Genomic DNA, 133,107 nt, shown 5'->3' with positions numbered 1-133,107 from the left:
AATTTGATTGTATTATTTGTTTATTTATTAAATAATTAATCATACTGTCATTGATATACTTAATTATGCTTTATTTAATTTAAGTTAATATAACGTTTGGATCGCATTATTAACCATCTTCAAGATATTAAATTTTAACCATAACCATTTAGTTTAATAATGATTAGTATTTTTACTCTTTTATTTGATAATATAGATTCAAATTATTCTGCATATTTTATATATGTATCCACCAAAAGTTTTATTGTAATATTTATTTGTTAAATAATTAATGATGATGTCATTGATGAAAAAGTATAGCTTAATTATTAAAATATATATTGTTTTTTGTTTATTTCATGGTTGACTTTTGACATTTAAGGTTCTGGTTGAGGGAATATTCGTGGGAATATTCAAGTGCTGCCCCAAGAATTGTGTGTATTTTTCTATAGAGGAAAAAACCAGACAAACGTACATTCTTGTGGTGCAAGGTGTTTGCTTAGTTTGGTACATGCTCCACCTCCAATTCAAAAGTTGTTGAATACAACTTTCTACTTTGAAAGATCCAGACGTTTATTGGTACACTGCTTTTTTCCAACTGACTTTTCTCATTTCCTTCTTTTTTCTTTTTCCAAACAAATATCTTTCTCGTGGGTAAGGCGATGAATTGAAATATACAATACATGTATGTATATATATATATATCTATATGCATATTCTAATCATTTTTTAAGTTGGATTATAATAAAAAAATAATATAATTCAACATTATCAAAAACTTTCTTCAAATATATCGTATTTATATTTTAAATAATTTAGATACATATTTTAAATTAATTTTATTTATATTTTTGATTGCACAATTGCATCCTTTTTTATTTCTAACTATAGAGTTGGTTTATAATTATAATTATCTTTTTATTAAATTATATTCTATTTTGAAACTATATTATAATCAAAATAAGATGCAGTATACATGTGCGTGTATATATATATATTTATGAAAAGGCAATTAAAAATTAAAAAGCGGTATATATTATTTTTAATCAGTTCGATGGCCCAAGTAAACTTGCTTCCAAAGTGATGTTGGCTACAATGAGCTTGAAATGGTCTATGCAAAAAACCTAGTAGTTACAGGACTATCATCAGTCACAGGAGAAACAATCAAGAACCCTAAGTTAGACGGTAGTGATCAAATTCTGCAACAACTTTTATAAAAAGAAAAACGAAACATAAACGACCAAATCTTTTCTAATTTCCTTTATACAATCTTATTTGCGAAAAAGAAGCTCTTATAATCACATTATAAAACGCCTATTAATCATCAAAAAGAAATCCGATGATTACTTTTGATTATCTGGTGAATTCAAAATCAATCAAAGACCGGACTGCGATCGCCGCTGTGACGATCTATTAATTGATCGCAGGACGATCGCTCTGCCGTGGCTCTGCTCTTGATTGAGAATTATGGCGACGCTGTTGGGCTTAACACTCTGTTCAAGCTTCACGGCCGAGGCCGGCGTGACGGAATCATCGGCGGAGTCTCTGGAATTCTGAGATTGCATAGGAAGAGCTGCCTTGCGTCCGGTGTCTGTTTGCGTGGTCGGTGGGCGAGGGTAGAAGAAATCTGTGGGGAAAAAGTTGTACTGTAAACCAGCCATGGATATTCTCCGGTGCAGAGATGCTGAAAAGGAGTTAGCTAGTTGACGACTGTAGATAGACGAGGACGAAGAAGAAGAGGAAGAGGAAAGGGCTTGGATTTGCAGAGTGGATTCGAGTTTTGTTGTTGTTTGGTGTACCGAGTTTTAATATTTGTTGGGTATTTATAGACGAATAGCGAAACAGGGAGGGTTTTAATATGCTTGGGCGTTTAAGTCATGTCAAGTTTAGTTTATTGTATGTTTAAAATTCCTAACCCTTTTTGGTTAATACTAATTAATTTTATTAACCATAACATTATTTACATCATATGTATATTGTTATAAACACGAATAAAGCGTAAAACTGTAAAATTACTGTTAATTTTTCACATAAAATTCATAATTTTGTTATGGGTTAATGATCCTTAATAATTATTTATCCGTAACAAATACGTTTGATGATTTTTGTTTATGCGACTTTAATATATGTAGATTAATTAGATTACGTTAAGAAAATTAGACTAATTTAATTTATGACCTAATCTCCCTAAATTTTACCTCATATGCTTTAATCCCTACCCCTGTATTCTGATCCACAAATTTGAGAGAATCTGTGGGTCCATTTTAGTGACTCATTGTTTAGTATCTAACCCCGCCTGATTTTGCACGCTGAGCAACCTCTTGATTTTAGTAGAAACATGAAAGTCTCTATTTCCAAGTCATAGTGGTTTCGTTCAAAATATAAAATACTTAATAATTTTAATTTGTTAAAATTTTGTAATTTAAGTACAATAACTTATACATTTGAGTGTTTTAAAATGTGTAATGAGCAGATAATTAAAAGGAAAAATAGGTGATGTACGTTATTAAATAATTAAATTATATTAGTATGTTTTGGTTTATTGTTTCTCAAAATCTGTTACAAATAAATCTTCCATAATAAATTTGTTAACTTATTCTTACCATAATTTTACGATTAAGCTAATAACTTAAAGTCTCTAAAATAATAACATTTTAATTATTGAATAATCAAAAATATTTTAGAAAATTTTAAAATAATACTAACTAATTAAATATTAAAAAATAACACAAAAGTTATACTATTTGTTGAATTTATAATTAAATTAGTTTATGACTCTCACCATTATTAATGTAAATTATATTATTAATGAATGTAAATTTAAACGTGGTGGTATGATCAATGAAAAATGCTGTAGTTACTTTGTACTCTTTTTAAAATATGCTAGTTGCCATTAACGTTTTTTTGGGTCTGTTATAAAAATTTGAAACTCATAAGGTCCTGTAGTGGCTTTGGATCATTCGTCAATTCCTTCGAGTTCCCTGGCCTGGAACGATATTATCAATTTCGAGGGCATATAAAGAATAGATATATATATTTAAGCAGATTTTTAAGTAACATATTTAATTTATTTTGTGGTTATAAGCTCAAACATAAATTTAAAATTCTAATAGTTTATAACCTTATAAATTTGACAACCCGAGTTGAATCACTATTTTTATACTATTTTATTAATAAAAGATAAAATTTATATTTTAATAATACATACATAACACATGAAATAACTCGAATTTATATCATCATAAATTGAATGAAGTATCAATTATTTTACTAATAAAATATTTACAAAAAAAGAATTAAAAACAATAACTAGATGTTTCAAATTAAATTGTACAAAAAATTTAATATATGATTAAAATAAATATAAAGTTAACGTAATTTTTATTTACAAATCTCACTAATTTTAACTACAAAATAATCCGTAAATTATTTAAAATGATAAAACTCAAGTTCAAATATAATTTTAGGTAGAAGTTAAAACGAAAAATTCAAAATGTTATCAATTATAATGAAGACTAATAATGTATTAATTTTGTTACATATAAATTTTACATTTGAATTTTTTTTTTTAATCTTATGAAATTTTATGATATATCATAATTAAACTAAACATTCATTTACAAATAAATTTTATAATATTTTACAATTTATCTCAAACATAATTTAGACAAAATTAAAATGGTATTAGATCGATTTTATGTAATACAATCAAGGTGATCAATGCTGTAAGTTATACTCACCGTATGACAATTTAACTCTATATTTTCAAGTATTTCTAATAAATTTACATGTCATTTTTTTTAGTAGAGTTTGAATATGTGTATATATACATACATGTACACACACACACACACACACACAGAGTCGTATATATATATATAATTCTGCAGGCATGGATATGAAAAGAGGAAAGAAGGTTTTTGTCAACTTCAGGGATAGGGACTCGAATCTGATTTTAGTAATGTGAGGTAACAAACTCCAAAACAGACCATGACATCATAATAACAATTCCCCCTTATTCCAGAGCCAAAACGGCACCGTGTTCCAGACGTGAAAGAATGGCTGACTGCGAAAGGCAAAACCAGACAACTGACGGTGACGGTGATGGAGTCGCAAACCATATAATTTTGTGTCAGGCCTTTGAGTTTGACTTTTACTCTGTCATATATATATATATACATATATTTATTTATTATGAGTTTTATTTGTGTTTATTATAATTGGGTCTGTTAATTGCTTTCTTAGGAATATTCCTCTTGAATATTTTAGTAACGGTTTTTGTCTAAGCATTTGTGATGCTGCGCAAAAGAGAACAAAAACATAATTTTGAACTCAAACCCCAACAAGTAATAAATATAAATTAATTAATCAAGACAAACAAATAAATCGCATATAAGTATATATATATATATATATATATAACTAAAAATTTGATGTAAGAAACTATTAAATATGAAAAATTATAGAACCTAATCCACTCAAAATTTTATAACATCCTTACCACTCAAACAACAATTTCATTTCCAACTCGAAATAAAATACAAAATTTACGCAAAAAATAATATTTAATAAATATATGGTAAAATTATATAAGATTTTATCAAATTGATTGGGCGACCGTAACAACGTTAAAGGATAAGGGTTGAAATGAATGGATGGTGAAAATCAAAAGTAAAAAATAAAAGGTCTAGATTCAAGCAATTAAAATAGTTAGGTTGTTATCACAGCTGTAACATTTTGACAGAATCTAGAATAATTTAGAATAGTAATTTACTTTTAATTAGTTAGGTTTTTTCTTGAAAACTAAAAGGGAGAGAGAGCACCTTCTGTAATTAGTGCTGGTTGTATTTCTCTACAATTGAGTAAATTGATGTACACCATTTATATACAATTTACTCAATTGTAGAGAAATACAACCGGCACTAATTATAGAAGGTGCTTTCTCTCCCATTTAGTTTTCAAGGAAAAACCTAACTAATTAAAAGCAAATTACTATTCTAGACTATTTTAGATTATGCCAAAATATTACAGCTGTGATAACAACCTGACTACTTTAATTGCTTGAATCTGGACCCTTTATTTTCTACTTTTGATCTTCATCGTCCATTCATTTCAACCCTTATCTTTTAACGTTGTTACAGCCGCCCCTTAAGATGAAACACACTTGCTGTCTCTCGTAACTCTTTTCGGTCATATTCGCATACTTGAATTTGTCATCTGTAAGTGTTTCATCTTGAAAAGAAGACGATGATGGGCTGCTGTGCCTAGTGGCCCTGTGAGCAGATCTGCAAGTTGTTCTTTCGAGGTAACATAGTTTGTTTTGATAAAACCACTTAGGACTTGATTGCGAACTATGTGACAATCTATGTCTAGATGTTTTGTTTGCTCATGAAACACCAGATTTGCAGCGATATGTTATGCGGCTTTGTTGTCACAGTTTAGTACGATGGGCAAGGAAGGCGTGATCATGTAGTCCTTAAGCAGATAAGTGATCCATTGTAGCTCGCACACTGTCGAAGACATGCTTCTATATTTGGCTTCCGCGGATGATTTACTAACTGTTGTTTGTTTCTTTATTTTACAGGATATCATTGATGACCTAAGGAAGATGCAAAAACCCATGAGAGACTTGCGAGTCATTGGACATGAAGCCCAGTCCGAGTTACAAAAAGCTTGGATTTTGAAGTTATTTTCGGCTGGAAAAAACAAACCTTGCTCGGGGTACTGTTTTAAGTATTTGATGAGGTGAAGTGCGGCGTCAAAGTGCGACTTTCTGGGTTATTGCATGAACTGACTTAAATGCTGGGTGGAGTAACATATGTCTGGTCTGGTAAAATTGAGGTAGAGCAGCCATCCAATCAAACGTATGTATTTTTCTGAATTCGGTAAGATCTCACCCTATTCTGTGTTTAGTTTCAATCCAGTTGGTAAAGGAAAATGATTCCCTTTTGCCTCTTACATGTCTGTATCCAGTAAGATAGCTTTAATGTATTTTCTTTGACTGATGTGAATTCCCCCTTTTGATCTGGCTATTTCAACTCCAAGAAAATACCGCGCTTGTCCCAAATCCCTCCCCATGAATGCCTCATCCAACGCCTTTTTTACTTTGCTAATTCCTGTTTCGTCTTGCCTAGTAATTAGTAGATCATCCACGTATACAATTATCGCAATGTAGTTTTCTGCCCTCCCTTTTGTAAACAGGCAATGATCTGCTTCAGATTTAGTAAAGCCAATAGAATTGAGCTTTAAAGTGAGCTCTTTGTTCCATTGACGTCCAGCCTGCTTTAGCCCATACGGGCTCTTAGTTAGACAACAAACGTAGTATTTACCTGCTTTAGTGTAGCCATCTGGAGGTTTTAAATATAGCTCTTCTTCGATGTAACCATGTAAATAGGCGTTGTTTACATCCAATTGGTGGATAGGTCAATCTTTAGCGGCTGCTATGGCGAGGAGTAGCCGAACAGTTACCATTTTGGCTACTGGCGAAAAATTGTCATGGTAGTCGACACCAAATTCTTGGTTGTAACCCTTGGCGACAAGTCTCGCCTTGTATTTATCCACAGTTCCATATGTGTTATACTTAATTTTGTACACCCATTTTGAGTCAATTGCTTTTCTTTTTTTGACAGCAAAGTTAGTTCCCATGTGTTGTTATTTTCTAAGGTATTTAATTCAGAATGCATAGCATCAACCCACCTACTGTCCTCCTTAGCTACCTTGTAAGATTTTGGTTCCTGTATAACCGAAACATGTGCAACAAAATTGACATAGTCATGATTATATGCAGGTGGGGTGGACATAAAAGAATGAAGGTATGTTAATGGTGTTTCGGTTATGTGTGCAATAAAATCCTCCATCCAGGAAGGTCTGTTTCTCACCTTGGTGCTTCTCCTAATTTCGGGTTCTTGAAATGAAATTCTGGTTCAGGTAAGTCAACCTCTCTACTGTTGTTTTCGTCCATGTCTGAAATGGTTATGTTAGGATTTGGTAATGGTGTGTCTTGATGATCAGTTAGTGGCGATTGTGTTTAATATGGGTAAACATGTTCATGAAATATAACATCCATTGACAGAAAAAATTTTTTTGTTGAAAACATCATATAATTTGTATGCCTTTACACCCATTTCATAACCCAAGAAAATGCATTTTATAGCTCATGCATCAAATTTTGTTTTCTGAGGGTAAACATTTGTAGCAAAACATAAGCAACCGAATGTTTTTAAAAAGGAGTAATCGGGTTGTTTTTTATATAAAATTTCATGAGGAGTTTTTCATCTTAAAATTGAGCTTGACAAAATATTTATTATATATATGGCCATAAGTATGGATTCTTCCCAAAATCTTTTTGGCAAATTGGATTCTTAGTGCTCTAGCGACTTATAAAAGATGGTTGTGCTTCCTTTCTACCACACTGTTTTGTTATGGTGTATAAGTACAAGTTTGTGATGCACAATACATTTCTCTTGAAAAAATTCTTTACATGAGCTATTTACAAATTCAGTGTCATTATCAGTTCAAATAACATTAATTATTTTTTGAAACTGATTGGATACAAAATTGCAAAATTGTTTCAAAACATTTGACACATTTAACTTTTCATTCAACAAAAAGGTCTAAGTCGTTCTAGAAAGATCATCCACCATAGTTAACACATAAGAAGCTCCCGAAATAGATTGAACTAGATAAGGACTCCAAATGTCAGCATATATTAATTTAAACGTATCATTAGTAGTAATATTACTTTTAGGAAAAGGTAAACGTTGTTGTTTTACCAAAGAACATACTTCACAAACATGTAAATCCATTTTGCTTGGAAGATTTAGGGTGAGAATATGAAGTAACTTGTTTATTGAGGTATGTCCGAGTCTTTTGTGCCAAAGTTGCTGGGTGTTCGCTTGAGTGTGACTGGTGCATGCTTTTTCTGGTTCTATATCTCTACTCAGGGTGTACAGACCTTCCTTTATTGTTCCTTTTTTTAATTTTCTGTTAGTCATCAAATCCTGCACAAAACAGTGGTTTAGATAGAAAGAAACATAGGTATTTGAGGCTTGAGTTAATTTTCTGACAGATATTAAGTTACATGTAAATTTTGGTATGTAAAAAACATCGTGTAAGGTTAGGTCATTGCATAGATTTATGGCCCCCTTCTGTATCAATTAAAACGAGAAATTAGTTCAATCACTTAGTCAAATCTTTCTATTGTGACTTATTTTATAAAATTAAAAAGTTTCGGGATGAACTGAGTTATTTGAGACCACCACCTCCGTGTAATTGCAATGTAGCAGCCCTGCCTAATGGGATTGACAACACAAACAACTTGATTCAATTCTTGATGGGTCTGAATGACTCATATGATAATGTGAGAAACCAAATATTGATTATGGAACCATTAGCTACTGTTAACAAAGCCTACTCAATGGTACTCAGTGTTGAAAAGTAAAGAGAAGCGCAAATCAATAATGTAACTGAAGAGATGCCCGCTATTTTTTATGCTAATTCAAAAGATAGTCCAAGACCGCAGAATCGGGGAAAGGACAAAGACAACAGGATATGCACCTGTTGCAAAAATACAAGACACACAAGGGAAACTTGTTTCAAACTCCATGGTTACCCGGAATGGTTCATAGAGCTTAAGGGAAAAATGGCAAAAAAAGAGTGAATGTTGTTTCATATGAGATTTCCAGCGATATCAAGGGCAAAACACCAGTCTCAACAAGCTGGAATGAAGAAATGACTAATATTATAAAACAGGAATCAGTAAAGTAAAAAAGGTGTTGGATGAGGCATTCACGGTGAGAGATTTGGGACAAGCGCGGTATTTTCTCAAAGTTGAAATTGCCAAATCGAAAGAGAAAATTTACATCAGTTGAAGAAAATATATTAAAGATATCTTAATGGATACAAGCATGCAAGAGGCGAAAGGGAATCATTTTCCTTTACCAACTGGATTGAAATTAAACACAGAAGAGGGTGAGATCTTACCGAATCCGGAAAAATACATACACTTGATTGGACGGCTGCTCTACCTCAATTTTACCATACCAGACATATGTTACTCCACCCAGCATTTAAGTCAGTTCATGCAACAACACAGAAAGCCGCACTTTGACGCCGCACTTCACCTTGTCAAATACTTAAAACAGTACCCCGAGCAAGGTTTGTTTTTTCCAGCCAAAAATAACTTCAAAATCCAAGCTTTTTGTGACTCGGACTGGATTTCATGTTCAACAACTCGCAAGTCTCTCACGGGTTTTTGCATCTTCCTTGGGTCATCAATGATATCCTAGAAAACAAAGAAACAAACAACAGTTAGTAAATCATCTGCGGAAGCCAAATATAGAAGCATGTATTCGACAGTGTGCAAGCTACAATGGATCACTTATCTGCTCAAGGACTTCATGATCACGCCTTCCTTGCCCATCGTACTAAACTGCGACAACAAAGCCGCAAAACATATCGCTGCAAATCCAGTGTTTCATGAGCGAACAAAACATCTAGACATAGATTGCCACATAGTTCGCAATCAAGTTCTAAGTGGTTTTATCAAAACAAACTATGTTACCTCGAAAGAACAACTCGCAGATCTGCTCACAAAGCCACTAGGCATAGCAGCCCATCATCATCTTCTTTTCAAAATGAAACACTTACAGATGACAGATTCAAGTATGCGAGTATGACTGAAAAGAGTTACGAGAGACAGCAAGTGTGTTTCATATTGAGGGGTGGCTATAACAACGTTAAAGGATAAGGGTTGAAATGAATGGACAGTGACTATCAAAAGTAGAAAATGAAGGGTCCAGATTCAAGTAATTAAAGTAGCCAGGTTGTTATCACAGCTGTAACATTTTGGCAGAATCTAGAATAGTTTAGAATAGTAATTTATTTTTAATTAGTTAGGTTTTTCCTCTCTCCTATATATAAATGGTGTACATCAATTTACTCAATTGTAGAGAAATACAACCAGCACTAATTATAGAAGGTGCTCTCTCTCCCATTTAGTTTTCAAAGACTAATTTTTAAATATCTATGTTATTCATATTGTAGATTATAATGTAATGAATAACATATATAAATATAATAAAGATTAGGTAAATAGAAAGCATATTGTATTTGTAATGTTGTTCTTTTTTCTTTTATGTCAAAAACTAATTTTTCCTCTTTACTTTGTATTTTTAAGAATGGAGCTCGAATTATATAATTTTTAAACAAGTTAAATTTGAATTAAATTTCAAAGTAATCTCTAAAATATGGTTAAAGAAAAAATATAAAGGTCGTTGTGACTCCATAACCATTTTTGAGGCAGTACACAAATCAAATGCTACAGTAAGATATAACAAGTACGAGGCCCAGATAAAGTTTCATTCGGCCCAACTCTTATATTGAACCGGGTCCGGCCCGATCCAGACTTTTGTATGGGTGCTTAATGTTTCTTTTCGAAGAAGAAACTATGCTGCAACCACAGTTCAACACTGTAGAAAAAACGAATATCTATGGATGACAAATGCTAACCAAACTTGTGTTTGTTTGGATTGCGGGAAAGTGAAAGAAAAAACGCTGACGGAAATATAGAGACCAAGATGGTGTTTACAAGGTTTGTTCTACTTTTACATTTTCTTGCTACATTAAACTACTCTACATGCAACGTTACTGCTCGACGAATTGCCTATTCCAAATTTCACTCCTAACGGGCAATTGGAAAAGATAAAATTCAAGCTCAATCATCTCACTCTTTGAAGATTATTCATGCTGACGTTGCTTAGCTAGTTAATAGCTGTTTTTTCATTTTGTATAGTTACGTATAGTTAGATTGTTAGGAGCTGCTGAGATTGAATGTCAGTAACCGTTTTTTTCTTCTTCTCTTTTTTGTATATAAAGAACACTTGTCCAAACTCTGTTTTCAAGAATAATATGTTGATTCTCTTCTTCTTCATCTAGTACTGAATTTATCATGGTATCAGAGCAGTTGATCCGGCTCTATTAAATTTTTTTTTAAATTTTTTTATTAATTATTGGTATTTGATACTTGCTTTTATAATGGAGAAAAATAGAATGCAAGATTACTGAGAACAGAAGTAACGAAGAAAGGGATCAAAATCCTTTGGTGTTGCAAAACTCAAACAATCCAGGGATGATTTTGGTTACTAATCTACTTACAGGTAACAATTACCTCTCTTGGACACGAGTTATGAAGATTGCTTTAGGTGCAAAAAATAAGCTAGGTTTCATTAATAGTAAACATGTCATGCCTGAGGTTGATTCAACAGATTATGAGAAATGGATTCGAGTAGATTGTATGGTGATCTCATGGATTTTGAATTGTATTTCAAAAGATATACTTTACACTAGTTCAACTAGAGAACTATGGTTGGAGTTGGAATAAAGATTTGGAGAATGTAATGGTCCTTTATTATACCAACTACAAAGGGAAATTGCTTTTATAAGTCACGATAATATGTCTATGGTGCAGTACTTTACGAAGTTGAAAAAATTATGAGGTGAATTAAATGTGTTGATGCCAATTCCACAATGCATATGTGGTGTTTCAAAGGCTGTTGTTGATATTACTACATCGAATAGATTGATTCAGTTCTTAATGGGGCTCAATGACAATATCAGAAACCGAATATTAGTTATGGACCCTCTACCTACAATCAGTAAGACTTATTCGATGGTATTAAGGGTGGAAAAGGAAAGGGAAGTTAACAACAATTATTCAGAACATGTGGAACAGAATGCGATGCTTGCAAGAATACAAAATTATAAAAGAGATGAAAATGCTGGTCAATCAGGCAGATGAGGTAGAGGTTCATTCAAAAAAAGATCAGACTAACATTGTGATCATTGTAATCATGATAGTCACAAAAAGGACAATTATTTTAAGCTGCATGGATAACTTGACTGGTATAAAGAAAAGAAGGAGCAAAGAGCACAAACTGGAAGTAAGAACTACGTAAATGCAGTTGATTCACTATTGGATTTGAATAAAGGATCAGTAAATGAAGAATGAAGTGTAAAATTTGCTGAAATGATCCACGAGGAAGTAGCAAAGTTCATGAAATGAAAGGCTGTGCAGTCTGATATAGTAAACTTTGCTTATTTAAAAGATTTTGCAGGTAATGTTATTTTTCATGCATTGAATTCAATTGAACATTTTGAATTAGAAACCTGGATAGTAGACACTGGTGCATCTAGTCATATGTGTGGATATAAATTTGATAACCTCACTTATTCCAGTAACCAAACCTACACCAGTTTGTTTGCGGGATGCTTTCATTAAAGTTGTTCACCATACAGAAACTGTACCTTTAATTGAAAAACTTGTCTTAACTGATGTCCTTCATATATTTAGCTTCAAATTTAACCTGTTATCTGAAACAGCTTAGATAAAATTTATTTTTTTATCCAAAATATTATATTTTACAATATCTGAAAAATGATGAAATATTGGCCGTGGGAAGAATAATGTCCAGACTCTATATTTTGGACAAACAATCTTTCTATCTAGAGACTATTGAATCTTTTTTACTTTCTATGACTAGATTTACCAAAATTCTTTTTTCTACTCCTGTTGATCATTCTGGTGCTAGTTCTGTTACAAATAATTTCTTCTTATAGTATCATAGAGTAGGATATATCTCTATTGCTGTCATGGATCACTTGCCTTTTCTAATAAAAGTCATAGGAGCAATAAAGCTTGTGATATATGTTCAATGTTTAAACAATAAAGACCCCCTTTTCTTGTTAGTACCAGTTTTTCAACAAGGATTTTTGAGCTTCTGCATGTAGATATTTGGGGTCCTTATAGAACAGCTACCATATCTGGTGCACATTTTGTTTTAATAGTTGTTGATGATTTTTGTAAAATTACTTGGACTTTTTTATGAATTATAAAACTCAAACAGTTGGAATTTTACAAAATTTTTTTTACATGATCAAAACACAGTTTTCAACTAATGTTCAATAAGTAAGAACAGATAATGGAGCTGAATTTTTGAGTCATAAATGTCAAATATTATTTCAAAATTCAGGAATTGTGCGTCAGAAATCATGTGTTTATACTTCACAATAGAACGGTGTTGTAGAGAGAAAACACAAACATTTATTACAAGTTGCAAGATCATTGATGTTTCAATCAGCTTTACCAATTAAGTTTTGGGGTGATGCTATTCTTCCGGATACATGTATCATAAATAGACTGTCAAGTTCAGTTTTAATGTGGAAAACACCATTTGAAATGCTTTTTCAAAAACTTTCAGATTACACACATCTAAAATGTTTTGGTTGTTTGTGTTATGTTACTAACACTCGTCCAAGAAAAGATAAATTTGCAAAAACAGTCTTTACATGTATATTCATTGGCTATGCTCGTGGACAGAAGGCATTTAAGGTCTATGACGTGGATAGGAAACAAGTTCTTATTTCCAGAGATGTAATTTTTCATGAATATGAATTTCTTTTCTGTACTTATCCTTTTGATCTTGTTGATACTCCATTACCAAACATTCCTTGTGTCATTGATGATCATATACAGACACTCTTAATGAGCATATGCATACTCCGACTGCTTCTTTTAATGATACTAATTCATATTCTTCCTTGACACCACAAAGTGAACTTGAACCTTTTTTAGAAGAAGCACCAGAAATCGTACACAACCAACCTAGATGAATGATTATGTCTCAAATGTGGTGAATGAACAAAATTTGACTCATGCCAAGAAGCAATCTAATTCTGATCCTGTAAATCATTTTGCCTCCAATTCTCCATATACACCTAATACATTTTCTTATCATACAAACACATGTTTTGCATCCACATACATAGATTTTTTGGCCAATATTACTACTATTAAGGAGCCGAATTCTTATGATCAAGTGAAAACCGGTGTGGAATAGATAATTGCTATGAAACAGGAATTGGAGGCACTTGAAAAGAATCATATCTGGGATGTTGTTGACTTACCTGCAGGAAAGAAACCCATAGGATGCAAATAGCTTTACAAAATAAAGTTGAAACAAGATGGTACAATTGACAGTTATAAAGCTAGATTGGTAGCCAAAGGCTACAATCAGCTTGAAGGAGTTAATTACACTGAAAGTTTTTCACCATAGCTAAGATGGTAACTGTTCATTTATTTCTTGCACTTGCAGCTTCTCATTCATGGTCTTTACATCAATTAGATATTAACAATGCATTTTTGCATGTTTACATCGATGAAGAGTTATACATGGTGCCATCTAGTGGCTATTCTAAGGCTGGTCTTGGTAAAGTTTGTAGACTTAGACGTTCATTATATGGTTTGAGGCAAGCTTCACGTCAATGGAATTATGAGCTCACAGTCCAATTGTTACAGTATGGTTTTACTTAGTCAGCTAATGATGCATGTTTATTCATTAAGTCTTCAGCCATTGATTTTCTTGCTTTTTTGGTATATGTTGATGATGTTGTTCTTGCTGGAACATCAGAGTTTACTATCAAAGATATGGGCTATGCACGATATTTGTTGGGGTTGGAGATTGCTCGTTCAACTGAAGGCATCTACGTTAATCAAAGAAAATATGCTTTTGATCTCTTAACCGATGTAGGTCTGTTAGGTGCAAAAGCAGTTGTTACTCCATTTCCTAAGGCTCTCAAATTATCACATGAAGATGCTGGTGAAGTACCTGATCCAGACAGGTATAGAAGATTAGGAGACAGACTTTTATAATTAGGCTTCACTAGGCCTGATCTTGTCTACAGTGTTCAACATTTGAGTCAGTTTGTCTCATGCCAACAACACTGGGAAACTGCTATTCATGTGCTTAAATACTTGAAGAGTTGTCCTTCAAAAGGTCTGTTCTATCCATCAAACAGTAAGACATCTCTTGAAGCTTTTTGTGATGCAGACTGGACATCTTGTGTAGACACCAGACGTTCTTTGACTGGTTATTCAATATTTTTTGGAGCTTCATTAATTTCCTGGAAGACCAAGAAACAATCTATTGTTTCTAGATCTTTTGTTGAAGCAGAATATAGGAGTTTGATATTAACAGTATGTGAACTTAAATGGATTGACTCCTTGCTGCGTGATTTTCACATTTCCATTCCTTTGCCCATTCCTCTTTGGTGTGACAATTAAGCTGCATTGCATATTACCACTAATCATGATTTTTACGAATGAATAAAGCATATTGAGATAGGTTGTCATTTGGTTCGGGATCAGTTTAAAGCAGGTTTTGTTGCTTTCAGTCATGTTTCTTCCAAGCAGCAGGTTGCAGACATCTTTATTTAGTTATTGCCAGCACCATTATTTCAGCATTTATTTCTAAGTTGGGCTTGATTGATCTTCATCAAGCTCCAACTTAAGGGGAGGATGAAGATTATTTATGCTGATGTGGCTTAGCTAGTTAATAGTTGTTATTTCAATCTGTATAGTTACGTATAATTAGTTTGTTAGGAGTTGTTGAGCTGGGATGTCAGTAACCATTTTTTCTTCAAGAATAAAAAGTTGATTCTCTTATTCTTCATCTGGTACTGAATTTATCATTCTTGTATTGACCCTGTTTTACAAGGTAATTAAATATTGCAATCCCATCACATATTCACATGTACTGAACTTTAGTTGATCTTGTGAGATAATTTAGCATGATTAATAACTGTCTTGCCCACAATGCAAAGGTTACATTGGGTATGGGGTATTGCCAAAAGAGATTAGGGAGCTCTAGATTGAGTTCGATGATGCTGGATGCCATCATCACATTGCACTGCGATTTTTCTATTTTTTAAGAGTACGTCAGGACCTGTGTAGCATATATATTCAAATATACTGAATGAGGAGAAAAAGGACGTTTTGCACTATCACATTGTCTTTTAGGATTAAATGTAGACTCTGGAACCATCTGGAACAAAGGGGTTCTAATGTAGACTGGTATTTGATGATATGGATCATGATGTTGATTTGAAGTTTCATTCATGCAATAGATTTATGAGAAATAAAAAGTTTATTCTAGATTGAAAAAGATTCCGGTTGTTCTGCTACAGAGCACAGCTGCAAAAGTGCAATATGCTAATAAAATTACAAAAAATATATTTAAGTTCTTTAGTATTTTAATTTAACTATGACTTGCTCCCAATCTACTACAGTAGCAAAAGAAGTTCTTCATAATCTCAAGGAAATATGCACACACAAACACAGAGTAATTGACTTTTGACTTGAACAGGTTTTGCATGAATCCGAAGGACAGAACCCTGGTTCTATTATGCTGTTGGCATGACTGTTTCAAAAGCTTCTACAAGTAGAGCTACTTTTCTTTTCCGAGCTGGATTTAATCTCGAAACAACTTGTTGAAGTGCATAATCAAGCATCCATTCCTCTGCAAGTTTCCTGTCTTCCATGCTTTGATGCTTTAGATGAACCTTTTCTGCTTCCGGATCTGAATTCAGTGGCAAAAATCGTGGCTCCGCAGGATTGAATGATTTCAGCGGTTGCGGATCCACAGGTTTGAATTTTCTTACTTTCTCTAGTGCCTTGACAAATCTCCTAAGCATGATAGCTTTTTTCAGATTGCTCCAATTTTTTTGAGGTTGTAGCTTTGATTGATCTTCAGCCTTCGGCTCTGTTTTTCTGTCTATGCAATTGATGATGTTGTAAGATTCATGAGATCTTTCCTTCAAATCCTTTGCATTATTCTGCATATAATTGGGGTTTGATTCTCCTAAGCTATCTTTAGAAGTATCTGCTGACGTTGAGGTTAAGAATCTCTGTCCTTCAGCATATGTCCTCTCATGTACCCTCTGATCTGAATGTAGGTCACCATTGATTGAGTGATCATCAGGACAATCATCTTGGATGTCTGGAAGAGGAATTTCATCAATGGCCTTTTCTACCAGCTTTATGGCTTCAATGTGGTGGAGTTCCATCTTTTGACCATTCGCTTTACAAGTATCCATATTAATATCCCAATCTTTCTCAAAAACAACTGACTGGCCATCAAAATTTCTCCTTTGCAGGGATTTGTTATCATCATTCTGTTCTTCCTTTCTTGCTTCTTCAGGTGTTGTTTGGATTCCATCTTCTGTATAATTACCTGACGACAGGTGCTTATGTATCAAGTACCAGAGCCTTTTATACCTTTGTTTTTCCAATTTGGTGTCATGTCCTGCATCAGTGGTATGATGGGATTCGCATTCTTCAAGTGGAAGAGACTCTGGGGGGAATCCACAGTAAGGCCTATCTCCTTCTTCATTTGGTGCTTTCAGTGTTCTGTGTTTATTGTGTTCTTCACCAATTGTACCAATTAAACTAACAACTGACTTAGACCTGTTTGGATTAAATTCAGAAGCATTTTTATTGGCTTCTAATCCAAAAACTAAACTTTCTTCTCCAGGAACTTCACTAAGTTTTTCCTTCGTTGGGATTTCCTCAGCAGATCTACCTCTTGCAGAGGATTCATCCTTCAGCATGAACTCCTCAGGAACTGATGAATGGAAATTGACGGGTTCATCCTCATCATCTGTGAGCATAGAATTATTCTTCACATCAACATGACAAGAAACTGGAACATCCTCCTCTCTTATCAAGTCTCTGTCATTGATCCCAGAAGCAGAAATGGATGGTGCTTGTTTATTTAAACAACACTCAGAATTTTCAGTTTTAATCTCTAGACATGCAGTTGGAATATGCTGCTTTGTAGTGCAGGAATTACTAACTTTACTCAGGGTCTCTTTCAAACTAGTCTCATGATGCAATATCTTTTCATGAAAGATCCTCAAAGTTTTATCTGCTCCTATTCCAACACCTGTTTGAACAGGAGAATGAATACAAGCTTGAAAAGGAGTTCCATGAGAGGATGCTTCTGTCTCAGGCCTTGGAGAATATCCTACTTCAGGAAGTGGCATGACAGTTTCAAAAGCCTGAACGAGGAGAGCTACTTTTCTTTTCTGGGATGGAGCCAGTGTTGTGATAACCTTTCGAAGTGCATAATCAAGCATCCAGTCTTCACAATTTTTCCTTTCTCCCTGGGTCTGATGCCTGAGATGAATCTTTCCTGCTTCTGGGTGAGGCTCCACGGATAGATTGCGTGGTTTTCTTGGATTAATGTTTTTCATTTTTTCTAAGGCCTTGACAAATCTCTTGAGAATAATCAACTTTTTCAGGTTGCTCCAGCTCTTGGGTGTTTGTTGGTTAGATTTGCTTCGGCCATTTGATTTTGATTTTTCTTCAGAGATAATAGCATTTTTAACTTCATGCTCCATTTCATCGCTGCCTTGTGCTTCACTGTCCATAAGAGAGCTGAAGGAAGTTGAACTGCTCAGTCCACCTTCGCCACAATTCCTCAATTCAAGTTCCTGTTCTGAATTCATCTCACTTTCAATTGATTGATCATCAGATGACTGATCTGGAATTTCTGACAGAATCTTGTCAAATGCCTGTTGAACGAGCTTAACTGCATCACTCTTAGTGAATTCAATCTTCTTGCCAGTTGCATCTTGATCTTCCATACCAATAATATGATCAGATCCAGAGAAGTCCTCACAAGAGCCAGAACTATTCCCTCTATGCATTTCGTGCATATCCTTCACATGGTTTTCCTCATCTACCTGCAGTGTTTCTCCTTCTGCAGTGAGACCTGTTACCATATGCTGATAAATCAGATGCCAAAATGCATTACTTTTCTGCTTTTCCATTTTGGCTCTGGAGGGTAGATTATTGGTAAATGTCGACAAAGAGTTTTCAGAGATAACAAGCACACTCTCTGCCTTAGAATCGTCTTTCTTTTCTTCTCTGGAAAAAGATGGTTGCTCCATCGGCTCACTGACATCAGCAGCAGCTGGACTGCGGGTTGATACTCTCTCACTGGGTGGTCCACCTGAGGAAGATACACTGTCAATGGGAGTTTCTTGATATACAGCATCTATACTTTCGCAAGTCTGAACTCCTTTATTCTTTTTAGCAGGACGCCTTGACTTAAGTGGAACTCGATTTTCAGGTTTTATGCTTTTCTGAGTCTTCAATACATGCCTTCGCATTGATACAAAGCGCTTCAGTGGAGGTACAGTGGCATGCCGATGGCCATGAAGAGAACAGTAAGTATATGGACAAACCTTTTTGGCTGAAACTCCTTCGGATTCGTTTCTTGCTAGTTGAAGCTTACTGCGATCATGCAACCTGGAGTCTTTAAGAGCTGAAGAACATGTAGCTTGGTGAACGTTTGAGTGTTGACTGGGATGAACCTTCGATTTCAAATTAGCCATTCTAGTTATGGTCCTTGAAGATCTCAAACTCGGGCTTTTTTTAAGACCCCTTAAAGACTTGTTTCTAGCAAGAAGGATCTTTGGTTTTGCAATCCTTGTATTTTTCCAATCTTGATCACCATTAATACTGAACTCAGGAAAATGGGAAATTTCCTGAAACTGAATCTTTCTTGAACTACAAGAGATTGCCACCTCAGAATAGTGCGCCGAAATTTCTGCATCACTATATGTTCTTGAATCCTGATCGCATCCAGAACCATCATCTTTGCTCCTATATGTTCTTGAGCTTGCAAAATTTGCGAGCTTTACTGATCTTGCCTTCTTCAATCTCTTCTTCGGGTCAACTCCTCCTCGCAATTTCCTCACGACAGGTCTCTTGAGTTTCTTGCTAGGCATTCTTGTTATAGTTTTTGTAAGCTTTAGACTAGGTCGTCTTGTCAAAATTCTGAGTGCTGCTACCTAATCAAAAGAAACATATTGGTGTTAAGCAATTCTACTTTCACCTTCTTTTCCATGCTTTGACAAAACTTTTACCTTGAATTACTACTCCTAACCCAAGAGTAATTGCAGAATTATTGGACTTACCTGGTGATTCTGGTAAATAAAATTGGACGATGAATCTGATATCTCCACTGGAGTTAACTCGTCCGAACTTGCGGCTGCATATCTAGGTAAACCACCACGAGGGCGACAAACTGGAGAATTGCCCCATTTTTTGCTTGATTTTAAGCTTTTGATTGATCTCAACTTCTTAGTTTTCTTCATTGGTTCTGTTGCTCGTCTGTTTCTGCCACCATCAGAGTTTTCAGCAATCGACTCAATCTCCACCATCAGCTCCTTAGATTTCTCACAGTTTCTTGAATCTGCTTCTTGGGCAACCTCGTTTGACATCATTTTTTTCAATCTCTACACAACTGAAGATATGGGTTCCTCTGGATTGAAAGAAACAAGAGAGCTTTGAAGATGGTTATATCATTGAGGTGAGCTTTTCTCTCTTCTTCTTTTGGAGCCTTGTTTCTTCTCAGTTTGAGAAATAAAAAACTGGGTTTTGGAGGATTATCAGAAAACTCTTCTTGGTAATCTATGAATGAGCTTTATGAAAACAAAAAAAAACTATTGGGGATATCTAAGAAAAAAAGTGACATTTCAAAGTTTGTGTTTGTCTTCACCGGTTGATTTTCTAGTGTCAACTTCATATGGACATTGTTATGGGCTACATAACTCATCACATTTGGGAACTTAAATGACTGCTAAAAGCAATTGACTTGTTCTTTTCCTTTTTTTGGGAATAAAATAATAATTGATCCTTCTTGACTCGACCTGTAGGTAAGCTTTGGATGACAGGAAGCTTCATAATTATAAAATTGTGTAATCAATTATTTCTTTTCTTCTGAAAAAGGAAATAAAAATAAATGTATAGAAGATTTTTATCTATGTAATAATAATCTTTTACGTCGGAAGTTACGTTATGTGATTTGGAAGAATGTTCCCCATAAATATTATTTATCTTACTGCATAATTTTCCAGGTTGTCTCCACTCTGTGTACATTTGCTTTGACTAATTATATATTTTGCAAATGTGAACACATTTTTATCTTTATTAACATTTGAACCCTATTTTCCTCTAAAATCACTGCAATTATCCTGAATTTTTTTAGATTTTAAGGTTAAAGGAGGTGTCAGCACCGACTGGAACAGGAACAGACGCAAAACCGCGTTGCTTTGTTCAGTTTTAACATGGTAGAGTGGGACCCGCTTGATTCCCAAGCGCAATCATCGGCGATCGGACGGTCTTGATTCGAGTCCTTTCTTTGTTCTATATCATTCTAGAATAGATCTAACCACCGAAAAAATCATTCTTACTTTTCGTTCTCTTTTTATTTTTATTGAATAAAAAACAGTCAACAAATAATAAATATTTTTACTATATTTAATTAATTAAATTACGTGAAAACATGCAAGTAATAATTATCAGATATCATATGCATAGCCCACAAAAGCGTCCAGCAAAGCATTAACTCTTTTACTCAATAATTTCAGAGGCTCCTTTTCTTGACATTATTTGTCTTTGAATTAAGAGAAAATGGAAAAAAAAAAAAAAGAATTATAAATTTCTGTGAAGTCAGGGGGCTGTTTTTTATGGTAGCGAAACAAGAAAGGCCAGTCAGGAGACCTACAAATAACTCCTGGGCTCCAATTAAGAGTTTTGGGTTAGAGCCCGTGTCAATTGGAATCTGGGCCTTGTGTCCTTTTTAACCCTTTTGAAACAGTTTGTTTGGACGATGAATAATTAATACGCGGTATGTTAATTTTATCCTGTTTTGATGGTATTTGGTGATAAACTATGTTTTTTGTTTTTGTTCAGATTTTCCAAACCACCGTTTAGTGATTTTTAATGGTTGAATATTTTTCTACCCTCATAATTATTTGTTGATTTCCGTTTTACCCTTAAAACTCAAATTTTGTTTTTCCTTTACCCCGACCTGCTTCTTCTTTCTTCACCGCAGTCGTCCTCGTGTCATCTGATTCTGCTTCTGCTTGTTGCGATCGTCTCCGTCGGTGTTAACTTGCTTCACCTATCCTTCTTTCAGTTAAGGTATGTACTGATTTTTGTGGTGGGTAACGATTTTTTTTTTTTTTTTTTATAATTAGTTTAGTTTATAGTTTATAATCTGTGAAATTCAAAAGTTTCTTATTGTTCCTCTTTAATAGTTGAAATTTGTTAGGACTAAAAAACCCTTTATACACAAACACTTCATTTGCTCAATTGTATGGAGAAAGGAAAGGGGACATGTTGCTTTAGTTTTAGAGCAATTACAATTTCATGGAATAATTATCCCATGAACGAAACGAGGTAATGAATATTACATCAGTAATAGCCATTACAATAAGAATATATTCAGATATTTTCTGCCAACCAAATAGGCTGTTAATTACCTAGGTTTATCCCTATACGCGTGTACTTGTTAGCAGAATTGGGTGATAGAGTTTACAGATTTTCGAAAAAGGAGCCTGTAGATTGTAGTGGACTCAACTTATAGGTTTGTTCGTGCATTTAAAGAATCCAACTTCGATGGTATACCAGATGTTTGATAGTTTGCCTTGTTGTGTTAAAAGGACTTGCTTTTGGTTCAATACTCCTACTTCATCTACCAATATACGATTCATCTCTTAAGCGTTCTTCTTTAACTTAAAACTTCTGCTGCTATATATGTCGGAAACTATGGGGTTTTCATCAGATGATGTGAGCTACAATAGCCAGTTCAGTTATTAAATTTATGTTGGCCCTTGATATATGTATTGTTCAACCGATGGAAAGATAGTTAACACCTTATCTTTATATATGGAGTGGGAATTTTTATTTTGGGTTTTTGAATGAAAAATAGTGAGATAATTAGAGAGTTTTTTTATCTTTAAAAAAATAATTTTGTTATTTTTTATTTGACTCACACTTGGGATTTCTCTTCTTGAGAAGTAAGGTCAATGTTATCTTGTTCTCTATCATGTAATTACATGTAATTATATGTGTTATGTAACGTTAAAATTACAACCCACGATCATATGATTGACGTCTCTTCTGGTCTTATCACTTCTTTTTTTTTTGTTAAGACTGCACAGTGACTATATGAATGTTTATGTAGGCTATTTGATGAAAACACACAAGAGGTTTTGTGAGATGGACTCTTGGTTGGTTATGTCATGTTTATTGGCATCCTGATAGGCTTTTGCTTGTGATTCAGTGACTAGGGGGCTAATGTTATGGATCTTGAGAAGCTGTTCTCTTTGGTTATGAATTTGGTAAACTGTTGAGAAAATTCATAGATCGGAGTGCTCTTTAATTTTGCTTATTTTGATAATTGGTGGGAACAAACTATAACAAAAGGAAATGAGTTCATGGGACTGTTAGTTTGATTGGTATGATACTGCCACCTGGCTTATGTCTCTTTGTTGTGTGACTAATAAGGCTAAGAGCAAACACTCTGTAGGTTATTTTTGGTAGGATAGCTTTGCTTGTTATGAGTGTATTATTATATGCTAAAAAATGTCAAAGGAGACTATTCTTGGAACAGAGTAGGCAATTTTTCTTGGTCTATATAGCTATTTGATACAATCTCCTCAAAGTGAATGAAATTTTTCTACCTGCCTAGTTATGAACTCCATCAGAATTGAGAGATCATTATTTTCGGACATTAGTTTATTATATTCCTTATGATTTTTATTTATTTATTTGTTTGGTTTATTATTGTCTGTAACTTTTCTTCTTTCTTTGTATCCTTTTCCTCTTACCTTAATATATATATTTTTTTAACCAAAATGATTGAGGAACTCATAGTTTAGAGAGGAATCTGGATGAGAAGCAAAAGAATATAGATAGAGATTAGATAGACAAGAAGAAACTAGAGATTATATAGACCAAAAGAAATTAGAGATTAAGTTAGAAATATATAGAAAACAAAATAAACTGTGAGAGATATGTCAGACATGAAATCGTCGGAAGAACGAACACATACAGATCTCGCAAAGGATCAAAATTCAAGTGAGTTAATGTTTGTTTTTGCCTTAAAAAGCAAATTTAATCTTGCTTTATTTTAGGTATAATGATAAATGAATGTTCTTGCAGTGGATTAAAGGCTCAGCTGGAAGATGGCCAGGTGGGCATGCTTTTTTCTTGTTTATTTTTGAAATGTTGTTCTGGATTGATCATTCAGTACTTCATTTCCTAGGTTTATAATTTTAGTTTTTGGCTAGGTATTGTATTGGTTTAGTGAACACGAGGTGAGAAATAGTGTCTTTGAAATTGTGAATTTCTATTGTCTATTTATTCTGAATCAAAGTGTCGGGAGTTGCTTATTGCATCCGTTTCCTTGGAGGATATGTTAAAAGGAATGATTGAATGCAGTGACTATTATTCATAGGGTTTGTAATATACAATGTTATATTTCTCATAAGCTGTCTTTGATGGTGATGATGGATGGTTAAGTACTTGTCACATTCACAAACTCAAAGATTATTGTTATTAGCAATAAGTGTATGCCTGATGTTCCTTACTATATGAATAGCTTCTGATATGCAGTTAATCGGTTAATAACAGATGATGCCCTTATTAGTTTTTTTGCATACAAGGACACAAAATCTCACGTAAGGCTTTTATTTGTTTAGTGCTTATCATCTTCATGGAGTTTGCAATTAGAATTAGAGTAGTCATATTAATTTAACGTAGTGGGTGAGATTAATCTCATGTAATTAAGTCACTCCCCAACCTGCAATATACTAATAAATTTATGATGGTTTCTGGTTGGATTAGATGTGGAATAAAAAACTTAGAGAAATATGAAGTAATAGCAATCAACACTAAAATGAGTAGCGGGTAGATGCAGTAAAGCAACATCTATTCTACTTTTTCATTTCCACCTAAATATTTTCTTTCGGGTAAGCTGCTTATGCCCCCATTTCTAGAGTAAAATTAGATAGGAAAATCTCATTCTCTGAGTTGTTTTCATTTTCTGCTAAGGAATAAGCTCTTCTTGACAATGTCTTTCATAACTTTTTTTAGTCTCTTGTTCTTCACTTTTCTTATATATATTTTTTATTTTATTTTGTTTTTTTATTGCTTAATGTAAACTCTTTGTATGAAACAATTTGTATTAAAATTTTAATATACCGAACAATTATAATGTTTTTTAACTGTATTTGTACTCAACAATTCAGGTTTTCTTTTTAATTTAATAAAATAACCAAAAAATGAAGTAAATCTTGCAAAAACTTCCACAAAAGATGAAGATGATTATGAAAATCCGAACAAGAAATGAGAATTCTATGAGAAATAGAAATTCTATACTCATCTTTACCACCCAATCCTTTTCATCCATAATCATGGACAATTGCTTGAATACATTTTTAGATTGAATTTATTTAATTTTTTACTTTAATTTTTAATATTTTAAAAATGTGAATTTAACCTTCAACAAGTTATAACAGTCATTTTATGTTGTTGTTGTAATTAATTAAAGTTGCTAACTGTATGCTAAACTATTAAGAATTAGTTAAATTACTATTTTAGTCATTGAATTATTTACTATATACAATTGGTTTTCAAAAGTTTTCTTTACAATTATTTTATATTTATAATGTTATTTCAATCAATTATTTGTTATATAAGGAAAAGATTTTGATAGAGACTTACGGAAATTATTTCTTTTCTTTTGCATATTTTTTACATGTAAAGTTTTAAAAATATAATGATTAAAATTAATTTTAATACATTTAAGAAATGTATGTGATAATAATAAGTATATTTTATAAAAAATATTGAATAATTTTTTTTTTCAAAAATCTTATTTAATGTTAAATATATAATTTATTTATAAAACTTTATAAAATTTTATAGGCTTATAACACCTTATTAGGAAAAAAAATAAAAAATAAATAAAATCGTAATTGTTATTTTTTAATATTTTTTAATATATAATTAAAAAAGGGAATGTTTAATACGAAATTTTATTTTATTTTTAGTATTTAATTTATATTAGATTTATAATTAAAGTGATTTGACTGAGTGTTGTATTTTTAAAATTTTTATATTTATGTGATTATATATATTTTTTATAAAAAATAGACTGAAAAAGTATTAAATATTAGAGGGGCTATCAAAGTTTTAACTTTTCATTGACTATACCCTCCTGATAAGATGGAAACATTAGATTAAAGAATGAGCCTGTGTATACTCTTAAATATATGTATACATATAATATATATATATATATATATTCATCTGGAGTTTGGGCTCAATACAAACTAAAAGGGTCGAAAGGAAACAAAGCATCTGCCTCCAAAATTCCCGAGTCTCAAAAGGGTTAAAAAGGATAGAAGGCCTAGATTCCAACAGACATGGGCTCTTCCCCAAAACTCCTAATTGTAGCCCAGGAGTTATTTGTAGGTCTCCTTCTGACCTTTCTTGTTTCGCTACCATAAAAAAGGCCCCCTGAATTATACAAAAATTTATAAATTTTTTTCTATTCTCTCTTAAATCAGAAACAAATAATGTCAGTAGGAGTTGACCTGAAGAAGAAATTGAAGAAGGCAAGATCAGTAAAGCTCGCAAATTTTGCAAGCTCAAGAACATATAGGAGCAAAGATGATGGTTCTGGATGCGATCAGGATTCAAGAACATATAGTGATGCAGAAATTTCGGCGCACTATTCTGAGGTAGCAATCTCTTGCAGTTCAAGAAAGATTCAGTTTCAGGAAATTTCCCATTTTCCTGAGTTCAGTATTAATGGTGATCAAGATTGGAAAAATACGAGGATTGGAAAACCAAAGATCCTTCTTGCTAGAAATAAGTCTTTAAGGGGTCTTGAAAAAAGCCCAAGTTTGAGACCTTCGGGACCATAACTAGAATGGCTAGTTTGAAATCGAAGGTTCGTCCCAGTCAAGACTCAAACAAACGTTCACCAAGCTACAAGTTCTTCAGTTCTTAAAGACTCCAGGTTGCCTGATCGCAGTAAGCTTCAACTAGCAGGAAACGAATCCGAAGGAGTTTCAGCCACAAAGGTTTGTCCATATACTTACTGTTCTCTTCAGGGCCATCGGCATGCCAATGTATCTCCACTGAAGGGCTTTGTATCAATGCGAAGGCGTGTATTGAAGACTCAGAAAAGCACAAACCCAGAAAATCGAGTTCCACTTAAGTCAAGGCGTTCTGCTAAAAGAATAAAGGAGTTCAGACTTTGCGAAAGTATAGATACTGAATATCAAGAAACTCCCATTGACAGTGTATCTTCCTCAGGTGGACCACCCAGTGAGAGAGTATCAACCCGCAGTTCAGCTGCTGCTGATGCCAGTGAGCCGATGGTGCAACCATCTTTTTCCAGAGAAGAAAAGAAAGACAATCCTAAGGCAGAGAATGTGCTTGTTTTCTCTGAAAACTCTTTGTCCACATTTACCAATAATCCAACCTCCAGAGCCAAAATGGAAAAGCAGAAAAGTAATGTATTTTGGCATCTGATTTATCAAGCATCTTCGCAGCATGGGCCCATTCCTCACATGTCAATGCAGTTCTCATCATATTCCTCCAAAACTTCCTCCGGTAAGCCATTTCAGCTCGCAATTTCACATTAGTGTATCTTTTCAATATAAATGCAATGACTGTCACCGTTGCCAGTATCCCTTGTGGATTTCGGGGATGCAGCCATGATATAAATGGTGCCAGAATATCCTTAAATCTAAAGATGATACTCACCAAGATATGAATGACTTGATGCCTCAAATGTGAAATTGACTTGCAGAATAAGATTCTAAAAGCAATTGTCCTGCCAACTATACTTGTAGGTCCTATTGAAAATGGATCAACACTGGCCTCATTACTTATATCCATATTTGTTTGAAACAAAAGGGGTATGTCTTTAGATGGTTTCTATCCTCGGTTCTTGGATCACACACTGAAAGACAGAAAGCTAAGAACAAAGAACAATTCACCAGATGGGTATGTTGGTCTAGCCAAACCATTTTTTGTAAGAGCAATACAAAGCTTAAAAGAACGTAAATATTTACAAGAAAAAGAGATACACAACACCTCTGTATAACCTATGAACTCTAAGCTCGATCTTTGAGCTCTTTTTTTGTTCTCAACAAACTAATCTTTCAGTTTTTTGGTGCTTTGAATCTTAATCTATGAAAAACTAAAAGAAGAAATAGAGGAATTATAATTCCATCGCACGAGACAATCAATCCTAGTATTGACTTTCATCACATCACAAAATATCGACTGAAATTAATAGAGGATTTCAGCCTCTTTTCCCTGATCTTGACTCCCCCAATTCGAATGAATATCTCCTTGACAAACCAAATATTACCACCCTGAACTCCGACACCCACAAGTTTCCTCACTCGATCATATGAACAAGACCAAGAAAATCTGAACCATAGAAAGAAAACCCTGATTCCCAATTTAATAATGAAATTAGAGTATTTTTTCCAAGTGAGAATCAATAACCAAAAAAGATCAACCCTAAAAAACCAAGAAAACCCAGAAACAGAATCCTCTGAAAAGAAGCCAAAAATTTCACCCTCGAACTTTACATAACAACCGAATCAAATCGAGATTCCCGAGCATCGGAGAAAGAAACCCAAAAAAACCCAGACCCAAGCTACCTTGTTTCCTTTAGGCCCTTTTAGTTTGTATTGAGCCCAAACTCCAGATGAATATATATATATATATATATATTTAAGAGTATACACAAGCTCATTTTTTAATCTAATTTTTCTATCTTATCAAGAGGGTTTAGTCAATAACAAGTTAAAACTTTGACAGCCACCGATATAGTAGTTTAATAATTAATAATTTTTCAACTTATTTAAATGTTAAATAAGATTTGAAGTATTCATTTTGTTAGTATATTATATGCTATAAATTATAATATTTAATTTAATAAATTTAAAATTTTAATTCATTAATAAATTAATAAAACTATAATAAATTAATTAATTTAATTTTAATAAAATATAAATTATAATGAGATAAAAATTCAAAGTGACATTTTATTTGTCAAAAAAAAGCTTCTAAAACCAAAATTTCTTTTATTTTCATTAACAAGTTTAACAAAATAAACTTTTTAGTTTGTTATCTAATTCAAAACATAAATTAATTAAAATATTCTTAAAATAATCCAAACCTCCTTCACGATGTCGTCTCGAAACAACATTCCTTCAAGAAGTTGGTGAAGCAATTAACAGGAACAGTAGTTTTTAGCTTGCAAGCAAGATAAACCAATTCAAATGATGATATAAATTCATAAACGCAACTCTTCTTCTTTCTATTTAATCTTTCTTCTTTTTTATAAATAAAAATTTCGAGTTAAAAAAAAAAATTAAGTGTACAGGGGTCTCCGTGTTCCTATCTTCTGCTATAAATAGAAACTTCTAAGTTCTGAAAATTAGCAGTTTTGTCTCCTTCCAAAGAAAGCTCGTTGATCGGTTCCTTATCCAATCCATTTATTATTATATATATACACATTATATTATTCCATACCCTATCCAATCCAAGATCTTCTCGATTATCTGCCGATTCAATTCCGCGTCACCATATCGGTATCTCTATCCCTTCCCAGATCCCAATGCTACCCTTAAATTAATTCTGTTTTCTGTTATTTCCATGTTTTCGTAGACTTCATTCATTTCTTTGCCCATATTGATCTGGGGGTTTCTTTTATTGTCTTCTTAAGGTCGTGAGCTGGGGTTGTTTTTCTTTCCATCTCTGCGTCTGTTTAAGGTAGCTTGGGTCTGGGTTTTTTTGGGTTTCTTTCTTCTCCGATACTTGGGAATCTTGATTTGATTCGGTTGTTATGTAAAGTTCGAGTGTGAAATTTTTGGCTTCTTTTCGGGGGATTCTGCTTCTTCTGGGTTTTCTTGGTTTTTTACGGTTGATCTTTTTTGGTTATTGATTCTCACTTGGAAAAAAGACTCTAATTTCATTATTAAATTGGGAATCAGGGTTTTCTTTGTATGGTTCAGATTTTCTTTGTCTTGGTTCATATGATCGAGTGAGGAAATTTGTGGGTGTCGGAGTTCAGGGTGGTAAATATTTGGTTTGTCAAGGAGATATTCCATCGACTTGGGGGAATCAAGATCAGGAAAAAGAGGCTGAAATCCTCTATTAATTTCAGTCGATATTTTGTGATGTGATGAAAGTCAATACTAGGATTGATTTTCTCGTGTGATGGAATTATAATTCCTCTGTTTCTTCTTTTAGTTTTTATAGATTAAGATTCAAAGCACCAAAAAGCTGAAAGATTAGTTTGTTGAGAACAAAAAAAAGAGCTCAAAGATCGAGCTTATAGGTTATAGTTATACAGAAGTCTGATTGTTTTCGTATATTTGTTTGAGCAACATTCAGTGTATTGGGAAACTCATTTAATCACTCGTCTGTTACTCTATTTCCCATTATACCTCAAAGTAGAACCTGCGGAGTATATCTCTTTTTCTTGTAAATATTGACGTTGTTTTAGGCTTTGTATTGCTCTTACAAAAAAGGGTTTGGCTAGACCAACATACCCATCTGGTGAATTTTTCTTTTTCTTAGCTTTCTGTCTTTCAGTGTGTGATCCAAGAACCGAGGATAGAAACCATCTAAAGACATACCCCTTTTGTTTCAAACAAATATGGATATAAGTAATGAGGCCAGTGTTGATCCATTTTCAATAGGACCTACAAGTATAGTTGGCAGGACAATTGCTTTTAGAATCTTATTCTGCAAGTCAATTTCACATTTGAGGCATCAAGTCATTCATATCTTGGTGAGTATCATCTTTAGATTTAAGGATATTCTGGCACCATTTATATCATGGCTGCATCCCCGAAATCCACAAGGGATACTGGCAATGGTGACAGTCATTGCATTTATATTGAAAAGATACACTAATGTGAAGTTGCGAGCTGAAATGGCTTACCGGAGGAAGTTTTGGAGGAATATGATGAGAACTGCATTGACATATGAGGAATGGGCCCATGCTGCGAAGATGCTTGATAAAGAGACACTGAGGATGAATGATTGTAATCTTTATGACGAAGAACTTGTAAGGAATAAGGTTGAAGAGCTCCGACACCGTCGCCAAGAGGGATCTCTTAGAGATATAATTTTTTGTATGAGAGCTGATCTTATAAGAAATCTTGGTAATATGTGCAACCCTGAGCTTCACAAGGGTAGGCTTCAAGTGCCAAGGCTCATTAAGGAGTACATTGATGAGGTCTCCACTCAGTTGAGGATGGTATGCGATTCGGACTCAGATGAGCTGTCATTAGAAGAAAAGCTTTCTTTCATGCATGAAACAAGGCATGCATTTGGAAGGACTGCATTGCTTTTGAGTGGGGGTGCTTCACTTGGGGCTTTTCATGTTGGTGTAGTCAAAACTCTTGTAGAGCACAAGCTTCTGCCCAGGATAATTGCCGGTTCTAGTGTAGGATCTATCATGTGTGCCGTTGTTGCCACCAGGTCATGGCCAGAGCTGCAGAGCTTCTTTGAGGATTCTTGGCACTCATTGCAGTTTTTCGACCAGTTAGGTGGAATCTTTACAGTGGTAAGGAGGGTTATGACACAGGGGGCTCTTCACGAGATAAGACAATTGCAATGGATGCTGAGGAATCTCACTAGTAATCTTACATTTCAAGAAGCGTATGACATGACAGGTCGAATTCTTGGGATAACTGTCTGCTCCCCGAGGAAGCATGAACCACCTAGATGCCTGAACTACTTAACTTCACCTCATGTTGTTATATGGAGTGCTGTCACTGCTTCCTGTGCCTTTCCTGGTCTGTTTGAAGCCCAGGAACTAATGGCAAAAGATAGAAGTGGAGAGATTGTTCCTTACCACCCACCCTTCCATTTGGATCCTGAGAAGGGTTCAGGCACATCTGTGCGTCGATGGAGAGATGGTAGCTTGGAGATCGACTTACCTATGATGCAGTTGAAGGAACTTTTCAATGTCAATCATTTCATTGTAAGTCAGGCAAACCCACATATCTCACCTTTACTGCGGCTGAAGGACTTTGTGAGAGCTCATGGAGGTAGATTTGCTGCCAAGGTATGGTCATATAATTCTAGTCTTCTCCTCTGAAATTCTATGCATTACCCTATTTGTTGTTTTTCAACAATGATATCTCTATATTTTTTGCACAAAGTATGTGTTTTTAATAATTAAATATATGGTGTTGATAGCTGGATTTAATGTTCCTGGAGGTTAATTTGTTTTTTTCATATGCTTTTTTAAGCATTATGAGCTGATTTGAAGGCTTGTTTTGTTTTCTTACAGTGGTTAGAAATGATCGGTTTATGTCTTTGTACATTCAATCTAAACCTGGGTCCTCTGTGCTATTTTTTTCTGGTTATGCTTGTAAAACTGAAAAACTGAAAATATATTGTACCAGTACATCACATCCTAAATCACAGAATTTGATGGAAATATGTTGGCTGCGAATCATTAAATTGCCCTTTGCAAGTAAAAGTTATGAAAGAAAAGATCAGTGATGTCTTCATCTTGTACAGGATCCTTAGACAAGTCCAAGATCCTCACCGAGTTGCTAGCTAGTCAGAATTAGGTTTTTAGGAGGAATAGAAACTTTGGAATTATCAAAGCATTCAATAATTTACTCTCAGAATCTTGCTGTCCACAAGTAAATTGATTATTGTAATGAAGAAGCAATATCTTCTTGGAAGAGACACATGATTTGCACCAAAGTGGGCAAGGGTTTTGAAAAGAATTTAGACCTCGAAAGGCCCGAGAATTGTGAAGTGATGATTACTTTGTATAATTAGACAAGTTAAAGAAAAAGGTGACATGTACTATTAGAAATCATGAACAATCACTGCATAGAATTACTTCTGCTATAAACTATATTATTCTGCTACTAGACACCATGAACAGAAAAGTGATTTCTTTTGAAGGTCTTTCTTGTTATTTTCAGCAAATTGAGTCTAGATTCTTATGAAAAATGTAGGTTAATTTTAAGTGCAAATGTTTGTTTTTTTGTTTTCTCAATTAGCCAATCCTTTATTTCCTTGTGACACATTTGCTTTTCGTTTCCTTTTCTCAAGTAGAGTGTAATAACCTTTTTATTCTACTTTGGTAGCTTGCTCAACTTACTGAGATGGAGGTTAAACATAGATGCAATCAAATACTGGAACTTGGCTTCCCACTCGGGGGACTCGCCAAGCTTTTTGCCCAAGATTGGGAAGGTGATGTGACCGTGGTTATGCCTGCCACTCTTGCACAGGTACTGGAAAACAGATTTTAACCATTGGCTTTTTTTAGGTTTAGTTGATCATTCATTTTAACCATGATTCCTTTCATTTTTTGATACTGTTAAAATTTGTGGAAGACTTAATAGGTTTTCCCATGATTAGTTGCATAGAAGTTATTAGAATAACTTGTGATAGGTTGTGTTTCTTCATGCTCTGTCATGTGGGTTAATTGAATTTAATTTACACATTTAACCTATGATGGCAATTCTTTCTCTTGCAGTACTCGAAAATCATACAAAACCCAACACATGGGGAGCTTCAGAAAGCTGCCAATCAAGGGAGGAGGTGCACTTGGGAGAAGCTTTCGGCCATAAAAGCAAACTGTGGGATTGAGCTTGCTCTTGATGAGTGTGTTGCAATTCTCAATCACATGCGTAGACTAAAAAGAAGTGCCGAGAGGGCAGCAGCTGCCGCCTCATCTCATGGGCCAAGCAAGTTCAGTGCTTCGAGAAGAATTCCTTCGTGGAACTGCATTGCACGAGAGAATTCAACCAGCTCCCTCGAAGAACTTCTCCTTACAGACACTGCTCCTACTTTTCATCAGGGAGTTGGCTCATCGTCAGGGGCACCCATTGGTAGGAATTTACGTAGCCAGCGAAATGCACATGATGGGAGTGACAGTGAATCTGAAAGTGTAGATTTGAATACTTGGACACGATCTGGTGGGCCCCTGATGAGGACAACTTCTGCAAATCTGTTCATAGAGTTTGTCAAAAACCTGGATGTTGATCCTGAATTAGCAAATGGTTTAATCACTCATCCAATCTCTCCTGGGATTCCAATGGGGAGCAGCAGGGATCCATATAATCAGAGCTCAAGAATTACAACACCAGATAGAGGTTCAGAAAATGAATTTGATTTGAGGGACCATGGCATTAGAACGCCAGTTAATGGCTCTAGCATTACAGTCACCGAAGGCGATCTTCTGCAGCCGGAAAGGATCCATAACGGGTTTGTTCTTAATGTTGTTAAGCTAGAAGACTTGACACTCTCAAATAGGAATCAGGATTTCGAGAATTTCAATAGTGAGGTACCCGAATGCGTACAACTTGATTCTCCTGAAAAGGAGATGGATGCAAGTTCAGCTTCGGAAGACGGAGATGACGAGATGGCTGCATCAAATTCCCCAAATAGAATCCCTGCTAATGATGTTGTTGACTCCACGGATACTTACACTTCCAGCCAACACGATGGTAATGTACAGAGTTCTGCTGATCATTGATTTTGAGTCTTGGGCCACCATTGATTGTCTCAGTAAGCTTTGCCTGCTGAACAGTCCCCCGGAATTGATTCTGATACTGCTGTCCTTCTGAAATCATTTAGCAATGGCCACTGATGATGTGGGAATTCATCAGAATTTTCAGAGTCATGAAAATCTCTAGTGCAGAATTTACTTTTGCCAGGAAATTTGTCTTGGTGTTTTTTCATTTTCCACGAAAGTTCAATTGAGATTCAAACTTCAAAGTTCAAGTTGTTTCCCAACCACCAAGGCTTGGATAGATATATGGAGATTTGGTGGGGAAGTGGTTTGATTTTGTCACGGGAGTGGGTTGACTGTATGTAGAGTAATCAGATCTTCCATGAAGATAGGAATCACCATAGCTGTCTGCCTAACAGCAGAGCATAGTTAAAAAGTGTTTTGTTATGTAGCAATCTTGTTGTTTTTTAATTTTTTTAAGACAAAAAAATTCATAATTGGTTTACACACTCACATGTTATAGAAAAATGAAGGTGCCATATTTTACACCTCTCTCTCTCTATGCTTATATACATATATATGTTTGATGTGTTTCATGGGTGATTTACGCGTATATCTATATATGTGTGTGTTTGTTAATACACATTCTGTAAAATAAGAAATAATTTTAAAAAAAAAAATTGAAAATTGGTAGCAAATTATGGCTTAAAATACGGAGTAGGAGTAAATTAAACTCACCCTCATGTGGAAGGAATTTTAGACGAGTGGATTACCCATTACATTATTGCTTCTTCTGGCCCAAGCTTTCCAGCAATAAAATCAAACTAACCAAATTCAATTTTCACACGCACAAATTTGTCAACCAACATTATTATTATAATTAATAATAGACTAAGAACAAAATTAAATTGTCTTATGTAGATACTTGGTCTGTGTTCTAAATTTTAAAATAATTAATTAATTTAATTAAAATTTTAATAAACAATTTTTAAATAAATAAATAAAAATTAGTACTTTAAATTTTATAAATTTCAACAGAATTTTAAATTTTTTTTTTTCTTTTAATTTTACACAAACTTTTAAATGAGATTAAAAAATTGAAGTCCTAAGCTACAATTGACAATAAAAATGTGTATACAAATGTTTGGGTTTTTTGTTAAACATAATAAATTTGTTGATACTCAATTTAACTTAATCACTACAGTTCTACCAGCACAATAATGAGTTAAATTTTCGATTCTACTGAATCAAATATTATAAATTAATCATTATTAATTCATAATTTATGTATAAAACGACGAATTCTACATATCTAGTGAGATTTAAACTCAGTATTTTTTAATCAGAACACTATAATATTAATCGCTATATATTTATCCGTATTAGTTACTATTTGGAAAGTGTGGCCAAAAGATAAGGCACGTGGGCAGTCTTAAAAAAGTTCACGGGTAGATTCAAGATTCATTTGGAACTTAGTAGGTGTGAGGGTGTTTTGTGTATTCTTTTGGTTGCTTATTTGTCAAGCCGACCAAAAAAAATAAATGTAATGATGCAGAAGAAAGCATGAAACTTTATGTCAAATGAAGCTTTGTATTTTATTTAGTACTAATACTGTTCTCCATATGAAAAGTATTTATAAGTTTTGTCTTTAAATTCATTTATAATTTATTTATTAATTACTTAAATATATTTATATATATGTTACTTAAATACAAATAATAATCACCCATAATATTTATTTTACTATAACATAAAATCTAACTCATTAATATGTTATTAATGATAATATTTAAAAATAAAATAAATATTTTGTAATAATTAAATTTTTATAATTAATATAATTATAATATTAAAAAAATTAATTAATTTTTTATTTTCTCGTATTAAAAAAATGCCAACTTAAATTCCTTCAAAAATTGAGGCTCTCGACAGGGTGAGTTAATGTGGGTTAGCCAGCCGTAGTGACCTAACCCATTAATCCACACACACACACCCCCACCAAGACATATAACATGGAAATGTGGCAACCCACTTGAATTTTCATTTATAAATCAATTTTCAAACACTTGTTTTATTTTTTATGTTTCAATTAAAATAAAGTAAGTATTTTATTATAGTTAATATATATATATATATATATACGTGATGTTTGGTTAAGGAGACGTGTTTGAGGAAGACGACGACACCAATATAAATTTTCGAATTACAAAATTTTAAGTGAAATTAATATATTGATAACCCATATTTTTGTACCGAATAAAATAATTAATCAGTAGAATGATCTCTGAATGTCTTGCTTACCAACACAATAACAGAAAATGGAAAAAAAAAAAAAAAAAAGGTCCTCTAATTATTGTAACGAGTTATATAATTCATACCATAGTTTATAAATTAAATAAAATAAAATAAAAGAGGACAGCGGTCCAACTGCTTGTTATATAATAATATTTATAAATGGCTGTTTGTTTCCCAAGAAAATAAAGCATGAAATAAACTAGGAGAGTTTTAGAAGCGACGAGTGAAGTGAATCCGGCAACTTGCTCTTCTGTATTTTTGCGTATTCAGTGTGCCGTTTCCTTTCCGTGTGCTTTTCAAATCTGTCGGCCATGTTTATTAATGAAATTGTTTATTTAATAAATAAAGTGAATTTCTGGTTATTGTGTTTAATTAAAGATTCAAATATTAATTATATATAAAATTTTGAAAAAAATTAATAATTAATAAATTTGGTTAAATAATTTAAGAAAAACTAAACCCAACTTTTGAATTATCATTAAAAAAATGACATGATTTGAATTGTTATAAAGTTTTATTTTAATGCATGCACTTATTTATAATCCATAGTTTAATTTGACTCAGGCATACAATGAACATGGTTAGAAATGAAAAGAGACTGATAAAATACAATGGTTTTATGATAATTTTATTCGGAGAAGAAGAGAGAAAGTTAATTAAACATAAAATTCACATGACTTCAAACGTTATAACATGTGCAAAGAGAATTATAATTATTCATCACAGTCAAATAAATTAAATTCAATTATCACCCGATACTAGTTCGTGGTTGAGATTAGATGGCGAAATTATTTTTATTTTTATTTTTTGAATATTTTTCAAGATTCAATTAATAATTTTGTTCATGTTTTAAAATATAATTAATTAATATGTTAATTAATCAATTATAATAAATTAGTAAAAATATTTAACGATTTAATTATTATTATTAATTGTATAATAATGCCAAATAAAGGAAGAACTAAATCTCATTACTCAAATGTTGTATACATTTGTTACACCTACAAAATCTATAAATGATTGCATGATTAAATTAACTTACCAAAATAATTATTTATTTCATGGACTGTATATTAAATAAGTAACATTATCTTATTTTTAGCAAATGAAGATGCTAAAAATTTCCATCAATTGATATAAGATATTAGCAGAGGAAAGTAATTATAATTTATCAGTTAATACACATTCAATTATATAACTAATTGAATAAAAATAGAGTTAATTATCAAAATAATATCAAATTTAGTATTTTCGTTTATATTATTATTATTTTTTCTATAATTGGGTAATTAAAATAGTTTCTAAGTATTTTTATTTATTTATAATAATTATATAATTTTAATCCTACTCTAAAAGTCCATTTGAGTATTTCAAAAAGAAGAGTAGCTTTGGGATTCCTTTTAGCTCCCTTTCCTGAGTTTTGACTTATGTAGAGTAACAGTCAATTACGATTATCTATAAATTAGTAAAAAAGATTATAATTAATTATTATAAATTTATAAAAATTCCAAAACACCACAACCAGACAAAGTGGAGTATCAAAGTTGTGTGCATATTCCACCAAGAAAAATTATTTTATATATATATATATATATATAAATTCCACTAATTTTCTTGAACTAATTAAATTAATTTATATATCTAAATTAATATCCATACAAACAAGATGTATATATATATTTTTAATAAATAAATGTGTGTAAATATTTAATAAAGTGGAGCCCACCTGAATAAAAAATAAAAAATTATCTTCGCTGTAGAAATATAAATAGTGCTGAGAAAATATTGGCACCTACGAAGCTTCCTGGAAGCTGCAATGGCTTTCACTCCATTTAATCCCCCCAGCTTCCTCACTCCTTCCCAACAATCTTCCTCCTCTGGTTTAATCTCTTCCATCTCTTTTCCCTTCTGCGTCTCTTCTATCCTCTTCTCCAACCATGAAGCTAGTCAAGATGAACCCTAAATATCTAAAGTTCAGCCCCAAACGCCTCTTTCGGTCCAAGGACCGATCCGATGTTTCAAGATCCGACCCGCCATCGTTCGGCTCGTCTTCTTCCTCAGATGCCTCATCTTCCATCCACAAACCCAGTTCTGGAATCGGTGCTCCGGGTTCTGGGACGCCCACCAGTGTTTTGCCTGAAATTTCGGGTGACTGGTCTGATATTTCACCCTATATTTGCTTCGAGCTTGCTCAAGCGTTTAAAATGATAGATAAGGATAATGATGGGATGATCTCGAGAGGTGAGCTGGAGGCGCTCCTGAGCCGGCTCGGAACCAAGCCGCCGAGCCGGGAGGAAGTCAGCTTGATGCTTAGCGAGGTTGACGGGGATGGCGATGGCTCCATAAGCATAGACGCGCTGATGAGCCTGGTAGCCGGCTCGACTAGCGAATTTGCTTGCGACGCCGAGCTGCGTGACACTTTCGATTACTTCGACACGGACCACGACGGCTTGATCTCGGCTGAGGAACTCCTGAGGGTTTTCTCAGCCATCGGCGACGACCGGTGCACGTTAGAAGATTGCCGGCGCATGATAGCCGCTGTAGATAAAAACGATGACGGATTTGTGTGTTTCGAGGACTTTTCACGTATGATGGAGCCGCAGAGATGATCATGACAATCAGAGATGGTGACGGTGGTGATGATAATCATGTGAAGCGCTCTACATGATAAGAAAATGGAAATCGTTTGATATTTTTTTTTTCTTTTTTTTTTAAAAAAAAAACTAATTTTCCAATAATTTGGGATCTAGTTTGTTTCTTTGTTTGTTTGTTTTATATATATATATATATATTTTGCTTTTAAATTAGGAAACGGGGGATTCTAAAAAGACGGGGTCAAATCAAGTGGGAGGATTATTGAATATCAACGGTCAGGATTTATCCTTTACGAAGGATAAAATGGACTTTTCATCTGCCGTATATATATAAAGAGAAATGGGTTTTCCCGACATCTATTCTTTTAATACGTGATTAATAATTTAGTATTGTTTTAGATTTATATAAAATAAAGTTTTTTAATTAACGAAATAAATAGTAATGGGGATAATATTAAACGATTGATATCATTTCAGTGGAAGCTAATTACTGTTTTTGAGTAATAATAATCCACTTCTGACTCATCATGGGTGTTTATCCACGTGGCAGGATGAACCAATTTGTCATGTAGACAGAAATTCTCACACGACAGCAGTAGTATATTATGAAGTTTCGTTTTCTCTTCTTTTTTCTTTTGTTTGTTAACACTTTTTTTATTTTTTATTTTTAAGGAATCATTTTTGTTTTTAGATACTTTTATTTTAAATATTTATAATAATAATAATTTGAGTTCCATTTTATTAACTACATAAACTTTTAAATTACTTTTTATATAAAAATTATAAAATAATCAAAATGTAAACACAGGAATGTCTTTGGAATTTTGGCATTTGTTGTAACAAACAAAGCCCGTATCAATATATTCTGAATTTCTGACAAGCCAGCTATTTGAAAAATAAATAATCTCATAAACCAATTATCGGTTTATTTTAAGGTTTTATTGGTTCTCATCCACTTGGGTTATTGATTAGCGATGTGAATAATGAGTGAATTAAAATATAATTATTAATTTTATGCTTAAGATTTGTGAGTCGTCGAATTAATATTCATTCTACTTTAAATTCTATTAAAAGAAATTAAGTTGTTGAAAACAAGGAAGGAAAAGTCATGGGAAATGGCGGTTTGGCGTGAAGTAAGAGGGAAGGAACGTGATAGTTTCCTAAATGAGATTTTGGATGTAAACAAGGGGCGGGCCTGATTGGTCACGAAGACGCACTATACTTGTTACCAAACACACCGAGGACAAATCGCTATCGCTATCCCTCTTTTTTAATTATCATCTTATATTTTTTTTTTTTTACTATAAACTTTATATTAAAATTCATAATATCTAATTAGAATAAAAGAATTAAAAAACCACTCCTATTGTAAAAGGGACGTTTCTTCCAAGGTGGCTGTCAAGTCTAAAGGCTGAGATTTTGCAGGCTGTGAAACTTTCCAGGAAATTTCCTTTGCTTTTCAACATCATACGACCGTGAAATCAACAGTTATAATTAATAATTAATAATTAATTAGTAGACTGTTTCCCATTGGCGATTACTGATTACTGGGGAGTTGACGGAATGTATTTTTTTATTTTTGGGTTTTTGTATATCTTGCGGAATGTTTGGACACGCAAATAATGAAATTCTGAAGTTTGTTTAATCATAATAAAAATGTTAAAGAAATTAGAATGCTATTTTTTAACAAATAAATTTCTGAATTATATAGATATATATATTTATAGAATAATTAAATTATATATTTATATTAAAAAAAAATTAAACACATATTATAAGTCTTAATTAATATAGTATGCCGCACATGTCTTTCGTTTTGTTTACAAAATTTAATCATGAGAGGCGGACCACAAATTTTTATTTCATTTTTCACATTTCTAAATGCTAAAAATAACAACTATTATTTAATTATATAAAGTGTGGAAGCGAAAAACTAATTAGATTCCAAGAAAAAAAAAAAAAAGCTAATAATATATTTTAGAATTTACGAATAAACCACCGTAGTTCCTGGGGAATCACATTTAATGAATTATGGTTTTTTTTTTTCCTCCCCAATTTATTGTTTAAAATTTTAATTTGTATAAATATAATTAATTTGATAATTGAATTGTGACTCAATTTGTTTTTTTTTTTAATATATTTTCTGAGAAACACAGAGCATTAAAATTTATAAATCACGGAATTTTAAAATCTTTAAATGCATATATCTATATGTACGTGTGTATTTTGTTATTTTATGTAAACTATATAAATTATTAATATTCAAAAAAATAAGATGCACAATAATAGTTATAAAATATTTATTTTTATATATAAAAAAATATATAATAAACTTAAGGACAGACAGAGTTTGGATTTAGTAAAACACAAAAACCTCTTACTATTATAAGCCCCTTATGTGGCCCATTAGCCCAACCTACAAAAGAAACACACACACACACACACACATGTATATAAGCATTATAAATAAATATTAGGAAATAAATATAAATGTTTTTATAAATTCATAGCAAGTAAAGAAACCCCAAAAATTACAATAATAATATTGTTCAAATAAAAGAAGATATACTTGTTATTATTAAATACTTATTAATGTTTATATGCATATTTATTTGAAAATTTCCAATTTATAAAGTTTTGGATTTTTAGAAATCAAATAAATGCTATAATAAGTTTCAAATATCACTAAAATGTTACCATCAAATTTAAATATCTGACTTAAAATTAACATTTTAACAAATAAAATAGTTAATTGCTTCTTTTTCAATTATAAGAAAATTTTAATATTGAACTAGGAGTGGTAATAGTAGAACCTGGAGTGTCAATAGCAATTACCGCAGTTTTGACTTAAAAAGGGTAAGATTCCAGTTTTTCCCGTTACTCCAATGCTATTTTATCCTTCTCATGTCCTCCCCCGATTCGTTTTTTCTCGTTTCTCAAAACTTTCTCTTCTTCTACTTCGCGCCCATCACCTGAAACGCCAAAGCCATCTTCCTCCGCTTGTAAATTACTCCAAACACCTGAAAACACTGAAGCAAATCGCTGCTTCCTTGACTGTATCATCTGGGTCTGACCACGTACCCAACTCTGTTTCTTCAAAGTTTACGTCTCTGTATACCCAATCTGGTGACCTCAATAATGCTGTTTCAGTATTCAGCTCGCCACAAGAACATAACACAAAGGCATGGAACTCGATCATTAGAACCCACGTTGATTTCGGTCGTGTGGTTGAGGCTTTTTCATTGTACAGGAGGATGAGAGAGCTGGGTGTTGTGCATGACGGTTTCACGTTCCCGATAATAAACAGCGCGATTTCGCTGCTCGGCGGAGACGGTGGTGATGTTATTGAGTGTGGGAAAATGATTCATTGCGTCGCTGTCAAGATGGGTTTCGGGCTGGATTTGTATTTCTGCAATACTATGATGGAGGTTTATGGCAAATGTGGGCTTGTCAGTTCTGCGCGTAAGGTGTTTGATGAAATGCTTGAGAGAGATTTGGTTTCTTGGACGACAATGATTTCGGGGTATGTTTGTGAAGGGAGCTTTGGCTGTGCGTTTAGATTGTTCAGAATAATGAGAGTGGACATTGAAGCTAATTTTGTGACTGTTATTGTTCTGCTGCAGGGATGTTCCCTGTCTGAGATGCTGTCTGAAGGGAGGCAGATTCATAGTTATGTTATCAAGAATGGTTTACTGAGTGATGGGGTTGTTCAAAACTCAGTTTTGAGATTATATGCCAGAGCTGACAGTTTTGAAGAAGAAGAAATTTTTTTCAGTGAAATGGATCAAAGAGATACAGTTTCATGGAATACTATCATAGGCTTTTACTCCTCAATAATGGATATTGAAGAAGTGGTTGCTGGATTCAGGAAGATGCAGAGTGAAGCACTGTTGACGGTTGAGACACTGACGTTGGTTGTATCAGCATTTGCGAAGTCTGGGAATCTTAATGAAGGGAAAAATTTACATTGTTTCGCTGTAAAAGTTGGGTTATTCGACAATATTTTTGCAACTTCTTTGTTGGATTTTTACGCTAAACTTGGTGACATGGAAAGTTCAGATCGATTATTCGGAGACATCTCTAACAGAAATGCCATAACTTGCAATGCAATGATGTCTAGTTTTGTTCAAAATGGTTATTCCAGACGTGCAATTGCCTTGTTTCGGAAACTGCAAGATGCAGGCCTGCAACCTGGAGTTGACATTTTGAGAAATCTTGTTGATGCATATGCCAATCTGGGTGCTCTCAATTTGGGCAAAGGAGTACATGCTTACCTGGTAAAGAACTTATCTTACGAACTCCAAGAAAGCAATTCAAATTTGGAATTGGAAACTTCTATTCTCAACATGTACATAAGATGTGGAAGCATTTCTACTGCTAGAGAATTTTTCAGTAGAATTTTGGCCAAAGATGTGGTAACTTGGACATCAATGATTGAAGGGTATGGTACTCATGGACTTGGTTTGGAGGCCATTGAAGTTTTTCACCAAATGGTGCATGAAGGAATCAAACCAAATAGCATTACCTCCTTGAGTTTACTATCAGCTTGTAGTCACTCTGGCCTTGTAAGTGAAGGCTGTGAAGTATTCCATTCCATGAAATGGGAATTTAATATCCGACCCGCTTTGGATCACTACACTTGTCTCGTTGATCTATTGGGTCGCTCTGGAAATCTCAAAGAGGCTTTAGCCATAATAATGAGAATGGTCCCGTATCCGGACAGCGGGATTTGGGGTGCACTTCTTGCTGCATCCAGAGAGTATGGGGACAAAAGAGTTGGGGAATTTGCAGGTGAGAGGTTATTGAAGTTGGAAGCAGATAATGTAGGGTACTACACTTTGTTGAGTAATGTAAAAGCTAGCAGACAAGAGTGGGCTGAAGTTGAAGAACTCAGGAGAGGAATGAACTCAAAGTATCTAAAAAAGAAACCAGGGTGGAGCTGTGTTGAGCAGAAAGGAAGAATACATGGTTTTGTCTCTGGAGGTAAACTATGGAGCGCAGAAGAGACGACACCGTTTTAGCAATGACGTAGAACGCGGGCTGGAAATCTTCACTTCCCTAAACACTACTAATTTAATTTGAGTATAATTTAATTTTTTAAAAAATAAAAGAGACTGCTAATTGGTTTTAAAATATATACTTAAAGGACAAATTATACTAAAAGGCATTCATTATTAATTATATATACCCATTTAGCATAAATGATTATTCACATTCTACTTATCATATTATTTAATAGTTTCAATAAAAAATAGTAATATTTTATATTTATGCATGTATAAAAGCAACTAAATTGTTATCGCTAAATATATATTAATTAAATTTTATCATTTTTAGTGGTTTAATTTTTATTCTAAAAGAAAATATTTAAATTTTGTTCCACGGCTTATTCTTATAGTAGAACAAAAATATATGAAATGGAATTTTTTCTTTATTTTACTTAATGTGCTTTTGGGGGGAAAAAATGAAAATGCATAAAATAATAAGAAAAATTAAAACATTTTGTACACAGAAAATATTTTGTTACACAAATTTTACTCTCCTCTTCCTCTGTACAAACAGATCAGTGAAGTGAAAGATCCAGCCAATGGCAGGCTGGCGTAGACCTTCACATGTCCGGGTCAAAAAGCCCACCAGCACAAAATTAACCACTGTAAAAAAATGACGGTGACGGTGACGGTGACGGTGATATAGACGACAACCAAGGTTCCGTTTCGTTTGAAGGAAAAACACTGAATCTCGGTTCGGCTGTACTCAACTTTGATCTTCCTTACTTCACATGGTTGGCTTACCTTCTTATTCCCAGAAATCTACGAAAAACCCTGGGGGAAGAAGCTAGAAACAGAGGGGAAGCGGAGAAGAATACGTGGAAAATCGAAACGTAAGAACAGAGTACAAATGGGCGGATACGGACTGAGGTCTGCGTTTGATTCGAGAACAGGGCAGATGATAATGGTGGCCCTGGTGCTGATGGTGGGATCCTTCTATGCCGGTACTCTCTTTGGCAACAATGCCCCAATATACGTCTCTCAAGCCTCCTCGTCCTCGTCGTCATCCCCATCTTCCAATCCTTCGTCGTCGAGTTCAACCCAAGGTGTGTTTACATTTATATTTGAAAATTATACGAGTTACAACTTTCAAGTTCATGCATGGAGTGCTTCTCGTCTTTTGATAATGTAGTTTGGCTCATGGAATTTAATTGACTAATGCCCATTTGAAAATTTGTTTTATAAATTATTATATTTATTTATATGGAACGCAAGTGTGCTTCTAAACCGAGAACGTTTTGAGCTCTGCTAGATTCTCCATTTTGGTCAAATTCTTTAAACGATTAAAATTTAATTTTGGGTTTATAGAATGAGTGGATCTTTTCATATTCTGTTAAGATCTTTGTTACTTTGTTCTTTTCGGGGGAAGACTTAGTTTCTGGGATTTTAGCATGGATCAATTATTTTGCGTTCAACAGAACAGTTTCTCTTTTTTCTGTTCAACTAAGGAGAAGTTTTTAAGGAACATTTTATTGGGAAAGTAATCTAAATAGGAATGTAGATTCAGCTTCCAAATGACTGATTTCTCAGTCTGTTGTGCCCTTGGGATACTTCTTGTCCTGTTAGGGCATTAACATGAATCGTTAGACCTAAGAGAATGGGCAGTTTTAATTGTCATAGCTTAACATAATTCCCTTAATATTATGATAACTTTCTTTAGCCTTTGGGAATGCCAACTTATACGCTTTTGCAATAAAAGAATGTTGGCGGGGTTTAACTTCCTCAAATTTTAGGTTCGGCTGCATTCACAAACAAGGTTGCTCTTACTTATCGAAGAACACCACTTGTGATCCCAGAAAATGGAATGGATGTGTGTCCCTTGAGGTTCAATGAGTATATCCCGTGCCATGATATATACTACGTGAAAACATTGCTGCCAAGTTTGGATCTTTCGAGAAGAGAAGAGCTTGAAAGGCATTGCCCTCCACTTGAACAGCGCTTGTTTTGCTTGGTACCACCACCTGAAGATTATAAAATACCAATAAGATGGCCAACCAGCAGGGATTATGTGTGGCGAAGCAATGTGAATCATACACATCTTGCTGAAGTCAAGGGTGGACAAAATTGGGTGCACGAGAAAGGTCAGTTGTGGTGGTTCCCGGGTGGAGGCACTCATTTCAAACATGGGGCAGCTGAGTACATTCAGAGGTATATGTAGTTGACTTCATCTTCTACCATTTGTTTATTTTGATAGCATATCATCTGTATTTCTATGGAACTTGTGATGGCTGTATTTTTTCAAGCTCTTTAACAGACAATCTCTGTCTTTATGGGAATTAAGTCTCTGCTGGTTTCATGTAAAGTACAAGCTTCATTCCAACACAATTTATTAGCTTCAGCTATGTCGTAAAACTGAAACTACCTGGGCCTTCAAACAGCATTAAGAAAGTGCAATTAGGTGCAAGAGATTCAGGAAACAAATTGGAGAAATCTTCCATGAAAATACAAGAAACACAAGCAGATTATTATGTTTGCTAGCGCATTTGGTTGGTTTTAGGAAAACATTTGTACCCATTTATTTTCTGTTAATACTGAGAATAGTTTACCTTTGCTTCTACACAGTTATCCTCTCAAGCCTATGCTTTTGTATCATTATTTTTTAAGTGCAGAAGACAGTTTCCTGATGCATTTTATCTTGACGAAGCATGGATATCTTGTGGTTCGGTTCGCTTCCTATTTGTTTTGGATTAACTCTGCCTAAATGAGTAGTCAGCTACTCTGATACTCAACTAAAATGTTCTCAATGACAATGGAGAAAATATATTTTCTCGTAACTATAGCATAATAACTGGAATATGATTGGCGGAGGTGGGAATAAGACGAGTCCTCTGTGCTTTTTAATCAGTAGGTTCTTCAGCATGTGCAGGAAAAAAGATGGAGGGAATTGTGACTAATTTTGTTATTTGAGATGACTTCAACATTTTCCTTCCACTGGCTGGAATTTGTAACAATTATCAGCACGTTTATAGTGGTTTGCATGTATTTAGGGGGTTGCCCTTCATGCTCCAGTTTTCTCTGCTCACTTGTGAGACTTGCATTTGCTACTTTTCTTTTTGTTTCACTCATGAGAATAATGGTTGACAGTGTTAGCTGCGATAACAGCACCAGATAGTGTCTTTGTAGTGCTTCATGACAAATTGAATAGAGAATTTTTTTTTCTCTAGGTACTTGCTCAAAATGCGTTAATATATTTGCCATTTACATTGGATTTCTCTGTATTTAGATATTCAGGTTCTAATGATAGCATACATTAAGCAAATACTTATAGGCTTTCTACATAGTAACATTCCAATAACTTCATTGAGATTTTTATTGATGCTAAGTGGAAGCTGGTCATACTTACATTACTAATTTTCTGGCCTTGCTTTTTTTCCCAAATTCAGGTTAGGAAATATGACAACTAATGAAAGAGGTGACCTGAGGTCAGCAGGAGTAGTGCAAATTCTGGATGTTGGTTGTGGAGTTGCCAGCTTCTCAGCTTATCTCCTTCCCTTGGATATTCAGACAATGTCTTTTGCTCCCAAAGATGGTCATGAGAATCAGATTCAATTTGCTTTGGAGCGAGGAATTGGTGCAATGATTTCTGCCATAGCTACCAAACAATTACCCTATCCCGCAAACTCTTTTGAGATGGTTCATTGCTCAAGATGCCGTGTTGATTGGCATGAGAATGGTATTCTTCCATTTTGAACTTTTTGTTTTTTAGTTCTTTTTACAAATTAGTATACTCAAACTATCGAATAATTTCTGGAGTGTCAGATATACTTCATAAACACAGCTTATATTTTACATATCTTGGCTTTTGACTTGATACAAAAGAAGCAACTATTAAATTGGAAGTGTCGGTGCCAGGAAAGAAGCATAATAGAACAAGATATCTGAAATAAATAGTGAAAGAAATGTGTTAATATCTCAAGTTTTATATGGCTTCGGATATTTCTTGTTCTCTTGATTAACAATGGCATGGGGATCAATGAATTCGTCTACTTGATAGATACCTACCACAATATTTTCTAGTGTCTTTAACTTTCACTAGGAACTGCTGCTCAAGACACCACAGCATTGTTTCCCTGCTGATTGCTAGCTTACTTTTAGTTTTTTTTTATTTTTTTAGAAACAAGAATCTTATATCTTGGAAGTGAAGCTGCATTTAATTGCAAATTTGTGGTTGGTTTCTATGTTATATATAGCCATTTTCTTATCAATTATACTTGTGTGTTGAAGAGCATGAGTTGGGTTAATTAATGTGGATGTCTATGCTTGTTACTATAGATGGGATTTTACTGAAAGAGGTGAATCGCCTTCTGCGAACCAATGGATACTTTGTCTATTCAGCACCACCTGCTTATAGAAAAGATAAAGAATTTCCGATGATTTGGGATAAATTGGTTAATCTGACTACAGCAATGTGTTGGAAACTCATTGCTCGAAAGGTCCAAACAGCAATTTGGATTAAAGAGGAAGATGAGTCATGCCTTCGGCACAATGCGGAGCTGAACCTTGTAAATATTTGTGATGCTGTTGATGAATCTAAACCTTCATGGAATACACCCCTGAGGAACTGTGTACAAATAAGAAATTCAGCAGAACAGAAACTCCCCCCTCAACCAGAACGTCTTTCAGCATATCCAGAGAGGCTAAGCCAAACAGGTCTTCTTACCCCTTAATAAAATTTTAAGGAATTAGTTCTCTTTCTGTTTTATTCCATGTTTCTTTTCATAACTTGAGTTATATTCTTCAACCTTGCTTGTTGTATTAAGCCTCTGCTTTTTAGATTTAAGATTATTTACTAGCATATGCGTAGTACTCATATTAGACAAGAGAATTGTAAATTTCTACTGAAATATTGAGGGAACATGAGGATTATGTTTATTTAAATTCACTCTTGAGAAGTTTAGTTACTTCTTGTGTCAACAATTTAATTTTAGATCATTATGTTTTTGTGTGTTTTCTGTTAGCTGAGTGGATGGAAGCTGTTTCACATGTAGTTGCTGCTTATTATTTCAGTATCATCTTGACAATTTAAAACATGTTGACAGTGTAAATATATGAAATGAGTGTATCCTTTTTCTGTTCGGCTGTTAACTTGTTGATATTTTTAATCAGGTATCAGTAAAGAAGAATTTAATTCTGACACTAACTTCTGGAAAGATCAGGTTCGACGTTACTGGAAGCTGATGAATGTCAACAAGACTGAAGTACGAAATGTCCTGGACATGAATGCTTTTTGTGGTGGATTTGCTTTGGCTCTGAAGTCATTTCCTGTTTGGGTGATGAATATAGTGCCTGTGAGCATGAAAAATACCTTGCCTGGTATATATGACAGGGGACTGTTGGGTGCTTTTCATGATTGGTAAGAAAATTCATTCCTAGTTCATAATTCTCCACTTACTGATTTACAAGGACAAGAGAACTATAAATACACTAGTTTATCCATTAATGTTTTACAAGGACAAGAGAACTATAAATACACTAGTTTATCCATTAATGTTAAGTTTTCTTGGTTTATTAGTTATTTTCTGTTAATAGGGTTTTATCTAATCCCAGGTGTGAGCCATTTTCAACATATCCCCGCACATACGATTTGTTGCACGCCAACCATATCTTCTCTCACTACAGAAACCGTGGAGAAGGTTGCTTGCTGGAGGATATAATGCTTGAGATGGACCGTATAGTACGACCTCAGGTACATGTTTTGTTGAAGTTAATTCTTATTTTTGCATATATTGAAGAACCAAAGTCAAATGCCCTCATTGTTGAAATTTGAAGGTGTACATTAGTAATTGTGGTGTCCAGGCCAGCTTCTTTAACAAGCATGGCTTTATAAATGCTAGCTTATAAAGATAGGAAGCTGAATGCTGGAACTAGATTCTGTTTATTGAGGACTATGAGCCTAAAACTTCATGCTTGATCCTTAGATCTTAATTTTTTGCGTGGATTAGTTGGTTATCTGCTTAAATTTTAAAATGATCATGTTTGGTTTGTTGGTTTTACAGACTAGTGTCAATTTTTTTTCTTCTGCATGCTATGTGTAGGGATTTATTATAATTAGGGATGAGGAGTCCATTACATCAAGAATTCGAGACATTGCTCCGAAATTTCTGTGGGAGGTTGAATCACACTTCTTGGAAAATAAAGAGAAAAAGATGGAACCTGTGCTACTTTGTAGAAAGAAGTTCTGGGCAATTGTGTAAGGGTTTGCCAGCTTTCAGAACTCTATCAATGGAATCTTTAACATCCTGCTTATACCACCACGGTGATTTTTGCTCATCTGTTTTCTCCTGGCTTCTCCATATGGTTACTGGCCTCATGGTAAAGAAAATCTTTGGCGTATTCATGAAATCTATAATTTCATTCATTGCTTGATATCATCATCTTCTCTGTATATGTTTTGGTAGCTAACAGTAACTGACACTTGTATTTCTCAACAGATTCTATAGCAGCTATCCATTTTTGTTTAATCCGATTTTTTAGAGAACAAAGAAATTGACATTCTGAACTGGGTTAATTGACACTTGTATATGTTTTGGTACACGTGCATGAATGTGTGACTTCCGGAATACGGTAGGATTCTTTCCAGAACTTAAAAAGAGTTAAAGTTCAATGCAGTAGAAGAACTTAAATATGTTATGAATCATGGGACAGATTATCTCTATGGATTTTGTTATGATTATCAATGATGGCTCTTACATTACAACATGTATATGGGTTCCAGTATGGATGGATGAAGAGGCTGTTTGAATTGTATTTCTTATTGGAAGTGCAGAGTTAGTTTTAGTGAAATGCAAAGATCAGAGGTGTTTGGATACAACACCAAAGATCTGAAAGTCATGGTTTTTAGGTCAATCCAAACAGACTCAATATATGGTCAATCGGCCATTGTCCATGGTCCTGTATAGTAGGCTAGTAGAAGTAGTTGGCCCATGTAAGTGTAAAGTAATTGTCACTTTTAAAGGCCCAAATGAGATGTATAACTTTCAAACATATATCTACGTACGTATATGCATATACACACACAAATGCACGTAGATAGGGTATGTGTGTACGTGTGTATGTATATATAGTGGGGGTTGACTTTGAGGGAGTATTGACCATGCAATGTTGGAATGGTGAAAAGAAAGGCCACTTAACAATGACTCTCAGTGATTTGACAAATCAACCCCACGCTTGTCTGCCTTGCCCCCACTTCCCTCTCACTAATTCCATTGCACCCACACCAGATCCACCATTTCTTTTTAGAGTTTCTTCTGGTTAACTCTCTCCATTTACTTCATAATATGGATCTCCCTAATTCTTCACTTCTTTTCTTCTGTTTTTTTTTTTCTTTTTACTTTTTCTAAATTATATGAGGTGATGTTGTGTGTATACGTACACATATATATATATATATATATATATATATATATATATATACACCATACACTTGGCGAAATGTGTTAAACTATGAACTATCAATGGTGCAAGGAAGTCAATATGCACTGTTACTCACCATATGTGAAGGGAAAATCTGTCTCTTCCTCTCATAATTGGACAGTGAACAAAGTGCAATTTCTAATAATTACTTGCTATTTATAATTAAGAAAATTACCAATAATAATACCAACAATTTGATATATTTCTCATTGGATGTTTATTAAAGATATAATAATAATAATAATATTCAAGTATATTTCTTTTCATACATTATTTTTTCTAACTTTAATTACTCTTAATTTCTCTTATATATATATATATATATATTTTTTGTTTTTCTTTTGAGGTAAGGAACGGCATTAACTAATTCTAATTACGTACGGAAGATACAGAATTAATTTTAATTATATTATTTCTAAACTTGCATGGCATATTCTTGCAACGTGCACTAATTGTGTGATTAGGTTAAAAGGTAAAGAAAAACAATTATATATATATAATTAATTAGAGGTGGAAGTAAAAAAAAAAAAAGGAAATAAAAGAAAACAGAAAGGGAAAGTGAAGCAAGTTATAATTAGAGATGAAAATCTCCATCTTATCCCAAAAAAGGCTAAGAAAGTTACGTACACTTCATCGGATTCTAATCTCATCATCATCATATTAAATTTTATTTCCTGATCGCTTTACTTGGATTTTCTTTTTCTAACTAAATCTTAATAAAAATAATAATAATAATAATAATTTTACATTACATAATAGTAAATAATAATACGAGTCAGATATTAAATTAAAAATAAATTTATTGGGAAAAGGTAATAATTGAATATATATATATATATAGATATGCTAATTTGGTTAAATGTCTGTGCTTTAAGGAGAAAAGGGGGTGTGTTAACTTCCATTTTGAGGCATAAAAAAGCACTTTGTGCTTCACAAAAGCACCCTCTCATTTTTTCTATCTAATTAACCCTCTACTATATCTACATCTATATCTATATATACATATATATATATATATATATACCCTAAAGTTAGGCAACTCAAGTCCCAACTTTGGATTTTCCATTCATAACTATCTTCCTTTTATGTTTTCTACAAATCTAAACCATCCTATATCTATAAATATACATGCTGAGTTATATATATATATATATATATATACACACACACACACACATAGATTGACTAGTCCAAATCCGTAGCAGATCATTTTTAAAAGAATAAAATTTGATTATCCTATATATATATATATATATAAATATAAATTGGAGTGGGTGAGAGAGAGAGGTGAAGTTGAGAGTGAGGGAGAAAAGGCAAAAGGAATGAGGAGTTGATTGAAGGGACACCTCATCATCCCTCTTCTCCTGTTTGTGTGAATCAAACACCACTCCTGCATACCTACTGCAAAAGCTCTACGTGTACATGTACATATATACATACACACACACACACAAATTATTGAGACTCCGTCTGTCACTATGCAAAATCAAATTGACACGTGGGAATCAGTGCTTCCTATTTTTTTCTTTTTTCTTTTTTAATTTTTAAATATATATTAAAATTCTCATTTTAAAAATATTAATTTATATATTAAAAATTCAAATAAATATAAAGTTTTCTTGAGAAAAAAAATATGCACTTTTAATTTGTTGAAAGTTGGAAGGGGGCAGAGGTGAAGTGTAAAACAAAAATCGACGAATTAATTGAAGTGAAAGGGAGCGGGGATAGGGACGAGTACGTGGGTTTTTGCCACGTGTCGACTACTTATTAGGTGATCGGATGAGCCCTAGCTTCCAGCCGAACGGTTTTTTTTGTTTTTTTTTGTTTTTTTTTTGTTTTAATGTATTCACTTTATATATTTAAATTATTGTTTTTAATTTTTCTTGTAATGCATAATCATAATATAAAATAATTCTTTTGAGTTTCAAATGAGAAACTTTAAACTGATATCTCTTAGATTAATTTATTAGCAAATTCAACTAAAATTTATAATAAAATATTTGGCAAATTTTATGTTTTCTTGATATGATAATTGGGTTTGATAATGGTTGAACTAATTCTATTACACCACAAGAACCATTACTACTCACCTATTAAAATAAATAAATATAAGTGATTTAAAAGATTAATTTATTCCAATGATTGTTAGTCTCGTTCTTGTTGAGACTTAAAATAAAACGATATTAAAAAATTATCAGTCTCACTCTTGTTAAGACTCAAACTTGTATTTTTCATTTATACTGTGTCAAATCACATATAATTTCCTCATTAATAATTAGATAGTGGTTAAAAAATTACTTTAATATATAAAAATGTTAAAATATGTATCACTATTAGCTTAATTTTCACCGGTTCACTCAACTGAATTGTGAAACTGGTCGTGGAGTCCCATAAGTGTTTAGTTTATATTGTGTGTACACATATACATATATATATATATATATAATGTGCTTTAGGATAGGGGTTGAAATGTGTGCATGTGTGGTGTTTGTTTACCCATTTCTTTTTCTTATATAATCGATTTATCCTTAATTAATAAAGTGTAAAGAAAGAAAAAGAAAACTTTATTAGCGTTTCCTCAAATTGTTGTCAATGCCTCACTTATCTCATCTTTATTCTCTTTCAAGTTTGTCTAGATCTCATCTTCCTTTCATCAAATTTTTTTTTATCAAAATATTTTATGGTATCAGAATATAAATGAAGAACAAAAACTCCAATCAAACTTCAAATTCTACTTTCCATCAAAATCTAACTTCGTCAAATAAAAATGTTATTGATCTTTCTTATATGAACAATTCTTGTTAATCAAGACCAGTGAAAGCTCAAATGGTGTTATTTATAATGTATTTACTTGATTCAAATAACTATTACACTTAGTAAGATTGACAAAAATTGCATTATATATCAATAATAAACTAGGGTTTATCGATAGAAGTTTAAAAAAACTGACATATTCAAATAGTCTGCTTATAGAACATTAGTTGTGATGCAATGATATAGTTATCAGAAGTGTAACATGTTTTATACAGACACACTTACCAATTGTATATCAAGCTCGAACAAACTAGTGTGTACTTAGATAAAATATTTGTTAATATCTTTCATACTTGCAGATTTTAGGTGCCAAAACTTTGAAATTGCTATTGAATCAAAATCTTAAGATTGTTGAAGAAAGATGGTAAGTTCATTCCTAACTCAACCATGTATGGAAAACTTATTAGAAGGATGATGTACCTGACCTTTACAAGACTATACCTATTATATTCATGCAACTTCTTAGTTAGTTTATAGAGCATCCACGAGTCAACATCTAATGCCACTACAAGATCCTGAGATAGATCAAACATGCTCCAAGACAAGGTTTGTTTTATGTATGCTCTTTGGAGTTACAGCTTAATACATATAATGACAGTAATCGAGGAGCTTGCCTAAACACTCAAATATCTATCACAGAATAATGTGTTTTTCTTAAATCATCTATGATCTCTTAAAAATCAAAGAAGCAACATTATTTCTCACTCCTCTGTAGAATTTTAATATCGAGCAATTGCTATTGTTTGCTATAAGTTGACTTGGGTAAGATATCTACTATGTGATTTAAAGATTGAGCATTTACAAGTCGCTATCATATAATGTGACAACAAAACTATAATGTTCATTGTAACAAATTAAGTATTAAACATACATAACTATATTGTCATCTGATCTATTATAAGATTTATAATGGAAGTGATACGATAGAGATTGTTAGTAGCACACAACAAATCATTAACATTCTCACCAAACATCTTCTAAGTGCCCTTCTTTTATTCATATATGTCCAGTATGTTGAAAGAAAACATCTACTCTCTATCTTATCCTTGATGGGAGGGGAGGGGGATGCTAAAATATGTGTCATTGCCAACAGCTCAGCTTCCATTCACCTAGCTAAAATGTGAGATGGGGTTATAAAGCTTTGTAAGGGTTTAACGTATATTGTGTGTGTGTGTAGACATATATATATGTACATAGTATGGTTAAAGATAAAGATAAAAATATGTACACATGTGGTGTTCGTCTGTCAATTTTTTTTTCCCTTACGTAAACAATTTTTCTTTAGCGTGAAGAAAGAAAAAAAGAAAACCTAATTAGGTTTCATCAAATTTATAGTCTTCCGCTTCTCCTACCTCATCTCTCTTATCTTTTAAATTTGTCTAAATCTTATCTTCATTTTATCAAAACTTTATTCATTAAAATCATTTTAAAACAAACATTACCCTTGGTCTGAAATTTATTTATTTTTATCAATCTCCTTGTAATGTTTCTCCAATGCTAATTGAGATGGTTATCTTATTAATTTTTATTTTATTAATCGCTTATATAGACTTCAATCATACATCTTAATAAGTCGAAAAGTAGTTATTATCATTTTTCTTTTGTTAAAAATAAATAAAAAAATATTATTAATATCGTAGTTGAACTTACGATGTTTATTTGATAGAGTTTGAAATTTTCATACCCTTACAACTAATACTTTGGTGTTATAAACTTGAAAAAATGTACATCACTGTATGATCTAAGTACTTTTGTCTACGAGTGAAACACATTTCTTCGAAGACTCCTAAATTTTATGATGATATAGCATTTATTATATCTTTAATTTTGTTTTAAAATAAAATTTTATTAATTTTAAAAAAGATTAAATTTAAATAAAAATATAAACGTGTCTGTGTGTGTGTGTTTAATAGGTGTAAGAAGAGTGTGGGGGAGATGAAGGAGGAGGGGGGAGGGGGTTGAAAGGTCAGGCTCACATGTCTACATCATATCCCTTCACATGCAAATCCTTGTCTTGTCAAATCACTTGGAATTTACCAACACCCACACCCACGTCCGACTCATCATAAATAAACAATAATAATAATTGTATTTATATTTATAAGGATTTTTACGTGTATATATATATATATATATGTGTGTGTGTGTGTGTGTAAACTATCACTTTACATCTTGTTAAAACCTAAATAATCAATTAATTTATTTTTATCAACTTAAATTTTAGAACAATTGGTCAACCAATTATTAAAAACTACTGTAATTCTTCTTTAGGTAGATTTAGACAATTGGTATTGCTGGATAGAGTATATATGTTATATACTCTATATATATATATATGTGTGTGTCTAGTAGCGGTGTGAGCAATTAAAATTGGTACTTATATACTATAGACTTTGAATTGTAGCGATTGAATTGAATTGGGCGAATTGGCAGAGACCAACCTTTTCTTGAATTTAGGATTAATAGTCAAAAGCATGCAAGCTTGTGATGTTATTGTCAATAATGAATATCTACTCTTTCTACACATGAGACTGCAGCCGCTCATGTAATAATATTTCAGATACCACACAGCCAGTAAAATTATATACATGTATATATATACACACATATATATATATGTAGTACATCAATATTCCAGTCCATGCACGACCATTGACCTGATCTTTATCCAAGAATAGATTCAAATATTCGTAGAAGAAAATTTTGTCCTACATCCGTATCCACTCAAAAATGCCTTGAATTATCTATTTAAAATTATATGTATAAAATCTATACATAAAAATCAAAAGCTAAAAATTATTTTGAAGAATCAAATTGCAATCTAAGAATTTTAGTTTGAACTTCATACAAGTTTGGATTCTTTAATCTCTGCCAAATCGTATCTCACTTAAATTTGTCTTATAAATCCTCAATTACATCAAACTATTACATGGATTATGAAATTTATCTTAAAAATTAATTAATAAGGTGCATATATGCAGAAGTACAAATATATATATATATATATATACATATAGTGTTATAAGTAATATATGGTTGGTCACGGCAGGAGGGAATTAAGACCTAACTTTGGTCAACAAAAAATATGAGGTCGGTGTAAATTGGGCGGTCAAATTGTTATTAAAATATGGTCTGTGATTAGGATTTCAATGAAAGTGTTAGTGCCTCACTGAATCTTTTACTTTTGTTGAATGACTTCTTGACTTAATAAGTTTAAAACCCATTTACCAAAATATAATAATTGTTTGAGATATATATATATATATAAATTAATTATTAATATACTTTATTAATGAATGGGTAATTAAAAAAGAATAAAAAATATTAATTGGTACAATAATTAGAGCTATACATACATATATATATATATATGTATTGCTTTAAAAGATATATATGTTTCAGCACTGTTTGGTTCCTTAATTAACTGAAAGAGTCTGTACTGAATCTAATTAATTATGGATGGAAGTGTTTTCATAAATTATACAAAAAATTCTAATTGGTGGAAAAGCAATTAAAGACCAAAGGGAGATTGGGTTTGAAGTCTATGCTTTTTAGAAGTTGGGGAAAGCCCTTTTCCCACCAACATATATATATTCGAAATATATATATATATATGTAATCACATGTTCACCCAAATCTAACTTATTATTATTTTTTTTCAAAAAAAGTCTGCAATTTTTTATTATTAAATTTTAATTTCATACTTTTGCTTGCATTTTTATAATTATATTAGTCTACATTCAAACTTACCACATTTGTTGTAAATAATATTTTATTAGTTGCTATGATTTTGTTTGTCTGCTACAATTTTATTTGCAAAAATAAAGATGGAAAAAATTTTTCCTAAATTTTTTTTTTTAAAAAGAGTATCGTATAAAATTTTAAAGACAACTAAAAAATTTATTATAAATTTTATAAATTTTGATAAAAATTTAAAATTTGTTACTTCAATTTCACATGAAATATGTTAATTTCTTGTTATTCTAAGATAATTTACATTATCTTTTAATTAAATTCAACATTGAATTGGGAATAAACATAAAATTTGTGTCAAACACATATATGTGTGTGTGTTTCAATTAGGATAATCAGAAGAATAACACGTTATCTAGAAATAGGAAATGGACCCTAAAAAAGTTTGGTAATAATAAATAAAACAAATATTTAAAAAAAAAACAAGAGGAGGAGCCACAAAAATTAGTCATGATCCCACTAAAATAAAATTGAAGTGATGAGTTGTGGGCATCTCATGATGGTATGGTTGCCCTAATTAGTGGAGATCAAAGGGAGTTTTAGGAAAGTGGGTACCGGTCTCCTAAACCCCTGCATGCTTATACACATATACATACACACACACACACACACAACACTTTATATTCTATTGTCAAAGTTTCAATACCACACTCTTAAGTAACTAATGCCCTTTAATGTTGCCCACTTTTAAATACAATCAATCCCCTTTTACCAATATTAAAAATTAACGAATAAAGTAGTCCAAAAAGACATATGAATTTAATAACCTCTTTAAATATCAAAAATTCATCTTAAATAAAATTTGAAGTAAATAAATAATAATGTACATTTCCACACTCCTACAATACTTAATGGTCTATTATTAATAAAATTATAACAAAGTTTGTTCACATTAATTTTTGACATAATTTTTTATTTTCATTTAATTGAAAATAAATCTGAACGTATACACACATGTTTGTGTAATAAAAATTAAATATAAATTATTAGTTACATATTTTAAAATTTCTTTGCTAAAATCATTTAACCCTTTGATCTTGTTTCAGGTTGGTAAGCACAACTCCGATCGTGTTATAGCCGACACTTGAGAAAAAAATAGTCAACCCAACCAAGCAAGGCGATTTGGTGCTTGGGACCCACGAATTAATTAAACCCATTAAGTTGGTGGTCTCTCTTTTTTTTTTAAAAAAAAAAATAATAATAATAATAAAACAATAAATAATAAATTCATACCAAATTAAAATTAAATCTTAATGCCTATATTTATATATATATATATATTTTATTTTGTTGGATATTACTAAAATATGGTTCAAATATAATTAGTGTCATTAATTACATCCTATTTATTTATTATTAACCTTAATTATATTTGATAGATACATATATAGCAGCATATTTACATAATAAACACGATTAGTGATGCTTCATTTATCCAATAATATTATTCCTTTCCACATGGGTTTCAGCAAGAGGCTTTTCATTGCACTCAACGATATACACACACACACACACACACACATATTATATGCATGTCAATGATGATATCCCACACAACGTTACCTTTGTCCATGATTTGTCAGCATAAATATTCTATGCCACATCATATTATATGTGTGTATTAGTTTATTTATAAAATAATTTTAACATTTTCGAACTCATTAAAAATGTCTTGAATTTGTTAATCAGTAATTTGCTATACATATATATATATATATATATACACACGCACACACCCACGGAGGAAGTGAGATATATATATATACATGAGTATATATGTGCATGCATGGCAAACAAAGTTGTAAGTGGTTAAATCTTTTGTCACCTTTAGGTTTTATGATCATCGATCACCACACAAATACACCACCCTAGAAAAACAAAAGTCAAAAGTCAAAAATTGGCCAACCTTCTTTTCAATCTTTTCGAGTATACATACTAAATCCAGAGCCTTAATTGGTGGAATCTGCATTGTATTATTATAAGGATATTCCCTTCCTCTAATGGAACACAATACACCCACATACACCTCTATATATGTTCACCCATTTTCTTCAATATAATATATAATTACACACACTTAAATAGACATTTCACGTTGTTTGACATTGAAAATTTTCCTATTTATAAACTAAAAGGAAATGAGATTTTTTTTTTTTCTTAAAAAACAATAATCTGTTATAGAAAAAAATATATTTAGAAATTATTTTATATATAATTTTCTTTTACAAAAATAAATAATTTAAGATAAAATCCACCACTACGGAAGGAAAATAAAATGTGGTATTTTGACCTTACTCCATCCACAAAAACCTAATTTGATGCTCACCCACTTCCCTTTTATGGAATTCCCGTCCTCCCAATACCATTTTAACATCTTATCATCACCAACTCACCAAACAAATGTTACACCAATTATATATACACACACATACAACGCCTATATATGCGTGCGTGTGTGTGTGTGTGTATGGGGAGAGAGAGAGAGAGAGAGAGAGAGAGAGAGGACCCACAAGTTCAATTGGCTTCCACCTAAGAGAGAGAGAGAGAGAGAGAGAGTCCAAAAGTCAAAAGTCAAACCTATTCCATCATTGTAACGTCCACTGATTCAAATTCAATCAAAACACAGACAGTTTTTCTTTTGAGACATGGGAGAATATCGTATGCTACTAGAAGAAGAAGCAGAAGAAGAAAAGGAAAGAAGAAGAGTTTTATAGATATTGCAATAATTTTTCCTTTTGGTGGCAACAAGACTTTTCAAACACATTGGAGTTTTATTCACACAAAACTTTGAAAAATATGTTTGGCCCTTGTGTGTATTACCTTAATTCTGGTGTATGTACCTTATAAGAAAGGGATATATATATATATATATACGTATATATACGTATATATATCATATAGCTGGCTGATTTTAGTGAACATGTGCCCAAAATAAGTTGACAATAGGGTTGCCCTAAACTTTGAAAAACTATAGCCTAACTTTTTTTCTCGATCATAAATTTATCACCATGTTGTGAGTTAATTAATTCCGTCATTAATATGTAAGATTTCATAAACTTTACGTAAACACATGCAATGTATGTATATAAATACTAATTAATCAACATAGAACCGGTTTGTGGATTACTCCAATGTTCTTTTTACTAGCTGCCAGTAAAAATTCTTCTCGAAAAACATACAAAGTTTAAATTAAAATGAATAAATTTTTTTTTTTTCAAGTATTTTATATTAATAGCTAGAATTTGCTTACTTACAAATTAAATATATACTCGTTAACTTCTTCAATTAATTAAGTTGGGGAAGTGAAATTGTAGGGCGGGAGTGAAAAATAAAGTCAATACAAGTTCAAATCAATAGCTATCGGCCGTGTGTTGTGTGTGTGGATATATAATTATGGTTCTTATATTAAAGAGTTTCCTCTTTTTCCTCGAGACTTTGATTAAAATTCAAAGAAAATGCACGTGTATTCAAACTTGGAATTGATCTTTGAAATTATTGGGATTCAATAAATACAGAGAGTCACGAAAAGGTGGCAACCATTTTCTGATTCTTGGTCATTAGGGCATGCACATTAAATTTCGTATTATTTTTATTAAAAATAAATAATGTTACTACAATATTAATTGGAAGGAAGTTTTACTGTTTTAGTATTGGTATTAAAAATTATTTTTCTTTACATATTAAAATTTATAAAAAAAAAATTTAACAGATTATAATTAGTACTCATGTATAATTCTCAAAAAAAAATTAATATAGTAAATCTTAAGTCCTGTACTAATATTATATATAATTTAGATCTACGGTATCTACTTATAACGGGATTAATGGTAACGAGAATTTCTTAAATTCTCATTAATAAATTTGAATTTATAATATTGGTTCTAACTTTTGATTTTTTAATTATTGTTCGATATTTATATTTTTTAAAATATTGTTATACAAAAATTAAAATAACTTAGTGATATATATATATATATTTATAGTGGTACATATATAATTAAAAATCATTTAATTTCGGAGAGAAAATTAAAGATTGGGATGTTAATGGTGTCATGATGTGAGAAAAGACCAAAAGATTTATGCCACGTAAAGATGTCTCTTGAGACTGCTTCCATTCATTTGTAGGTAGGTGCACATCTCAAAATTTAATTAATTAATATTTAAAATATGATACACACACACACACACATATACATATACATACACATACATATATGTATATATATATATATATGTATAAATGAAATAATTTATTTCTCTGAATTTTTTGTAATCATATATAATAATATTAATATTTTTTTAGTTATTATAAATGAAGACCAAAAAGATCTTAACATCTAAAAATGCTTTTAAAAAAAATACAGAAAACCGAAAGCGAAAAACACGTAAAAGTTTCGAAACGGCTAAAAGACTACGAACCAAAGCCAACTGCAAAAAATAAAAAAAAAATAATAGATTGAGTTTTTATAAATATAATTTAAATATATATATATATTTTTTTGTAAACTATACAAATTTTCTTGTACTTTCTAAATGATAATAATAATTTACTTTACTTTTTAATTAATTAATTTTTTAGTATTGTGAATTTTAAATACATAATTAATTTTTTAAAAAATAAATTTAAAAAAAAAAATGGGGATGAAAGGACTCATCAGGAGACAAAAAGGAGCAGACGACATCTCCTTTTGTGATGCCCCATTGGGTTTTACATCCCACTCCCCCCTGCAACTTGGATATAGCTTTAAAATATATATATATATATATATAATAAAAATTATAAAAAAAAATAATCCAAAACATTATTCTAAAATTTTATAATAACATAAAAAATTTATGAGTCAAGTCATACGAAGGAAAACCCACGAATGCCATTTTTATCTACCAGTGAAAATTGTTGTCTTTTACTCAAAATCAGAAAACAAAAAGCATGGAAATGACTCCAACCCCAACAATAAAGCCCATTGCTTCTTTTGTTTTCTCTTTTTTTTTTTTTATTTAATTAAAAAATAAAACAATAAAAATAAATATAAAGATAATTACTTCTTATGTGGTAGGGCATTGAATAATTAATTGGGTGCATAATAACTTTATGGTGCCTTTTTTTATTTTAAAGTATATAATATGCTATTTTGGTACCAAGTTGGGTTTATCATAAGATTATATTGATAATATTTTCACAAGGATGAAAAGGAACAAATAATGTTTTTATTATTTAAAAAATAAAAAAAAACTATTGTTTTGCACCTTATAATAATTAATTATGAGTGTGTTGTTGTTGGAGGTAATTGCTTAAAATTGATTGGATGTTATTTGAGAGTTTCCAAAAATGGCATCTTTGTGGGTTAGCTTTCCATAAGAATCAACTTCTAAGGGGTCGTTTTGTTGGAATCTTTTTTCTAAGCTTAATTATTGGAGAAGCTGTCTTGCAAAAATGCTCTTACCACTTAACATCTTTTTTATGACTGCTAAAACTATTTTTTTATTGTTTTTAAGAAACAAAAAATATATATATTATATTATATTATATTATATTACATTACATTACGTATAGATATAGAAGAACCAAGAACCAAGAACCCTTTATATCTATAGCTATCTACAACTCTTTCGCTTACTTTAATTCAATTAAATTTATGTACCACATCTTGCTACCTATAACCACACACATATATTTGTTTATACGTGTGTATGCCGGGGGGGAGGGGAAGGGGGTTTTGGTTATAATTAATTAAATCCAAGTACTGTTAATTTCAATAGCCAGCTACTATGTGGTCAAAACCCAATGAAATTTTGACCTCCCTCATCTTAATCTAGCCATTAAAGTATTATAAATTTTTCTTTTTGGGATGATATTTAAAGAATTCTTTGTACTTGGGTAATTGCAACAGCCCGTTTTTTATAATTTTTTTTAACGTAACTTCTATAAAATATATTGTAATAAACTATCTAATAAGGTATAATTTAAAATTCGTATATATATATATATATGTAAATAAGAGAATTCTATTGAGGGGAGGGGGATAGGGGGGAAAAGAAAGAGAGAGAGAAAAGAAAACCCTAGGATGCCAAGGGAAGAAGGGGTGGGGCCAGGAATCGTTCCCGTGAAAACGCACACACGCGAGTGTCTGACAGGGAAAGTGGAGTTCGTACTTCACTGTATACTTACTACTACTTCACTTGTACAAGATTGTGTCTTATGAATTTTCTTTCTTTTTATTTATTTATTTATTTTTAGTATATTAAAAATATATTTTAAGTTATAATCCAAACAAAATAATTCATTATGATAATTTAAAATTATAATTTATTTTGAAAGGGATAAATATATATATAAATGTAAAAATAAAAATAAAAATTAAAGGAGGGGTGAAGAGTGAAAAGACAAGTCAAACGTCAAATCGAGGGTCTTGAAATCATAAGACAGTCAGTGAATGTGTTGTGTTGTCAATCCATCGGATTTCCTTGTTCTTATTTGTGTCTATGCCCTACACTCTACAACACTCTTCCCTCTATACATATATTTATTTTAATTTTTAATTTTTAATTTTTACTTTTACCCTCCCTTTTTAAAAAAAAAAAAAAAAAATTTTAACCTTTTACCCTCTTCTTCTTTATACGTACATATATTTCTATAATCAATTAATTTTTAATTACCACCAACACCTTTCTTTACAGTGGGAAAAAAAAATATATATATATCATTACGCTTTACTCGAAAACTATAAAAAAATTTTATAAAACAAACAAAAGAGTTTTAATTCTATTAATGTATTCTTAAAACTAAATTAAATTTTATTTCGCTAATGAAATCAAAACATAATATATTATTAAAATTATACTGTCTCGTATGAATGAATTATATAACTTACAATGGGGTAACAGAAACGTACGCACTGCAACTGGCACCTCCTCTTTCTACACGTGCAAAGTCTTGTCTCACGTGCAGTTCTGCAAGTTAAAAATAAAATAAAAAGAAAATAAAAAAGTTGTATTGTTTTGTTGTTGTTGGAACTAGTCCCCATATATCTTCAATTCAAACCCACATTCATACACTCGGTTTACACATTTCCCCACGCACCCTCTTTTTTATTTCCTTTCCGTTCTTAAAAAACTTTAATTTAATTAATTTTAATAATACATTATGTATATATATATATATATATATGTACGTACGTACGTGTGTGTGTATATGTTGTAGATATGTAAATATAGAATTGTTATTGTTAATTAATTTATTGGTTTGGTAAATAGAGGGATGTACAGCCTATTTATTATCCCTCAAAAAGTTGTACGGACCACTCGATCCCAAGCTTTTCCATTCACATGGGAATGGGTGTACGAGTGCCACACCCTAAACTTTACAAAAAAATAATCCAATTTTATTTATCTAATTTCCTAATTTATTATCAAATTAAATTCTAAAATGAAAAGAGAAAAAAAAAAAAAAAAAAAGGAGTTACTCAATTTAATCATATATGCCCCCTGCATATAATATAATATAATATTTGAGAGATTGATTCGGACATCAACACGTAAATATTTAGAATAAATAATTAATTATATGTCAATTGAAAAAATTTAAAATATCAGTAATAAGTAATAAATATTGTTTTTTTCTATATGTGTTTTTTCTGAAATTTAATTGTTTTTGGACCGTCGGATACTAAAAATAAATTATCGTTAAAAAAAAAAGAGTTGCGAATAAAAGCGATCAATTATTGAAGAATACAGTGTTGAGTTACAATTATTTTCTTTGGCTGAGTCTAATTAATTATAAGATGTAGGCACCATTTTACAGTACCTGATCCCATAACATGTTATAATTTTTCAGACACACCATTAATTTTTACTTCTCGTCTATGCGCTACTTTTTATATATAAATCTAAACGTAGATGGATGGATTGTGTTGCCTTGAAAATGAAATTTATTTTCTCATGTAAAAAATTATAATAAATTCCAACGAAACCTGAAATGATTAGTTTGAATCGGGTCCAAATCAATTGAAAGCTAGAAATTGAATCAATATGCAGACAATTATTAATATTTGGAAAAATAAATTACGTTCAAAGTATTATTTGTATAATATAAATAAATTATAATATTAGGACCACTTTTTATTGGTAATTTTATCAACTTCGAATCTAAATTTGATTGTATTTTTCCCTGGTACACATTTATCGGCAAATTAGAAATTGTACGAACTAAATCCATAATTACTGAACTTAAACTAATTACTACTGTACCCGTATGTGGCGTACATAATAATTATTATTTTTTCTATAATTAACTTAAAACATATTGATTAATTATTATTATTATTATAAGGGGCGAGGGAGGGGGAAAAAAAGGAGGCTCATCCCATAAAAGGCATAATAAAGGGTCAAGGTCACATCGTATAATTCAGCAGTCAACACCCATCAATTCATAAAAATAAAAAGTAATTAATTTCTGATTTTTTTTTTTTTACATTTCGACTACTTTCTACTTCTACTAACTATATATATATATATATATATACACACAAACACACACACACTACTTATAAATTATCTTAATTTTAACTTAATACCAACAAGATTACCTATTAATTAATTAAAATCATTAGTAATTAAAACTAAAACTAAAACAGAGCTAATCATGTGGATAGTTTATTTTTATTTTATTTTATTTGCTGCATGCCTTTCTAATTGCAATAAACTTGCAAAAGTCATAGAACAATTAATTATATTATTTTCAGAATTATATATTAAATATTTATAATATTTGACAATCTCCTATTTTAAATACCACAGCCGCCCAGAACAGCCACCCATATAGTTTCCTCTCTCTGATTTTTCTCAAAAAAAAAAACCAAAAAAAAAAAAAAAAAAAAAAAAAAATCCATCAACGCACAACACCACCACTCTCTCAAGAGAAAGAGAATCTCTCTCTCCTTCTCTCTCTCACTCTTTCTCTATAACCAGAACAAGAATCATCATCATAACCATCTTCGATCATCATCATCATCATAGTTTGAGCGAAGAAATTAATCAACATCATCAATTGGATCAAAAACCAGCACATATCAAGACCCGAATGAGCTCTTAACCACTCTTTATTTCTCTTGTTTTTCTCTTCTTAATTTTTGCTGTAGTAGAGAGATATAAAACCATATTCAGGAAGAAGGGAACCCTAGTGAGGTAAAGAAGATCGGGGAGGGAAAAAAAGATGAGCAGCCTTGAAGAGTCTTTAAGATCTCTGTCACTTGACTATCTAAACTTGCTGATAAATGGTCAAGCTTTCTCTGATGTGACTTTCAGCGTAGAGGGTCGGTTAGTCCACGCGCACAGGTGCATCTTAGCGGCTAGGAGTCTCTTCTTCAGGAAATTCTTCTGTGGACCCGACCCACCACCGGGTTTGGACCCGACTGGCTCTCGGATGAGTCCCGGGGCGGCGAGAGGGGCGGGGGTGATACCGGTGAACTCAGTGGGGTATGAGGTGTTCTTGTTGCTGCTCCAGTTTTTGTATAGCGGACAAGTCTCTATTGTGCCGCAAAAGCACGAGCCAAGGCCTAATTGTGGGGAGAGAGGGTGTTGGCACACGCATTGCACCTCAGCCGTTGATCTTGCTCTTGACACACTCGCAGCCGCTCGATACTTTGGGGTTGAACAGCTTGCATTGCTCACTCAGGTCTCTTTACCTTCTTCATCAACTCTCTCTCTCTGAATCTTGATTTTGAACTTGGATTTCTTTTTGGCTACTGGGAAAATTACTGGGTTTGTTTCTTTTTTAAAAATCAGAAACGTTCGTTTTTTCTAATTTTTTGTTAAATGAACATTGATTATCATTTCTACTCCGAAAAAAAAAAAATTGTCATTTATCTTTTTTGGGGAGAATTTATTATGGTATGATATAATAATGATGAAGTAGGTGTGTCTGCTGTTTAACAATCTGAATCCTGTCTGAAAAATTTTGTCTTAAAAAAAACTTCTTCATTAAATTAAGACTGCAGTTTGGATTTGATCTAACACTGATTTTTTTAAGTACTTTATTTTTTTTTCTTCTCTTTTCTGCAACAGAAAATCTTCCTTTTTTAGTTTCTGCAAAAGCGTTTGATTCTATTATTAATTTTGCTTCAATTTTCGGTAACAATTTTTACTGTACTGTCAATGTGCTTCTTCTTCTCCTCCTCTTCCTCGACGTCTTTTTATCTCTACAGTACTCGGCGTTTACAAAATCCACTGTTTTCTTTTTGATCAAAAGTCTAATATGATATATCCTCTCGAGGGTTTTTATCCATACATATAACACATTTATATATGTATGTGTATATATATACGCTTATCTTGATTTCATGTACTTGCCATTTTGTGATTTCCTTGAATTGGGTTCCTCTCATCTGAATTTTGCTCACTCAATAATTTCTTTATTTAGATCTTGATGATCAGCTTCACATCTAGTCTTGTCTTCCACAGTAAAACACAGCAAAAAATTTCTTTAATTCCCCAAACATTCACTTTCCTCATTTGGGTTTCAAAACTTTGTATTTAGAAAAAAAAACGACACAAAACCTACTACTCTACTTACAGAAATCCTCACCATCTAATCTCAAATTTTCACAAACATCAAATCATTTTTAAGTAATGCGCTCGCTAAAAGCCAAAAAAAAGTTGCCATTTTTCCAGTCACCATTTTTGGTTCCTTGAAAAAGTTTTAATCTTGGTTAATGTTGCAGAAGCAATTGGCTAGCATGGTGGAGAAGGCATCAATCGAGGACGTAATGAAAGTTTTAATAGCTTCAAGAAAGCAAGACATGCACCAACTCTGGACTACTTGTTCTCATCTTGTCGCTAAATCAGGTTTACCCCCGGAAGTCTTGGCCAAACACCTCCCTATTGATGTGGTGGCAAAAATAGAAGAGCTCCGGCTCAAGTCATCGCTGGCTCGGCGTTCACTTATGCCGCACCACCACCATCATCACCATCACCACCACCACCACGATCTCTCCGCCGCGGCTGATCTCGAGGACCAAAAAATTAGGCGGATGAGACGGGCCCTCGACTCCTCAGATGTAGAACTTGTAAAGCTCATGGTGATGGGAGAAGGGCTTAATCTCGACGAGGCATTGGCTTTACACTACGCTGTCGAGAATTGCAGTCGAGAGGTGGTGAAAGCCTTGCTAGAGCTCGGTGCAGCCGATGTTAACTTCCCGGCAGGGCCCGCAGGGAAGACACCGCTTCACATTGCGGCGGAGATGGTGTCGCCGGACATGGTTGCTGTCTTGTTGGACCACCATGCCGACCCGAATGTAAGAACTGTAGATGGAGTCACTCCATTAGACATTCTAAGAACCCTAACCTCGGATTTCTTGTTCAAAGGTGCGGTCCCTGGGTTAACCCACATTGAGCCAAACAAGCTCAGACTTTGTCTGGAGCTGGTTCAGTCTGCGGCTTTGGTCATTTCCCGGGAAGAAGCTGGAAGTGTCAATGCACCAACCTCAACTGCTATTTATCCACCCATGAGCGAAGAACATAACAGCAGTAGTAGCGGGAACCTGAATTTGGATTCAAGATTGGTTTATCTGAATCTTGGTGCCGGGCAGATGAGTTCAGGAGATGGTGATCATGATCATAGCAGCAGTCATAGTAGCCAAAGGGAAGCCATGAACCGACATGATCCAACAATGTATCACCACTCTCATGACTTCTAGCTACTCCATCTCTACCTGATATAGTTATATTTCTCTTTCTCTCTTTCTCTTTATTATATATGGTTATATATATATATTTTCTCTCTCTCTCTCTCTCTCTCTCTCTCTCTCTATCTATCTCTCTCTCTATTATATATATATATATATATATGTGGATGAATGGTGAAAGAAAGACAAAGCAAGGAAGGAGTTAGCAGGGAAAAGATAGTAGTAGTTTCATGGGAATTGAACTGATCATGGAGATGGATTATTATTGGATTTATATTGTTTTTTTTTTGTCTTGTCAGACGTGCTTTGCTAGCTTTCACTACTTTTGCCATTTTCTGTTCTGGTTTTTTGTGGGTTAATATCTGTTTTGTAGGATTTTCCCTCGGTGATCATGAAATGAAAGTGGAAGTTTCATGGGTGAAGGGATGGATTTTCTGTTTAAATGTCATGGGATGAGACAAGGAGAATCTGAGATTTTGCTGTTTAGAGTTTCGGGGAAGAAGATGAGACACAGGTCAATCTTTTCAAACTTCTCTCGGCCTGTCAACTCTTTTGTATTTATATTTGATCTGATATATAATGCCCCTATTTATTGTCTCCTTTTATTTTTCTTGTCTCCCCACCCACCTTCCCTCATCATTTTTTATTTTACAAATAAGTAAAATCATCTTAATTAGTCGCATATAATAATTATACACACATAATTCATTAACATGTTAAATTTGTAATTATCTCAATATTTATCTTTAATAATTGTTAGAAATATACATTCCACACACACACACACACATATATGTAGAAATATTATAATAATATAAAAATAATTGGCAATTAGAAACTAAATGGGTTTTTTTCTGTAATGGGTGTGGTGGGGTATATATATATATATATACATATTGGCTTCTTACATATTAGATCATTTTGTTTGGACATGGGTGCTGCATATATTTTCTAATAAGGGTAATGAGCTGTCTCATTTCTAATTTTTGTATTTCTTTTGTACTAATTGTTTTGGAGGAAAACCATGTGGGTATTGGACAAATTGATTGAATTTTGTCTTTGCTTGTATGAGTGTGTCTACTACACACCCTTATATATAATTATTTACCTATATATATATATATATATATATTTGTAAATAGCCAAATCTAGATTCTCCACCTTGGTAATCCTCCATTTTGCCCCCTCCTTACCATTTTTGTGCTCTTATCATGCTTCCAAAAGTCTATAAGTTTTTCTTTAAAAAAATAATTGGTGGAGATTTTTTTTTTTTTTAATTACTTTTTATTACAAACCCTAATTTTCTCTTAAATATGCACACACACACACATATATATATATATATATATATTTGTTCATGTTGGTGTAGGTCTGAAGATCCTTGCCTATACCCTCTATGTTTCAGCCAAAACACATGCCTAGTTAGTCATATTGTTCTTTCTGTCTCCTAACTAATAAATCATATTTTCAATTAATTATATTATCATGAGCTTTTTTTATATATAAAAAAGTATTCATAATAATTAAATTAGCTTGTTAGAACTGATTAATTTAAAAGCCAACCATTGATTGAATTATATATAAAAGGGGAAATGAGAGCATTGCATCTAGTCCCAATATATATACATATATATATGTATGTATATTTTTATATACACAAAAACACATTTATATGGGCAACAAATTAAAGATTAACTCGCTTGAAAATCAATAGGGTTCTACCTCTAGTCCAATAAAATTAAGAATATATATAATTGATAGAAAAATCTTAGCTAATATTAATTTGATATAATTTTAGAATCAATGAAATTAAACCATTAGTAAGAAAAGAGGATTATTATAGTAGGGGATGCTCAAATTAGTTAAGAGATGGACCGACCACTAGGTAGAGTAACCTCATTTGCATTTTTTATTGTTTGAAATTATTGTATCATTCTTATTCTTGAATTATATTTATGCAGTATTACGTTTAGTTAATTATAACTAGCTCGATATTAAATAAATATAGCATTTCGTACTCTTCGATATCCTTTAATTAGCAATGTTTATGTACAAAGTTGATAATAATCACTCAAAAGAAGACAATTTTTGTTCCCGAATTCTCTTTAATTTATTGCCTATAAGATTAGTGATGGTATGTGTATGTGTGTTTGGAAGTAGTTGTCAATGTATATTATTAATTCATGCATGATATGATAATTGCTAGGAATTACTGGAGTTTAGAATTCCATATATTAATTATGTTGCTCCCTTTCCAGTAGGAAAATTACATATATAGTGGGTATATGACATGGTGGTGATGATAGAAACTCTCACTTCATATTATTCACAATATAATATTGTGGTCTTTATTTTCATAATTAGAATCTATAATTCCCCGGTGAGGATTATGGACTCTACGTTTTTTCCCTTAATTTAAAAACAGTATAATAACTAATCATCAATGTTTGAACTAATTCCTGTGTAATTGTGTGATTTCTTGATCTTCCCTTTGTTTTCAGTAATTAGTCACATACATAATCTAGTAGATGATCTTCTTTATATGCGTATATAGACAGATAGATCATGTACATTGATATCCAGAAATTTGTTGTTACCATAAACCATGCATGCATGATATATATATATCTATATATATATATATATTCAGTTTCTTTGATAGCCAAAGCCAATATTGTTTCATACATATAAACCACGGGCATGCATGCAAAGGCATTCTAGAGTATGTGATATAGATAGCTCGTTATAAATGTGGCTCTGTAGTACATACATACAGCTCATAGATACATTTATGCGTTTGTGGGTATATATGCATGCGTTTATGTATGTGTGTATATGTTCTGTGTGAGCTCACATGGCAAGTTAAGAAGCTCTGATTCGTCTGCTGCATGCATGTCTTGCTTGCAGGCTTCTTGTTATTTTTTATGCAAAAAAAGTTATTATTTGTTTTGTGAACCAAAATTCCATTTATATATATTCTATTTCTAACGAAGTAATGCCGAAGCAAACATATTATTCTCTGACACTAAGCTACAAGTCTTGGTTTTATATTCTATATGCGTGTGTGTACATGCATCAACTTGTTACTGATTCATTCTCTATGAAATCATTCAATGTGGTAATATATATATATATATATATATGTATATATACATGTTAAAAATGATATACTATGTATTGAAATATTATGGTGAGTACTGCACTACAACCCCAGAAAACCTCATATACTCCGTTCATATGATTTCCCTGACGCCATTAATGCTTCCTAACACTTCACGAATTGGTTTGGCTTATTAGGGTTACATACTTTAGCTTTTATATGAAGAAAGCGTACACCTTGTAGAGATTTTATACAAGAATAGTTTTATGTTAACCAGATAATCATCAAAATCATCCATACCCAAAGTTTAGCTTTCAGGGTCTCATCATATTGTTTAAGGCAATTTTAAAAATGTTATGAATCTTGAGCATTTGAGGAAAAACTCAAAATAGAGAACATTGCCTATTGACTCATAGCAAATTATTCTCACTTTTATACAAAGTAAGAATAATTGTTAAAAGACCTAAGTATTCATTATGATTGGTGTATAAATAAGATAAGATACAAAATAACAGAGATTTTTACTGTTTATTGTCGCTCTGAGATATTTTTTTTTTTTATGTTTATGAGATTCTAATTATAATTGTATTAAGTATTTTTAATCTAAACAGTATGATGATAAATCGAATTATGAAATACGTTGAGAGTTGAGAATAACATGTTGAGGCAACGGTCAAAAATGACATAGTTACAAAAAAAAAAAGACAATAATATTAGAAATTTTTACTAATCCGTGTTAGAAAGAAGAGCAAGTGATCTTGGCATTCATTATGAGGGAAGGAGATGCATTCAAGAATCCAAGTAGTAGGATCAAGGTGAATGTTTGAGCTCTATTCAAAGACCATTTCAATGAAAAGTTTATCCTTTTGACTTAAATGGAATGAGTTTTGAAACGATCAAGAAAACTTTAAAGGCTCCTTTAACAGAAAAGAGGTATGGAGAAGAATTTGTGACATTGATGGAAACAAGATCCCAAACTCATGTGACTTTAACTTCAACTTCGTTGGAAAGTATTGGGGATCCATGAAAGAAGAGGTAGTGCAATATATGAGGGAGCTTCCTGATCCGGGCAAGTTTCTAACATAACAACTTAATCAATCTTTATTGACATTAAACCATCTCCATAATGGTATTATGTACAAGATTTTGGCAAAAATTTTAACTAAGAGATTGAGTTCAATCATGAATCTCAAGTAATGTATTGTTGAAGTTTTACTTTACTCTGTTTTACTTTATACTTTATTTAAAAGTATCTATCTTATTATTTTTAAAAAATTTCAAAAAAGATACAGATTATTATATGTTTAAGATTTTTTTAAAAAAAAAAAATAATGTAGATATTTTAAAGTAGAGAAATGTATAGTAAAAATTTAATACAACTTTATTTAAGAATTGAATTGATTAAAGAATAAAATAAAATGAGATGTGAAACTAATATTTATTTAATTACACAATAAAATAAAGTATGGATTTTATTGAGATTTTTTTTTTTGAATGGAAATCTATATATTTATTAATAAATGATTCATGAATATCAATTATAACGTAACAGAAAATAACATAAATAAATATAAACTGATTCAAATTTGCAATTTCTTTATATCAATCATTAAAATAAGTATTGATTGGTAAAATCTTAATTCTTAAATATTAATCATATTCCTCTAATTTACTCTAATTTATTAATTTAAAAAAAAAAGATTTTATAAATACTCTGTTATTCATTTCCTCCCTCAAGTCTCAAAAGAGAGAACTCTCAAGCACACTGTATCTCCATTGTTGGCCAATCTTCTACAGATCCAGCCTTTTGCAGTTCTTGTTCTTGCATTCTATTATTAAGATGCAGTCGACCCCAACATCAATACAGGACATGCCTAAATAATTCACAACAGCAAGTAGTAATTGAATTGAAGCACATAATTACGTGTATACATATACATTTATATATATGCGTACATGTATATTTCTCTTTTTTCTTTTATTTTTCAAGTCTGTCAAATTCCATTATTCCCCTTATAAAATATGCGTATGTGTGTGTGTATATATATATATATATATATAGCCGACAAGAAGTTAATCCCAATAAAAGTTGGCCCCTTATACGCACACCATTTTTTCTATCTTATCTATTTCGCTTTAGTTTTTTCTTTCTCAAAAAACAAAGGATAAGGAAGGAACATACAGAGAATCTAAACCCTAAATTAAACATTAAAATAGGAATAAAAAAAAAAACTTGTTCCCTGCACAATATGACATGATATCTGTAAAGTGAGGTTTCTTGTCAAAATCTTTCTTTAATTAATTTCCATTCCTTTTTGCTGTGTATATATATACATATATATATATATAATGCCAAATTAAGACATGCATGAAATTAAAAAAAAAAAAAAAAAAAGAAAAGAAAAGAAAAGCTATTAGAAGTGGAGCCAATTAACTTAATTAGTAAAGTGGAGGTTAAAAAATCTTCAAGTGATTATATAATCAACCAAATTAATTTTAATACTAAACAAGGGCTTAAAATAAAAGTAATTATTTACTTAATAAAAAAAGAATAATATTATGACCAGTGTAAATTGGGTTTGATTTTTTGAATACAAGCAAATTATTCCACATGAAATATATATATATATATATATATGTAAATAGGGATAACTAAGAGAATATGTTGAGTTATCTATTTTTAAACTTGTTTTGGGAGAAAAAAAAAATAATGGACCATATATAATAATGTTAATAGGTATTCGTAAGCAATTATAGAATGCTACAGAGATATATGTATGTGTGTATATATAAGAATTACTGTAAAGAAATCGAAGTAAATGTAGTAGGTCCAGTACATCTGTTGCCTTGTTGGGTGAGGAATATGATTATTACTGGTTTCTTTAAAATGAACTTTTTCAAGAACAGAATAATAATAGTATATAATATATTTCTGAATCTTATTCAAAATGCTTCTGAAATTTTCCATAAATGCTTCAATAAAAAGGAGATCTAATAAACAATTAATATTAATAATGGAGCAAGTACACACACACACATATATATTTATATATAATTCTGCAATTAATAAATAAATATACACTTGAGCAATCATTTTTAGCATAATGGACAAACGAAACATACACTGCTGGGATAGTCATCATCATAATTAATATTATAATCAATAATTTAATTAAATATATTCTTTTGTGGAACAAAAATAAAAGACAGACAGGCCTGCAACTCCAAACAATTATTAAATTAATTAATGTTTATTTCGGGACCGTTTCTAGAATTTTTTTATTTATTTTTTTTAATCAAATTGAAAATTTTGCATGATTTCAAGAAATGAAAACTGACTTAATGACACCCTAATTACCGAAAGTGAATATTTTAAAATTATATATATATATATATATATATACATATCATGAATGGGGGCAGCCATCAGATTGGGTGTAATTAAGAGGGGTTTGTGGACTTGATTGAGGTGGCTTTTTGTCGGGTCGGGTTCCGACAAAGAGTCGGATGGATTAATTAAAATGTATTGCGAACCCAAAATCATCGGATCATGTCTCTTTTCCCTCCCATTTATAGTTTTATTTTAAAATTAAAATAAAAAATGAATTACTGCCAAAATTATTATAGCTTCTAATTTTATTTTATATTTCAAATATATTTTATGAATATTTAAAAAAAAATACCATAATTACTAAAGCTGCTATTTTTAAAAAAACAGCTCCTTTCCTTTTCAAGTTTTTGATGTTACAATAAAAATATCAAGAGTAATTAACAAAAGGATCATCCTTGAACAGTCAAATGGTGGATGGAGGAGATTTACTACTACTCGAGTCTCCCACTAGCTGTATATTTATATAATTAATAGTTTAAGAAAGACCAATAATTTAGGGTAGGGTGGTAAAAGTCTGCACATACGTGTCTCTGTGTGTGTGTGTATTCAAATATTATTTGATGGGATAACTCTTTTCCAACTTTAGATTCATCTCCCCAGAATGTTGAATCTATAACTCAGATGTCTATGAAAGGATTGTTACACCAGCCTTTCTCAAGCCCATTATAAGGAGAAAGAAAATACAAACACAGACATGGGGAGGAAGAAAGATGAGTACATACGATACCGACAACCATGGAGATGAGTTTGAACTGCAGAATCATGCTTATATTTCATTAAGATTTTTGCTCTTCTCTCTTGTTTTTGGACTTTATTCGGGAGAATAGGTAGATGAGAAAGGCTTATATTTTATGGCACAACCAGAATAAAAATAAGAAAGTCATCACCTACTTTTGTAGTAAATTACCAGGCAAGACATCAAATGCTGAGCAGCTTCTGTTCCTTCAAGATCATTTGACATTCATAAACACGTGCACACGCAATTTTGAAGATTATCAATTTGAAGATTTGTCATGTATCAAAACTTTATAATATATATATGAAAAAAAGAAATAAACCATGTATAAGCAATGAATTTATTTCAAGTTAGTGTATCGACACAGATTTGATAAAAGTATAACAGGGTATATGTAATTAAATTCAAAATAACCAAGACAAATAAAGAACTAACCAATGAAACATCTTAAACAGAATCTGATAGCGGGAACAGCTTTTCCAGCATATTGTTAGAAAGTATTCCGTTTGGATCCAACTCTCTTCTCGCTTCATTGTATGCATCCACTGGAAAACGTTTTCTTAGTCTTGCTTGAAGAGCAGCAAGTTCTTCTTTATCCTTTGGAACCTGATGAGATTATACAATGTTTATATAGGAACAAAGCTACTCAGTTCAAAATATTTTCATGTAAACTTGAAAAAATTATATTGACATAAAGAACTAAGAAGTTGATTCAAGAACTGAATCGAGAATGCTAAGAAGGCATATTTTGTCAGCATAAATCAAATGTTTTGATGTCTAATTTTCCAGTATTGGAAATTTAAGGCTCCATTTGTTATATAAAAACATTTTTAATTTCAGTTTCTACTTTCGTGCATACCTACTCACTTGTTTATTTATTCACGCAAATATGCATGGTGGCATGGGATTGTGGAGTAAAAATGGAAATCATAGTGAGATAATAGTTGAAGGGAAGATATGGTTCAAAAAGAATAAAAAAAATTTTATAGATAAAAATATGTAAGTTTAGAAACTGAAAACTAAAAAAGATTTCATATACCAAAGGGAGCCTTATGATAAATTAGATGAAAATATGAAATTTCAATAAATTTGAAGCAGCCATCTGGCTAATTGTAAGAATCTTGATAAACAAAAAGATATTGGATGTGATCATGTGTTCTGATTTAAACTAGACAATGCTACAGGATATTATGCAAAACTAAATCAAGTACCTCAATTTTAGCCCAATGCTCATAAGCAGAATAACGATCCCAAAGCTCCGCTTGAGTCAGATGTTTGTAATGAAAGAATTCTTCCGTTATTTCCTTCCTCTGTCGAGGGTCCAGAGTAGGAAGATACATGATTATGCCAACCTGAAGATATCAAAAGATCATATGATTATTAACATTGTAAACAATAATCAGCATCTTGTCCACAGGTCACCCAACAATAATGGTAATCTAGTAATCTTGTGTTTCGTGTATCTGATTACGTAAAGCATAGTTTGAAATCCATCACTACCACGGTAAAAGCCTGTACAGGTTCTAGGTTCTGATAAATGCCTTAAATGACAACTTTAATTTAGATATCCGCATAAGGATGCCCTCATTTTTCTTCTGTAAGTTCTCTTCCCTGGCTTCCCTGGTTATTCTTTTGGGAGAGCGAATGAGCTGGCTGACTGAGGCTAGGGAGGGGAAGGCCATAAGAATTAACTGACTACCTATCTCTTTTTTGTTATGTATGCTGAAGGTCAGAAAAAGGGAGTGATGAAGACAAAGATGGATAAGGAAATTGAACACATTACCCATGAGAATATGTCATCCTCTGCTAAGCTTGAAGCTGGACTCATGCGGCTCTGGCTTCGAGCTGTCCACCGCTGCTCAATTGGAGCAGGTGCAGGTATATCTTCTTTCTCTATAAGTTGCTTCAGCTCTTCTATAAACTCAAGGTCTTTCATGTTTGGCTTGACAAGTGTTCCAGCAGGAAAACAAGTTTCAGATACCCACTGCTGCCCACCACAATCAAAGCCCAAGATTTCATCACTCCATCCCACTCTGTATCCCTCTGACTTCCTCCAAAACTCAGCTTCGGCTTGATTAATTTTTATTACATGATCCTTGTTGAGAGGGTCAAGGGCAAGTAGTTTATCTCTTAGCTCCGTAAATGAAAATTCATTTATGTTTGGCTCATTGTTTTCAGAAGGTTTAGCTGTAATTTCTTCAGCCCTGCATGAAACTAAAGAAAGCACTTAATTCCTTGGGGTAGATAAATAGCAAAAAAGAAAAACTCATTCTATCTTCCCTTTTTTTCACTTTTCAGGACAAACAGTAGAAGAACCACACTTCAAAAACGATCAATTAATAAAATCTGAGATGTTGACCAAACTAGTGTAAATGGCGATAGGTTTGGCTCCTAAATCCTGATAACCCTGAATTCAGCCAAATAATAGTTTTGTTACTTATTATTAATTAATTGGTAAATCGTCTGGAAATTGTGGATTTGTGTGTAAAGAAAAATAATGCTTACGATGTTCCAACTTTTCTACAAAGAAAAAATTCATTCACAAAGGAACCATGACCCACATATAGCCATATAAAATTTTTCGCACATTTTCAACCAAGAAACTACATGAGACTTTGGGTCCTGCAAACTTTAACAGAAATGAAAATGACAAGAAAACAGTAAAAGGAAACATATTGATATACAAGAAAACACATATATAGGACAGATTTTGTAGATTTTCTAAGAGCAAACAAGACACCAAAAACTTGATTATCACTTCATTTGTTTTGTGTCATCATTATAAATTCTTTAATGATATATACCAACTTGACAAGTTCAATGGCGAAAAATATGCTGGATTTTTTGGTTCATTTTCAACCTAAATGAATTTTAGCGGAATTTCACACCTAGTTTGAAAGTAACCAAAAATTTTTTAAATCAAATTTCAATACTAGCCAAAAGCCCTGTCAAAGCACATCAAAAGGCAACATTTTTCCCCCTAACCTTGATCTCTACTTTGTTTGAATCTGCATGGTTTGGAAAGAAGAAGGAGCAGAAAAACGTTATGGAGAGGGACTCTCTTTGCCATGTTAGGGCTTTATTGTTGTAGATGAATGCCTAAATTTTCGAAAACTGATTTCAGTTACTGCAGTAGTTTGCAATATATTGGTAGTTTTGGCTTTTGGTTTAGAGTAAATATCATTGTTTCTTCCATAACGTTTCCTCCGCTAATTTGCCAAAAAAAAGCATCGACCATTTTTCATTAAAGGTTTTTTCAACACCGTGTTTATTAATTATTTTTATAAGCGGATATCTTATCCTCCTTCATAACTTTGTTCTCCATTTGATTCTAACAATATTTTCTGAATTTATGCAGGAAAGAATATAATGCAACTTGAAAAGAGAAAAAGAAAGCACCGGGTGAACTAGTCATGAAAAGAGAAGTACGATCAATAGTACGAGTTTGCTTCCTCAATGTGCCAGAAAAGTCAATTGATACTATTTATGACTCTATTCCTTCAAGTAGTTCCCCAAACGAATTAAACAAAGAGGTCGTTATAAATAAAAGCATGCAAGAAAGCCGTGAAAAAATAAAACAAAACTAGACATGTCCGGCCATCCAGACTATTATAGGCATAAAGGATTGCATCACCAGTTATCATTCTTTTCGCCCAGTTGGTAACATGCTAAAATAGAAATCTAATTCAACACCTTTTACCTGTACTTCTTAAGCGCTTCTCTGTAGAGGTCACGAACTTGCTGCAGTGCTTCATCCTTGCTATATTTGGCTTTGAACTTGGGTGGACCTTTCCATTTTGAGACAGGGTTGCAAGTCACAACCACCACAGTGTCAGTATAAGGAATGTAAAGGTACTTCACATGCCTATTCTCAGACAGCAATTTTCTGCAGAACAGCAGACATGAACTTCAATAAACAAATAAATCTTCTTATGTAGGAAAAGAAAATACCCCTTAATTCAGTATTTGAAGAGAGCTTGCATAATGATCAGTAAAATATGAGAAAAGATCTTCCACTGTCCCATCTCCCTAAATTCAGTGATTAAGCATCCAAACTAAAGAACAAATGTGCAAAGTGCACAGTTACAAGCAGATAATTTATGCTACTCTGCACAAGGATAATTTTAGCAAGTTATCAAAACCCTTTTAGACCAACAAGTTAAATCATGGTTAAAAATGCTCCACAATCATCTTTGATGCAATTCAACAAGTCAAAAGAGTCGGTAGTCTACTCTAGGTCCAAGACAAGCTTATGGGGATGCAAAGTTATAAAACCAATGAAAAAAAAACAGAAACAAGAAGTAGTTACTTGTGATTTTTCTTGATATCTTTCATGGTTGAGACATATGTGTGCTCCACAAGCTGCTCTCTCTCAACACACTGGATGGTGACTTCAGCAACGACTCCAAGGCCCCCAAGGCCGCAACGAGCTAGATAAAAGAGCTCTGGATCTTTGTCCTTTGAAATCTCTATTGTTCCCTTGGCAGGGGTGACCAATTTCATGCTTATCACCTGCTCGTCAATAGGCGGCAATCTTGCACCAGTACCATGTGCACCAACCTGAACACAACCCACTACGCAAATGAAGCGAAGTTGAAAAGTATAACGCCAAAACCAAGAATGACATATCTTTCACTAAGTTGAATTGGTACTGTTTACTCCTGAGTCTGACCCAATTGGCCCAAAGCAAGTAAAGAATCAAGTAAGCCAAGACACGAAAATACCTGAACAATGCCACCAATCTGCTGCTCTCTAATGGAGGCGAAGTTCTGGAGAGTAAGGTCATAGTCTTTAATGGCGTCCACCAACCCCTGCACCCTGATTCCTGCCTGCACCCTGACTCTTTTCCTTTCCGTATCGACCTCCAACACCTTATCCATGAGAGCAAGGTTGACCATCCCGCCTCGGGCTAGTCCAATCCCATTGGGAGATAACCCTGACCCAACGGGTCGGATCTTAGCCCGTTTGCCGCTGGCGTCACGGACCAAAGCCTCGAGGTCCGCGAGCGTCTCTGGTTGGTGAAAGTTGCGGGTCTGGACCTCGTGAGTTCCGCTCCAGTTGGAGACAGTATGGAGGTCGTCGGGCAAAGGAGCGTAACGGAAGATTTGAGCCTTCTTGTGCTTGGCGTTTTCCGGAAAGGGGAAAGAGTAGTAGGTGGCGGCGCCACAGAAGAGGAAGAGGGCACCGTAGCCTACGTACTTGCGGAGCTCGGCGTCGGTGGAGGAGGGAGGAGGAGGAGGAACGGGGGTGGAGGTGGTGCTGCAGAGTTTACGAATTGGGGGAAAAGGAGGTTCAACGGCGGTCGTTTGGCGGCGGCGCAGGGAGTGGAGAGAGCGTTTCAGCGAAAGTGATCTTAGCATTTTTTGGAGTTATGGAGATGCCAACGAGAGTGGAGAGGAGGGTTTTGGATTTGGGGTTGGATCAGTTGTTGCAGAGGCTCCGGTGTCATATCAAGTATTAACTGTTCATAATCCGATTCCCCATCTTTGATTGTTGACCATTAACGCTCTCGATCATGGTGGCAAATTGCCCATAATCAGTCTCTTCGAAATTTTACACGTACTTTTTTCCAAATAACATTTTACAGTGTATCTAGACTGAAAATTTTGGAAAAGTGGAGTAATAGTTAAGCTCCAATTTTACTTGAAAGTTCAAATTTCACTTATAATATAAACTATAATCATCTTATTATAAATTCCGAAAGAAAAAATATTTTAGCCATCACTTTCTCTTAATGAAAATAATTATAATGATTTATCTTTTAATCTAATATTTTTTCTTTAAAAAAAAATCCCACAGTTTTAAAACTTTAGTGAACCATAATTCAATTAATTTCAATTCCTTAAAATGCATAATCTATACTAAAACTAGAAATTTACAAAAAAAATAATAAAAATTTATTAAAAAATATCAAATGTAAACTAGATATACAGGTGAAGATTTTTGTTTTAACTACAAATTCATCCAGGCAATGTGTTTCTACTTAAGACATCAGATTAGGGTAATGAAAAATATACAAAACTGTTGGAAGAAAAACCTTCTCTCTCAATTTACTGCATTTAGTGTCTGTTTCCTTCATTGTTTTTGTATTGATCAAGATTAACTACTCCTCTGTTTCAATGATTTACCAAATGGGTAATGGAAAAGGGTTGAAGAAGCAAAGAGGAACAAGAAACAGATTAGCAAATAAATAAATACAAGCGTTTTAAGGAATTTTATTAAATGGCATTATCCTACCAAATTTTCATGCCAACCAAAAAATGGATAGGCAAATCTCTCTTCCTTTGTCCTATATCATTTCAGTGTATCAAACAAGACCTTAGTTTCTAACAACAAAGCCATCCTCTCTTCCAATCCGCCTTTTCTTGGTTGAATTTGGTTCAACTTGTCCTTTTTCTTCTTCTTGTTCCGGAAACAAATTTGCATCTCCATTTTCATCCCAATTTTTTTCTTGCAGGTTTTTCTGCTTTTTGCAGGGCGTAACGGCCTTGATGAACGACAATCTGAAACAAAATTTCATTTCCATTTACATAGAACAGTTAGATTCACTAAGAAGGATGAAATAAAAAAATTTAGAAGCCATGCTTTTATGAGGACTGACCTTGAATACCGACCACAATAGAACTCATCTCTGCTCCGTCCTCGTTCTTCGAAGCTGTGCAACCCATTTCCCCTCTCTTTCTCACAATAGTCTCCAATAAAGACTCGAGCATTCACACTCTATTGTCTATTCTAATGTGAAAAAATTTTGGGATATGAGATGAAAAGAGGAACTTATGTTTAGAATGCTTAGCTTTTATTACCTTCTTTTTTATTTTGGCTAGAATGAATGCTGAATTTATGACAGTACATCATATAAGATTGTGCAAGGAATTAAATCTCAAAATAATTGACTTAAATGCTTGTCTCCTCAAGATCAATGAGATACTCTCTTAACTTTGCTTTTATGTGCGTGTAGCTTAGTGCTATGTGCATACATATTTACAAAGTTTATAAATAAAAACTTATCAAATGCCAAAGCGAGAACCTGAGCGCCAAGAAACTAGCCATGGAGTAAATGTGACACTCAATACAAGAGCAAAATGAGGACAGAAATATTGAAAGTTCCTTCTAAGGGTTGTAAGTATCAATTAATTTAACAGGTGAAGTAAAATCAACTGTGATGTAAAAATAGGGAAAAAAAAAAGTTACCTCTCGTTGACTAATCACCCTGTCGCCAGGAAGGGTGATTCATATGTGATAATAAGGTAACACTGTACACACTGTCCCTGTAACAACGAAATGGTGCTCTCTCCTGCATTTGCTGTATAGAAAATCTTGCCACAAGAGTATTCATGTTCTATACAAATTCTAACAAACCAACAGAGCAAACCCAAGTCTATGGTAACAATCTTCTTATCAACCGCAGAAGCAATCCTATGGAAGTATGGGCTACTTCGATCAACATGCCAATAGTGTCAAACTATTCAGTTAATAGTATGGATACAGATATTTGAGGAACAAAATGGTGCATACAGTAAGTATCATGGAATATACTTGAAACATGAGACTTAAAAATGGATGACTGACAGGCACATTGCAAACAAAAGTTGAAAAGGAGAAAGTACAACACTCAATGAGTGTAAACCTTGTTATCATACACATCTTCAAAGTACAGTTAAAGATTCAGCACACTAATAGAAATCTAATAAAGTACCAAGTGCAGACAACAAACAATAAGATCAGTCAAATGTACAATGCTATCTATATAGTAACTGCCAACTTGCCCAAGCCATCATACCCATTTCTTGAGGTGAGCAAGTTGGTAGCAAAACTAAACTAAGACATGAATTCCCTTGAGGCCCATCTCTCCTCATACCTCCCTAACGAGAAGCCTGTAGAAGGCATTTCTGTTAGGTGGAGAGGGTCTGGTTCAATGCCATAATCTGTTAGCGGCCTATGCTCAAGAATAGCATCATGATCTTTCACAAATTCAGGAATATCAACCTCTCCCTTTTTTATGTTGTCCCAGAGGTACTCCAAGCGGCTTACATACTTGATTTTCCAGTATAACCTGACAAAAGGAGGAACATTAAGTAAGGACATCAGAAATTCTTTTTTCAGGAATTCCTTGCTGGGAAAGAGAAAATAAATAATCATGTACTCAGCATTTTATGATTCATGAACAATTTTGAAACTGTTTTGCTGCATTAAAAACTAAACATAGTTTCTGTTTAGAAGAGTGCCATGAACCAACTTTCGGTTTACGCTCCTGGAAGGAAGATCATAGGAAGCTACTCACCCTCCACTTAAGAAAAATCGGCCAAGAGTAGCAAAGAAAAGTCTTGAGCGAAGTCCAGGGTGTATGAAGTAGACAATCTGAAGCCTGTTCTTGATGTCTGAGGGAAGTCCCTCATAAATCCACCTCAAGATAGTTAAGCCAGGGCAGTTGTCCTCCTTTTGCACCGTACTATGCACGTAAACAATGGAAAATGGCCCTTCTGGGAACTCACTGCATATTTTATGGAGTATATACTTCTTGAGCCGCTCCCCGCTCACAACTGGAGCTGTTTTATTGAAATGTAAGAAGTTCAAAAAAGAAACTCACTTCAGTAACTTCGTAGTGACTAAGAACTTTTTATTTAAGAAGAAAATATATATCATATTATATATATATATAAGAAAGTACCAAGAAGGTGTGTGACTAAGTCAGAACATAAATCACATGTGCTTTAATCAACGGATTTACGTTGAGTCTCCCAGGAATTTCTCGACCCCCAAACACCGTCCCAAAGAACAGTTCGAGGGAAGAGCAGACTTGCAACAAAATGAGAGAGAACAATAAGATGTCTCAGGTGCAATGCAATAGGATATATGAAAACCAGGGTGCCCTTGTCGAGGACGATATAGAAGATAAAATACAGCAGTTTATTCAAATCAGTAAATTAAGAACCCTAAATTCAATCATGCAGACAACAAATAGTATAATTTCAACTTCTTACCCATATGGAGCTAACAAAACAAAAAAAATATTAATCCGTTTCAAAGTCTCGGATACAGTCACCCGGAACAAACAAAAAACTCAATAACTAACCTAAACCAAGTTAAATCGGGAAACGAAACAGAAAATGAGAAGAGGCTGTTACCAGGAAAATACTTTCCGACGATTCGGAAAATTCGGCTTCCGGCTTTATCGGAGCCTTGGAGACAGAAGAACTGGAGGAAATCGAGATCAGAGAAATCCTCATCGGGATAGAGGTACTGAGAACAGTCGTGCCAGTTCTCCGGCTCTTCGGTCTCGTCTCCTCCCTCATGGCTGCTCAACAAGAAAGGACGAGCATCAATACCCAAATCGGATGCCAACACCATCACCGGGAAATCATCGGAGGATGAGCTTCCCATTTCTCAGCTTTGTAACTTGCTGTTTTTTGAAATTTATGCTATTTGTTTTGGTTTTCCCTCTCGCTTTCTCGCACTTTCTTGGGGACGCTAAGGTGGCGTATTTAGGGCGCCGGGACGGGGAGGATGCACTTGGTTTTGGAGATTGGGGCTGTTGGTTCTTACGTGTCAGGATATAAGTGGTTTAAGTTTGAAGAAAGTCAAGAGTCAACTGCCGGTCATGGTTTTAGTTTAACACGCGAATAATAAAGTTATTGGAAGCCATTAATCAAGGATTAGATGTAAATTAAGGGCCTAATCAAACCAGAATCCACGTGCGGTGTCTCCGAGAAGATAAGGTTAAGCCACGACATATGGGTGTGCCTACAAATATCACATGTTAATCCTCATCTTAATTTGCATTTGATTTTTCAACTTAAATGGATTACTCTCTAACCAATTATAGTTTACAACGTAATCTTAAAATAAATAAGAAAATTCATGATTTCATAGTATTTATGAATTAATAGAAATTTATGTATCTTCAAATATAATTATAAATTTTACAATATTTTTTCTCAAGTTAGCACATTGTAATAATTTGTTTTTATCTTATCGTATCGTTTAAATTAGTTAAGTAATAAAAATAAAATATCATTTAATTAACCAAACAAACAAAATAACGTACTATAAATTAATTGTTAAAAGTGATTAAGGCAGTTCAAGTAATAAATATAATGAAACTTAAATGTATTTATGTTGAATTTTTTATTAACAAGTGAGTTTAACATATAGTTTTAGTACGTGTAATAAGTTATTAATTTATTTGATATGTTTAAAAATAATTTTTAACTAATTGTAGTTTTTAATACATTATGTTTAAGTATGAACTTATAATATGTACATATATCATATTTATAATTTTTTATTTTATGATAAACAAAATAAAAAATGATAAAAATATACAATATAAACGGCGTTTATGATCTCAAAACTATAAACACATTTTGTTTATTTCTCATTATCTCGTAAAAAGTAAAAATTATTTTTTTACAATCACGTGTTGATTTTAAAAATCTATTATAGGACACAAAATCTCTTTCATTATAAATTCAGCTACGCTTCTGTGTTTATTACCTTTAATTCAGTACGAGTTTGTTTATAATTTTCATATTTATTTTGATTTAATTTCTTGCAACTCAACTAAATAATCAATAGTATATAAAAATTAACGAGTATACGTGAAATTAATGTCATTAACTAGAATATTTCATCGTGTTAATGGAAAGTAACTTAAGTTATAAATATGATTTATTCATGTGATTACATGATTGAAATATGTCGTAAATATATGATTATATAATATTGTAACACGATCAAAAGTAATGCAATCATCGATCCATAATTAGATTGAACTGAATAAGTAAATTAAGTGGGTATTAGGATTGAACATCAACCAAGTTATATTTTAATATAGTGAAATCAAAATAAATGGTAATATGTAATTTTTACATACATATATAAAATATAATCGTTATATATTACATATGATCTATAATTAATATATATGTACATAAAATAAGTTATATATGCTTAATATGTATGTAAAATATAATATTTAAATATATGTAAAATATATATAATATTTTTTTTGAAAAATATGTATAATATTTTCTCAGATATTTTAATTTAAAAAAAAATAAAAAATAAACTGCGGATAAAACTAAAAAAATGTTTGATGGAAATTAATTTATCTGTTTCAGGCATTGATTTGATGCCTTTTTAAAAAAAATAAAAAAATAAAATTGATAACCCTTAAATTTGATTATATAATTTGTCTTTAAATATTTAAAGTAGATTTGCATTTAATATGAGACCACACGAGTTGGTTTATTTTTTATATTATAAATTTACATAGTTTTTATTTAACGACTTATAAAATGACAATTAATTGATGGCAAAATATTAGTTTTAAGTTGAAATTTCAGTAAAATGATAATTAATTACTTTTTTTTTGGGTTTAAGAATAAATTGGAACAAAAATTTAATTAATTATTATTAAATAATACTATTTGATATATTTTTATTAATTTGTTATAAGATTATAACTTATTATATAAAGATTGTAATCAGATTTGTTAATCCAAAAACTAAAAAATATATATTGCTAGAAAAGAGTGTTTTATTTGATATTTTTAATTATCAAACAAGTTTATAAATTAGTATGTTAAGAAAAACAATTAATTATATATTGTTAAAAATATTAAAAAATTTGAAATCAAAATATAATAAAATCACTATCATACAATAATTGCTCTGATTCTGACCGCATTGCATTCTTCTGCTGTGTTTTGACATTTTACATTTTCATTTTTAGAATTTCTAATTAAATTTTTTATTTATTATATATATTTTTAATTGTATAAAAATATTAGAAATTATTTAACTAAATGAAAGGTGGGTATGGGTATTTATTTTTCGATGGTGGGAATTCCTTCCAATATCAAATTTATTTATTTATTTATTTTTATCAATATATTTTCTCAGACTCAGAGGGTCCCCCAACGCCACTCCTGCTTGTCGTCAAGAAGTGGCCACCCAACTATCGTCACCTCACTTCGAAGGCTCCAACAAAATCTCATAGCTTCTCTTTATCTTCTCCTTCACTTTTCCTATCTACCTGGTAAGTTATCTTGTAGCAATCTCCTCTTGGTTCTAATTCTTTCCGAGTTCCATGTAATCAAAATATATTTATTTTTTTTGTAATCTTGGAGTTAGTGAATACCCAGTTCAGTATCTCTTCAATTCACTGCCTTTTTTGCTGTAAATATTTCTATATAGGTGATTGTAGAGACCCACTTTATGAATTGCATTTGTCGAGATTTTATTAGGAAAACCTGAGTTTGATTTTGCCTGCAATTTAATTTCAGCTGAGAACTAGACAGACTCTACAAAGCCGAGTTTGTGTTCACAGGAATTTTTTGGTAACCCCAATTTGAGTTTTAGGGGTTAAATTCATATTGGGTATTCCATGGATACGCTGCTCAAAACACATAACAAGCTCGAATTCTTGCCGCAGCTTCACGGCTTTTCTGAGAAATCGAGTTCAAGCTCCTCAAGACTTCAAAACCCGGAGCTTAGGTTTGGTCCCAAGAAGTATCCTTGGAAAAGAGGTAGGGATGGTTGTCTTAAAGCCAGTAACAGTGCTCTTCTGGAGCTTGTTCCAGAAACAAAGAAGGAAACTCTTGACTTTGAGCTTCCCATGTATGACCCATCAAAGGGACTTGTAGTGGACCTGGCTGTTGTGGGAGGCGGCCCTGCAGGACTTGCTGTTGCCCAGCAAGTTTCACAGGCTGGGCTTTCGGTTTGCTCGATTGACCCGTCTCCCAAATTGATTTGGCCTAATAACTATGGGGTTTGGGTGGATGAATTTGAGGCCATGGACTTGCTAGACTGCCTTGACACCACCTGGTCCGGTGCTGTTGTGTACATAGACGATAAAAGCAAGAAAGATTTGGATAGACCTTATGGAAGGGTTAACAGGAAGCAGCTGAAGTCAAAGATGTTGCAGAAATGTATAGCAAATGGGGTGAAGTTTCACCAAGCTAAAGTTATTAAAGCCATTCACGAGGAATCGAAGTCTTTGTTGATCTGCAATGATGGTGTTACGATTCAGGCCACTGTAGTTCTCGATGCAACTGGCTTTTCTAGATGCCTTGTTCAGTACGATAGGCCCTATAATCCAGGATACCAAGTTGCCTATGGAATATTGGCTGAAGTGGAAAAACATCCTTTTGATGTCAATAAGATGGTCTTTATGGACTGGAGAGACTCGCATCTTAACAGCAACATGGAGCTAAAAGAGAGAAACAGTAGGATCCCCACATTCTTGTATGCCATGCCTTTTTCGTCAAACAGGATATTTCTTGAAGAAACATCCCTTGTAGCCCGGCCAGGACTACGTATGGAAGATATCCAGGAAAGAATGGTTGCTAGGTTGACGCATTTAGGCGTCAAAGTTATAAGCATCGAAGAGGATGAGCATTGTGTTATTCCAATGGGTGGTCCACTCCCAGTTCTTCCTCAAAGAGTTATAGGAATTGGTGGTACAGCCGGGATGGTACACCCTTCAACTGGCTATATGGTGGCACGAACTCTTGCAGCTGCTCCAGTGGTTGCAGATTCCATTGTTCGGTTCCTTGATTCTGATGGCAGTCTTTTGGGAGATGAGTTGTCAGCAGAAGTTTGGAAAGATTTATGGCCAATTGAGAGAAGAAGACAAAGGGAATTCTTCTGTTTCGGTATGGATATTCTACTAAAGCTCGATTTACAAGCCACAAGAAGGTTTTTTAATGCATTTTTCGATTTGAAACCTCATTATTGGCATGGGTTCTTATCCTCTCGACTGTTTCTTCCTGAGCTTATATTTTTCGGACTTTCTTTGTTCTCTCATGCCTCTAATACTTCTAGAATAGAGATCATGGCAAAAGGAACACTTCCTCTGGTTAAAATGATCAACAACTTAATACAGGATAGAGACTAAGCTGATCTTTGATGTCCAATTGTTGTAACTTATAAGTTTAATATGTCGATTCATATTTTTCTTCAAAATATTCCCCTTATTGTTTATAGCAAATTATATGTTACCTTTGATTTTGTTATCCCGTTTTATTGGCGATCCTTGATTGTTTACGTGGGGTTTAATCACTGTGATATGATTACTGATGCACTGCTTTCTCTAAAAGGGATTAATTGTTGACATACTAGTTTGCTAATTTAGATTTAGGGACTGTAATCTCTGTAGGTGTATACTAGTTCATACAAGCTGTAAATAACTTGCTGAGTTTGCTTTTCATGTTACTCTTAGATTCTAATCCTTGTTTAAAAGAAAAGAGATCCTTTATTGCTCAATTCAAATTATCATAATTGGTTAGAGTTTGAATTATCACACAGATAATTCTGACATATAGTGATACACACTCGTATCTATTTCAAACACAATGAAGGAAGGCTAATAAAGGTAAAAACCCTGACTCGCCAAGTTATTTTTGCATCCAAAAAATAACAAACTGCTTGCATAATGTTGGGAAAGAAAGATATGAGATGTAGCAGAACAAAATCCAGAAAGCACTCATAGCAGGAAAGGAAAAGAAATTCTTGGCTCCTCTTTTAGTGTTTGTGCTCCTTTCTTTGTTGGTAGCTGTAGCATTTTTGGTAATGGTGTAAAAGTTTATTCAAGCCTCATCGTTCATGGGATGGCATACCAAGTCTGAACAAAAGTCAAAGCAAGTGCAATGATGGCACCTAGAAAAGCAAGGAAAGTCCAAGGTGTGCTGAAATGCTCGTACAAGAACTGAGCTATCCATATTACCAATTTGTTGTCACAGTGATCCTGAATGTGCTGTTCAACATCTGTATACACCTGAGGATTAGGCACCAAGTCAGTGCTGATCTCGTTGAAGAGTCTAGCTACTTCTTCATCACTTCCCATCGCATTTTTTAGTATCCCAGCATCTCGTAACTCCTTGACGTCTCCTGGTTCATCAATGAGTGAATCAAGGAAGCAGACATAAGAGGTGATTTCAAGCTCATTTTTGAAGTCAGGACACATTTCATAGGCTACCAAGTTTAAAAGCTTGGGTGCGGTTGAGTCATCAATTGCAAAGGGATGCAGCTCTAGTTTGCCAATGCAGAACATTCTGGAGAAAGAAGCATCTGTCAAGCGGCTTTCTTGCGTGCCCAGAGGCCTCAACTTGATCCCTGCTGCTTGAAGTTCCTTGACATTACGAAAAGAGGGTGTCTTGGTTTTCTTCTGGTTTATTTTATACTTATCCATCAGCCTCTTGCAGAAACCTGAAGCCTTCTGTTGGCGTTTTGGAGCCAGAAGTCTCTTCCTCAAAAGATCAAGAAGATGATGTGGTTTATCTTCTTGCTGCTGGTTTGTCTGTTCTGGAGCTACTGGAGTCTTCATGTTTTGATTAATGTTGCCTTCTTGCTGCGGGGTATTCAGTTCTGGGGCAATTGGAGTCATCATGTTTTGATCAATGAATTCTTTTATTCCTTCACGCAGTGCACTGGCATTTTTGCTGGAATTTATCAAGAGCTCAAGGACTTCGTAAGGAAGTTGGTTCTCCAGCAGGAGCAAATCCCGATGGATGAAAGCAAGAGTATGATTATTTATGTTGAAGGTTTTCATGTGCTCCTGATACTTTTCTTGATCAGTAAAACACTTCATGTAATGCAACATGGCACACCCATCTACGAAAAATATCCATGCAAGATCCTCCTCCTTATCACTAACCAATTTTATTGCCTCATCATCATTCTCATAGTACTTTGTCAAATCATTGATCTGGTTTTTGATTTTTAGGTAGCCTTCTTGTATTTCCTTCTCGCCATTTTCATCCATGAAGTTCTTTGCCAGTTTATACTTCAGCTTCTCTGCAGGTTTAAGGTTGGGATTAAAATGGTGGAGAGGACCAACTGCAATCACCCGTGGCTCATAATTACTTGGAAACTTGAGGTGCTGTTCCAGGTATCTGAGCTGCTCCCGATCTTTGATCATGTGTGGAACTCTCCGTATTTTTGGAGCATGAGTTACATCTGAATGCTCATTGAAGGCATCCTTTAACAATTTGAACTTCTCATCACAGCAGCTGGTTGGAACTGATGGGCTCTTGCTGTCGATTACAACAGTTATCTTCTCGGTCTCCTCTCCTCTGCCTGCTTGATCAGCATCCCCTCCCATCTCCACCAAGCTTGCTTGCTGATCCTTTCCTGGAACTAATGCTGAGACACTAATGGTCAGCTAGTATTTTTCTGGGTCTTGAGCATGCGCCTATGATGGGAATTGCGAGCTGTTTGTTTGATAATGTTTGGTATGTTGATGGAACCTATATGTAAATATATATATATGTATATATAATTAAGAATCTTTACACTTTATCTTAATATCAAGTTTGGAACCAGATGTGCAGGAGGATTTATGATTGGAGGAGTTGTCTTTATGACTTTAATTTCGGCAGCAAGTGTGGATGGTAGCAGATATATATCGGTAATAGTTTATGACACAGTAAGTAGTAATATCCACATATTTCTGATTAAACTAGTTAAACTTGCTTCTTTAAACACTCAGAAACGAAATCTTTTGCTTTTCTCTTATCCCTTTACACCTTAAGAAGTTTAGGCTTTTTCTTATTTTTGTAGAAAACTGTTCTGGGTATTTATTTTCAAATATATATATATATATATATATCTGTAAGCGAAAATATGAATAGTTGTTGAAAATAAAAACATTCGAAAAATATAACACTATCTGAAAAGAATGAAAAACAATTGTTTTCAAACTGAAAATATTTTCAGCCTCATCATATTTGAAATCATGTTTTAGTTTTCAGCATTTTATACATGTTGGATGTATAAAACATATATGAATTAAAAAAAAATGGAAATTCAAAGTAGTTTTTTTACAAGCTGACAGACTTTATTCTTTCTCTATCCAGAGGGAGCAGAAGCATGTGGATACTGATTTAGCAACCTGATTTTGAGTTTTCGAGTAAAACAAACTGAGGAACATGAAGGAGGGTGGAGTACTTAGCAAGGTAAAAGAGAATTTGCTGATTGGATCAGCTCAGGTTAGGTTAGTCTTTTTTAAAGTATTTCATATGAGAATCTCTTCTTTTTCTTGATAGGAAGGAAACAGAGAGAATTTACATTATGCCGACTATTACATGAAAAATACTAGTCTCTTACGTCGGTATAATTCTACTTCTAAATATTAACCGTTAGATCACCAGAAAAAAAAAAAAAAAGAAGAAGAAAAAATATTTAGAACCATTCTCTGCCGTTAGATATTGAAACATAAAGTTTTCAGATGGTAAACATGCTACCCTAGAAACAAAGTTGTTTCTTCTTGGCAAGTTATATAATTATCTTTCCTTTTTTGACTTTTCCAAACCAGCAAGAAAGAAGAGAAATTTCAAATTTTTTACTTTTCCATCTCTTGCAGACTCCAGAATTCATTAATCTTTCTGTGGAACGATGAAGTTCTGAAAAACCAACATTTCTGGTTCTGCAAACTTGACCTATACTTTGCCAAATATATATATATATATATTTGGCTGACATGTTAATGTTATTATTGACAAAATTATGTAGTATGCCAAAAAATTAGAAACTTTATGAAATTTGACTACTGAAAAAATAATTCTGCAACGATCGTGTAATTTTTACAGAGTTCAAATTAAATAAATTAGTGAAATAGAAGGTAATATAAGAAATTTTCAGAGTTTGCAGAAAATAAGACTTGTTTTTAAAATTTACATTTCTATCTTGCAAGATTTTACAAATATTTGAGTTATGAAAAATGAGTATGAGAAAATATAAGTAAATTGGTTGGTTTTAATTATGTCTAAAGCATTAATCAGATGACTAGAAATAAAGCTTCTGCATTTATTTATTTATTTATTTATTTTTATCATTAAAAAGTTCGATAAATAAATAAAAAATAATAATTTAATAAACAAGATAATTATTTCTTAGCTGGGCAATCGAAATTCAAATCGAATTTCTCCGTTTTGAAATGCTTTCCAAGTTTGAACATTCACGAGCACTCTGAATTTTCTTGTGGTTGGACCACTTGTCAGATACAGATAATTCATTGTTTTTCTTAAAAAAAAGAATGATGTTTTTTCAATGAAGAAAATATTACAGCCGGTCTTTTGTTCGAAGGAAAGAATTTCAGTGACACTACAATCCAATGACATCCATCCGGGAATTATACGCAGTGGTCTAACAACTAGATATTATAAACCGATAGTGGAAGAAGTTTATTTAGTCAAATGCGGCGACTGATTCCTTTTAAAGGAAAAATCCCACCAATTTATCTTATTTCTTGACAAATGACCGAGTATAAATGAGAATTAGCGGATTGTGGACAGATCTCGGAACAAGACGATAATTGGAATTATACGCAGAATCTACAGAAAAAGGAAATGGCGGAATTGTTCATTAAGCAGGCAGAACAATATGCAGAAGGTCGGCCAACTTACCCTCCTCAACTCTTCCAATTCATCGCCTCCAAATCACCTTCACACGACCTCGCTTGGGACGCCGGTACCGGCAACGGCCAAGCTGCCCGATCGGTCTCCTCCTTCCTTCCCTCTTCTTAACCCGTTATATTCTGCTATAGATGCATATATATGTCATATATGATATATATATATATATATAAGTATGTACTGATAATCGATCTATATTTCGGTTTTTCAGTTGGCTGAAATCTACAAGAACGTGATCGCCACAGACACGAGTCCAAAGCAGCTAGAAGTGGCTCCAAAGCTACCTAACATCAAATACCAACAAACCCCTCCTGTCATGTCCATGGCGGAGCTCCAACAAAAAGTTGCAGCCGAGTCGAGCGTTGATACCGTGACCGTAGCCCAAGCAATGCACTGGTTCGACCTCCCCACATTTTACAGCCAAGTGAAATTTGTCTTGAAAAAACCCGATGGAGTCATTGCCGCCTGGTGCTACACCTTGCCGGAAGTAAACGACGTCGTAGATCCTATTCTGCGACGGTTCTACGCCGTCGATGCGGGGAAGTACTGGGAACCTCCGCGAAAAATGGTGGACGACAAGTACATGAACATCGATTTCCCGTTTGAGCCGGTTGACGGGGAAGACAAAACGGGGCCGTTTGAGTTCATGGCGGAGAGATTAATGGGCTTGGATGAAATTTTCACGTATCTGAGGTCGTGGTCGGCGTATCAGACGGCTAAGGAGATGGGAGTGGAGCTTTTGACGGATGATTTGATTGAGGAGTTTAAGCGCGGCTGGGGGAGGGAGAAGAAGCTGGTTAGATTCCCGATTTATCTTAGGATTGGTAAAGCGGGAAACTGAGAAGCAGCAATAAATTAATTAATAAAATTATAGGATTAATTAATCTTAATTACTTGATTAATAAGTTTACGAGTTATTAATCTTAATTGCTGCTCTACAATTCTGTTTTGTGTTTTGTGTAACGAACTTAAATTATTTTAATAAAATTATGAAAGAACTTAAATTATTTTTTATTAAATGTGAAAATTATTTACAATGAATTTAATTATTAAAAACAAAAAAATATGACGCAACACTTTTTTTATTAGAATTAAAAACTATAATTAAACAAAAAACAATTATATTAAGAAATAGCCTATTAATTAGTGCAATATATATAGAAAAGATAAACAAAAATAATTTAATCGGGTTTTGTTCTAGTGTTATCCATGAAAGCAAAAATAAAGAAAAACTGAACATGAATTTATTATGAAATCACAAGAAATTTGATGAATAGATTTGAGCTATGAAACCATAGAGTAAAAAGAGGGAAAAACAAAATGGAAGTATGTGCTTTCATTGATTAAGTTTTGGTATTTATATATACACAAGAGTAATTAGCTTACTAGTTATAATTAATTCTCTAATTTTGGGTTAACTACAACTAATCATATAATTAGAATTTAACTACAATTAATTCATTTAACTATGGTAACCACCTAACTGTACTTTTGATGTAACGATCCCAGAAATCCAAAATGGAATATATAATAATTTAAGTGCGGAAACGAAATAAAAAGTTAAAGTTTACATCCCTTACACAATAACTTAAAAGTACTAAACAAACATTACAAAATGAATTCTCTGAAAGAAACACGAAAAATAAGAAAAGTAATGAAAAATATAAAGTATTTAGCATCTACTCGCAATCTTCTTGCGGATTGGACTCTGGAACCAAGTCCTCTTGACTTGAAATGGTTAAATAAAGGATGAGCTATACTAATCCAGTAAAGATATCACACTATATCACCGGTATAGAAACAAATGTTGGTAGAAAATCAAAACAACTAATGAAGTACTAAATTTAACAAATTCGTTTATAAATCATAAAATCATTTACAATTCACTTACCATTGTGGAATTTATGAAAATAACCTATAGAGACAATAATACCATACAAATCATAACTTCATGCACAATCAACAACATAAAACATATCATAAATTCATATTCATTAACAATAAACCAAATTATAATTGTTTCTTGTTTCACTAGCCTACTAGTATCTATAGGGGTGTCCTCGCTACACGTGAACCATTTTCCTTAACAACCTCAATTACAGGGTTGTCCCCATTCCCCATCGGTTATGAGCACCAATACATTAAACCTCAATACTTCGTCCGGTATGAGGGTGAAGCGGGCCGTCCCCATACTCTGTTCGGTATGAGTGCCAAATTACCAAGTCTCCATACCTCGTCCGGTATGAGACAATATTCACGGTAGGGTTTCTTATGTACCCGGTCTGTCCACCATCTTCCAAGATATTTAGTACAACTGTCATTCTATCTATTTATTTGATCACACCCATTTCCTATTTTTCCTTAGTCTTCATTATCAAATCAAATATAATCACATAAACAAATAAACATGCATCCGGTAATGCAATCATGTCTCAAATCTCAAAATCAAATAGTGATCAAGTAGGACAGTAATACGTGCATTTAAACCATAAAATAGATAAATCAGATACAATTATGCTTTTAGACCGTAAAAAAAATAACAGAGAACAATGTCCGGTTCGGGCTCTATTAGCGATCCGTAATTAATTATGCACATCTATTTAATTTGTACATAATATCGTATTATTCTTTATTTAAACTTCAAATTTATGATAGAAAATAGGGTGAGGGGTCCTTACTTGATTTGATGCCGAAAAGTTAAATGATTTACTGCGCCATGGGCGGTCCCTGGGTTCTCTGAATTTTTTTCAGGAACTGAAACGCGCTTATGGTACCTACAAATGTCCCAAATAAACCCAAAAATTAGTCCCAGGGCCTACTCGGCCAATTTAAAAAATTCTGCACGACGGCTCTGTCGTGCTCCAGCGATGGCGGTCCGCCTCGGTTCGGTCGTTTTTTGTCGAATTTGGTCGATTTTACATCGATTCCTATGAGCACACACACTTAAGGGCCTCGGTGAGCCCAGAAAATACAAAAAATCGAAACTCACCGGTGTCGGGGCTCTCTGGTGCGGCGGCTCCTCAAGCTCACGTTGCGGTTGGGTGTTTTGCTTTGGTCTACCTATAGAGAGGAAAATCACAATGGTGGAAAAATTACATGAAACGGGAATCAGGAAGGGCCTCATCGCAGGTGATTTGTAAAATTCCCCGCGGCGGCGTCGCTAGAATTCAACAGTGTTTTCTGGCTAATTGGCCAATTCTTTCACTCCGATTTGGCCATGGGTGGGTTTAAAATTGAATTTTGTGCAAAAAGAAAATTTTTTACCTTTACTGGTGGTCGGAAAAAGTTTTGGTGTGGCGGCGGGTAGCGGCGGTCGGCTCCTCACCGGTTGCGTTGTCTTCTCTGGCGATGGGTTCTGGCGGCTAGGGTTAGGGTTTCGGTGCGGATGGAGTTATTTATACCCATCTGCTTTTGATCTGGGCTGTCCATCACTTTTGATCTGAACCGTCCGATTGCGATTAAATAGGGAGTGAATCTGGACCGTTCATCGCGATCCAATCTGGATCGTCCATGTGCGATTCACTCTGGGCCATCCGTGCGCGCGGGAATGGACCTCAGCCGTTTAATTGTGCGCACGTGGATTGCCCACGTGGCTCCCCCCGCGTGGCCTTCTGCGTCAGCGCCTTTGCCACTTGGCGCGTCCTAGTTGGTTGGGGCTACTGACTGGGCGTCTGACGTGGTGTAATTTTTTTTAAATTGCGTTTTGACCTCCGGTTTCTAATTTTTCTTTCAAAAATATCCTCAGAGTCCAAATTTTCACATTTTTTTTTAAAATTATTTTCAAGTTAATTCTTTATCAATTTACTCAATTTTTTCATTAAATTAAAATAAAACAAAATAGAATAAAATAAATTAAATAATTAAAAAGTTACATTTAATAATAATAATAATAATAATAAATTTATGTGGGTGTTACAACTCTTCCGTCCTTAAAAGAAATTTGGTCCCTCAAATTTGTCTCTCACTCTCAATCAAACAGCTGGGGATACTGGGTTCTAAAGTCTGATTCTAGCTCCCATGTAGTCTCTCTCGGTGTGTGGTTCTACCATATGATCTTTACAAAGGAAATTTTTCGGTTGCAGAGTAATCTGCTCTTTTGATCCACAATGCCGACTGGTACTTCCTCGTAGGATAGATCCTCCTGAAGTAGAAGAGACTTGTGGGCCAAGACATAAGAGGAGTCCGGGGTTGTACTTGCGTAGCATGGACACATGAAATACATTGTGGACCTTGGAAGGTTCCAGAGGCAGTGCTAGTCTGTAGGCACGGTACCAATCCTATCTAAGACTTCAAATGGTATAATAAATCGGAGGTTCAGTTTCTCCCTCCTGCCGAACCTACTGATTTCTTTGAAATGAGTGACTTTAAAGAACATCTGATCACCTTTCTCAAATTCTAAATCTCTCTTTCGGGTGTCCGCATAACTCTTCTACCTGCTCTTAGCCGTCTGAATGTTTTTCCTGATCTTAACTATTTTGGATGTAGTCTCCTCTACCAGATCTGGGCCGAACAGTTTTCTATCACCCACTTCTTCCTAACAAATCGGTGATCTGCATGGGTGCCCATATAACGCCTCATACGGAGCCATGCCAATACTCGCTTGGTAGTTGTTATTGTAGGCGAACTCTATCAGGGGTAGATGGTCATCCCAATAGCTCCCAGAGTCAAGAACATAAGGTCGGAGTATATCCTTAAGTGTACGGATTGTCCTTTCTGACTGTCCTTCGGTCTAAGGGTTGAATGCAGTACTGAGAGACAGCTTCATTCCCATGGTTTACTGAAAGCTATTCCAAAATCGAGAAGTGAACCTGGGGTCCCTGTCGGACATTACTGTCACTGGCACTCCATGCAATCTGACTATTTTTCGGATATACATTATTGTAACTTGTCCAAAGGATCGGTCATCCTGATGGCCAAGAAGTGAAAAAACTTGGTAAGCCAGTCAACAATTACCCAGATGACATCATGTCCTGAGTGTGCCTTAGGTAATTCTGTCACGAAGTCCATGATGATATATTTCCACTTCCATTATGGGATCGGTAATGGCTGAAGTAGCTCGCCTGAACGCTAATGCTCTGCCTTGACCTGCTGACATACAAAACACTTAGAAACAAAGTCAGCTATATCTCTTTTCATCTCGTTCTACCAAAATTGGGGTCGCATACTTTTGTACATTTTAGTGCTTTCGGAATGCATGAAAAACTTTGAGCTTTGGGCCTCTGTCATGATGTCTCTCTTTAACTTAGTGTCACCTGGAACACACACCCTATCTTGGAATTTGAGCAACCCATCGGTGAAGGCTCAGAATTCTGAGCTAACTCCTTGTTCTACATCTTTCTTAAGAGCTACTAGGGTGGAATCGGCGGATTGAGCTTCCCTTATTCTCTGGATTAACTAAGAGTGAACGGTCAGATGACCCAAACATGTGACTCTCCTCAAGTCCTGAAGCCGAACCTGTTGTGTGACCCCAATCTGTCTGCATTTTAAAACCACCAAATGGGTTAATGTACTTGTACTTTTTCTATTGAGTGCATCGGCTACCACGTTGCCCTTACCTGGATGATATAAGATGTTACAATCATAGTTCTTAAGAAATTATATCCACATTCTCTGATGCATATTGAGATCCTTTTGAATGACTATGTGTTTCAAATTCTTGTGATCGGTATAGATCTGAAAGGTCTCTCCATATAAATAATGGTACCAAGTCTTCAAGGCGTGTATTATTGCGGTAAACTCTAAGTCATTGGTGGGGTAGTTTTTCTTATGACTTTTCAACTGTCTGGACCTATAGGCTATAACCTTCCCATACTGCATTAAAACACAACCTAGGGCTAAATATGAGACATCACTGTAAATTGTATATCCTCCCGATCCACTTGATAAGGCCAGCACAGGTGCAGTAGTCAACCACTTCTTTAGTTCTGAAAAACTTCTTTCATAGTCCTCATTCCATTCAAACTTGACATTCTTCTTATGAGTCGGGTCAGGGGAGCAGCTAGACTAGAAAACCCTTCCACAAACCTACGGTAATAACCTGCCATTCTTAGAAAGATATGAATCTCTTTAATTGATGTCAATTTCTTTCAGCCGAGCACTGCTTCAACCTTTTCAGGATTCACTGATACTCTATCCTTTGATATGATGTGTCCTAGGAAGGTGGTATGCTCAAGTTAAAATCTACACTTACTCAACTTTACATACAACTTCTTTCCTCTAAGAACCTGCAAAATCTGAGATAGATGGTGAGCATGTTCCTTTATGTTTTTTGAATAAACCAGGATGTTATCGATGAACACGATAACAAATTGATCAGAATTATCTGAAGACCCTGTTCATCATATCCATAAAGATGGCTGGGGCGTTAGTTAGCTCAAATGGCATAACCAGGAACTCATAGTTTCCGTACCAGATTTGAAATGTTGTTTTAGGGATGTCTTCTGTCCTTATTTTCACCTGATGGTAATCTGAACACAGGTCTATTTTGGAGAAGATCTGTGCATCCTGCAACTAATCGAAGAGGTCATCAATCTTAAAAAGTGGATACTTGTTTTTGATTGTGACTCTGTTCAACCCCCTATAATCAATACATAACCTCAATGTTCCATCTCCCTTTCTGGAAAAAGTAACTCCAGCACCCCAAGGGGATATACTATGTATAATAAAACTATTGTCCTACAATTTGGTGATCTGTTTCTTCAGTTCCTCCATCTCAACGCGACTCATGCGGTAAGGAGCAACTGAAATAGGCTGGGTGCCTGGCTGTAGGTCTATGGTGAATTCAACTTCCCTGTCCACTGACAGTTCAGGTAGTTCATCCGGGAACACATCTGGAAAGTCTCAGACTACCGGAATCTGTTGAATACAATTCTTTTTCTTGAGTTTGCCTAGTTAGAGAAAACAATAGGGTTAAAGTACTCGACGAGTAAGAAAATTTTTCATCAAGGAATAAGTACTATATGATTTTATTAATTTGTAAACGGCTCATCATTAAGAGGATTGAATATAACCTTCTTGCTAAACAATCTACGGTGGTGTGATACGCCGCTAACCAATTCATTTCTAAAATTACATCAAAATCCCCCGTGTCTAATTCTATTAGGTCTACACTCAATTTCCTATATGCTATCTCTACGACACAAGCCCTGTAGACAACTTCTCCCAATAGTGTTATACTCCCAACAGTAGACACAAATAATATAAAATCAAGTTTATCAGGTAATACATTAAATTTTGATGCAAAAACAGGTGAAACAAATGAATGTGATGCACCAATGTCAATCAAAATATGAACAAGATAGTTACAGATAGTGTACATATCTTGTACTACGTCCGGATTGGCTTCAGTATCCTGCTGGGTGAGATTATAAGTCATGCCCTGGATAGGAGGTCTGCCCTGATTCTGGTTTGTTGGGCACTCTCTCGCATAATCATCAGAGGTGATTTGTAAAATTTCCCGCGGTGCCGCCACTGGGTTTCGGCAGTATTTTTCTGTCAATTGGCCAGTTCTTTCACTCCGATTTGGCCATGGGTGGGTTTAAAATTGAATTTCGTGCAAAATTTTTTTTTTACCCTTTTTGGCAGTCAGAAAGGGTTCTGGTGCGGCGGTAGGTGGCGGCAGTCGACTCCCCGGCAGTTGGGTTGTCTTCTCCGGCGAGGGGTTCTGGTGGCTAGGGTTAGGGTTTGGGTGCGGATAGGGTTATTTATACTCATCCACTTTTGATCTGAGTCGTCTATCGCTTTTGATATGGACCGTCTGATCGCGATTAAATAGAGAGTGAATCTGGACCATTCATCGTGATCTAATATGAGTCATCCGTGCGCGATTCACTCTGGGCCGTCCGTGTGTGCGGGAAGGGACCTTAGTCATTCGATTGTGCTCACGCGGATTGCCCACGTGGCCCCCCGCATGGCCTCCCGCGTCAGCATATCTGCCACTTGGCACGTCCTGGTTGATCGGGGCTGCTGACCGGGCGTCTGACGTGGCACAATTTCTCTAAATTGCGTTTTGACCTCCGGTTTCTGATTTTTCTTTCAAAAATACCATCAGAACCCAAATTTTTACATCTTTTTTCCAAAATTTTTTTAATTTAATCCTTTATTAATTTACTCAATTTTTTTATTAAATTAAAATAAAATAAAATATAATAAAATAATTAAAAAATTATGTTTGTTAATAAAAAATAATTAAAAAAATTTAGGTGGGTGTTACATTTGAGTATAGTTAACTGACTATAGTTAGCTCTAATAAACCTCTCAAGATATAGTATACAAAATTTATAAATCCAACTTGCTTATAGCTATTTGAAATGTAGAGTGTGGTAATGCTTTTGTAAAGCAATCTGCAACCAGATATTAAGTTCTCAAAAGTTAAAAAACTATAATTTAATTCAGACATGTGAAGTAGGGGGACATTAGTGAAATTCGAGGATCACTGTAGCTCTAGATGACATTCTTTATAATTAGAGTAAATGTTCAAAAAATAATAATAATAAAATAAAATATTGAATTTATAAGACAAACTCTTAGTAATTGTACCTTACTTATGGGAGTTAGAAAAGAATTGACTATGAACTAAAGAGATCCCACCAATAAAAATATTATAACAAAACCATTAAGTTAAAGAGGAAACTTAGAAATGGGTAAGGATGTCTTCAAACCACCTGGTCACGGAAAATTTAGAGGACCAAATTTATTTTGAAAGGGGAGAGATTGTAACAACCCGATCTAAGAGAAACAAGCCTAATCCACCTCCTTCTTAAAAGCAAGAAAAGCCAAAATGACATCGTTTTGGGAAACCTTAAAAACGATGCCGTTTTGGTGACAAAAAAAAATTAGGGCAATCATAGGCATATACACCTCTGGCCGTCGAAGAAGAAGAAAAAGAAGAAAAAGAGACGTGTACACCTCTTCCCTCCACCGAAGAAAGAGGAGAAAGGCCCATATAGGGCTCTCCTCTCTTTGACTATAAAAGTAGAGAGAGAGCGAGCCATAGAGATGAGAGATCCCGTGTGTGAGGAGAAAGAGAGACACATGTAGAGAGAGAAAATAAATCAGAAAAGAAGACCGACGTGCAGTGGAAAGAATTGTCCGATATGCGAAATTAGATGTTGGATCTGAGAGATCGGTTCGTCTGCGTAGAAAACAGAAAGCCAGAAAAAGACTCGTGCGGCGCCCAAGTGCGACTTCGCGATCTGTGGTGCATTCTCGGCCTGATTCCATGGGATTTGTGCCGAATTTGGATGCACGAGTGATTCTGTGGTGATCTCCAGCCGATACGCAGGAGTTTATGTCTAGTTCTAAGGCTATGTTGGTTTCGGTGGCTACGCATGAGGCGGTGGGTGGCACTTCGGCTCGGCGCATGATGAATCGAGAGCACACGGGTTGTGGCGCATGGTGACTCCAGCGAGCAGGATTGAGTGCCCAAGTTAAAACTAGTTTTTTATTGGATTCGTTTTTAAAATTTTCTCATCGTTTAATATGCGTGTTATGTATTTGTGAACGAGAAAATTAACCAAGTGACAGTGAAGATTTAGAGGAGAGTGTAGACCCAAGCCAATAAGGATTTTGATATTTTTTTCGACTTAATTGTAGGTAAGGGATTGAGTTAGTCTCATTCAGAGGCTCTCATATTTTTATAAAATCTTGTTTTCTATTGAAATGAGTTGTTCAGAGAATTTACAAACTGTTTACGTTTTTCGCTACGAGTTCTTCGAACTCATCATATTCGCGTGTGTGCAATTGCATATGATTAAAAATCTACATGATATTGTGTATGACATATAATTATATATTCATATTATTACTTGTATGTATATGCAAATTTTATGCATGCTAGTTATCGAATTATAGGTGTGTGTATGACGTATATATATGTATAATTATAGGTTGTACAACGTGTGTATGTATGAGTGAACAACTTGTATATGTCTGTTTATAGAATACATTCATATTGTATGTGTTGCGTGTTTATATATACTTAATTAAGTCGATAACTATGCATATAAAAGGTATGTATTATGTTTATTGTGTAGGTTTATTGATGTATAATATATGTATGATATATAAGTAGGTGCATGTCTAAGTAGGTCATTTAGTGGCGAACTTGATTAGTAAAAAAATAACATAAGAATCTTTAATAGATGAGAAAATTCGTTTAACCGGTGTCATCGAGGGGTGGGTGTGTGTGTGGTCTTTTGGCATGTGAATGTGGTGAACCCTAACTATGGATACGGCTTTACCCAAATGTAGCGAAGTGATAAGAACTGTGAACTGAATACTGTGTATTACAAATTATAAACTGTGGACTGAACTGTAACGTATCACGTGGTACAAAGGATCCTTACTACTCTCGTTGATACCGGCAAAAACGATATTACGTGATAAAACTATTATTAATAAAATATAAACTAATAGAAAGGAAAAGAAAATAAAGTTTACGATACTGAAATACTAAACTAATATTTACTGAACTGCTTACTGCTTTAATTGTTATATTGAATATTAAATTGTACTATTTATGGAATTGTTATGCCCTAAGTTATAATATTGAAATAAAAAATTCTGAATGTTTATTGAATAAACTGATTTAAAAGATTTGGTGATTGAGTGTGTGCATGTCTTTGTTGTGGGCACTGCCCATTTTTCTTACGGAGTCCATGAAGCTCATCCCAACTCACACTCCCCAATATAGATTAGTTCATATTAAAAGCAAGTTCAAGGTTGAAGGAAGACTTTGAAGAACCTTTAGTGACAGTAAGAGTTTGTCTTGTAAAGTCAGTTTAATTATATTATAGCAATGTAATGCAAGAAATTTTATAAGCCTCGTGACTTATAATTCTGTATAAGTAATGACTGAATCTTAAGTTTTCACTTAATGCTGCGTAAATTTACCAGGTTATGTGTGAGGAATAACGTTCCTTTCTCAATAGAGAAAGTCGGTCGTTACAAAAGAACTGTATGTCATTGAACAAATAGTGGAGCTATTGTATTTCACATGTGATTGCTACAAGATCCATATATTCTACTTTGATGATGAATGAGAGATTATTTGTTGTTTTTTTTTTACTTCAATGATATAAGAACATCACTTAAAAAAGTGCAAAATTTAGTTATTAATTTGCAAGAATCGGAACAAGTTGCCTACTCAGAATTACTAAATGCTTTTAAAGTCAAAGAGTTTATAGATAATATAATAATTCTTATCCAATTGTGCCTTTTCGATATCTTAGGACATAATGAGTAGTTCGGAGATGTTGTTATGTTAGCGAATCTAGAAATTGAGAAAGTTGTTGTACTGCGCATCAAATATCTGTTCTAGTATTTATAAGATATATGAGCTTACTAATTAACTTTCTATAAGTTGTTGAATCTATAAGATTTATATTATCTTGTTAAGTTAGCTTGATAAAGGACAACATGGGTGTAATAACAGGTTTACACCATAAAAAACCAATTTCTCATATATTTTCATTGACAAATGTTAGTTCCTTATTGAGGATGAGCTACCTTTAACCCTAAAAAACTTTTTAATGTGCCAATATCTTTATCTTAAACATCTTGTATAGAAAACTGTTGATTTTTTTATATGTGAGGCATGTTATTACTAGCAATAATAACATCTTCCAAATAAATTAGAAGTGCAATGAAGCAAACCTTATTCGACTTCAAGAAAAGAAAGGAATCTGAATGAGATTTAACAAACCCTTGACTTTTTAGTGTATCTATCAGCTTGAAGTGTCATCGTCTATTGTCCTACTGCAGACCATATAGGCTTTTCTTTAACCTACATAGTTGATTAAGTTGAGGAACATGGAATATAAGAAAGGGACTCTCATAGACTTTTTTAGACAAATCACTATGCTGAAATACATTTTTAGGTTTAATTGATGATAAAAAAAAATAGCCTTTGGAGGCTATAAAACAAGTAGAGTCTTGATTATAGTTAACTTTGTAATTGGTGAAAAAGTGTTTAAGTGGTCTATACTAAATTGTTATGCATATCCCCTGACAACTAATCTAACTTTGTAATGCTCAATTGATTCGTTTGTTTTTCTTTTAATCTTGTATATCTATTTGCACCCAGTGAGCTTTTTATTAGAAGGCAGAGTAGTTAGTTTTCATGTTTGATTTTTTTTCTAATGCTTTAATTTGATTTAATATTATTTTTTTTCCTACAAAGATGTCTGATGGGTTGATTACAAGTAATAGGTTCTTTATCAGTGATTATGGCCAATATGAAAGATTTATGTTTTGGGGTTAGGTTGTTTTAAGACGGGATATTAAATATCGAATGAGGTGTAGATGGTTTTGAATTATTGCGCAACTTAAGACCATATACTTGATAGTCATGTAAGTGAGATAATTGGTTTACAGTTAAAATTGAACAATTATATAATTTTCACATAGTTAAAATTATGTACACGATAATATAAATTGTAATGAATAAGTTATGTGAATTACTTCAAATATGCTTAGGTCAACTAGAATGTAACATAAACTTTGCCGAAAATAAGACATTTCTGGAATTTGAACTTTTATTTGGCAAATTTTACCAACATTAGAATTATGAAAGGATTAGTAATTTTGCAAAAAATGATAATCAATATTTCTAATTTCACAATTTTTCACTTGTATCATGCAAAATAATGATGTTACACTTCAAGGATGAGTGAATATGGTGTCAAATAAGAATCATTTTGATTTTATTCTTTTCTTTGAAGATTCAAGTGAAAAAGAAACATAGTTTTTATTTGTTTTCATTTGGAAAAAAAAAATAGTAATCGTGTAATTTGAGATTTAGGAAATACGAGAATGAAATATTTTTTGAAAGTAAAATTTGCACAATTCTATTTAAAATTAAATTAGAAGTCATCATCTCAGTTAGTTTTGTTATATTATTATTTTTTTTTTCGTAGAAAGAAAAAGCTAAGGGTATTATTGGAAGAAGGGGATTATATTTTGCAAAATTTATTTAGAAATTTTTAAGTTTTGTTTGGTAAATGAGAGCTTCTTTTCCTCTGATCCATGTACAAGGATTTTGTAATTTTCACATAGCTAAATATGATATAATAAATTTGTGAAGAAATAAGTTATGTAAATCTCTTAATTCAAGTTCACAAAAAATAAAAATTGTTTTTGGAATTTGAATTTCCATCTTACAGATTTTACGAGAACAATATAATTATGAAAAGATGACTAGATTAGCAAAAATGGTAATAAATATTTTAAATTTCACAAATTTTTATACTCTACTGTGCATAAAAATGATATTATAGTTGTATGAGAAATGAACATGGTGCCAAATAATGATCCTTTGGATTTTCTTCTTTTATTTTAAGATTCAAATGAGGAAGAAACGCGTTTCTTTGTTTTTTGTTTTTATTTTTTTAAAATAATAATAATAATGTAATTTGAGATTTAATAAAAACATATATTTACTGCGAATTTCTGAATTATATTGAATTAAATATTATAAATATAAAATTAAAAAATTATGTTTAATAACTTCTTTTTTTGAAAAAAAAAAAAAAAAAAGAGCTCACCAAATTTATCTTAATTCTTAACAAACAACAAGTATTAGAAGATTGTGAACGGAACTCAAAACCAAAAAAACTCAGTTGACATTATAGGAAGAATTTACATAGAAAGGAAATGGCGAAATTGTTCATTAAGCAGGCAAAGCAATATGCAGAGGGTCGGCCAACCTACCCTTCCCAACTCTTCCACTTCATCGCCACCAAATCACCTTCACACCACCTCGCTTGGGACGTTGGTACCGGCAACGGCCAAGCTGCCCGATCGGTCCCCCCTCTTTCTTCCCTCTTCTTAACTTATTATATTCTACTTTACATACGTATACGTATATATATATATATACATATCTAGAGATTGACAATCGATGTATATTTCGGTTTTTCAGTTGGCTGAAATCTACAAGAACGTGGTCGCCACAGACACGAGCCCGAATCAACTAGAAATGGCTCCGACGCTACCCAACATCAAATACCAACAAACCCCACCCGCCATGTCCACAGCGGAGCTCCAACAAAAAGTTGCACCCGAGTCGAGCGTTGATACCGTGACCGTAGCTCAAGCAATGCACTTTTTCGATCTTCCCACATTTTACAGCCAAGTGAAATTTGTCTTGAAAAAACCCGACGGTGTCATTGCCGCCTGGTGCTACACCTTACCGGAAGTACACAACGTCGTAGACCCCATTCTGCGACGGTACTACGATGTCGTTAAGGAGAAGTTCTGGGAACCTCCGCGAAAAATGGTGGAAGACAAGTACATGAACATCGATTTCCCGTTTGAGCCGGTTGACGGGGAAGACAAAACGGGACCGTTTGAGTTCCTGGCGGAGAAACCAATGGGTTTGGATGAATTTTTCACGTATCTGAGGTCGTGGTCGGCGTATCAGACAGCTAAGGATGTGGGTGTGGAGCTTTTGACGGACGGTGTGATTGAGGAGTTTAAGCGTGGTTGGGGGAGGGGGAAGAAGCTGGTTAGATTTCCGGTTTATCTGAGGATCGGCAAAGTGGGAAACTGAGAAGCAGCAATAAATTAATCCGTAAAATTATAGGATTAATTAATCTTAATTACTTGATTAATTAGTTTACGAGTTAATTTGCTGCTCTACAGTTCTGAAGAGGTTGATGCTGTTTTGTATAACGAACTTAAATTATTTTAATAAAAAAATTATGAAAGAACTTAATCTCATACTCATACCATCATTAATTTTTATTAAATGTGAAAAAGTTATTTCCAATATATTTAATTTATTAATACAAAAATATGACGTAAGACTTTCATTAAATTAATAACTCAAATTAAACAAAAGAACTATTTATATTAATAAAAAAAACATATTAATTAGTCTAATAAATTTTGTTTTCAATTACTTAATAATATAATTTAACCGTAATAATTTCTCCATTCCACGCGGCGAGGAAAAACCGACTCAGTTATGTTGTTTCTCCGCTCCCTGTTTTTTATTTTTCGCTTCAATAAAACCCCCCACAAGAAACATAAAAAGATAAACAAAAAGAATTAATCAAGTTTGATCGGGTTTCTGTTCAACTGTTTATCCATGGAAGCGAAGATGAAGATTGGCAAGTTCTTCGAATCGGTTAGCTCCTTCTTTGGTGGTGGTGACCAGATCCCTTGGTGCGACCGTGATGTCATCCTCGTAAGTAGAACGCTTATATGCTCTCTCAGTTTAAATTTTAAATAATTACAGTTCTGTTCTCAAATAGGTTTATTTGCTTTTCTGAGGAATCAGGACCCTGTAATTCGAATATCAAAAACTTCAAAAACACCGATTTTTTTTAATGGTTTCGTGTTAGGGTAGTCACAATCAGTAAGTTATCTTTATTTAAAGTGCGCAAAATATATCATTAACCTTTGTATGTGATTGAAATTTTTATGATGGTATTACTTCTGGAAGGTGCAGTTATAAAGTTTTACCCTACAAGTATTTGGGGAAGGGGTTGATTGCATTTTGTTGAATTGATGCGTATCATTTGGGGGGGAGGGTTGGGCACCATATCTTGAACCCTTAAAGAAGTCGTAGAGATAGCAGCTTGTTGTTGGTTTATTGTTGTTTGATTGTTGAGGTTCAGTTGATTTGGATGGGGCTATTTAAGGTCGTCCCATACAAGAGTTTCAAAGTGATGATATAGCTTTGGTCTTGACCATTTGGTGTTAGCTAAGGTATGGGATATTGGGACTTCTTGTGAATGCAGAGCTTAATTTTACTTTCATAATTTGATTGACTGTACTGAGTGGGAATAAAGTTATCCAATTTTACTCACATTAAATATCCGGTGGCATGTCTAGAGAGTGTGTCATGGCCAATGGTTTCCCAATGTTTCTTCTCTGCAGGACGGGCATGTATAATGTGTATCTTAGCGATGTGTTTTCTATCGAAGAAATTGTAACCTAGCAGTGCATGTGAAAAAGTATGCAGTAACTATTATTCATTTTTCTTTGAGGGTGGACATTGTGAGATGTCAATGATACCTGAGCTTTCAGCCCTTGAAATGTTTGTTTATTGTTGGACATACCTCAAAGGCTACTTTAGCTAATGAAAGTATTATCTCTTGCTGTTTCTCTATTTCCGAATGTTTAGCTGAATTATATTCTTATTGCCCTTTTTTGGTTTTTACTTCAATAATCTTTTTATTGGTTTAAACTCTAAATTCTGCTTCTCACTGGCAGGGTTGTGAGAGAGAAGTTGCAGAGGCCGCATGTGGTTCAGATGAACTTAAGAGAGAAAGCATTATGCGGTTGTCTTGGGCACTTGTTCACTCTAGACAAGCAGAAGACATACAGCGTGGGATAGCTATGCTTGAAGGTAAATCAGTCAAAACTTTTCTTGTTCATCATCCTCTTGAGTGAATTTTTTTGCCATATGCCATGGGTTGTAATAATATAATTAGTTCTACTTGACATTAAAAAAATAGACATTGGTCAACAAATTTCTGATTTTGATGTTTTAATTAAATTTGAATAAGTTTTTCATGATTCTTCTAATCTTTTCTTGAGAATATTATGTTTGGTACATGACATAATAACCAGAACTAAATAATGACCATTTTGATTGTCTTGGTAAAACTTTGGTTCGTTGGTAATATGAAAGGAAATATCTTTGTTAACAATATGCTCTTTGGATTGGGGGAATATCGAGGGGAAATGATTCCTTGAACCAATGCTGGAGAGATACTTGGAGATTTAACCTCTCTATTTTATCCTAAGCAAGGACATTTACTTCGTGTTCTATTTGTTCTAACATTTTTATAGGATGTTTTTTGGATAATCTTTCATGGTAGATATGTTATTAGTCTGACTCTTCCTTTCTCTCCACCCCCCTCGTGCCAGTAAGTAGCTTATTTCTTGAGAATTGCAATGGTCTTGGTTCTTTTATTTAACCTGTAGGCTTTTCAATGATGTAAATGTTCCTCCCTCTCCCCTCTTCAAAAAATTTGAGGACAAGTATATCCCAAATACTTCTGAGATATTACCATTCTAAACTCAAAATGTATATTGCAGCATCTTTAGCAAGTAATATTCCCCCTTTGCAACTCAGGGAAAAGCTTTATCTTCTGGCTGTTGGATATTACAGAAGTGGTGAATATTCAAGGAGCCGCCATCTTCTGGAGCAATGCTTAGAGGTTTTTGTTTTTTCAAATGTCATTCAGTCCCTCTTTCTGTTCTCTACCTTTTTAGGTTCTCTTGGTAATTCATTTACTTAGACATGCACCAGCATCTTTGTTTTTCTTTCTCTAACTTTAACTATGTTTTTGTAGATTGCACCTGATTGGAGGCAGGCTCTTGTCCTTAAGAAGACAATCGAAGATCGAATTGCTAAAGGTAAATTCAAGGATGTCTCTTTCATTCGTTCTTTCTTGTCCAGGTTATAAGACCAAACAGAATTTTCAGCCTTATCATAGAACCAAACTCAAGCAATTAGAACCGTTTTTGCTGAATGCAGATGGTGTAATTGGAATTGGCATCACCGCCACTGCAGTTGGTCTTATAGTTGGTGGGGTTGCGGCAGCCATGGCTCGCAAAAAATGAAAACCTGACAACATACACAATAATGGAATGCATCTTTCATTCGTTCTATCCTGGATGTTTTCAACATTTTCTTGAGAATCTGTTTTTGAATCTTTGTAGACAGTAAACCCCTTTTTAGACAGTAAAGGGTATTGTAAATTTGTTTGTTGGTATACTAAAGCCTTTGTTTGTTTTTTGTTAAATCCTTTTGGACACTTAAATGCACATCAAGAAAGGTAGCATGATTGAAGGGTATTGTGAATTTGTGTAAATCCCTTTTTTTCTCTTGGGTGTGAGCTCCAGCTGAGTCTCTTCTATTTGCTATTACAGTTACATATTCTGGTAATTTTGGAATTCAGAAACCAAATAATTTGCTCTGTTAGTTACAAAATGTTGCTGAGTATACTATAGAAAGTATAAAACAAACAGATTTTGGTTCTCTACTTGATACCCCATTTTTCACTATAAAAGAAAAAGAAAGATAACTTAGTTTTGTCCACATATTTGGATTCATCTAATCGTAATTCAGTATACTGTAATATTTCATAGCAGACTTCAGATATCGGAACAAATTAAATTAGACATTCTTTAATTATCACAAAAAATCATAGTAATTGAATTACAATAAAATCAAACTGCACAGAGAAAACTTAAAGTGTGCCAAAAAAAAAAATCCTCCACGTCAAATTCTATAGCAGCAGTACATTTCAGCAGCACAATACTGCAATTTGCTATTGGTTATCAGCTGAATTAATTCACACTTTGCACTCGTAGATGAAAAAAATATAAGACCTAAAAAATACATAACAGATTCCATCATGTTAGTCAGCAGAGGCAAGGGCTGAATGCAACACATCTTCAAGATGTTTCTCAGCAGCAGCATACTTCCTTTTCTTATCCTCTATTGCCAAAGCAGCCAAAGCTTTATCCTGCACAGACAAAAAGTATGACATATTGCAGCATAGAAATTGACAAAGAGAGGATTTGCAACCATAAGTTCTGAGAGAAAAAAAGTGTCAGCCTAATATATAAAACAAGAAGGCCAATAGAGATGGAGAAAATAGACATCGTATATAAAAAGAGACAAGGATATGTATTAGAATAAATGTAAATAGGAGTACTAGATATTTAGGTATAATTACAACCTGAGTCCATTATTTTTTAATTATTTATTCACATTGTTGTCCTTGTAGACACTTTTTTAATCCTTGCACTCTCATTGTTGCTTATTGCTTATTGCTTATTGTTGCTTATTGTTGCTTAATCTTTTTTCAAGGAATTGCTTGTTATGTTCCTTTCTTTTATATTTCAGAGTCACGAATTGATACATGATACATATTTAATTATTATTTAATATCTTCGAAGAAATTGTACATCAAGAGAGATATGTTTGGCATGCAGGAACTAAGTTGTTCTTCTTAAAAAAGTAATATCCAATTACAATTATGACCCAACAAGGACCTCAAAACGTAATTTACCCCATAAATCACTATTTATTCAAACATTGATAGAAACTAACGCATGCAGTCTTGCAGAGTAAACTGGACAACAGACTTACCGGAGGCAAGTCCTGGTAGCTTCTCAAAGTATCTAAAATGGGCTTAGTCTTCTTCTCCAATTCCTTTCTGTGCTCATCCATTTCAACAAGCATCCCATGGCTAATCTCAGGAGCGTAGCCTACCCGATTAAGTAATGCCTGTTCCAAAAAATTTTTAGCAGACCGAACAACATTAGATAGAGTAGAATGATAATCTAGCAAACCAATATCCTGCCCAGGAAAAACGAAACTTCAACCAAGTACGTGCATGTGTTCTGCTGCATTGGTACCATTCACCACTGTTGTCATTTAAATGTTGCAAAATGATGCATCAAACAGGATCTGTCTAGAAAATTTACACATTTGTCTGGCAAAATTCCAAGTCATGAGTTCTTAAATCCACTCCCTGATATATACTATCAACATATTCAATGACACATGCAAGTCAGAGATGCAATGAAAGATGAGAATTGATCTAAGAAATGAAATCATTGGGACAATTTTTGCTGGATTGAAGAAACTGTTGATTAGCAAATTTGACATATAAGTTTCCTGAACAAGAAGACAAGAAAATATCATGTTCACAACCTAAATAAATAGTCGTCTCCGGAGATAATGTCAGAGAAACTGAGACAGATCTTGAAGCCCAACTATTCCAAATATATGGGCATCATGAGAGAGCTCAGGGTCGGAATGCAGATGAATGGCATTTCCACTGACATAAAAATTTGGACTCAACCATGCCATAAGTAGCATTTTCTATTATCTTGCTACAAGCTTACATTTTATGTCGCCATTGAGCTTCTCTCTTCATTTCCAATCAGTAATTCAGTAAGGCAAGGTGGTTTTAATGAATCCAATAATTCAACTTTCATATAGTTAATTAGCCAACTTATACATTGGCAACAATAATCAAACTGAAGATGTCTGATACCTTATAGTTGTTATATTGTTGCAAGTACTGTCGCTCTTTTGATGCCATGACGGCCAAGTTTGTTTTCCAATTTTCCATCTGAGCCTCACAAGGAGGTACATCATCCTCTAGTTGTGCAAGCGTCCTGCAAAAATAGTTCCAGAAGAGCAAAGAAAAATAAGCATATCTTGACAGAAAGCAAAATTTTCCTTTTCAGAGCAACAGAAAATCCAAATGTACAATCAACATTTTCCCATGTAAGAGAAGTGAAATTGCATTTAAACGTTTACCTTTTCAGATAGGTTAACCTTGATATTGCTTTCCTAGTATAATCCAGAAGAACTTTGGACTCCTTCTGTACTTTAGCCCTCTTCTCCTCTACTCCAGTCTTTCTTAAAGAAATATCACCTATTGCTACAAGAAAACTAAATAGGTTCCTACTATGAGAACATTGAATTTGACAGAAGAGACATTTATGAATAGCCGAAATAAAGAGGTGAGACAACCCACCTACTCAGTTCAGTGTCTCGAATATTCAACAAATTGGCAACATTGGCAAGAACTTGTGCCGATGAAACCACTGTCGATGGCAAACTCTCTTGTGCCAATCCCACATTCTCCAATATCTCTCTAATCCTTGCAGCTTTAGCCATAAAATTCCTCGATCAGACAAGTAATAATCATCAAACAAGATAAGACAATTTGAAGGGAGACAAATAAAACGTTATCCATCAAAATTTTCTAAGAGAAACAATCCCATAGTCAAATTGTGAAACATACCCAGATAGCATAATCATACACTTGAAATTTGCAAAACAGCAATGAGTAAAAAACTCACGATAGACAATAAAATCACACGACAAGAGAACAAAATCTGAAGGCAGGAAAGAAGCTTTCTATCAACAATTTCTAAGAGAAACAAACACATTGTCAACTTGCAAAACCTACCCAGCTAGCATAATCATCCATTTTATAACTTGCAAAATAGCTATTAACTTAAAACCATGATAGAAATCCAAAAAGGAAAACAAAAACCAGAGCGACTGGAGCAGTGCGTGTAAATAAACGTTAAGGACCTTGTGCACGATACTCGGAAGCTTTCTGGCGGAAATCATTGGCGACAATGTTAGCAGCCTGAGACTTCGCCTGAGAGACTGTCGCAAGATTGTACAAATGGTTAATGCTTCGAGGAGTGTAGTCGAACTCCGGCACTTCTTTTCCGGCGGCATCGAACTGAGAGCTAAGCCACGCCCTCACTTCAGCAATCCGAGCAGCATCAGAGCCGCCCTTTGCTTCGGTTAACGACGGATCACTAATCCCAGAAGCCATATCGCTCATAATACTGAAAACCTAACAATGTTATCACTGTGCAAAGAAATTGTATATCTCATCAACCTATTATACATTTACGCTTAACGATCGAACAAATCCAAGAGAATTCATAACTGGAAAGGCTTACCGTTGAATTATCCGAGAAAACGAGAAGGCAGTTGTCTTATCTTTATCCTTGATAAACCATTTGCCGATGGTGAAACTAAATTTTCAAAGAGATCGTAAAGAGATTTAGGACGGACGGACGGACGGAGCGAGCGTAAAATTAAACTATAATTTTGTTTTTGATTTGCGAACGATTTAACTCAGTGAGTTGGTTTGAACTTGTGTAGCGGTTTCTCTAACTCATATGTGATTAATCATTGATTAAAAGAATGGAATTGTATCTAAATTTAGAGTGATCTAGTACTAAATTAGTGGGTTGATCAACAAAGCTAAAAATTTTGATAATTTAATATGTTAAAATTAATCATACTTGACATATTTCATGTATAATTACATTAATTTTACTTATATTTTGAGTTTTATAATTATTAATTTATATTTTCAACTTTTAAAAAATAAATAACAAAATAACATTTAATTCAAATTAGAAACTAAGTTAAATTTCAATTTCAATTTTTATTATATTTTAAACCAATTTCAATTTAAATCAATAAAAATAAATAAATATAGTACAAAAGAATAATAATTTTACTACGGAAAAATATCTTTACTAATTTTTTTTTTAAAATATTTGTATATTTAATATCTTTCATTTTTTGTCAAAATCTCAAATAAAATTTTGTATTCTTTTAAATTAACAAATGAATGCAAAGTCATGCTTCAATTTTTTTTTTTTTTTTTTTTTTTTTGTTCATGGCAGCATGATAAAACAAAACAGTAGAACATAGTAATTGGGAGGATTCAAGAGAAACAAAAAAACTAGCAGAACATAGTTTCTTTCTCCTAAGAAAAATTCAAAAGAAAAAAACTGCACAGAAATGTCAAGAGACACATCGGTAAGTGAAATGCTCCCCGGTGATTTCCCCATCGTAAGTTACCTTCACTACCTGACCTTTTTCAAGTCCATAGTATCGCACAATCGCATCTTTCTTTAACAGCTGAGGAAGCTGGAGGGGGGAAATGGCAATGCAGCATAAACCTGGTCAGTTACTACACTTGGACTCCAGTTCAAACAAAAATGCAGCTTCATGCCGACAATCATATGCATAATGCAATACAAGCACGTTTAACATGCTGAAATATTCAATTACTCCGGTCATATAATGCTACCCTATTCATCAAGTTGTACATACAACCCAGCTACTCAATTAGAGGTACATAATGATATCAGTGCATAACGGTATTCTACATACCAAGTCAAGAAAATATTTTAGAACTTTTAAGATAGTAATTAGAAATAACAGATCAAAATCGAAATTTGCATAAACAACATGCACTTGCAATTGATTATTTCTCACCACATCGAGAAGACATAAATTCCATCACACCCCACAGGTAACGAACACAGCTTATTTTCTCAGACAAAATGCAGAAATTTTCCAAAGTAAAAAAATACCAACCTGTTTTTCTACTATACTATACTTCTTCAGAAGATTTTTTTTCTCTTTATCAGTTAATACCCGATGCTTTGGCTTTAACACATGCTTTGTGATATTAACAAGCAACTCAGTTATCTGGAAACAAATTAAAACAGCAAGAACACGTTTAGGGTCAGAAAATAGGCGTGGTACAAAGATCAAAAGAGTCAAAGTACCAGATTCAGACAAAATAAAGTAGTTACAATCCTATGGACATATATAACGAGTGCAGATAGAAAGACTGAAGTTAGTTCTTTGCATGATTCATAGAGATATATAAATTTTCTAATAATCAAAAGCAGATAAGAAAATAGCAGGGGTCTCATCGTATGTGCCACTAATGAAACATAAATAATATCCTAGAGAATACCTCCGTGCAAACTAGACTAACTCTCATGAGGCAGTGAGATGCCAGTAAATAAATTGCCCACGTACAAACTTAAGCTACCTTGCCAAACTGCTATGACATTACCACATCTATATTTATTTTTTTAAAAAAAAGAATTACCACATCTATTGACCACACTGTCCACCATAGTTTCTGTAGTACTTATTACTTACAAAGATATTTTCTAACTTAATTTGATTCAATAAATAATAAAAAGATAAATCAAATACTTCTAGGTCTCGACCAAATTCAATTCATACTAAATCTACTTGTTATTTTTTAAATATCCATAAAATGGTACATAATCAATCATCTAATTATGAGAATACTTTCTGTAATACTCAAATTTATTATTTTTATTTTTTAATTTATTTTAATTTATATTAGAAATTTAGTTTTAATTTTTTAATATTTAATTTATAAAATTTTAATTTAATTTAATTTAATAAAAATAATAATAATAATAATGATAAAATAGGGTAAAATTATTTTTGAGATTTAATTAAAATTGATTTTGAGAAAAAGAAGTGAAAATTTGGATTCTGTGGGTGTTTTTGAAAAGAAAATCGAAAACCGGAAGTCAAAACTCAATTTAGGAAAGTTGTACCATGTCAGCAGCCCAGTCAGCAGACTTGGCCAACCAGAACACGCCGCGTGGCAAGGAAGCTGACGCGGGAGGCCACGTGGGACGGAGCCACGTGAACGATCCGCGTGCACGCATCAAACGGTCCAGATCTCACGCGTGCGGACGACCCAGATTGAATCACGCACGGACGGCTCAGATCGCATCGCGATGGACGGCCCATATTTGTTCCTATTTTAATCGCGATCAGACGACTCAGATTAAATCGTGATGGACGGCTGAGATTAAAAAAGGAATGTTATAAATAACCTCACTCACACCCGACCCCAAACCCTAGCCGCCAGTACCCTCGCCGGAGAAGAAGAACCAGTCGCCGGAGGAGCCGGCCGTCGCCACCCGCCGCCGCACCGGAGGGTTTTCCGACCGCCAAACAAGGTAAATTTTCTCCTATTTGCTCGTTTTTCGATGTTGAATCCGCCTATGGCCAAATCGGAGCCAAACCACCGGCCAATCGGTCGGAAAACACCGCCGAAGTTCAACGGCACCGCCGCGGCTTCCCTCAGTTTTTGCCTCCGATGAGACCCTTTCCGGTTCCCGTTCGATGCAATCTTTACACCACTGTGATCGCCGTCCTTTTCTCTGCAGGTTGACCGGAGCAAAACATCAAACCGCGACTCGCGCCAGAAAAGCTGCTGCACTCGAGAGCTCCGCCACCGGTAAATCTCGGTTTTTCATAATTTTTTGGCCCACCGAGGGCCCTAGGGTTGTTTTATCGCAAGAATCAATGCAAGTTTGGCCGAAAACGGCCGAAAACAGCCAACCTGAGACGGATCGCCGCCGCGGGCGGCGGCGCCGTCGTCGGAGCATGGCGAAGCCGCCGTGCCGAAATTATGATATTGGCCGAAAAGGGGTCTTGGGTCTGATTTGGGGTTTTTGGAGACATGTGCAGGTACCGGTAGTACGTTTCAATTTTCCGGAAAAAATTCAGAGAATTTAGGGACAACGACTGTAGGCGCATTGTAGAGCCGATTTCAGACACCAAAATAAGTAAGGATTTCTTACCCTATTTCCTATCACGGCATTAAAGCCTAATAAATGATAAAATGGTATTTTATGACTTAATAGATATGTATAATTGATTAAGATTGCCAATGGAACCCAAATCTGATATATTTTCGGTCAGGTGTTGTTTGATTTATTTTGCAGTTTTGAATGTAGTATAGTGCCTGATGTGTTTATTCTATAGTTTCGTATATATGAATCACGGTTTTATTTATTATACTTTGAATTATTGTGGACCCGATATTGTGTTACCTTATTTGGTATTCATTATTGGTTTACGTGTTTGTGTATGATTGAATAATTGAGACCAAGGAAAATGGAAAAAATGTTATGTGAATTGATAAATGGATAATGTAGACAGCCTGACTAGATATCCTGGGAGATGGTGGACGGACCGGATCCGTAGGGAACCCTACCGGAAACGTAGTCTCTCATATCAGACAGGGTATGGAGACCTTATGTGTTTTGGCGCCCATACCGGACGGGATATGGGGACGACCCGTTTCACCCTCATACCGGACAGGGTATTGAGGTTTATGGTTTTGGCGCCCATACCGGACGGGGCATGGGGACGGCCCTGCAATCAGGTTATTAATGTTAATGGTTCACGTGTAGCGGAGACTCCCTATGGATCCCCATGGATACTAGTAGGATGGTAAAAGAGGAAATTTGTTGTCTGATTATTGGAGTGCAAAAGTATAACATGTGTTATGTTACAAAGTGTATATGATTTTATGATGGTTACAATGTTATTGTTTCTATATGTTATTTTCACGAATCTCACCGAGATAAGTGAACAGTAAAGGTTTTTATCGTTAATAAATAAGTTTGTTATAAATTATGCTCCATTGGTCGTTTTTGTTTTTTACCAACCTTTATTTTTGTGGCAGTGAGATAGTGTGATGTTTTTATTGGGCTAGTGTAGCTCATTCCTTACTTAACCATTTCAGATCAGGAAGACGTGGTTTCCGAGCCCGTTTTGCAGGAAGACGGCGAGTTAGACGCCTAAAGATTTTATAGTTCTATTTATAGTTTTTATTTCGAATATTTCTTTTAATTAGCTTATTTTTTCATACATTGAATACGTTTTTTGTTATTGTGTAAGTGATGTTAATTAAAATTTTTATTTCGCTTCCGCATTTAAAATTTTTAATACATACATCTTCATTTAAATTTTCGGAACTGTTACACTTTCTGTACTCTCCTAACTTAAGCCCTTTTCCTACTGCCTGGGTCGGTGCACAAAGATACATATGTACCTGGAATACCTCAGCCTTAAATGAGAAAATAACAGTGGTAATGTGTAATCAGACAAACACATAAGAGAGATGTACCTGGAATACCTCAGCCCCAAATGAGAAATAACAATGTGTAATGCGTATTCAAACAAACACATAAGAGAGATGTACCTGGAATATCTCGACCTTAAATGAGAAAAGATCAATAGCTTTCAGTGCTTGGCTCGTTATATGATTTTGCACAATTAATATCAGCCCAGTCAAACTCCCTTTGTTAACTATTTGACTTGCAATACTGCGGATCGTGTTAACCTTAACGACACCAGTTCCACAAAAGATAACCAGGATCTGCAATAGAACACTTTACATCAGAAGCAACCCGTAAATCGGCACTAATATTCCACAAAGTTTTCAGCTCAAACAGCTGGAATAGGTGCATAATTTTATTTCCGAAAAGCATTTTCACAACATAAAAAATGCATGACCAGGGCAAGACGAGATAATGATGAAAAGTACTCAATAAAGTGTTTGATAAGGCCGACGAAGATAAATTTGAATTTTGGAGGCTGACTTGCCTCCCAAACTAATGATCAGCTGCATCCTCAAGAGGTACACTGAGACGCTAAGCATGTAAAGGCATCAGTCGGAACTAATGAATTGGAGGATTGATGCTGTTTGCATTTGCTGCATGTGAAGCAGCATCATCCATGACCGTGAGTGTAGAAAAAAAAAAGGCATTTCTTCATTGTTTCTTTTAAACGTTACAACATCAAGTTCCTAATAAGCTGACATTACCGCAAGATGCTATTAATCAAGTTGCAGAACAAATTCTATCCAGCTAAGGCTAAAAAGAAAACCAATGGTTAAATCACTAAAATCTTAGATTATTTATTCATGTTGAGATAGTACTAAATCTAGAATAAAAATGTAAAATCATATATACAAGATTAAGTTTAAAAGGATTTCTTATTCTTAAATCAATTAAAACCTGAACTGAGCCGAATATTCGACCTAACAAGTATCTACTACCTAGTTAACTAAGTTTAAGAGAAATGTCTTATAATTGAAATGCCCAGTAACAAATCTTAGCCGTCCTCTGCTTTCTCAGCAACCAAACAGTAAATTAGAAAAAGAAATCCAAGAAAAAGCGAAATAGAATCCGAGAAAGAACCCATTTTACCCGTTTGGAAGGATCTGATCGATGATGAACCGAGAAACGGAGACGCTCAACATCCGGGTTTTGACCATGAACGGCCCTGAATTCTTCAAGAGATAGATCGATTTCGGAGACAGCGACTTCATAGCCTCTGTCTTTCAGCATCTCCAACGCTGTTCTACGCGACAGGTAGTACCTGTGACTTTCGGTGCTCCCTTGGTCCACGTAATTGCACAAGCAGGGCCCTAGCACTGTTTCTGCTTCTCTTCCACTGTTGTTCCTTTCTTCCTCAAGTCCCTCCCCGGCCGTCTCTACCATATTTGTCTGTCGATTCGGTCGACAGTCACTGGCGTTTTCTTGACAGGCAAACAGCTGTGTAAGACATGAGCCGTTTGCTTTTTCTCCCTCTTTTATATATAGCTACTCTTAAAATTTTCGTTTATTTTGAAATAATTAATTTAGGTACAAATAATATTATTATAATAATATCTAATAACAAATTATTAATTTCGTCTACAAAATTTAACATTTATTACGATTTAATTTCTAATATTTTTTCACTATATTTTAATTATTAAAATCTTATATTTATTTTAAATATTTAATTTTCTAATAAAAATAAAATTATTAACACATATTTAGACATTTAAAAACATCTTAAAAAATAACTTTCATTAATTCGTTATATCAATAAAAATATTATGTCTCTTTTTTATTATCATTAATATATTAATTAAATTCATTAATTTTGAGATATTTTATAATTGTAATTTTTTCTAAAATAAATAAAAAAAATATAGAGAACCAAATTATAATAAAAATTATAAATTTTGAAACTAATTTCATTATTTATTATGATATTTATGAAATTGATATGTTTAAAATAAATGTTAAAGTTAATAAATAAGCCCATCATCCCTTCCAAGTCCTTTGCAATTGAGCACGTGCTTAATAAATATATATATATATATATATTTGACACAATTTATAACTAAATTAATATTATTTTTAAAATTTATTTTTACAAAAGTTCAATAAAAATTTAAATCAATCACATGTGATTGCACTTGGCTCCCGTGTTCTGAAATTTGTATTTTTAAAACTAAACAAAAACACTATATTCTATAAATTATTTTACATTTTTTCTCATATAATTTATTTTATAAAGAATTAACAAACATGTATTTAAATACACACACACATATATATATAACTAATAGCACATAATATGAAAAAACAATCTATATTTTATTTAAAAACAATAAAAAATTTCTTTTGTTAATACTCAATTATCTATTTTTTTTTTTTTTTTATGTATTCTAGTAACATTTGAATATATTTTGGATTTTATTAATATGGTAAAAAATTAACAAATTTTTTTACAATCAATAATGAGAAGAGAAATTAAAATGTATAATAATTAAGAGATAATAGCTATACAGTTTAGGAAATTTTATGACACACTAATTTTTTATTTCCTCCAAAATTTGAAATGTCTTTCTAAAATTCAACCTTTTTTTTTATTAAAAAAGAAAAATCATATGTTAAACACTAATTAAATAATACACATGCCCTAATCATAACACAATACAAATAAAAACTCTAATTTAGCAGTCTTTCTGATCTAAAATTCAATGTAGTTAATAGAGATGAACTCCCCTTTTAATCCAATTTACATTCAATGCCAAACTAATTTTTTCTTCTTTAAATCAATGTAGAAACCAAAACAGTGGAGATCAATTCTAAAGATTCAGGCCCTACAGAGATCATCATTGAACTCAACAGTGCAGCAGAGTTCGGTCACTTTCAATTTTTCCCAACAAACAGAAGTAAATTTGCTGCAAAATGGCCCGTGAAGTATACACACACACACACACACATATATATATGCATTGGAAGGACATGAATCAACAATAGCGAGCAAATGAGCCAAATCTCATAATTGCAGTACATCCAGCAAACAGCACCATAAACATCCAAATGGGTCATCTCAAATTTCAACATGGTACAATCACAGCAATAATAGGCCCCAAGATTCTTAATTGCACCTTCCAGCAACATGGTTTACTTTACCTAGTTTAGAGACAAAAGACACACTTGGTTTCGAGTATTTTGATGTTTCATGAGTTTGCAAGTGGGATTAACTTTGTTTTTTAGTTGAGTGCTCAAGAGGTTTGTGGTTTAGAGGCAAGTCATCCATCCGGAGACTAGAGAATCACGAGAAAATTTCTCAGAACCTCGCTGGATCATCGAACCTGAATTTGGCCTACCAGAAGATTATTAACTTACACGGGAAGTAGGGTTAACTTTGCAGCAGTTGCAGCTACATCGAAAGATTTCTAAGAAAAATCTATATTTACTTGGTTTTAAATCAACCTATATAACGAATCTATTTCTGTTTACTGCTAGATTCAAGCAAGCTTAATCCAAGATTCTAACGATTCAATCTTTCTCTTGGAACATCCTCTCTTCCTTTGCTCATCTTACTAATTTACTCGAGCTTCCCCCTCAAATGTAACACTGAATAAACTTCACGAAATTTATTCATCTTCTCTCCAGACAACACCACTGCAACATATTAATATAATTGCTTCTGTTACTGTTTGCAATTGCAAGGAAACACCTATTCTACCCACATGACACACCAGGTTCAGATTCTGTACATAATTAGATCAACTATACCCGTATCTTCAGATGTACAACCATAGATTTATATTCTCGCATGTAAATAAAGAAACTACAAAATCACCTAATTTAGACATGACATAAAATTGACATCAAATTAGCATATTATTATTTTTAATCAAAATTTTATCTCATTTCTATATTTCTATTCCTACAAAATTAAAATTTAATCCATATTCGATCTTAGTGTTTTTGGGTAATCAGTCAGCTATTCGGTAACACAGGTACTCTGAATATTGGACTCAATATTCAGCACCAAAGCGGGTGAAATGCAAAAATTAGCATAACAACATCCACAGTTGATGTCAATAGATGTTCACCAATTGTTCACCAAATGTATTATGATTACAAGAAAATGTACATAAGCATATACGAGAATATAAAATCGATACTGGAATTCAATAAATACAAAGATGGAAACAGGACCTTGCAAGTCACCTTTTATTTCATTGAGTTAAGGCTTGAGACAGACAATGAACAATGATAATTCCCTAGTTGAGAAATAAACAATATTGAAGCAAAATACTAAGAACTAATGGAAATTCATGGCTTTATATAATATAAGAGATAGTACAGTACCCTTTAGAAGTTCATCAACAGATTTCCAGACTGATATGCATCACCGATTCAGCATCAGAAATCATAAGCAGCAACCAGGGCAACGAATCAACCCGTTCTCGTTACAACCCGGGCACCTCCTTAACCGATCATCTTCTTCCTCAAAAACCTTCCGACTCCCATTACAGTTGGGGCATGGCACAAACCTAGCATCCCCACAACTCTCACAAACAAAGCCAGGATCTTTAACGGGGAACCCTTCTAAAAGCTTTGCTAACTCTCCATTCTCATTGAGCTGCTTAATCTCTTCTGCTCCACCAACATGATTTCCTCTGATGAAAACTTGTGGCAAACTAAAACCCGTACCTCCTAAAGCAGCCTGCAATTCCTTTCTATATGTGGAATCCATGGAGATGTCTTTTTCATCTACTGGAACTCTAAATCCCCTAAATATCATTCTGACAGAACAGCAATCCTCATAAGTTTTCCGAATTCCTCTCAAGCTCGTGAAATATAATACAATTCGTTTATCATTTTGTTTGCCCGCTAGGTTTTCACTGTTAGATAATTTTGAACTTAAAGGGCTAGAACTTGGAGATTTTGTAACTTTGGGAAGATTACATCCCAATTGTCTAGAAGATAATGCTCGTCTGTAACTGGAAACCACATTGGCATCCATTTTAGAAAGCAGGGATTCTTCAGATAAATGTTTCCATAAGGGTTTTGTCAAAGAATTGGAATCCTCCATCACTACGTCCTCAATTCTCACAAATTCATAAGAATCCTCCAATTTCTTTACAGACCCATCACATCCCGCAAACTGAAACGAACTGGGTTTCTCCGGAAAATCAATTTTGCTGTCAGTAACATGCGAACTAGGCTTACCTGGATCAAAATCGAAGTCGTCGTCGAGACCGTCCATGAGTTCCCAAGTGTTGATGACAGAATCAGGGGACAGTGAGTCACCAGGGTGATCTGCAGTGACTGAAGCAGTCTTGGTGATGGATATTGGAGGAGGTGATTTGGGTTGACCGGCGCAATCCCGGCCGTCCAGAACGCCGTGTTTTTCCTCTGGTTGATCAATGAGGAGTAAAGAGCCGTAGGTGGTGGATGTGAGAGAGACAAGATGGTGAGTATCGCCCTTTCTCGCCGGCGGATGATGAACCAGCGGCGTGGGAAGGGAGAGAGCTCTAGTGACTGGAGATGGAGATTGCGGAACGAACCTTGAGTCCAAACACGAGGAAGAAGAAGATGATGGAGATGGGTCTTCAGGGTTATTATTGTTAGAGGTGGTGGTGAAAAGAGTATTGGCTCGGGAAGCAGAGCAACCCATGACTGGTAAGAAATACCCAAAAGGAGAAAAGGGTTCTGTGTAAACTCTCCTTTCTCTGTTGCTTTACCCTTTTACTAGTATTGTTTTGATTGCTTTTGCGGAGAGTCAAGAGATGGAGAACAGAGAAATTATAAGGAACAGCTAAAATGGTGGAAGCTTAAAGAGAAAGTACAACATAAATGTGTGTGTGTGTGTGTGTGAGAGAGAGAGAGAGAGAGAGAGAGAGAGAGAGAGAGAGAGAGAGAGGATGGTGTTGGTGGAAGAAAGCTGTCAAAGAGAGTTAGAAAGGAAGATGGTGATGCATTAATGGTGGTTTGAGAGTTGAAATCAGAAATGGAGTTTTCAGAGATTGTTTTGTCCGAATAATGTTATAAAAAATAAAGATTTAGATTGGGCAACAACCAACGAGGAGGCTCTTGCTTTCTTTCTTTCTTTCTTTCTTTTTTTTTTTTTTTTTTTTTTTTCTTTAGTGTAATATTTAATACTTTATCACCTAGGAAAAATCAAGACATAAATATTTATATGACAATTATAAATTGTTTATTTTGAAATTAAATTGTAAATGTTTTATATATAACACGAAATTAATCTATTTATAAATATTAATCCATTTTATCACTGAAAATATAATAACATTTTATTTTTAATATTTTCTGTTTTTAGTGATAATAATTTTAGAAAAACATAAATAAAGTTGATATTGAAATTACCAATTTAACAAATATATCATATAAAGTAATTTGATGTATAAGAAGTTTATTTTAAAATGGGATATTTTCTAGGTTAATTTTTAGTGCTTTTCAAAATAATGAAAATTTTGATTTTCTTGGAGAAAAGTTTATATCATTTTAAAAAACTTCCTTTTATATAAAAAGCAATCAATTTTGATTTTCTATTTTTAAAAAAATTATTTATGTTATTTTCCTTTTTAAAAAAATCTGAAGATTTTGTACATAAAGCAAAAATATATCTTTCTTTATTTATCAATTTTTTTTTAATTTTTAGATAGTAAAAAAATAAATCTATTTTTTATTCCAGTAAATATAAACTTATTGATGGTAATATTAGAATATATATAAAAATCAAAACTAATAAATCTGAATTTAACCTATAAATTAATATTTACTTTTACGTTCTTAATTTCAAATTTTATTTTTACTTTAAAATAGCACTAAATAATTATTATGTGCCGCTAATTTAGACGTATTTTTTTTAAAAAAAAAAGTAAAAGTAATGCGTGTAGTTGCAAAAAGTTAAAAATAAATAAATTAATAAATTACCCATTTATTCTTCTGTTTATTATACTTAATTAGCGCCACATGGTAGATTTAAATTATTAATTGACTTGTTTCTTAAATAAGGTGAATTAAGTATTTTATTAGAGGGTCAAAACTTAATTATGATAACTTAATCTGGAAGATTTCCAACCTGCTAACTAATCTTTCAAGGATAATCCAAAATCGTCAAGAACACAAAACGAAATCAATGACGATTATCATAAATTAATCAATAATAATCCAATGGATTAAAAAAAATGTACATTAAAATATTACCAATCCAAACGAACCAAATTAAATGAAAACAGTTTTTCAATTAATAATGAGTACATATGCAAAAGGAAATTATTACCAACTTTAAAGTACGCGTCTTATTCAGCTTAAATATATAAAAAGTATACTTGTTTTTAATTTTAATTTTAAATTTTATTTATATAATTGCATGACTAATTTCAATTCATACCATAAAAATTAAATTTCATATTTATATGTATAGAATTTTATTTTTATTTTTCTGGGTGGGGGAGATATATGTATAAATATTATAAGATTTGATTTGGCAGTAAAATTAAATGAAAACGAAGAAAAGCAGACAAGAAAAGCAACATATCACCAAAGCACGTGATGAATCAATACATCAACAAACAGGTTGAAATGGACGTAAGATGAATGGTGCAGGACCACCAGCTATCATGCACCCTCTCTCACCTCATCCTCAACTCAAAAGGCTTTCTTCTCCTGTGGGCCGACGTCGTTTTCATTTCCAGTTCATTTTTGACTGTCCCTTTTTTAAGTTCAAAACTCTCTCCACCTTCAAATACACTCAATAATAATAATAATTTATTATCATTATTTTTCATTTTTTATTGAACATAAACCTGTTCCCCAAAATTTAACCTAATAATTATCGCACTAAAAATATTTTATTTGACGAATTTCACAGCAAAATTAAAATATTTATTAATATAAAGTTTTTCTTAAAAGAAGGAATAATTATAATATAATTCAATTATAAGTTTTACGAGTGAGAATTTGGAATTCATCGAACATGGATTGCTAATTCATACTAAGATTATGTATTGATTTAATTATTTCTTAAGAACATCGAACATGCATTTCTGATAACAGCACCCAAAGGAAACGCAATTATTGTATTATATAATAATGTTTACTTTTAAATAATAAATATTTATTGCATTAAGTACGCAAGTAAAAATAAGTAAATATATTAAAAAAATTAATAAAGAATTTGCCTTTATTATGTTTGATTGTATAAAATGGTTCAATTTTTTTTAATAAAAAATACATATATTTATCAATTATGTATTATAAATACATAAATTATATTACATAATAAATAATTTTTGCAATACTTGGAATTAATTTTTAAATATTTAAAATTAATGTATAAAATATAATTTTTAAATTTATGAATTTTGTATTTAATATAAAAATTAAGAAAAATAGATAGATGATGAAATTGAAAAAATTTTGAGAAAAAATGGTGAAAATTTGGGTTCTGATGGTGTTTTTGAAAGAAAAATCGAAAAATGACGAACTGGAGCGCGTCGCGTGACAAAGCACGCTGACACGATGCCACATGGGAGGCCGTGCTGACAATCCGTGTGCCCTCGATCGGACAGTCCGAATTTGTTCTTGCACGTGTGGACGGTCCGAATCTGTTTCCTCCTCACGCGCGATCGAACGATTGCGATTAAACGTGATGAAAGGCCTATATTCGTTTTCTCTTTAAATGCGATCGTACGGTCCAGATCAAATCGCGATAAATGGTCCAAATTCACTTCTTATTTAAACGCGATCAGACGGTCCAGATTAAAAGGTGACTGATATAAATACATCACTTCACACCAAACCATAACCCTAGCCGCCAGCCCCCCCCAGAGAAGAAGAACCAGTCGCCGAGAAGGGAGCCGACCACCATTTGCTGTCGCGCCGGAGCCACCTCCGACCGTCAAAAAAATAAAAAATTATCTTAGTCGCTCGAATTTTGATTTTGAATAACCTCATGGCCAAATTGGAGCAAAAGGATTGGTGGATGAGTCAGAAACTATGGGTAAAGCCCAGCGCTGCCGCTGCGGAAAAAATCAAAAACTGTCTCCGAAGAGATCCTTCATGATTCTCGTTTCGTACAATTTTTTCATTATTGTATTCACCATTTTGTTTTCCACAAGTTGACCGAAGAAAAATATTCAACCGCGAAGGTAAGCTGACAGAGCCGTTACACCGGAAAACTCCGCCCCCGATAAACTTTTGTTTTTCGATTTTTTTCGGTCAACCGAGACCCCTTAACGTATTTTCTCGTAGGAATGAGTACAAAACCAGCTAAAAATGGCCAACTCGAAGCAAATCACCGTCGTGGGAGGCGATGCCGTCACTGGAGCACGGCGGCACCGCCATGGCGGAATCCCAAAATTGGCCAGAAAGGGTTTCTAATACCGATTTTGGATTTTTTTGGGGTATTTCTAGGTACTTGGAGTGTGTTTTAATCTTCGAAGAAAAATTCAAGGAACCCTGAGGACCACAAGTAGGTGCAACTGAAAGTTTACTGTTCGGACACCGATTCGGGTAAGAATCTCTCACCCTATTCCTTGTATGGAATTGAAGTTTAATTAAAAATAATGTGGTATTTTGTACAATTTAAAAAATTTTGATAATTAATCACAAGTTACTAATGGAGGCAGAACCGGTTATTATTCACTGTTTATCCTATTTGATTAATTTTACAAATTTAAATGCATAACAATACACTGGAGTTGGTATGATGATTTGTTGTGCTTCATTGATGCATATATTGCTTGTTTTGCGTGATTTACAGTTAAATTGTGTAACTAAAAATTAAATATAAACGAAAAATATTTTGATTAGGTGATTAAATGAATGATAGTCTTACTGGCTATCCTATGAGATGGTGGACGGATCGGGTGCATATGGAACCCTACTGTGAACATTACCTCATATCAGATGGGATATTGAGAATTTGTATTTTGGCACTTATACCGAACAAGGTATGGGGACATCCCGTTTTATTATCATACCGGATGGGATATTGAGAGAGTATTTTTGGTGCTCATACTGGTTATCCTAGGAGATGGTGGACGGATCGGGTGCATAGGGAACCCTACTGTGAACATTACCTCATATCGGATGGGATATTGAGAGATAGTATTTTTTGTGCTCATATTGCACCGCTGTCGCATTACGGCGTAGCTATTTTTGACTAGTTTTGGCTGATTTCGGTCGATTTTATACTCATTTCTACGAGAAAATACATTAAGGGGCCTCAATTAGCCAAAAAAGTCAAAAAACATAAGCTTACCGGTGGTGAAGTTTTCTGGTGCGGCAGCTTCACTGGCTCACCCTTGCGGTTATGTGTTTTACTTCAGTCAACCTATGAAAAATAGAATAATGAATACAATGGTAAAAAATCGCACAAAACGGAAATCGGGAAGGGCTTCATCAGAGACAGTTTTTAATTTTTCCTGCAGCGGTGCTGCTGAGTTTTACCCATGGTTTCCGGCTCATCCGCCGGTCCTTTTGTTCTGATTTGGCCATGGGGATATTCAAAATTAAATTTCGAACGAATGAAATTTTTTTAATCTTTTTTGGTGGTCAGAAATGTCTCCGGCACGGCGAAGGGCGGCTGGCGGCTAGAGTTAGGGTTTGATGTGAAGTAAGATATTTATACCAGTATCTTTTTAATCTGGGTCGTCAATCACATTGGATCTTGATCGTCCGATCGCATTTAAAGAGAGAATGAATCTGAACCATTGATCACGATTTGATCTATACTGTACGATCGCATTTAAAGAGGTAATGAATATGCAACATTCATCGTGTTTAATCGCAATCGTCCGATCGCGTATGAGGAAGGAACAGATCCGGACCATTTATGCACGTAGGAACAAGTCCGGATCGTCCTATCGCGGGCACACGAATTGTCAGTGTGGCCTCCCGCGCGGTACCGAGTTAGCGTGTCTTGCCACGCTACGTGCTCTAATTTGTCGGGGCTGCTGACTGGGTGGTCCTACGTGGCACATTTTTCTTAAATTACATTTTGACACTGCCCGTCCAGACGCGGCGCCCTTTTTCATTATCATCTACCGCCCTTTCTTTCCTCCCGGCTATTCACGCATGAAGATCGTCTCAGTTTCTGATTTTTCTTTTAAAAATACTTCAATAACCTAAATTTTCACTCATTTTTTTCCAAAATTATTTTTAATTTCATCATCCACTTATTTTTTTTTCTATTTTTTACATTAAATAAAAATTTATAAATTTAAAAATTATATTTTATACATTAATTTTAAATTCTTAAAATTAATTGCGGGTATTACAGGTAAACTCAATGAGTTGTATGTATACTGAACTTTTGGTCTTGGATGTGTTCATGGATAGGAGTGAATAAAGCACAGGTGGAATAATGTTCATGAAACATCGAG

The 133,107-nt window shown here is 33.5% G+C and overlaps 16 protein-coding genes and 1 long non-coding RNA gene across 23 annotated transcripts; 10 read left to right on the top strand and 7 right to left on the bottom strand.

Annotated features, from left to right (window-relative positions):
• The first annotated feature begins 4,963 nt into the window (after window positions 1-4,963).
• LOC110822655 (uncharacterized) lies at window positions 4,964-24,178 on the top strand. The gene is made up of 10 exons (XR_015813942.1): window positions 4,964-5,284; window positions 5,388-5,843; window positions 6,767-6,906; window positions 14,445-14,810; window positions 16,179-16,457; window positions 16,768-16,866; window positions 16,969-17,181; window positions 17,346-18,015; window positions 18,115-20,192; window positions 20,871-24,178. It is a non-coding gene; the product is annotated as an uncharacterized LOC110822655 (long non-coding RNA).
• Window positions 15,941-20,106, bottom strand: LOC110822654 (calmodulin binding protein PICBP-like). Its single transcript, XM_022052826.2, has 2 exons — window positions 19,798-20,106; window positions 15,941-19,671 (listed from the first exon to the last, which is right to left on the bottom strand). The coding sequence occupies exons 1-2, from the start codon at window positions 20,104-20,106 to the stop codon at window positions 16,216-16,218; spliced, it is 3,765 nt and encodes a 1,254-aa protein (XP_021908518.1). The 3' UTR covers window positions 15,941-16,215.
• Window positions 24,179-29,044: 4,866 nt separating the features above from the next.
• On the top strand, window positions 29,045-34,750 carry SDP1 (Patatin-like phospholipase family protein). Its single transcript, XM_022052768.2, has 3 exons — window positions 29,045-31,787; window positions 32,833-32,976; window positions 33,225-34,750. Exons 1-3 carry the CDS (start codon window positions 30,369-30,371, stop codon window positions 34,224-34,226), a joined length of 2,565 nt encoding a protein of 854 aa, XP_021908460.2. The 5' UTR covers window positions 29,045-30,368; the 3' UTR covers window positions 34,227-34,750.
• Window positions 34,751-38,300: 3,550 nt separating this feature from the next.
• LOC110822885 (Calcium-binding EF-hand family protein) lies at window positions 38,301-39,445 on the top strand. Its single transcript, XM_022053120.2, has one exon. It carries the CDS (start codon window positions 38,435-38,437, stop codon window positions 39,104-39,106), a length of 672 nt encoding a protein of 223 aa, XP_021908812.1. The 5' UTR covers window positions 38,301-38,434; the 3' UTR covers window positions 39,107-39,445.
• A 2,531-nt stretch (window positions 39,446-41,976) lies between these two features.
• Window positions 41,977-44,112, top strand: LOC110822696 (pentatricopeptide repeat-containing protein At4g35130, chloroplastic-like). Its single transcript, XM_022052869.1, has one exon. It carries the CDS (start codon window positions 41,977-41,979, stop codon window positions 44,110-44,112), a length of 2,136 nt encoding a protein of 711 aa, XP_021908561.1.
• A 545-nt stretch (window positions 44,113-44,657) lies between these two features.
• LOC110822673 (S-adenosyl-L-methionine-dependent methyltransferases superfamily protein) lies at window positions 44,658-50,634 on the top strand. Its single transcript, XM_022052844.2, has 7 exons — window positions 44,658-45,185; window positions 45,873-46,287; window positions 47,523-47,812; window positions 48,412-48,789; window positions 49,246-49,492; window positions 49,687-49,825; window positions 50,175-50,634. The coding sequence occupies exons 1-7, from the start codon at window positions 44,990-44,992 to the stop codon at window positions 50,331-50,333; spliced, it is 1,824 nt and encodes a 607-aa protein (XP_021908536.1). The 5' UTR covers window positions 44,658-44,989; the 3' UTR covers window positions 50,334-50,634.
• A 16,304-nt stretch (window positions 50,635-66,938) lies between these two features.
• Window positions 66,939-70,405, top strand: LOC110822594 (BTB/POZ domain and ankyrin repeat-containing protein NBCL-like). Of its 2 annotated transcripts, XM_022052727.2 has the most exons (3): window positions 66,939-67,792; window positions 68,838-69,835; window positions 70,174-70,405. In XM_022052727.2, the coding sequence occupies exons 1-2, from the start codon at window positions 67,331-67,333 to the stop codon at window positions 69,810-69,812; spliced, it is 1,437 nt and encodes a 478-aa protein (XP_021908419.1). In that variant the 5' UTR covers window positions 66,939-67,330; the 3' UTR covers window positions 69,813-69,835; window positions 70,174-70,405. The 2 variants fall into 2 exon arrangements, with proteins under 2 accessions (XP_021908419.1, XP_021908418.1); XM_022052726.2 differs by having other exon boundaries at window positions 68,838-70,405.
• Window positions 70,406-76,962: 6,557 nt separating this feature from the next.
• Window positions 76,963-82,630, bottom strand: GLDH (L-galactono-1,4-lactone dehydrogenase). 2 transcript variants are annotated; one of them, XM_022052988.2, is made up of 7 exons: window positions 81,752-82,630; window positions 81,337-81,587; window positions 80,728-80,913; window positions 78,811-79,231; window positions 78,239-78,379; window positions 77,463-77,633; window positions 76,963-77,233 (listed from the first exon to the last, which is right to left on the bottom strand). In XM_022052988.2, the coding sequence occupies exons 1-6, from the start codon at window positions 82,385-82,387 to the stop codon at window positions 77,475-77,477; spliced, it is 1,794 nt and encodes a 597-aa protein (XP_021908680.1). In that variant the 5' UTR covers window positions 82,388-82,630; the 3' UTR covers window positions 76,963-77,233; window positions 77,463-77,474. The 2 variants fall into 2 exon arrangements, with proteins under 2 accessions (XP_021908680.1, XP_021908679.1); XM_022052987.2 differs by lacking the exon at window positions 76,963-77,233 and having other exon boundaries at window positions 77,345-77,633.
• Window positions 82,631-84,643: 2,013 nt separating this feature from the next.
• LOC110822813 (SEC14 cytosolic factor family protein / phosphoglyceride transfer family protein) lies at window positions 84,644-86,567 on the bottom strand. The gene is made up of 3 exons (XM_022053028.2): window positions 86,153-86,567; window positions 85,309-85,573; window positions 84,644-85,080 (listed from the first exon to the last, which is right to left on the bottom strand). Exons 1-3 carry the CDS (start codon window positions 86,406-86,408, stop codon window positions 84,846-84,848), a joined length of 756 nt encoding a protein of 251 aa, XP_021908720.1. The 5' UTR covers window positions 86,409-86,567; the 3' UTR covers window positions 84,644-84,845.
• Window positions 86,568-88,907: 2,340 nt separating this feature from the next.
• LYC (lycopene cyclase) lies at window positions 88,908-90,995 on the top strand. The gene is made up of 2 exons (XM_022052756.2): window positions 88,908-89,067; window positions 89,315-90,995. Exon 2 carries the CDS (start codon window positions 89,416-89,418, stop codon window positions 90,925-90,927), a length of 1,512 nt encoding a protein of 503 aa, XP_021908448.2. The 5' UTR covers window positions 88,908-89,067; window positions 89,315-89,415; the 3' UTR covers window positions 90,928-90,995.
• A 404-nt stretch (window positions 90,996-91,399) lies between these two features.
• On the bottom strand, window positions 91,400-93,132 carry LOC110822615 (UPF0481 protein At3g47200-like). Its single transcript, XM_022052757.2, has one exon. The coding sequence runs from the start codon at window positions 93,130-93,132 to the stop codon at window positions 91,633-91,635; it is 1,500 nt and encodes a 499-aa protein (XP_021908449.2). The 3' UTR covers window positions 91,400-91,632.
• On the top strand, window positions 93,120-96,462 carry LOC110822617 (uncharacterized). Of its 3 annotated transcripts, none has more exons than XM_022052759.2 (5): window positions 93,120-93,262; window positions 93,354-93,438; window positions 93,887-93,985; window positions 95,324-95,527; window positions 95,655-96,462. In XM_022052759.2, exons 3-5 carry the CDS (start codon window positions 93,959-93,961, stop codon window positions 96,282-96,284), a joined length of 861 nt encoding a protein of 286 aa, XP_021908451.1. In that variant the 5' UTR covers window positions 93,120-93,262; window positions 93,354-93,438; window positions 93,887-93,958; the 3' UTR covers window positions 96,285-96,462. The 3 variants fall into 3 exon arrangements, with proteins under 3 accessions (XP_021908451.1, XP_021908450.1, XP_088065045.1); XM_022052758.2 differs by having other exon boundaries at window positions 93,354-93,456; XM_088208919.1 differs by having other exon boundaries at window positions 93,354-93,456; window positions 94,393-95,527.
• Window positions 96,463-108,999: 12,537 nt separating this feature from the next.
• Window positions 109,000-110,164, top strand: LOC110822698 (uncharacterized). Its single transcript, XM_088209974.1, has 2 exons — window positions 109,000-109,246; window positions 109,365-110,164. The coding sequence occupies exons 1-2, from the start codon at window positions 109,097-109,099 to the stop codon at window positions 109,992-109,994; spliced, it is 780 nt and encodes a 259-aa protein (XP_088066100.1). The 5' UTR covers window positions 109,000-109,096; the 3' UTR covers window positions 109,995-110,164.
• A 229-nt stretch (window positions 110,165-110,393) lies between these two features.
• BIGYIN (Tetratricopeptide repeat (TPR)-like superfamily protein) lies at window positions 110,394-113,257 on the top strand. The gene is made up of 5 exons (XM_022052774.2): window positions 110,394-110,633; window positions 111,665-111,800; window positions 112,496-112,617; window positions 112,753-112,816; window positions 112,938-113,257. The coding sequence occupies exons 1-5, from the start codon at window positions 110,535-110,537 to the stop codon at window positions 113,021-113,023; spliced, it is 507 nt and encodes a 168-aa protein (XP_021908466.1). The 5' UTR covers window positions 110,394-110,534; the 3' UTR covers window positions 113,024-113,257.
• A 305-nt stretch (window positions 113,258-113,562) lies between these two features.
• AUG1 (HAUS augmin-like complex subunit) lies at window positions 113,563-117,052 on the bottom strand. Of its 2 annotated transcripts, none has more exons than XM_022052777.2 (7): window positions 116,912-117,052; window positions 116,529-116,817; window positions 115,963-116,095; window positions 115,743-115,877; window positions 115,474-115,597; window positions 114,561-114,698; window positions 113,563-113,931 (listed from the first exon to the last, which is right to left on the bottom strand). In XM_022052777.2, exons 2-7 carry the CDS (start codon window positions 116,788-116,790, stop codon window positions 113,824-113,826), a joined length of 900 nt encoding a protein of 299 aa, XP_021908469.1. In that variant the 5' UTR covers window positions 116,791-116,817; window positions 116,912-117,052; the 3' UTR covers window positions 113,563-113,823. The 2 variants fall into 2 exon arrangements, with proteins under 2 accessions (XP_021908469.1, XP_021908468.1); XM_022052776.2 differs by having other exon boundaries at window positions 116,529-116,794; window positions 116,912-117,047.
• Window positions 117,053-117,583: 531 nt separating this feature from the next.
• On the bottom strand, window positions 117,584-123,196 carry NRPE5 (Eukaryotic rpb5 RNA polymerase subunit family protein). The gene is made up of 4 exons (XM_022052778.2): window positions 122,819-123,196; window positions 121,810-121,986; window positions 118,350-118,463; window positions 117,584-117,896 (listed from the first exon to the last, which is right to left on the bottom strand). The coding sequence occupies exons 1-4, from the start codon at window positions 123,110-123,112 to the stop codon at window positions 117,771-117,773; spliced, it is 711 nt and encodes a 236-aa protein (XP_021908470.1). The 5' UTR covers window positions 123,113-123,196; the 3' UTR covers window positions 117,584-117,770.
• Window positions 121,874-127,731, bottom strand: LOC110822866 (Glutaredoxin family protein). Of its 2 annotated transcripts, none has more exons than XM_022053095.2 (2): window positions 126,059-127,731; window positions 121,874-121,986 (listed from the first exon to the last, which is right to left on the bottom strand). In XM_022053095.2, exon 1 carries the CDS (start codon window positions 127,368-127,370, stop codon window positions 126,120-126,122), a length of 1,251 nt encoding a protein of 416 aa, XP_021908787.1. In that variant the 5' UTR covers window positions 127,371-127,731; the 3' UTR covers window positions 121,874-121,986; window positions 126,059-126,119. The 2 variants fall into 2 exon arrangements, with proteins under 2 accessions (XP_021908787.1, XP_088066099.1); XM_088209973.1 differs by lacking the exon at window positions 121,874-121,986 and adding an exon at window positions 124,706-125,362.
• Between the last annotated feature and the right edge of the window lie 5,376 nt (window positions 127,732-133,107).

Source organism: Carica papaya, chromosome 8 (assembly GCF_054855325.1).
Source record: "Carica papaya isolate Zhongbai chromosome 8, ASM5485532v1, whole genome shotgun sequence".
Lineage (NCBI taxonomy): Eukaryota > Viridiplantae > Streptophyta > Magnoliopsida > Brassicales > Caricaceae > Carica > Carica papaya.
This window is presented reverse-complemented; position numbering and strand designations above follow the sequence as displayed.

Coding starts and splice junctions, on each gene's coding strand:
- LOC110822654 (XM_022052826.2), bottom strand. CDS start 20,106: ATGATGTCAAACGAGGTTGCCCAAGAAGCAGATTCAAGAAACTGTGAG. Junction 19,672..19,797: donor TTATTTACCAGAATCACCAG/GTAAGTCCAATA, acceptor TCTTTTGATTAG/GTAGCAGCACTCAGAATTTT.
- SDP1 (XM_022052768.2), top strand. CDS start 30,369: ATGGATATAAGTAATGAGGCCAGTGTTGATCCATTTTCAATAGGACCT. Junction 31,788..32,832: donor GAGGTAGATTTGCTGCCAAG/GTATGGTCATAT, acceptor CTACTTTGGTAG/CTTGCTCAACTTACTGAGAT. Junction 32,977..33,224: donor TGCCTGCCACTCTTGCACAG/GTACTGGAAAAC, acceptor TTTCTCTTGCAG/TACTCGAAAATCATACAAAA.
- LOC110822885 (XM_022053120.2), top strand. CDS start 38,435: ATGAAGCTAGTCAAGATGAACCCTAAATATCTAAAGTTCAGCCCCAAA.
- LOC110822696 (XM_022052869.1), top strand. CDS start 41,977: ATGCTATTTTATCCTTCTCATGTCCTCCCCCGATTCGTTTTTTCTCGT.
- LOC110822673 (XM_022052844.2), top strand. CDS start 44,990: ATGGGCGGATACGGACTGAGGTCTGCGTTTGATTCGAGAACAGGGCAG. Junction 47,813..48,411: donor TGTTGATTGGCATGAGAATG/GTATTCTTCCAT, acceptor TTGTTACTATAG/ATGGGATTTTACTGAAAGAG. Junction 48,790..49,245: donor AGAGAGGCTAAGCCAAACAG/GTCTTCTTACCC, acceptor ATTTTTAATCAG/GTATCAGTAAAGAAGAATTT.
- LOC110822594 (XM_022052727.2), top strand. CDS start 67,331: ATGAGCAGCCTTGAAGAGTCTTTAAGATCTCTGTCACTTGACTATCTA. Junction 67,793..68,837: donor AGCTTGCATTGCTCACTCAG/GTCTCTTTACCT, acceptor TTAATGTTGCAG/AAGCAATTGGCTAGCATGGT.
- GLDH (XM_022052988.2), bottom strand. CDS start 82,387: ATGCTAAGATCACTTTCGCTGAAACGCTCTCTCCACTCCCTGCGCCGC. Junction 81,588..81,751: donor AGATTGGTGGCATTGTTCAG/GTATTTTCGTGT, acceptor GGTTGTGTTCAG/GTTGGTGCACATGGTACTGG. Junction 79,232..80,727: donor GAAGCGCTTAAGAAGTACAG/GTAAAAGGTGTT, acceptor AGTTTCATGCAG/GGCTGAAGAAATTACAGCTA.
- LOC110822813 (XM_022053028.2), bottom strand. CDS start 86,408: ATGGGAAGCTCATCCTCCGATGATTTCCCGGTGATGGTGTTGGCATCC. Junction 85,574..86,152: donor CGTCGGAAAGTATTTTCCTG/GTAACAGCCTCT, acceptor TCAATAAAACAG/CTCCAGTTGTGAGCGGGGAG. Junction 85,081..85,308: donor CGATTTTTCTTAAGTGGAGG/GTGAGTAGCTTC, acceptor TCCTTTTGTCAG/GTTATACTGGAAAATCAAGT.
- LYC (XM_022052756.2), top strand. CDS start 89,416: ATGGATACGCTGCTCAAAACACATAACAAGCTCGAATTCTTGCCGCAG.
- LOC110822615 (XM_022052757.2), bottom strand. CDS start 93,132: ATGGGAGGGGATGCTGATCAAGCAGGCAGAGGAGAGGAGACCGAGAAG.
- LOC110822617 (XM_022052759.2), top strand. CDS start 93,959: ATGAAGGAGGGTGGAGTACTTAGCAAG. Junction 93,986..95,323: donor AGGGTGGAGTACTTAGCAAG/GTAAAAGAGAAT, acceptor GATTGTGGACAG/ATCTCGGAACAAGACGATAA. Junction 95,528..95,654: donor ACGGCCAAGCTGCCCGATCG/GTCTCCTCCTTC, acceptor TCGGTTTTTCAG/TTGGCTGAAATCTACAAGAA.
- LOC110822698 (XM_088209974.1), top strand. CDS start 109,097: ATGGCGAAATTGTTCATTAAGCAGGCAAAGCAATATGCAGAGGGTCGG. Junction 109,247..109,364: donor ACGGCCAAGCTGCCCGATCG/GTCCCCCCTCTT, acceptor TCGGTTTTTCAG/TTGGCTGAAATCTACAAGAA.
- BIGYIN (XM_022052774.2), top strand. CDS start 110,535: ATGGAAGCGAAGATGAAGATTGGCAAGTTCTTCGAATCGGTTAGCTCC. Junction 110,634..111,664: donor GCGACCGTGATGTCATCCTC/GTAAGTAGAACG, acceptor TCTCACTGGCAG/GGTTGTGAGAGAGAAGTTGC. Junction 111,801..112,495: donor TGGGATAGCTATGCTTGAAG/GTAAATCAGTCA, acceptor TGTATATTGCAG/CATCTTTAGCAAGTAATATT.
- AUG1 (XM_022052777.2), bottom strand. CDS start 116,790: ATGAGCGATATGGCTTCTGGGATTAGTGATCCGTCGTTAACCGAAGCA. Junction 115,878..115,962: donor CGAGACACTGAACTGAGTAG/GTGGGTTGTCTC, acceptor GAACCTATTTAG/TTTTCTTGTAGCAATAGGTG. Junction 114,699..115,473: donor AACAATATAACAACTATAAG/GTATCAGACATC, acceptor TTTTTGGAACAG/GCATTACTTAATCGGGTAGG.
- NRPE5 (XM_022052778.2), bottom strand. CDS start 123,112: ATGGTAGAGACGGCCGGGGAGGGACTTGAGGAAGAAAGGAACAACAGT. Junction 118,464..121,809: donor TTAAGGTCGAGATATTCCAG/GTACATCTCTCT, acceptor ATTTGTTTCCAG/ATAACTGAGTTGCTTGTTAA. Junction 117,897..118,349: donor ATAGTATAGTAGAAAAACAG/GTTGGTATTTTT, acceptor TCCCCCCTCCAG/CTTCCTCAGCTGTTAAAGAA.
- LOC110822866 (XM_022053095.2), bottom strand. CDS start 127,370: ATGGGTTGCTCTGCTTCCCGAGCCAATACTCTTTTCACCACCACCTCT.